The sequence below is a fragment of the Hemicordylus capensis genome, chromosome 1, assembly GCF_027244095.1.
Source record: "Hemicordylus capensis ecotype Gifberg chromosome 1, rHemCap1.1.pri, whole genome shotgun sequence".
Lineage (NCBI taxonomy): Eukaryota > Metazoa > Chordata > Lepidosauria > Squamata > Cordylidae > Hemicordylus > Hemicordylus capensis.
In genome coordinates this window covers 252,669,126-252,813,304 of record NC_069657.1, presented here as the reverse complement: position 1 = coordinate 252,813,304, position 144,179 = coordinate 252,669,126, and the positions used below count along the sequence as shown (strand labels likewise).

Below are 144,179 nucleotides of genomic sequence, written 5' to 3'. Positions count from 1 at the left end.
TACATGGACCAATGGTCTGACTTGGTATAAGGCAGCTTCCTATCTTCCTACTGGGAAAGACCAAGACGGCTCCTCGAGGACAATTTAAAGTAGATATATGTGCAAGTCTAGAGATCAACAACGGCAGAAACTAATGGATAGGAGACCGGAGCATGAACCACTAATGTACTGTGAATCTGCCATAAAGGCAAACTGTTATCCATTCTCAGCAAGCCCAGCGAAAAGGAATTCTAAAAAATAACTCCCATTTTGTTAATATTTTCATATACTGTACCACATCAAGCTAAAGGCATTCTTTAATGATGAGATTTTAGAAATTCATACATTAATATTTAACAAAAGCTATATAATTAGTGTTAGAAAGGTCCAAACAGCATCAGGAATAGTATATTCCTGATTCCATTTGGCAATATCTCTGTCCTAGAGGTGTTCTATGAATCTAGGAATGGTTGTCTGTAAATGCAAGAAGGTGAGTCCTCCCCACTTCTCCCTTCAACACTCAGCTCCCTTCAACACTCAATGCTCACAAGCCCTCTGTTAGGTCACACACAGTGGTTTACCAATCTACATTTTCAAAAAATATTTTATTTTGTAGATCCCTATGGCAGACCGACAGATTATTTAAAATGCAAATTCATAAGAGCAAATATTATTTGGATGCCAATCATGGTGTCATTCTAATTTGTACAGGGGGATATTGTTGCAGAGCCCAACCTCAAAAAAATGCATCCCACCCCCTTGGGCATGTACTCCTCTCATATGGGAGGGGACAAGTGGAAATAGTAATCAACTGCTAATTTTTCCCCATATGTTTCCAAGCATAAGATTAGCATTCCTTGAAATCCTGCTGTCATTGTTGTTGTATTTTTTAATTTATTTCTATACCGCCCTTCAAAAAATGGCTCAGGGTAGTTTACACAAAGAAATAATAAATAAATAAGATGGATCCCTGTCCCCAAAGGGCTCACAATCTAAAAAGAAACATAAAATAGACACCAGCAACAGTCACTGGAGGTAGTGTGCTGGGGATGGATAGGGCCAATAATTATTGTTATCATAATAATTGTTGTTATTGTCATTACTGCTATTAGCATTATGTTGTGATGCCATGTTACCTGGTTGCCTAAGTGGCCCTGTGGGATCTGGAGAAGGGTGTGGCATCCCTCCTGTGGGGCTTTCGCAGCTTCAGGGAGACAGCTAGGTTGGGCGGGGCAGGAAACAGGAAGCAAGGTCAGGAAGGGGGAGGGTCTGGAAGTAGGCTTTAAGCACTGTCAGCTCTGCAATGGGGCATTTAAGGACAAGGCAGCCGACGATGAAGGGCTGCTTCTGAATATGGGAGCCAGGAGTGGGAACCACCTGAATGCAGCACGCCACGAGGAGGACTCGGGCAACCAACTAACCTCCTCCCCTGGCTGTTCCTGAGGCTGACCTTTTCTGTGCTTACCCAGCTGTTCTGGTGTTCACAAAGGGCCAGTAGTCCACCCCATCCCCTGGGAGTTTGACATATTATCTGACATTCAGGCTACCAAAGCGCCTGCACAATGAACAAAGTTGCACTAATGCAAGAAGAGCATGTTGCTGCATGAAGACAGGAGATCTTTGGAATTCTGCACAAAGGTTCCCTACAAAAAATGAGGCATGCCATGAAACACACTCTTTGTTGCACTAGCACAACATACAACATTGGTCTGGAATGCAAGCCGAACAATCTAGCGCAACAGCCTTGCCCTAGCTCAACACATTTGTGCAAGTGCTTTGTTGGTCTGGATGTTAGTTACTATTAAAAATATTTATATATTGTTTTTCAACCCCCCCAAAATCTTATAGCAAAAGGTATGAGAAAATCATTACCTATCTCAAAAAGGCTCACAATCTCATCATATAAACATAAAATGTTCACATACGTTCTGTAATGAAAGAGAAGTAGCCACAGATTTCAGCTGCTGAAAACTGCAGTGGTTGAAATCTACCATTATACTTTTCCCCCCTCATCAGGGCACATTTATAAGAAAAGTAACTCTGGCTGGAAATCTCTACCTAGACATGAATGTGTGAAGCCACCCTATCATAAAACTCTTATTTGCTGGGATTACAACAATGCCACATCCTTATCCATCCATTTCTCTTCAGTAGCACTTTCCCCTGAAAATCTCTCTGCACCAACAATGGTTAACATATCTTAAGCCAGGATCTTACTTCTGTGGACAACAGGCTTTTTGCTGTGTCAGGGCCTTCGTCCTTTAAAACTGGCTCCTCTCAGATATCTCTCCCTGTCCTTCACCTTTAAAAAGGTGACTTTTTAAAAGGATACTTTTCTGTCCGTCATTGGTTTTCCAGAGGACCCACTCTTGGTTTCCCTTCAGGATATTCTTTTCCTAAAATTGATTTTGATATGGTTGTATTATGTTGTTTGTGTGTAATTGTAGAACAATTAAATAAATGAAGTCTGCTTTGGATGCAGCTTACCACATTTTTCAATGCCGGATTGCTTTCCAAGCACTCTCAACCCTGTTTGACCTCCATGGGAACTGAGGAGGCCCGAAGAGGAGGCCCAAGGTTTATTTGGTATCCTCAAACCAAGTATTTGAGTGGTTTTGATCAAATTAAGCTTCTCATATAACCTGCACTGTAACCTTTCCAGTAACACAATAAATAATAAATCAAGATTACAGGTGTTTCGAAGGAAGCCAACATAGTACATCCCATTGAATGGAACTCATGTACATATTCTTGCCTTTAAAATACAAGCTTTTAACGATAGCTGTTGCTATAGTGATAGAGTAAGACTGTATAAACTTCAAGCATTCATACTCCTAGAAACTTCTGAAGCAAGACCAAATGTTGGATGCAACACCTACACGCTTGCCAAGTTTGAAATAGCACACTATTTATGCCAAAAATAAATGGGTGTGACTAATACAAGCACAGCATACTGAAAGGGTGGAGGGGAAGGAACTCAGCATTTGCCTTAAAGGCAACTTTTAGTGAGCACAGTAAATAGGTATTTTTTGCCCATGTACTGAGCACAGCAGATGAGTATAATTTTCCCCACTGTTCACCTTTATACTCTAAAACTGCATTGCACATTTCTCCCCCATAAATTGTACAACCGCTAGTAATTATATCACTGCAACCTGGGGAACAAGTGTTGTAACACTTGCTTTCCATGTAGCATTAGGAACATTAACTTTCACTGGAGCAGGAAATTTGGTCTCCTTTAACTCATATGGCTCAAATTGTCAACAGCCCCTTTCAGTGATGTTGCCTGTGCAGGTCAGAGCCATCATTTCCAACCTGCCATCAGGCTCAGCACTGTGGAATTACTCTCTTTTTTTCCTCTCTTTCCATTTCTGAAACTCCTGTCCTATGATCTTCACTCCTGACTCTCCAAGGTCAAATGCCTCCAAGAATCTGCCCAGCATTAAATGTGCTGTATCCAGCTCCAACAACTTCCTGCTAATTACTGTGGTCACACTTCCCAGTCCAACAAGCACTGAACGACTCTGCAGCCTCTCGAGTGGAAGAGGTCACCTAGCTGTGTGATATAGGTCATCACGTCGGCAGTTGCTGCTTGATAGGAGACAGCTTCAGAAGGTAGCTGTTTGAACATGAAGGGCAATCTAAGGTAATTAACTGATACACCCAGTATGATTCATGCGATTGCACTAAGGGGGGGCGGGGGGAATAAGGACTAAGACATTAATCCAAGCTTATAATTTACAGTTCTAAAGGTTCATAATTAATCCATTGTCTGTATGGGCTTTGCATTTTTCAGGCTTTCCATACTGCAGTCTAGGAAAGCCAAGAGTAATATACCAATAGATGTTTAACATGGGCTTATATAACCATTTATGATGGGGAAAGGTATTGCAAGAAAACTTCTTCACATCATTCCTCAGGCTTGGAGACATCACTTCTGGGTTCTTGTACATCTCTGAACACACTACAGGCACAAGCTATCGAGCAGTATGGGAGGAGAGCTGGTCTTGTGGTAGCAAGCACAATTTGTCCCCTTTGCTAAGCAGGGTCTCTGCCCTGGTTGCATTTGAATGGGAGACTGCATGTGTGAGCACTGTAAGATATTCTCCTTATGGAGCCACTCTAGGAAGAACAGCTGCATGCTTGCATGCAGAAGGTTCCAGGTTCCCTCCCTGGCATCTCCAAAATAGGGCTGAGAAAGACTCCTTCCAGCAACCTTGGAGAAGCCTCTGCCAGTCTGAGTAGACAGTGCTGAGCTAGATGGACCAATGGTCTGACTCAGTATATTGCAGCTTCCTATGTTCCGATGAATGATCTTCGATATGGTTGAATATATAACCACATCCCGAAAAGGGTTCATTTTCTATCATTTTGCAAGAAGTAGTTAAATATAGGTCTGACCACGCAGGGGTGAATACAATGGTAAGACCCACTGAGCTATCGCTCAGTGGATCATACCATTGTATTCACCCCTGCGTGGTCAGACTGTAAAGAGACTAATCACTTGGCGGAACTCCATGTGGTCATCTGTTTTCAAAAATGCAACATGGCAATGGTCAGAGCAGAGACTTCTGTTCCTCTGCTCAGTAACAGGGAAACATATCTCCTTTAATCCTCAGTTATCTCACCTGTATCTAGCGGTGTGCCCGAACCGGTCCAGCGGCCATTCCAAAGAATGGCCGAACTGCCGGACCGGTCCAACCCTGCCTGGGTCGGGTCCGGGTGGGGGGTATGCCTTTAAGGGCGGGAGGGCTTGCTTAGCCCTCCCGCCTCCTTGCCCCCGCCAGCGCCCGTATTTAACAGTATAGGGGCGCTGGAAACCAGCCGCCCCCGCCGCCGCCCCCGCCGCGGTGAAATAACCCCCAAAGCCAGCCAGCCAGCCCTCCCTCCCTCCCAGCTAGCTGCCCGCCCGCACACCCACCCACCCGCTCGCTCACCCGCTCACTGGATAAGAAACGAGAGGACCTCCGGCACAGAGCTCCTCTCGTTCGGAAGGCCTCCTGCAGAATGGCAGCTTGCGCGCGCGCATGCGCGCGCCGCAAAGCACACCGTTCTCCGGAGGCCCGGTCTACCCGCCGGGAAAGGGCCGGGTAGACCGGGCCTCCGATCGCTGAGTAGACCGGGTCTCCGATCGCCGGAGGCCCGGTCTACCCAGCGATCGGAGGCCCGGTCTACCCACCGGGAAAGGGCCGGGTAGACCAGGCCTCCGATCGCTGGGTAGACCGGGCCTCCGGCGATCGGAGGCCCGGTCTACTCAGCGATCGGAGGCCCGGTCTACCCGGCCCTTTCCCGGCGGGTAGACCGGGCCTCCGGAGAACGGCGTGCTTTGGGGCGCGCGCATGCGCGCGCGCGCAAGCCGCCATTCTGCAGGAGGCCTTCCGAACGAGAGGAGCTCTGTGCCGGAGCTCCTCTCGTTTCTTATCCAGTGAGCGGGTGGGTGGGTGGGCGGGCGGGCAGCTAGCTGAGAGGGAGGGAGGGCTGGCTGGCTGGCTTTGGGGGTTATTTCACCGCGGCGGCGGCGGCGGGGGGGGGCGGCTGGTTTCCAGCGCCCCTATACTGTTAAATACGGGCGCTGGCGGGGGCAAGGAGGCGGGAGGGCTAAGCAAGCCCTCCCCGCCCTAAAAACAAGGCCCCCCTTCGGTGCCGGTCCGGACTTCTCCGGACCATGCACATCACTACCTGTATCCCTTCCACATTCTTGACTATTGTCCAGAATCCACACCTTCATGTCTGTTCCATTCCCTCAAACCATTGTTCAGTCTTCGGACTCTGTTACACAAAGTTCCATGAACATTCCCTTGCTGCAACGAAATCTAAAATGAGGGGATAGAATCCTGCCCAAACAATATGGAAAGGCATCAGAGACCCTTGCAGTGCTATTGCTCACAGGTGTGTCACATAGAATCAGAGTCAGTGCTCGTCATGCTTCTCCATCTTTAGCATATTTGTTGTGTATCATGGAATTCTTTACTGGTTAACAACAAAGTGCTCTGTCATTTGTCAGGCCAACTCCCCACCTAGAAAACATCAGCCACTCTGGTAGTAATTAACATCTAGCGATTTCTGGAGGGCCTTGGTCATGCCTATGGAACCACTGCCCCAAATCACACTTCCTGAGGCTGTCCCCACAGCTAAGCCATTTGGTTAAGTCTAGGAGACCCAGGGATCAGCATATTATGGTTGCTAGACAACACCAGAAATCATCTCTCTCTGGGCTGACTGGGATTGGCCAGCAACTCGCCCTCACCCTGATCCAACATAGGTTGAATTAGTGGGTACAGAACAGGTAAAGCAAAAGGGGAAGAAGGAAGAGTGGTAGTACCTCACATCCCCTCTTGGCTTCCAGACTAAATGGCTTTGAAAACGGAATTAAGTATTTAATCACTGCAATTATATACATTGCTTATACACCTTGATAGCAATCTGTTTATAGAGTCCATTTACAAAGAGCACTCATGCTCAGTAATCTTGTCGGGTTATTTGAGATGCCTGCCCTTGTTGACTGACCTTATTCTGCCCTACATAATGCACTTTCTGGTTAATATTTGCATCATGCTTCCACTTGTTATAGGAGTTATATTGAGTTACTCCAAACCATGTGACATGGCCACATTCCAGAACAGTATTGCCTGGATAAACGTTTTAAAAGGCACGTATTTGCCGAGAGCTGTGCCAATCCTCACAGTTTCACAGACCATTTGCAAGTTTATCATAAGTCTTATCAGAAATAAAAGCAATCCTAGTATTTCAGCAATACCTCTTAAATATATACGGTTGGGTTTAAAGTGGAATCTCGCCAACTAATCCAGTATGCAAATACTGAAGCCATTGGTCCATTGACCAGTCAGACGCCTTTGAAAGATAAATGAGATGGGGCTCGTGTAATTTTCCTGTATATGGTGGGTTTACTCTGGATTCAAACAAGATGAGCCAGAGATAATAATAAATGTCCAAGTCAAACAATGCTGTGGCAGGTTTTCTGTCACTGCCACTGGACCACAAGTGCAAAGCGACATCTGATTTTTAGGAACATAGGGAGCTACCATATACTGAGTCAGACCATTGGTCTATCTAGTTCAGTATTGTCTTCACAGACTGGCAGCGACTTCTCCAAGGTTGCAGGCAGGAATCAGCCCTATCTTGGAGATGCCAGGGAGGGAATTTGGAACCTTCTGCTTTTCCTAGAGCAACTCCATCCCTTAAGGGGAATATCTTACAGTGCTCACACATCAGGTCTCCTATTCATATGCAACCAGGGTGGACCCTGCTTAGCTAAGGCGACAAGTCATGCTTGCTGCCATAAGACCAGCAGTTGCTGGTGACTTTCTCAAAAAGGTTGTACACTCTCCATTCCCTGCTGGTCTTGATGGGAGACTTGAGAATTCTGCCATTTTTAAAGCCAAGTACTGCAGCAAATGAATATTTGCTCATAAAAGCAGAACAAATCCATATAATCCCTCCATCAAACCAGAACTGCCATGACTGGGGCAAATATCATTTTTAGCAGAAGTGCTTTATGCGCAAAATCTCAATCATATCATCAGTTTAATGAAGCTTGGATATAATGAGTATAATGTGGTAGGTAAATTGGCTCGAAGACCCTAAACAACGGATTATAAATAGAGCTGGAAGGTGCTTCGGGGTTTCGGTTAAGTCTTATCTTGTTCAATTTTTCAAAATGATATTGAGAAATATAATTAAACAAGCTTGATGAACTGGCAGAGCAAGGATCTACAAGCCTTGCAGCTTGGAAAATTATTAGAAAGACTTCTCCCAATTGCACAGATGTGAGGAAAGGGAGCTTCTCTTTTTTGCAAAGCAACATGGTCAAGGTTCCATATATAATTTGAGGAATTATAGTTACATTACCAACCATTATAAGTTTTGACAACACCATAAGACAAACATTTTTTTAAAAAATCAACAGCTTTATATGCAACTGTGGTAGGCAGCTGTTTGATGGTGCCTGATCCCTGGGCTTCAGCTTTCATGGCCATATGTAAATAAAAAATATTGCTGCTTCTTTAAATCAGGATGATCAGAGGTGTTTTCATTAGGACAGGGTTCTGCCATCATGTATTAGAAATGTCAGTCTCATGCGGTGGGGGGAGGGTACTGTAAAGCTCATCCACAGAGTAGCACCCTCATGGCATTTTCTGTGATTGTTTTCCCCAGAAGTGGATCTGAACACAAATAAAAATCATCATCCTCATTGTAGCTAATAAAATAGATACAATGTAAAATAAAAATTTAATAAAATTAAACAAGTTAAAAGACAAGGCTAAAACCACATTTAACATTATAAATTTTAAGAGTTTCAAATTAAACATTATTAATCAAAAAACTAAAAATTGAGAACTAAAAAACTAAGAAACCTACCAGATATAAAACATTATATCAACTGATATAGCAGCTGATAAAACATTAAAAATCCTATTTTTAAAGATGTTTTAATTTTTTTATTTTAAACTGAGGAAGAGAGCATGGCCAAGCTCGTTGGGGAGGGCATTCTAAAGCTGAGGGGCCAAAACCTAAAAGGCCCTGTCTCTAGTCCCTGCCTAGCAGATCTCTGTTGTTGTTGTTGTTGTTGTTGTTAATTCGATTTCTATACCGCCCTTCCAAAAATGGCTCAGGCTGGTTTACAAAAAGAAACAACAAACAAAAAGATGGCTCCCTGTCACCAAAGGGCTCACATTCTAAAAAAAACCATAAGACACACACCAGCAACAGTCACTGGAGGTACTGTGTTGGGGTTTGGATAGGGCCAGTTGCTCTCCCCAAACTGGAGCTGGGCCCCAAACCACTTGAAAAAGCTTTATAGGATGACCTTTTAATCCAGGCTTTTACATGATTGTTTTTATTGCTGCTTCTATGAGTTTTTATCCATTTATAGTTTTTATGCTTGTATTTTAGATTTTAAATTTGGTTTGTTTTTATATTTTTAGCTTAATATTCTTATTGTCATTTTATTGTATGTTTTTTAACTTTTGTAAACCGCCTTGAGATTGTTTTTAATGAAAGGCAGTATATAAATTCTACAATTAAATAAATAAATAAATAAATAAATCAGACAGGACGGTGGTGGAAAAGTAGGATTTCTTCACCGCCATAGAATAGGCCCTAATGTGGACTCCAGCCTGTGTCTGGTCACATTGATTCTGAGTTTTCCACCAACGACACTTAAGCCATCTAACAGCCTGCTTCACTGTCCACAACTCACCTGTATACCAGGGAGTTGCTTGCACTAGGTGGATCAGGAGATGTCACCTAGACACAACCGTGTCAATTGCCCGACCCATCTCCTCATACCAGAGGGCGACCAGGGCATCAATAGGATCGTTCACTCTCTCAGCAGGAAACTCTCCCAGAGCCGTCAGGAATCCATTAGGATCCATAAGCCTCCGAGGACAGACCATCCTAACTGGTCCCCCACCCCTGCAGAGGTGTAATGGTTCCACACTCAGTTCAGTCTTCACCATATAGTGATCCATCCATGACAACGCTATTAAGGCTTCCTGGACTATAAACAGAGCACCACTGCCCACAGATGACCTAAAGACCAAGTTAAGCGTATGGCCTGCCACATATGAGGGGGAACAGAAATCAGTTGAGACAAGCCCATTGTCATCATGGGGACGACATGAAGTCCTGAGCTGCAGCAGGCCTCAGTGTCAATATTAAAGTCCCCTAAAACTAACAGCCTCAGGCTCCTCAATGCCACATCTAAGACCACCAGCCTCAGGGTCCTCAATGCCACATCTGAGACCACCTTGAGCAGCTCAGGCAAGTAAACTGTTAGACAAAGGGGTGGGCAGCTTACCAACAGAATCCCAAATTTGTCTCGCAATCCCAGTACTGCATACAGGCACTCGAACTGGTCAGAATGGTGGACCATCTGGTGAGAGGGTCTTCAGATGAGCCAGGGCACCCCCACCTCCCCACCCACAATGCCTTGGCTGATGCTGCACCCAGAATCCCTTGGGCACAGCTGGGAGAGATTTACATCTCCCTCCTCATCCAGCTAGGTCTCTGTAATGCACACCAGGTCAGCATGCGCATCCAGGATAACCTCCTGGATGGCTGTGGTCTTCGCATTTATGGACCTGGCATTCAATAGCACCAGCTTCAGGCAAGATGGGCTGCTGGGAGAGTTACTGGGGTCTCCTTGGATGCGAGAAGGACCGGAGAGTGTGATGGCTTTGATATAACCAGTGTGTCTTCTCCTCACCTGGCATGTCTTACTCCCACCACCATATTGCCCTCTGCCAAGGACCACCTCGATTGGAAGAGCCTCTTCCATAGTAACCGCCCCGACCGACACATATTGTATAAATAGAGTGACACTTTAATAAACACAAGTCATAAAAACTCCCTCCTAAAAACAGAGGCAATGTTATAGATAAATCCCACCCCTTCTGGTGCTTTAGCCACTGGTCACAACCAGTACTACGAGTTCTAGTGTTCTAGGGGCAGAATTAATCAGCTAATTTGGTAGGCTCTATGCAGCTGCTAAGTCTCAAACAGGTAGGGAGAGTGCTGTTCTTATCAGTGTTCTTGCTCTTCAGCCCTCCAGGTCTTTGTTGCACTTCCTCGTCCCTCTGACTTTTCAGGTTCAATACCTGTCCACCACATGGCTGAGAGCCATGAGGACAAGAGCCATTGTGCTCTCACACTTAGGCTCGTGCCAAGGGCTTGCGGCCCTGGCCCAAGCTGCTCTTTTATAGAGGGACAAGAGGTACCTGTAGAGGGGGTGGGCCAGATGGAAGCACTCAGCACTCACTCAGGCCTCCACCCAACAGCAGCAGATGTTGGAGGTGGACTTCCAGTGCATCGACCTTTTGCACCAACAACCCTAATGACCACTAGGGGCATTAGGAGTAGAGGTAGTTCGTGAGGGTCTCCTTACCTGCCTCTGCTTTGCCTCTACTCTATGACCCCTGCCTTGACTCCACAGGTACTTGCTGTAGAGAGTCAGTCCTCTTCCATTCCTCTTAGAGAGCAGATGACAACATCTCTCTCTCCCTACCTATTCATTATGCAGCTGATAGATAGGACTAGGTCTTTCCTATCTCAAATGTACTTCATCAATACATCTATTTAGTTTAGATTGTACAACAATCTCCATGCATGTTCTTTCAATAGCTGCAACAACTAAACTCAGCACTCTACTCTTTAACTGGAGTGGGTAGTTTCTTTTGATGCTTTGCTAAATAATTACAAACTCCAACAGAACAGGAGGCTGCCACCTTCTCCATCCCCTGTGTTCCTGGCTAGGGATGTGCAGAGCATTCCAGACTCTGAATATTCCAACTCGAAATGAGCCATTTTGTGTGTTCCAAGCTCAAATGAAGGGCCTGTTTCGAGGTCAGAAAGGAATGACCCCGTACCAACGTTCCGAAAGTTCCAAGTGTTCCAAGCGCCATTTTAGAGGCATGCAAATCAACTTGATTTGTATGATAACAAGCCAACCAAGAAGCAAGGAGATCTTAAGCCAATCGGAAGCCAATAGAAAAACTAGTCAGCAAGAGGGAAACACACCTCCAAAATGGTGCTTGGAACACTCAGAACACTCAAAACATTCCAAGCTCGTTCCAGCGGAACAACCGACTTGCCCATGTTCCGATAGAATGTTCCGGGGATTTGTGTTCTGTTCCAAGCTCAGAACGAATGCAAATCCCATTCCGTGCACATCCCTTTCCCTTAATTTACTCCCGTTGGCCCAAGCTGCTCTTTTAAAGAGGAACAAGAGGTACCTGCAGGGGGGATGGAGCAGATGGAAGCACTTGGCAATCACTCAGGGCTCCATACAGCAGCAGCAAGACAGGAGGTTGCCAACTTCTTCCCTCCAACATGGGCAATATCATGGAGTCTTATAAACCTACTCAAGTCTGTTCTGACACCAGCAATTTCCATTCCATTGCCTGTCTCCATTCTAATTGTGAACCTATACAAACTATCCAACCTTAGCATCTTTGTATCATTATATCAGGTGATGAGAAAAATGGCTGATCTGTGATAAAATGATTTTCTTTGTGGGCCCTGTATTGACAGTATGTATGTGCAACAGCAGCAGCATCTAACTTCATTTACTCCCGTTGATTTTAGTAGGATGAGTAAAGTAGCTAAAATCTAAAAGGAATCACCATATATTGGTCCTGGTCCACTATGCTGGCAGTATTTTCAGCCCTGATTTGCAACTGGCATCAAATCCAACTGTTCAGGCTCTCTGGTATAAACATTTCTTCAGCCCTATCATATGACCTCAGTTATGGAGTCAACGATGAAGTGAATTTCATGTTAAAATTTTCATCTTGTTCTTATTCCAAGGCATCCAGGGCAATCTCTCTCTCTCTCTCTCTCTCTCTCTCTCTCTCTCTCTCCCCCTGCCTTATATCTCAAACCTAAATATCATTTCCTGCATCTCCTCCACTGCTTTTTATATGAAAAACAGAATACATAGAATGTGATGTGTCAACCTATCTTCGTTAATCCTGAACCAACTCTAAGCACACCTCTTTGTTGAGGAAATGCCCATCTTTTTCCTCAGCATTCTGAAAATCAGACCGCCTGTTCCCCATCATCTTCTCCCACCAAAGTCCCACCTGCTCATACCTCCAAGGCCAGCTCAAAGGATTCTGGCACCTGAGGCAAGAAATCCAGATGAAATCACGATACATAATAAATTCAATAACTGGCAGAGTGTGCTGCCCTTTAAAAGTACTAAAAAATCTCCCCCAAGACAGCTGCCTGACTTTGCCCCATGAGGCTGGCCTGGAATATCATGCAACTTTTCAGCATGTAGGGAGGAGGCCAGCCTTTGTCAAACATGGGTGCTCTCTTATGAGGGACAATTGATTGACAAGGTATTTGAGGCATCATCTCTGTCAGTATAAAGCATGGCTTTGAAGGTGTGGCTTGCCCTTTCTCCTTTGAGATTTAGGATGGTAGGAAGTGTTGAAAAACACAGGCTTAAGCTGTAGCCTAAGCAAATCCTATGATGGCCAAGATCTCTATGGAAAACAGTTTCCAAAGAAAAATATTGTGAAGATACGTCTGAATTAATGACTGCTGCTGTAATTATCTATATGTTTTCATATAGAACCTTCTGTAATAGTCTGATACTGGGATGGGTAAAAGAGCAGCCTTTTGTTAACATATATTTTTCCACATTACTTCAACATTTATTTTTAAACCGCTATGGTCATGAAAGTGCATGAATTTCTGAATTGTTGCCTCTCAGCTAATCCATACCTTATTCTGAATCTCCTTTTAAATAAAATATTCTCCTATCACTAATGCAATCTTATAGTTTATCACCACATGGTGAGAATTAACATGCTTCTCAGCCTTCAGTCAATATGATACAGAGGAAAGCGAGATCAATCTATTAGAACTTGGTGTAAAATAAATGATTTTTACACTGAAATTTAATACATTTATCTCACTTTCATCTGTATCATGTCAAACTATGATGTTTCCTATCAAGAAACATGGTTATCGATCATTTTTAATAGTGGCCATCAATACTATCAAAACTCTGAATAAGCTTTTAACCTAAATCTTTTCAAGATATCAAAATCAATTCTCATTTTTAAAAGTATATATTATCCCACAGAATTTAAAGGCTACAAGAAACATCTGAGATGTATGTAATTCATAATGCATGTATTCATATTTAATATCTTCATAGCAGTTGACAATATTAAGAGGAACAGTATTTCAAGAAATAACAGTATTTTTTTCAGCAACAGAGCTCCCAGACACTTACCAGTAGGGTTGCACATCCAACCCCACATGAGGCTCCATTTTATGCCCAGTCCTCTGGGAGGAACCAAGAGGGTCAACAGTGCTCGACTCTTCTGTTTGCATTTCCTCAAGCTGCCACTGTCAAGATCTTAACAGACAAGGACAGATAGAAACAGCAGACATTGTGGAAACTTTTCATGCCACAACCCCCAGTCCTTATACTGTCCTAACCGTAAGAACCGTTGGACAGTGGAACATTCTGCCTTACTCCGTGGTGAGCTCCCCTTCACTAGGGTGAGGGCGGTGAAAAGGGCCTACTCCCCCACCTGGATCTCCCAAGTCCTCCTAGTTAGACACTCTAACCACTACACCACACTGCCTTTCCACTTATGATTCTAAGCACATGGTCACCTGCTGGATCGGAGTAGGAAACATGTTGACATAGATGGTGCTATTCTTATATTCTGTATAAGGAAGTTTGCTTATATTGAGTCAGACCATGGTTCATCTAACTCGGTATTGTCTACACTGACTGGCGGTGGCATCCATGGTTTCCAGCAGGAATCTTCCCTGGCCCTATCCAGGGGCGGATCCAGCAGGAAATTACAGGGGGTGCAACAGTAATTCCCCCCCACACACACACATAAAAATATTGGGGCTTGGTTTTTCTCTCTCTTGCAAATGCACTATGCCAGGGGGTGTCAAGCTCAAATCTGGTGGTGGGCCAGATTAGATTCTGAGGCACCTCTGGGAAGCCACACATAGCCTTGTGCCGCTCTCACACCACCTTCTCTCTTCCTCCTCTCTGCTCTTTCTCTCATTCCCTTTCGCTCCTTCCCCCTTAAATTAGGTGAATTCACTACTTTTTACACCAAAATACACTCAGGGAAAGATTGATTATTTTTGTTTGTATTTTTGGAAGAAATTCTGAACGTACTTACCAATAACAGATTTTGCACAAACAATCCTACCACTCTTCCTCTCTCATTTAACAGAGGTGTTGCTAAGTACTTAAAAGAACCAATGCTGGGCCCACAGCCTCCCCACATTTTGATAATTAAACCCTTCCATGCTCTCTTAAAGATATCCAACACTCTCCTCCCCACAAGATTAGAGCTATAAGCAATGTACCTTCAGGAACAAAAACAAAAACAGATCCATTTTTTCAGAGCATCCCCCCGCCTGACACACAAACCATTCTTTTCAAAGTTTTTAATACTTTTGCACTGACTAATTTCCTCACAAGAAGGTATACTGTTGGGATGGGGAGGGGTTTTCTTACAAGTTTCCACTAGAACAGTTTTGGCATATTTTTATTTATTTATTTATTTATTTATTTTATTTAAAGCTTAGAACTTTCTCTCTCTCTCACACACACACACACACACACACACACACACACACGGGGTGGGACTTCTCTCATATGTACAACACAAACATGGTTCATTGGGGGGTGGAGTGAGTGAGAGAGCAACATGATAGCTTGACCAAGGGGAACAAATCACACACAAACCAAACAGCAAAGCATTGGTTTTTACAAAAAGTTTGACTTTCCTCCTTGGAGGGAGCCCAACAGCCAGCTTCCAGGCTCTGCAGTTACATACAAATTCCAAGCACAAGACTCCAAGAGAACCAATAGGGCTGGGAGAAAAGTTAACCCTTTTTTTAACTGTCGGCTACTGCTGATCTCCAAGAAACTCAGCATTAATTCGCAGGGGGTGCAACTGCACCCTTTCACACACACACACACACACGGATCCACCCCTGGGCCCAGCAACAGGGCAGGACAGGGACCCAGTCAATGCAAGGCGGCAGCAGCAGAGCAAGGCAGCAAGGCAAGGCAGCTCTCTTCCTCAAGAATCCAGAGGCAGAGTGAAGCCAGGCAGGCTTCAAAATGTCAGCCATCACAATGTTCAAACCATCAAACTGGTTCAAACCAGTTAGATTTGAACGGGCTTGGTTTGATTCAAACTCAGACCGCCCCCCTTTGTGGGGGCGGGGCTTGGCCAGTTCGAGTTTGAACCAGTCGAATTGGACTTGGTTCAAATCGAATCAGTTCTGCACACCCCTAGTTTTGGCCCTGGATATCTAAAGGACAGCCTACTCCCAAAGGTTTCTGCCAGCTTGACAAGATCAGCAGAGGAGGCTCTGCTCCACGTGCTGATAGTGAGAGAGGCTTGGCTGTCAAGCATGCAGGACTGCAGTGCACCTAGGTAATTTTGGTACACATAGGTAATTTTGGAGCCTGCACCTAGAGGCCCTTGGAGGGTCCCCCCTCCAAATTAAGCATCATCATGATCAGCTGGGACAGACACCACCTGGGACAGACTAAATAGGATTGGGGGGACACAGGCTGCGGAGATCCTGGACCTCAGCCCAGAAATCCAGGCATAGGAGGACCTCTGAGGACAGGGTTTCTCAGTCATTGCCCCCAGGCTTTGTAATGTTCTCCTGGTTGGCATCCACTCCTCAGCCTCCATTACAGTTTTTAGAAAATAAGCAAAAATTGGGTCTTCACCGAGCCTTTTATATGAGAGTACAGTTTTTACTGCTGCTACTTTGACCCAGGCCACACAGGGGCCATTTGTACATGAGCGGTGGCTTCCAAAATGGCCACCAAGCAGGGAGAAAGGCTGAGAAAGGGCCCAAGACTGCCTGAACTGTGTGGTCGCTGCAATAACAGAGGCGGGCAGGGGGAGGGGGAACCTCCACGGACACACACACACACCACTGCCTCCACCTCGGAGAAGCCCCCCAAAGGGGGTAAGTTGGGTGGGAATTTTTTTTAATTTAAAAAAAACCCTTTTTGATCTGTGAATCCCCTCCCCAGACCAGACCAAACTGGGGAGGAGGGTTCAAGTGGGTGCCAAACCGAACAGGCCCAGTCCAATTTGGGTCTGGTTCGGACTCGAACCAAACCAGGCCAGCCAGTTCTGTGCACACCCCTACTGTTTCATGTAAGTTTTAAATAGAGATAAATTATGTGTATATTTATATTTAATATCTGTACTTTTTGTATTTTAATTGTGTGTTGTTTTAATTATTGTAAACTGCTTTGGAATTAAAAGCGGTATAGAAATCAAATGATAAATAAATATGACATATACAGTATCCATAATGCTTTTCATAATCTGATTTCCAAGTGTGTGCCATGGTTTGGTTGTTCACGCTCTAAAATCCATACTTGCCCTTACCTTCCATGATTCAGACTAGCATAAACGCCACCCTCCTTCAGAAAATAGCCACCTTAGAAGTTTATTTACCTTTAATTACACTCAAAATAAGTGCCATTGTTTTCAGAGGAGGGCCAGGCTTCTGGAAAGCCAATCAAGCAGCAATATTCTGCTTTCTAGTGTTTCACATTGCTGCCAGCTTTCCTTTTCACAATGTTCATGTCAATCAGCGACATCGGCTAGTTGTCTAAAAAACTCTATCACTAATGCTTCAAACCACTTTTTTAAAATATAGCTGCCTGCAATGGGAAAACAAACAAACAAAAAGACATACAAAACCAAAATCTATCACCAACAGCCAAAGGGAATGCCAGGAAGGAAGAAGGGCTTGAAGAGAGGAGGTGGAGGGAAACAAAGAAGAATGGAGAGATGGAGAACCAGAAAGATAAGTGTAGAAGTGGAGGAGAGGATTTCTCTAGGAGAAACACAAATGAAGAAAGAGAAAGAAAAGAGGGAGAGAGTGGGTGAGGTGAGGAGACTAGCATAACCAGGAAGGGAGAAGCCGGCACATAAAACCAGCAATTGTCCCCTGTTCATCATTTTGAACATGATTATGGTCATCAAAACCCATCATTTTGATGTGTCTTTGGCTGGTATTCTACAATTTCCCAAAAATCAGAAGTATAATTGCAGATTGTACCCTCCCCTTTCTAAATGCAATACAGTATATAATTTTTTTAAAAATTAAATTCTGATGCATTAATCCATTTTCAAATAGAAGGTAACTAATTCCAATTAGGAAATGAATTTCAACTAGTCAGTTCTATAGTCCAAGCTTGAGGGTAGGCATTACTAGGAAGATAATTGGGCAGAGGCTAGGGATGTGTGAGCCAGCTCCATTTGAACCAAGCCAGCCCCCACAAAGGGAGGGGCCCGTCTGAGTTCAAACTGGCCCGGACCCTGTTCTAATAGAAACTGTCCCAAGCAATTCAAGGACATACCATTCTTGTAAAGGGGAATCCGGCAAGGATTCCCCTTACAAGTAAAGGGGCGTTCCCTAACCTAAGGCTGGGGGTGACTAGAGAAAGGGTACTTTTTACCTTTTCTGTGCAGCAGAGAAGGTGGCAGACATTGGCAGCAGCAGGGGGCAGCGGCGGAAGGAGCTCCTACAATTCCCCCACCAGTCTTCTGAAGGACAGCCCAGGCCGGGCAGCAGACAGGCAGCAGCCAGCCTGGGCTGTCCTTCAGGAGGGCGGGGGCGTGGCTTGGAGGAGCCGCCCCCCCCCACTGCCTATGTCTCTGCTGCCTCTGCCTCCACCTCAGATAAGGTACAAAGTATGGGACAAAGGAATTGGCTACAGTTGATATGGAATGGCATGAATCATCACAGTTCCTGTGGAAGCAGGGCCAGTTCTAGAAATGTGGGGGGTCCACTGCAAAACGAGGTTTGGGGTCCTAAAGAATAGGGAGGTTGTCAGCACAGCTTGATCCCTCAGCTGCTCCTCTGCCTCAGCTAAGTGGGCAACAATCTAGAACAAAAGAAAGAGAACCACAGCCTCCAAACAGCTTCTCCTTTCCTCATGTTTATATGCCTAACTTCCATTGCAGGAGTCCTCCAATGAAGCTGATTGGCAGAAGACTGGGATGGAGAAAAGGAAAGACTTCTCCACACGGTGCATAATTGATCTAAGGAATTCAGTGTGCAGACCTTTGCATTGAGAAGGTCCTAGGTTCCATTTCTAGCTGCAAGGTTCTCAGGTCGCAGAGCGGGGGAGGAGCTTCAAGAGCTGCCTCCAATCAGGGTAGACAGTACTGGACTATGTGGACCAAAGTCCTGATTCAGTGCAAGGCAGCTTCCTATGTCCAGGGGGAAATGATGGGATATAGACCCTGCTTTGCACACACAGAAATTGCCTTTGGCTCTTCATGGCTGGCATCATCCCCGGCTGCCCCATGGCTCCTGCCTTCCTCTCTGTCGTGGGTTGTAATTTGTATCCCCCAGTTAATCAGCAGAGCACTAAAGAAGCTACCCACTCCAGTTACGGAGCAGTTGCAGAGTTTAGTTGTTGCGGCTATTTATAGAAGACACATGGAGATTCCGGTAGAATAAATACAAAGTATTAATTGGTGAAGTACCAGCTAACAGCACAGCGGGAAATGACTTGACTAGCAAGCCAGAGGTTGCCGGTTCGAATCCCTGCTGGTATGTTTCTCAGACAATGGGGAATATCTATATCAGGTAGCAGCGATATAGGAAAGATGCTGAAAGGCATCATCTCACACTGTGCAGGAAATGGCAATGGTAAACCCCACCTGTATTCTACCAAAGACAACCACTGTGGTCACCAGGAGTCAACGGCATGTGGTCACCGACTCGACGGCACACTTTACCTTTACACCTTTGGAAAGGAAAGACCTAACCCTAATCTACAGAACTACATGATGAATAGGGAGGGAGGGGGAGAGAGAGATGGTTCCATCTGCTCTCTAAGAGGAAAGAAAGGGATTCTTCTGACTCAGCACCAGAAATACCTGTAGAGTCATATCAGAGAACATAGAGTAGAGACAGGTAGAACAGTTAGGGAGACCCTTACTCACTAGCTCTACTCCCAATGCCCCTAGTGGTCATTAGGATAGTTGGTGCAAAAGAACGATGCACTAGTAGTCCATCTCCAACACTCTCAGTATCAGTGGAGGGCCAGCCTGTCTGAAATCCCGTTTCACAAGAGAACAGCTTCCGAGACACACTCACTCTTCCTCTCTCCCTCTCCCTTTCCCTCTCCCTCTCGCCCTTCCTGTAGCTGTTGTTTTGCACAGACCCCAGCCTAGCATGAGTTCCTCGAAAATGCCATGGCCCCCAGCAGTTGATGTTTGCTTAAACCAGCCCTGTGAGGAAGTGAGCTTGAGGCCAGCTTGCGAAAGGTTATTTTCCTGGGTATGAGACAGATGAGTGGGTACAGGGGGGCTGAGGGCTGCAGTTTGCCCGGCAACGCATTGAAAAGTATAGATCTGTATAGTGATCCGTTGCATTCATAAAGAATGGGTTCTGCGCCTGCGCAGGGACCTCGCAGACCGATTGACTAGCTCCTCGCGACGCCACCAACCGCCCTGCACGTGATCGTGCCTTCGTTAAAACAGGCAGTTGGGGCGTGTCTTCCTCAGTTTCTTTTAGACCGCCATTGCGTCTAAACCTCGGAACGATTGCTCCTCGGATACTTGATTGATTTTCACGGTACGACTGGAATGGAATTGGATCATTGCTTGGTTTTGGATTTGGACTGTTTTTCGACTACGCGTTTGGATTTTCCCGCAAGTTAATTGATTTGGACATTATTCTTGGCCGTGTAGCGCTTGGGCGCTATGGCGTCTAAAGCGGCAGTTAAAACAACTTTCAAACGCTGTACTAACTGTAAAGCGAAGTTGCCGACTACTGATACGCATGATGCCTGTCTACTTTGTCTGGGTGAGCAGCACAACCCGGGAAATTGCAAAATCCGTTGCTCTTTTTCGAAAAAAACTTTGAAAAATCAAGCGCTGCGATTGAGAGCGGCACTTTATGAAGACGCTCTTCGACCCCCGACACCGAGGCCGGTGTCGGGGCCTTCGACGTCGAAGTCGGTGTCGAGCGCTGTGGCATCGGATGCAGTTCCTCCTGTTGTGGACTCTGCCTCTTCGCAGTCTAAAGCCACAGTGGATCAGGAGTTTAAGACACCTGGTAGTGTGGAGAAGAAGAAGCGTCGCAAACATAAGAAAGCACGTTATTCCTCCACTGACGAGGATTGCACATCCTCGCCGCCGAGAAAGAGATCCAAGAAAACACGGATCCATAGTAAGACTCCTTCGCCTACAGATTTGCAAGGCGATTTGGAGGAGTGGGATACTACTCTGAAGGTCACTCCGTCGCCCTGGGTGCTGCAGAGTTCCTCATCATCAGAGGGCTCTCCTTCGACGTCGAGATCGGTGTCGAGGAGGACACATGCTTCGGTACCGCAGAAGGAGAAGACATTGATGGTGTCGAGAATGACCCAGTCGATGTCGACGGGACCGTCTGTATCGACAACGGTGTTCGACTCGATGCCGGCTGTACCGGACTTGCCGACCTCAGCGGCACAAGAAGCGATGATTGCGGCAACTGGACAGTGTACTTCGACACCGAGTGCATTCCAGACTGCGGTTCGACGTTGAGTTGCGACTGACTTAGCACCGGCACCGACCCCGATTCATTCCCTGGCAACGCCAAGAGGCGGTTATCGACCGGAGGACTATTTGGACTTTGGTGAAACCGGGATGGAAGAGCAGTCTGCACTACCAAGGGCGAGGACTTCATTGCTGGCTTTATTGGACTCTAGTGAGGGCACACCGTCGGCCTCCACTTTTCATGGTTTTGCTGTGGATCAGCTGACGGCAACTGAGGTTCCTAGGACTCCGTCCGCTTCTCCGTTAAGAGCGCCTGTTCACCCTCAAGAGACTGCACAACTTATATCAGCGGCCACAAGCCCAATTAGGCAACTGATGACTCCTGTGATGGAGCAGCAGAATTTACCTCGACCGGTGCCGGTTCTGGCACGTTCAACTGATGCATCTACAGCAACGTCATTGGATGTAAACCGCATTACCCATACTTGTGGTTTCCGGCACAACCCTGAAGTGATTTACCCACCAGATTATGCTGAGTATAAGATTTGGAAGGCTCAACAGTCCCTTGCACAGCAACGTACATTGGTTTCCAGGTTACCCCCAAGGGAACCGGCATTGACAAATTGTCCAGAGACTATACATCCTCAGGAGGCGATGTCAGCAGCGCGTTCTGGCGTTGTTCCTAATGCTAGTTGTGTTTCGGCCCATGAGGCTGTAAGCAGCAGAAACAGTGACACAGACACTTCGTACTTATCTGACACTGATGGGGGTAGTTTGCATGAGCCCAGGGAGCCAGACCCACCTGAGGAGGTGGCTCCGGGGACTTCTATCTCTCCCTCGGAAGAACTCAAGGCTTACCATGCGCAGCTACACAAGATGGCAGAGGCTTTGGGCCTAGAAGTTAAGTTGCCAATATTGGATCTAAAAGATCCTGTATATAATATGATGGCAAAGGCTAAAATTACTCACCCTGTATCTTTGCCTATGATTCCGGCGATTTCAAAGGCCGCACAATCAGCGTGGGGAGTTTTGAGGACTTCGACGGCCACTTCGAGAAAACTGGAAAGTTTATATAGAGTCCAAGAGGACGATAACACATATCTGGTGAAGCATCCAGACCCTAATTCCTTTGTAGTAGAGTGTGCGTCATCAAGGGGCGCTCAGCGCCACACTACTCCTGCTGATAAGGAGGGGAGAAAACTTGATGTCCTTGGGCGTAGGGTGTACTCCACTTCAAGTTTAGCAGTGAAGATTGCAAATTATGCTGCGTGTACGACGCGCTATGCCCACCATTTATGGGACACTTTTTTCCAGGACTCGTCCTCTATGTCCACTGGGGACCTGCAGAGGGCATTAGCGCAGACCTATGAGAAGTCTACTGTGGTCACCAGGCAGCTGTTGAGCACATACAAGCATCTGGCGGAGACGGAGTCGAGGGCAATGGCTACTGCTATTACATTGCGGCGCCATGCTTGGCTTCGGTCTATGAACTTGCAGCCGGAAATGAAGGATAAGATAGAATATTTACCCTTTGACGGGAAAGGGCTGTTTGCAGACTCGACAGATGACACGATGGAATCGTGGAAGAAGATGAAGTTCACAGCTAAAACATTCATGGCATCCACGTCCTCTGCTAGTCAACAGTCTCGAAGTCGTTCCTACGGGAGGCAGCAAAATCGGTACTCAGGAAGACAAGATAGAAGGGATTTCAGGAGGCAAAACAGGCCTTATCAGAAGAGTAGACCCTATTATCAAAAGCCCAAGGGTCAGAGGACTGCGAAGGACCAGACAAAGCAGTCTCTTTGAAGTGCGGGTCCATCCACTGCAACTGCACGTGGCAACACCAAGAACTGTACCCGGGACTCCCAACACCGGTCTCGTGTTAGCCAATGTATCCATCAAATTGGCACGCCATGCCAACGCGTGGCACAACATAACATCAGATCAGTGGGTACTAAAGATTATATCTTATGGCTACGCGATAGAGTTCAAAACTTTGCCACCTTTTCAGGGTGTGAAGTACACCAAGTCATCGCAGGTGCTTCGGGACGAAGTGAAGGTGTTGCTGGAAAAACAGGCGATAGTGCAAGTGCCGTGGATGGACAGACTGAGGGGGTTCTATTCCAGATATTTTCAAATCCCCAAAAAAGATGGGGGAGTAAGAGCGATAATGGATTTGAGGGATCTAAACTGCTATGTCGATACGAGAAAATTCAGAATGATCACTTTACAGGGTATTCTGCCTCTCTTGCTGGAGGAAGAGTGGGCGATCACCCTGGATCTGAAAGACGCCTATTTTCACGTGGGGATCCGCGAGAGACACCGGAGATTCCTTCGATTCACAGTAGGCGATATAGCGTACCAATACACAGTTTTGCCTTTCGGACTCTCTACTGCCCCGCGTGTGTTTACAAAGGTGATGGCTGCGGTGGTGGCATTCTTAAGAACAAGAGGGGTGAGGCTGTATCCTTACCTAGACGACTGGCTTATGGTGAACAGAGACAAAGAAGAGTTACTTTCTCAGACTCGCTTCGTCTTACGCCTACTTCACACGCTGGGAATCAATGTAAATTGGAAAAAATCCAAATTGGAACCGCAGAAACAAGTAGACTTCATAGGCTCCATACTGAATTTTGTGGACAAGAGAGCTTATCTGCCGGAGTCAAGATACCTACAGATCAAGGGTCTGGTTCATCTGTTCGAGAAGTCGACGCAGCAGCCAGCAGAAACCATTCAGAGGCTTCTAGGGCTGATGGCATCCTGCAACTCTACTGTAGCTTGTACCCGCCTGAACATGCGCGTGCGTCAGTTGTGGTACCTGCACAATTTTCGACCGAATGTGGACGACCAGAGAAAGACGTTGCTCATCCCGGTCCATGTACGGAAATCTCTGCAATGGTGGGTCCAACGCAGCAATCTAATGTCAGGGGTGCTGTTCCAGCCCCGGACGCCATCCTGTTGGGTGACAACAGATGCTTCCCTATGGGGTTGGGGGGCACACTGTTGCCATTGTCAGGTTCAGGGCCGGTGGACTCCGGGACAAAGAGAGAAGCATATAAATTATCTGGAGCTTCTGGCGGTGTTTTTGGCATTGAAGGCTTTCAGACCACGCTTGCAGGGAAAAACTGTGCAAGTGAACCTGGACAATACAACCGCCGTAGCTTATCTGAACAAGCAGGGGGGGACGGTGTCCCGGTCCCTGTGTCATCTGAGCCAGCGTCTATGGACGTGGTGTATTGCACATTCCATATTCCCCGTGGCATTGCATATCAAGGGGGTGGACAATGTCCAGGCGGACAAACTGAGCAGGTCACCTCAGCTGAACCAGCAGCACGAGTGGGAGCTGGGGGAGTGTTACATTCAGCCGTTATTCAAGAAATGGGGCCTGCCGAGAATAGATTTGTTTGCCACTGCTGTGAACAAAAAATGTCAGAGCTATTGCTCTCGTGCAGGGCATGGAGAGAACTCGCTGGGCAACGCGTTCCAGCTTCTCTGGACAAGGGGTCCGTATTATCTATTTCCCCCACAACCACTTATTTCGAGGGTTTTAGCACAGATCATCCGAGACGGGACAAGGGGGATTCTGATAGCACCTTGGTGGCCCAGACAGCCGTGGTTCGCACTACTACTGAAACTTTCGCGAGGACAGTATCATCGGTTTCCAGATTACCCGGACTTGCTAAGTCGGGAAGAGGGGATGATATTGCACCCACAACTCCACACGCTGCGGCTGACAGCGTGGCACATAGACTGATGAATAAAATCCTACTTAATTGTAGGAAACTTTCCACCAGACGAAATTACAAGAGTAAATGGATGAGGTTCCGGATCTATGCGAAAGAGAAGGGATTCTTCCCTAGGAGTGCATCGGTCAAACAAGTACTACTGTATATGACCACCTTGAAAATGACGGGCTTGGCGAACTCGTCTCTCCGTGTACACCTAGCAGCAATATCAGCGGAACATAAAGGTTGGGGGAGTACCACGGTGTTTTCGCATCCAGATAGTAAGAAATTTCTGAAAGGAGTGAATAACCTGTACCCTCCGGTTCGACATCCTGTACGACAGTGGGACTTGACACTAGTTCTGAATGCATTGACTGAAGCGCCATTTGAGCCCTTGGGGACTGCTGCGCTGAAAACACTGACGTTGAAGACAGTGTTTCTGGTGGCTGTGACGTCTGCACGTAGAGTAAGTGAGCTGGCTGCGATGCGGGCTGATCGGCCGTTTACCCAATTTTATCCACAAAAGGTGGTACTACGCCTGGATCCGAAATTCAGACCCAAGGTAGTCACAGATTTTCATATAAACGAAGATATTGTGTTACCAGCATTCTTCAGAGACCCACAAACGCAGTTAGAAAAGAGAATGCATGCACTAGATGTCAGAAGGGCCCTGTTACATTATATGAAAGCTAGGGGACCAATTCGGAAGACTAATAAGTTGTTTGTGCTGTTTCCTGGGAAAGCGAAGGGCTCGTCGGTCACGCGCCAACGTCTTTCGCAATGGATTGTAAAGGCAATAAGGCTGGCATATAGTTCTCAAGGGATCACGCCGCCTGGTTCTATTAGGGCGCATTCAACAAGAGCTTATGCAGTGTTGGCTGCAAATTTGGCAGGAGTGCCAATGCAGGAGATTTGTAAGGCAGCCACATGGTTGTCAGGACACCCGTTTGTCAAGCATTACGCATTGGACATTAGGCAGACAAAGGACGCGGAGTTTGGTCAGAGTGTCCTGAAAAGAGTGCTACCTTGATGACCCACCGCCATAAGCGGGAAGCTGGCTAGTCACCCATTCTTTATGAATGCAACGGATCACTATCCAGATAAACAGGTTGCTCACCTGTAACAGATGATCTGGAGGTGATCCGTTGTATTCATAATACCCACCCAGCCTCCCCACGTCATCAAGATAGAAAGTTGAGGAATTGAAAGGGATCGTCAGTGTGAACAATTGTACTGGCGGTCCAAAGAAACTGAGGAAGACACGCCCCAACTGCCTGTTTTAACGAAGGCACGATCACGTGCAGGGCGGTTGGTGGCGTCGCGAGGAGCTAGTCAATCGGTCCGCGAGGTCCCTGCGCAGGCGCAGAACCCATTCTTTATGAATACAACGGATCACCTCCAGATCATCTGTTACAGGTGAGCAACCTGTTTATGTTTAGGTTTTTGGATTAAATGTTTGGCTTGGCACAGTTTCCAATAAGTGGAATGAGATCTTCTTCCATTACAGAAGGTGACACACTGAAATGCATTGAGTATATTACTTGCCGCAGAATAAACGATTTGAGCATCACTTTGTGGCTTTATTTTCCCTTCCTTTTTCTTTTCTTTTTTTGACACTGTTTATAAAGACTTGTTACTAGATAACCTGGGACAACAACCAACATTTATTTCAACCCAGACTGGAGACTGTTTGGACCAGGGAAGAGAGCTGGTCTTGTGGTAGCAAGCATGACTTGTCCCCTTAGCTAAGCAGGGTCTGCCCTGGTTGCATAAAAAGGGAGACTACATGGGTGAGCACTGCAAGATATTCCCCTTAGGGGATGGAGCCGCTCTGGGAAGAGCATCTGAGGTTCCAAGTTCCCTCCCTGGCATCTCCAAGATAGGGCTGAGAGAGATTCCTGCCTGCAACCTGGAGAAACTGCTGCCAGTCTGCGAAGACAATACTGAGCTAGATGGACCAATGGTCTGACTCAGTATATGGCAGCTTCCTATTTTCCTATGGTTTGGTCTGGGGGCTTCATGTCTTAAATGCAAATGTTTACCTTATCTTCCTTCTTTTGCCAATAAATTGGTCCAGTGAAAATATGTATCCTGACCTAGTCTTGTCTAGCATGATGCAGGATCTCCACCACAATAGGATTTAGATGTTATTTCTTCCATTCCCACAAATGTTTGCCAGTATTTGTCCATAACCAGCCAAGTAGCCATTAGCTAGCTGTGTGCATTTACTTAACCCCTGCAGAAATCAGGAGCATACCAAACTGCCTTGTTTTGTCAGGCTATAGGGCAGGGCTGCTCAACTTCGGTCCTCCTGAAGATGCTGGCCTGCAACTCCCATAACCCCCAGCACTGTGTCTGAGGATTATGGGAGTTGTAGTCCAAAAAAGCTGGTGGGGGGAGTGGGGGGAGATTTAGCAGGCCTGCTATAGAGCCGGATAGACCAGGGCTGTCAATTCTGACCGGCAACAGTCACCATTGTGCTACCAGAGATTCGCTTCTGTGGAACATAGTAACATAGGAAACTGCCATATACTGAGTCAGACCATTGGTCTATCTAGCTCAGTATTGTCTTCACAGACTGGCAGCAGCTTTTCCAAGGTTGCAGGCAGGAATCTCTCTCAGCCCTATCTTGGAGAAGCCAGGGAGGGAACTTGAAACCTTCTGCTCTTCCCATCCCATGAGGGGAAGAATATCTTACAGTGCTCACACTTATAGTCTCCCATTCAGATGCATCCAGGGCAGACTCTGCTTAGCTATGGGGACAAGTCATGCTTGCTACCGCAAGACCAGCTCTCCTCTCCCAGAGGAGAGAGTAGGGATCAAAACTAGGCCTTTCCAAACACAAAGTGTCTGCTCTACCCCTGAGCCATGTCCACAAAACCCTGATATGAGGTTCAGGCCAAACTGGCCTTCAGTCCAAACACTGGTAACCTCCGGAGAAGGGACAGGCTTCCCTCAACTGAATTTTTGAATCTGAAAAACAACAACTAGAGGTCAGGGACAAGGCTACTCTTGAACCCATTTCCCTGACCAATCAATCAATCAATCGTTTTTATTACGGCCAAAGACTAGCATAAGATAGGCCAGCAGAGCATGATTCAAAATAATAAAAACAAATTATGGAACTATAAAACTATATTGCTTTAAAATTACTACTCTAGTAATCTGAAGCTATATTATAATACTATAACGCTGTTATCCTTAGAAAAGAGGGTAGCGATGAGATTATTAAATCACTATATTAAAAAATTATGAACATATAAAATGTGAATTGTATAAAGTGCAAAAAGCGGTGGCTAAAACAGGGTATATAAAATAAGGCATCTAAGTAGGAACACGAAAACAGATGAAATAGTCAGCAGTTTAAAACTATGCAGAGCTGATGCAAGGCCTGGCAGTCACGACCCGGCCGATCCTATACGCTGCCACACAGAACTTGGCCGTGTTATACGTGAAGGCCGGGTCTTCATCTGAAAGCAGCAACTGGGTATAGATATGGTTTGGGCAGCCAGGGTACTTGCGAAGTAGCGGAAATATAAGCTTGGCCCAGTTGTCTCTGTCAAAGGGGCAAAAGAGGAGTGCGTGTTCTGTGGTTTCTACCTCCCCAGTGTCACAGGGACAACGTCTCTCTGCAATTGGGATCTTTCTGTATTTGCCTTCCAATACAGGAAGGACATGACAACGGGTGAGGGTAGAGGCCCTTCTGTGACTCCCTGACATCTGTTTTTCTATATGGGAGGTTTTCTCTCTCTCTCTCTTTCCCTTGTATGGAGGAGCATCCAGTCACATGAGTGCCCACCTTCTTCTGATGTGGTACGGCCCAGATTTCCTACCTCAGTGAGAGAACTTGACCTCCTTTCTATAGCAGAAAGCAAGCAGCACTGCCTTCATGTCTCTTAACTGAGCTATCTCTTACAGTGTGCCCATGCCGCCTAGGGGACAAGGTGGTGCAGCACACTAGAAGGGCTGCATGAAGGATGGACAAGAGGCCAGGAAGCTGGCTTTCATGAATGTGACAAGCAAGTATTCTGTTGCAAGGTGCAATGATCAGCCTCCCCTCCCTCTAAAGAGTTAACAGGGAGTGAACCCATGTCTCGACTGACAGGCTGGTGAACTCCAGGGCAAGCAATCAGTACACCAAGTGGGTGGGACCTAGAGAGCGGTTGCGGGGAATTCTGGGAACAAGAAGGGTGGTCTTTGGTGTGGAAAGGTGTGGAAAGGCTTAGTGAGGGGCATGGAGTTTTTGCTTCCTCATGGTCAAAGCCAGCATGGAGGTTTCTCACATGGAATAACTGCAGATCCTTGAGAGACAGGATTGCAGGAAGCTTGATTCTCATCAAGTGTTGGGTGAGTTTTCAAGGAAAAGGGGATTCAGCATAGGGAACAGATTTTGCATTAGAAACTTATATTTATTTGTGTGCATGCTTTGCATATTCCTGATACTGTTCTATTATACCTGCAATGTAATTAAAATAAGATACACTAGCCTACACTCAACCCACCTAAGTTGTTGCAAAAGACTCTGTAAACTTTTAAGCATGCCTAAATGTAAACTGCAACTGAATCCTAAGACAACCTATTTTTGTAACCTCCTGAGTATTTTTGAATGCAGCTAAAACTAAAAACCTCAGACAGAAGCAGTCTGTAGTAATTGAATAGAACTGTGTTGTTGTTCTTTTCTTTTTACAAGCCCCTCAGAGTTGGTTTTTAACTCAGGGGAAAGGGGGGGCGAAAAGGGGATTTCTCTGGTGCAAAAGCATCCTCAAGAGTTCAGCAGCTATCAGGTTTTTTTCTCATCTTATGTAGGCATACATGTAGAAGGTTGGTTGTTGTTGTTGTTGTTGTTGTTGTTGTTGTTGTTTTTAATTTGCCCAATACCCAGTTACTGAGGGACCTTGGATTAAAGCACCCAATCTACTGGTCTGATTCTCTACAAGCTTTAGGGTACTTGGTGGCAGCATTTTAAATCTCCTGGAAATATAGAAAGGTTTATAAGAAGCCCACCCAGGCAGCTCAGCAGGGATGAATCAGCATCCTCTTTCCCTCACATGAGCTAGCTCTGAGACAAAGGCTTAATTCGCTACTAAAGGTTGATACCATTAGTGGAGTGCACTTTCCCATTAAAAGTGTTTTCTTTGTTTTTGTCATAAGACAACTTTGACCACAGGATATATATGATACAGTCCTGATTTCCAATTATATCAATATTTGATATAATTTCAATTTCACATTTATTACAGACAAACTTCCATCCACATGCCCTTATTTTGTGTTTGTGATGGATACTTTCAGTTTGATTTGAAAACCTGAGTTTTTCTCAGTGAGTAACAAACTAGAAAGCAGACACTGCCAGCACTATAAAAGGGAATAGCCTTCTGAGCCAAATATATTTGCGTCCACCAGTTTTTGTGAGGGCTGCTCCTTGAAATGAATGATAAATTCAAAAATCACTAGTAGGTATAATTTACAGTCTATAATTCATTACAGATCAAAGACTGGGGAGGAAATGGGACTCTCGTCATTCTCATTCTTCTGGCATGCAAAACTTTCATCTCTCTTAGATACAAACTACAGCATCCTCACAAGTGGAAGTCAAGAAACAAAGCATGATGTTATTAACTTTGACTGAAGCAGGTCTTATGCCTCTGCTAAAATATCAATGGGATGGACAACTTCAAAACCTTCATAATCAGAACCACACATTTTCAGAGTTATGTCAGAGACAGATAATGTGGAGCAATGGGATTTCTTATTTTATAAGTGATACATGATACAAAAAAGAGAAGAGCAGGGAGTGATACAAGAATATTGACTCTATAAACATGAATTAAAACTAACCACAATTTTTATATAGTTCACTTATGTGCTATTTATTATTATTATTATTATTATTATTATTATTATTATTATTATTATTATTATCTACTGCTCTTTATTTTTAAAAAAGGTTCTCAGAACAATATACACAGAAAGAAGAAGAGGATGTTTCCCTGTTCCCAAAGACCTCACAGTGTAAAAAGAATCACAAAGTAAGACACCAGCAAGAGCCATAGGAGGGATGCTGTGCTGGAGTTGAATAGGACAGTTGCTCTCCCCCTGCTCAATAAACGAAATCCAGCATATTAAAATATGCCTTTTGCCCAGTTAAAGGTAAAGTGTGCCATCAAATCGATTTCAACTCCTGGCACCCACAGAGCCCTGTGGTTTTCTCCTCCCATTCATAAGAAAAACAATGGAAAAGAAAGGTCAGTGGCTCTTTGTAGCAGAACAAGCATAGCGGTGGCACTGAAACTATGCAATATGTTTTCCAGGGAGGCTGAGCAGGTAACAGCCTTTAAGAGCTTTCAGCCTCAGGTTTATTTTGCCTGACTTTTACAGTTTGGCAGTCTGGCTTCCCTATTGTTTAGTATATATAATATTAGTTATTTCATATATAAAATCAATGTGTACAGTTGTTACTAACTTGTTAGTCACTTTGAACTGTTCGAAATGAAAAAGCAGTTTGTGCAATGTATAATAAAGACACTAGCCGTGCTACATTTTGCCCAATCCTTCTGGTTAGCATTCTGGTGCAAAAATATAGGGCAAAGGGGGGGGGGGCCTTAGGATGCAGATTTCTCTCTCTTCAAAACTGCTGCCCTAGTTTATCTGGAATGCATCCAGACATCACAAAAGGGATTCTGTGGTTTTTTTCACTTTTTGCCACAAAACATAAACTACAGGGCTTTTCAATAATCAACAGATAGCTACTAGGGATGTGTGAGCCCACTCGAAGCAGACTGCCCAAGCAGGCTTACATTCAGGCTGGCTCGGTTTTGGGCTCCTGCTCGAGCTGGACTGGCCCCATAAAAAGGGAAGCCACTCCAAGCTTGAGTCGAGCCAGGCCCAGCTCTAAGAGCCGGTTCGTGATCCAGCTTGAGCAGCTCGAGGGATATACTTGTAAAGGGCCATCCATGCCACCCCTGGTGCCTTCGTTTTAGAGGTAAAAAGTACTCTGCCCCCCCCACCCTGCATTTACTGGTAGGGAGAGTCCTCGCCAGATTCCCCTTTACAAGTATACCCCTCCGGCCGGCTCATGAGCCGGCTCAGCCCAGCTTGATGCCCGGACTGGAACTAGCCCCAGCTTGATCGAACATTGAACCTGAGGCTGAGCCACGCAGGGCAGGTCAAATCCAGTCCGTATTTGAGCTGAATCAGGAAAACCGGTCCGTGCACAGCCCTAATGGATAATACAAGCTATTTAAGTATTCATGTGCATTTACTAGAAATGACCACAAGATGTCACTATCACCCAAGTCTTGAACAATGTAGTGTTGAGGTTGGCTTTGTTTTCCCCTTTTTCTATGGCAATAAGAAACTGGTATATGATGCACGGTACCTTAAAATGAAGAGAGTGAGATTCACATTTTTAAGAAAAACAAAAAACAGGACATGAGTATAAATAAATATCCTGCAGATGGCACCTAGTTGGCATTTCAATATACAAAGGTTCAGGAGTTTGGTTAACTGAGTTTCCCTCCATGTGGAGATGTTTTCCTTTTATAGATTTTGACACCTTCCTGGAAAAGCATCTAAAGTGATCCTAAAAGTGACTACTGAGCATTCTGTTGTTTCACTAAATGCTAGTACCAGTCAACACCAGCAAGCTGTTCAACCATCACAAACGTGGGTATACTTCAGAGTTATCTATATGAAGATGTTAGTAGTAAAAATGTCAAAAGAAACTGAGCATTCTTACATTAAACACTATTCAAATCCGTGCAAATGGAAGGCCCCATGATTTGTTCACTATAAGAACTGTGACAATGGATCATTAGAGGAGAAATCCCGCAAACCCACCCACCCCCTGCAGGGTCCCTTCTAACCCGGATTCCCAGTTGTTGTGAACTACAACTCCCATAATCCCCAAGCAAAAGCCACTGCAGCTGGGGATTCTGGGAGTTGTAGTCAATAACTTCTGTGGATCCTTGTTAGAGAGAACACTGACCCCCACTCCCCACAATTCAATCTTCTTTTCTTTGCAAACAAAGAAAGCAGAACAGGAAATATTCCCTTGATGGCCAGAAATAGACCTCAGGGAACAAGACCTTGAATAAGCCACATGCCACAAACATGGCCACTCAAGGAAGATGCTGAGAGCACCTTGGAGTCCCCTCAGAATTAGACCCACTTGTGGGGGAAGAGGGAGCTAGAATTAGTTGTCCTCACTGGGGTGAGGTGAGGAGGGTCAAGCAAAGCAACCTGAGTTTGAAGATTGGGGTTGCCTTGCACAGTTCCTAAGAGATTTTCTGGGGAGAAGATAAGAACTCATGGCAGGGCCAGGCCTCTTCAGGTAGCAGACTGGACCAGTTCTCAAGGGCAGCTTGGAGGAGTCCTCCCCCCGCCCCCACTGGAGTGCCTTCCCCTGCAGAGAAGAGAAGACAAAATGGCCCCATGCTGCTTTTTAACTTTTTTTTTTCAAAAACATATATACAAATATAATTAAAATTACACAGAACATAAAAGATCCCTTTAAAATAAGTTCACAAACCATCAATTTACACATACTGCAAGACAATTATACACACACACACACACACACACACACACTTTATGTATTTTTAATTTATCCCAGAAGAATAAATTATAGGAGAAGAGAGATTATTGAGATTCTTGAAGGGGGAAAGATTTTTTTTGGGGGGGAGGAACTGAGGGTGGGGTTTAAATAGGAAAAAAGAGAAAGGGGAGAAGAGGGAAAGGGTACCGTTAGCTGCTGGGCTTCAAGCTGAAAAATGTCATGGGCCAGGAGGACTCTTTCAAGGCGCTGATGCTGCTGTGACTCTGGAGCTGCATCCTTGTTTCCACAGTACCTGCTGGACCTCTACATTTGTAAAGCAGCAGGTTATTACAAGTACGACAAAGTTCTGATGCACTTGGGAATTAAGCCCTATCTCAGTGAGACTTTCTTTCTTTTGAGGAAACGTGCAAAGGGAAAAAGAAGCCAGTCCCCAGCGATCTGCTCTCATAAAGGCAGCCCTGTCTGAAATTCCAACTGTAAATGAAGCATAAAATTCCTACTGTAAATTAAGCACTATCACCAAGTATATCAAAATGCAGATAAATAATACAGTTATGGGCATCACAAAAAGTTTCCAGTTGTAACTTTCAGGATCTATCCATCTTAAATCTCAAGACTATTTACCCAGAAAATAATACAGTCTAAAAATTCTGCATTCCCAAAATAGCTAGGCAAGTCTGACAACACTGAAAGGCACCACCAGAGGGCAGTGTTTGGTGTTTCAGGCTCCGTAGAAGCACTGGATATATATCAGAGAAGCCATCTTGTTTGGCCATTGGCTTAGACGGTGCTGGTGTCAGCTCAGCACACACACACTCTTGAGCAAATGCCAGAGCCCCAGCATCCTACAAAGGTTCACTGCAGCTGACACTGGCACGCCTTTGCACTGGGCTCCCAACTGCTGTTGTGCGAAAACACAGACAGGTCCACCATGCTCCTGTTCACCACCAACCAATAAGTCGGCCAGGCCAGTCTTGGCAAGCTTACTAGCCAGCTATAATAGTGGCAGATGCTCACTTTCAGTTGTGCCATTTTAGTTTTCTCAGGTGTCCTGTCTCCTTAGAGATACAGACTGCCTCAATCACTGACGACTTAGAAGCACACTTTCTAGAAATTAGGAGGTGGCCTTCAAAGCTTGGACGCATAGCAATAGCAATAGCACTTACATTTTATATACCGCTCTATAGCCAGAGCTCTCTAAGCGGTTTACAATGATTTTAGCATATTGCCCCCAACATTCTGGGTACTCATTTTACTGACCTCGGAAGGATGGAAGGCTGAGTCAACCTTGAGCCCCTGGTCAGGATCGAACTTGTAACCTTCTGGTTACAGGGCGGCAGTTTTACCACTGCGCCACCAGGGGCTCTTTACATATGGAAAGCTAGCCAAAACTGTGCCCCAGAATGGAGTACTTTCAGGAGATGTTCCAGCCCTATAACATGGGGTCTCATAATTACTAGAATGGGATAGGGCCGTAGCTCAGTGGTAGAGTGGTAGGTCTCAGGTTCAATCCCCGGCATCTCCAGACAGGGCCAGGGGTGGATCCAGTGGGGGTGTAGGGGTACAGTTGCACCCCCTGTGAAATAATGTCGAGTCTCTTGGAGATCGGCTGTAGCCGAGAGTAAAAAAGGGGTTCCCTGTTGGTTCTCCAGGAGTCTTGTGCTCCCCCACTGCTTGGAAACCCTACTTCACAGGGTTGTTGTGAGGAGAAACTTAAGTATGTAGTACACCGCTCCGGGCTCTTTGGAGGAAGAGCGGGACATAAATGTAAAAATGTATAAATAAATAAATAAAATTTTGTATGTGACTGCAGAGCCAGGAAGCTGGCTATTGGGCTCCCTCCAAGAAAGAAAGTCAAACATTTTGTTAAAACTAGCCCTTTGCTGTTTGGTTTGTGTGTGATTGGTTCCCCTTGGTCAAGCTACCGTGTTGCTTTGAAAAGAAGTGGTGGGGGGGGAGGAATGCTCTCACAAAATGTATCTGTCTTTGTTCCTGAAGATACACTGCTTAGAGCTCTAATCTGGTCTCTGTGTGGGGTTTTGTTTTTTTCCTCTCCCTCCCACCCCACTTATTAAAAATATTTATATGCTGCTTTTTTTAGCAGCAGAGTTCTCAAAATGGTTTAAATAGCAGAATATGAGGAAATGGTTCTCTTAACATGTTTCCCCTTTTAAACATTACTATTTTATTTATTTTGCTTTGTGCTTGTAACATGCTCCCCCACCAAACGTCTATTTCTGTACACTTGCTTCAAAATAAGGCTTTACCATTCAGTTCACAAGGAACTCATTTTTAAACCTCCCTTGCACATGAAACGATTAGTTGTCTTTACATTCTGCAAAATTGGGGTAACTCCATATATGACATTCTGCTGTCCTATTTGAAATCAAAAGGGTGGCTTTTCTTTCCAAAGTGTATAGACACACACGATACATTGTATATATACTGTAGTATATAGACATACACTATAGTTGCATATGATTTTTTGCTTAAATGAAATGTAGTCAATAGAAGATATCAAACTAGATTGCATGCTGCTGTGATGGGTGTAAAAAAGGCTTCCGAGTTTGCATGCTTAGGATTGGATTGCATGTGGCTAAAAGTCATATACATGACACACATCCTGTTCGTCCTTCAAAGAGGTCAGCATACTGTTGTACATGTTCTTCCTCCCCACTTTTATCCTCACAACAATCCTGTGAGGCAGGTTTGGAGGGGAGAGAGAGAGTCTCAGCTAAAGTCCTGCAGTGGGGTTTCATGACTGGATTGGGGAACGCCAGTCCCCCAATCCTAGTCTTAACACTCTAATCACTACCCCACACTGGCTCTCAACTGTGTGCAGATTGTTTACAGGAGAAATCGGATGCAGGAGAAAAAGATTCATTTTTAGGGTGAAGCAAACGAGTGGTGAGGAGAGTGTTGGATATCTTTAAGAGAGCATGGAAGGGTTTAATTATCAAAATGTGGGGAGGCTGTGGGCCCAGCATTGGTTCTTTTAAGTACCTAGCAACACCTCTGTTAAATGAGAGAGGAAGAGTGGTAGGATTGTCCATGCAAAATCTGGTATTGGCTAGTACGTTCAGAATTGCTTCCAAAAATACAAACAAAAATAATCAATCTTTCCCTGAGTGTATTTTGGTGTAAAAAGTAGTGAATTCACCTAATTTAAGGGGGAAGGAGCGAAAGGGAATGAGAGAAAGAGCAGAGAGGAGGAAAAGAGAAGGTGGTGTGAGGGGGGCACAAGGCTATGTGTGGCTTCCCAGAGGTGCCTCAGAATCTAATCTGGCCCACCACCAGATTTGAGCTTGACACCCCCTGGCATAGTGCATTTGCAAGAGAGAGAAAAACCAAGCCCCAATATTTTTATGTGTGTGGGGGGGAATTACTGTTGCACCCCCTGTAATTTACTGCTGGATCCGCCCCTGGATAGGGCCAGGGAAGATTCCTGCTGGGAACCATGGATGCCACCGCCAGTCAGTGTAGACAATACCGAGTTAGATGAACCATGGTCTGACTCAATATAAGCAAACTTCCTTATACAGAATATAAGAATAGCACTATCTATGTCAATGTGTTTCCTACTCCCATCCAGCAGGTGACCATGTGCTTAGAATCATAAGTGGAAAGGCAGTGTGGTGTAGTGGTTAGATTGCCTAACTCGGAGGACTTGGGAGACCTAGGTTCAAACTCCCACCCACCATGCAGCTCACTGAGTGACCTTGGGCAGGTCTCTCTCTCTCTCTCTCTCTCTCTCAGCCTAATCTACCTTACAGGGTTGTTTGGAGGATAAAGTGGGTAGGACAGTGTATGTCATCCTGAGCTCCTTGCAAGAAGGGTGGGACCAAAATGTGTAATGATAAATGAACAGATGCCTTCCACTTGGGGGGCTTCTTTCTCTGTTCCACTGAGACATCTAGCCCTTTTTAAATATTAGTTTGCCTTTCCGCAGCCAGTTTCAGGATCCCATCATCACTGCTGCAAAAGGTTTGCGGGCTTTCAAAATATCCGAATGTCTGCCTCTGAACTCTGTCATGCCAGTGTAGGAATAGAACACTCTAATTTCCAGGATATTTTGTTTCCCTTTTCGCAAGTTTATGAAAACTAAAATTTTGGAGAGCCCTTTTAAAGAGCTAACTGGCTTTTGCTATCAAGAACCATTGAGGGAGGGAGGGAGGGAGGGAGGGAGGGACATTTTCCTTCTGTCAAAAATCTTCTGCACAAGAACAAAATGAGATTACTTCTCTACATATAATTACATCCAGTCAAACTGTTACCCCCTAGTGAGAGAAATTTCCCTGAAGCCCGCCACTTCAGCTGAAGCACTTCTCTGTTAATGCAAACTTATCTGCTCTGTTAATGTGAGATAAACACAGCTGAATTAATTGTTTGAAGACATATTCATTCAGAACATCTGGAATAGCTTTTGCAACATTTTTTTTTAAAAAAAAAATACCTGTGCAATGTTAGAGCGAAAATGCTAGCTCAAAGACAGAATATTGATATCATTTGAAAACAGGCCAAATTCCGACATCACACTAAGTCAGGCCTGCACAACTTTGACCCTCCCTACAAATATTACTACAACTCCCATCATCCTAAGTGAGGCCTGCACAACTTTGGCCCTCCAGTGGCTGTCGGACTACAACTCCCATCATCCCCAGCCACAATGACCAGTAGTCGGGGATGATGGGAGTTGTAGTCCAACATCAGCCAGAGGGCCAAAGTTCTGCAGGCCTGCACTAAGCCATGGTTAACATGTGATTTAGTATCACCAGCGCAACAAGTCTTGGCACTCATGTGCCTTCCCAGGGAGCAGCTTCTGCTCCCAGTTTAAAACAAATGGGGGTTTCTTATTGCATCCGAAACCAGCCAATCCTGGGCTGTTCTAACCACAGGTTGTGATCAAGCCAGATTCCAGTTTGATCTTCTGGCTTCTTCATAAATGTTGGTTAGCGCATACCAAGATTTTACCAGATATAGACGCAGCAACAAATCTCAATGTGTTTTAATCAAACAGCAAATTTCCTCCCCTGACTTGAAAAGGGGACATGAGTCTGAGGTCTGTGTGCCAATCAAGCCAAACCAAGGTTCAGGTATGGCTTTGTTGTGTGATCTCTGAGACCAGCGGAGATCATGTGTTGTGGTATACGCTGATCAACTAATACACCAGAGAAACAAACTAGTCCTTAAGTTAGTATTAAAGTAGCGTCCTTCTCAAACGCCAACGGATCAGAATACCCTTTCAACTCTCCAGAGTTCCCTTTTGCCTGCAAGCTATTAGAACACAGACTTCCATTTCTTTCGTAGCTGCCAACCTTTCTCTCAAACCACTATCCAAGCTGGAGGAGGAGAAGTTGGGGTATGATCAGTAGCTAATAGCCACCAGCGATCGATAAAGAAGTATCTTTAGCTATTTGCTACTGACGTGCAGAGGAAAAGTCCTTTTAAAAAGCACCAATAGGGCAGAGGAAGAATAAGGACAGAACTTGATAAAGGGACATATGAGGCTAGTACATATCTATACTGCAAAGGTAAGATGTGTATGAAATGTGTTTCAGTGCTATTACCTATCCCCAAATAACCTTGGGGATTGTGTGACATTTAGTGAAGGTAGTGAGAATTATTTTAGAGATAATTAGGCCCTCATGCAACTGCAATGCCCAGTATTCCTGGACTGATAGCTATCCATACAGCAATCAAGTACAGGATATTTGAAGATTTCATGCAAGTTCCAAGCACAGTCTTACTCCCTGCACACATGCTGCTGCAGCTTCCATGCTTCTTCCTAGTATGATCAATGCACATGCTGAGCAGGGACCTTGCGTGATTTTTGCAGTGCCACCTACTGGCTAATTCTTGGATTGCAAGAGGAATCCGCCCTTTCGCCCAGTTTATTTTTTCTATACCACCTAATTTATATTACGCTCTTCCTCCAAGGTGCCCAGTGCAGTGTACATAGTTAAGTTTCTCCTCACAACAACCCTGTGAGGTAGGTTAAGCTGAGAGAGAAGTGACTGGCCCAGAGTCACCCAGCAAGTATCATGGCTGAATGGGGATCTGAACTCGGGTCTCCCCGGTCCTAGTCCAACACTCTTACCACAACACCACGCTGGCAGTTACCATAAAAGTGTAATGAGAAAGGATGAGTGTTCTTCTTGGAATGCAAGAGCTAGCCAGCAGGTGATGCTGGAAAAAAATCACAAGAGGTCCTTGCTTAACATGTGTACAGAGGGTACGATCATAGCAGGAAGTAGTGCGGAAGTATGTGCAAAATCCTGCTTGGAACATAAGTGAAAGTTTTGAATATCCTGCACTTTATTGCTGTATGGAAATACCCCATGACTACCCTAAAAGGTTTGAAACTGGTTTACATTTGCCATGGAGACACGTCCAACTTGCCTTCCAAATTGTTTTGGAGAATTAGAGAGCATGGATGAGAAGTTAAAAGGAAGAGATTCTTAAAACAGAATGTTGTTTCCTGGCATGGCAGAGGTGAGGCCAAGCTGGATTTAGAACTGGCAGTGCCCCACTGTTGGCAAAGGGTGAAGAGAAAATTAAAGCAACATGCTGAAGCTAACATGTCAGGCTCCTCATACATTCCTCCGCATCCCAGCTAATTGCAGCTACAAATTAATCCAGGTTTCACCATTTCAGCCCATTGCAAATACAAGGGCAAATTGAGAGTCAGACACAAAATGGTGGAATGATGACTCTTATCCCAAAAAAGTTCCAACAAACTGAAACTTGTCCTGACCAGGATTCTTTGTGAGCATGCTAGCAAGCAAAGCCTACACAGTTCAGAGATAAAAACACAACTCCAGTCAAAAAAGGACTCAATGCTGCTAAGTGATTTCCTAATGACAATGAGAGGCTGGTTGCAGCCTGTAGAAACCTGAAAGGAAAGTGGAGGGTTCCAGGAGCGGGAAGGCATTGCTATGGCAACAAGACAAATGCCTGCTGGAGATAAGGATAAAATAATAAAACAACATATAGCAAAGCCAGGGTTAAGATAGTTTAAAATATCAAAAAAGCACTCGCTTGAAGATTAGAGTTAATAGCAATAGCACTTACATTTATATACCGCTCTATAGCCGGAGCTCTCTAAGCGGTTTACAATGATTTAGCATATTGCCCCCCAACATTCTGGGTACTCATTTTACCGACCTCGGAAGGATGGAAGGCTGAGTCAACCTTGTTAAGTTAAGGTGTTTATTGTTTTCAAAGTCTCGAAATTGCAAGTGAAGGTGGTCACCACGTAGGCAGTAAGGACTGTACAGTCTCATATATCATGCTGGCTATACAAACTAGGCTTCATTGGCCCACACTTTCCATTGGTCTTTCAACAGGAGATGGGCCTGAACTCACCGTAATTTCCCACAGAGGCCCCACCACCACCACCACCTGAGCCCACCCCTCCCACAGAGGCCCTGCCAATCCAGCTGAAGCCACATGGCCATCTGAACCTGCCACTCCTGAAGAGGCTCTGCCACCCATGGAAACTGTTGCCCCCCAGAAACCTCTGAGGAGACACATGGATGCTGGGAGCCAGCTGTCTGCTGCCCTGGAGCCCCCTGCCTCACCCCCAAGCTCCCAGGAGAGGAGACAATGACATGCCTGCACAGAGATCCAGCAAAGAAGTAGAAGTGCAAAGAAGTAGAAGCCAGGGATGTGCACGGAACCACACTGGGTGGCGTGCGCCCCGTGGCCACTACCACATGGGCCAGCTACTTCCAGCCATGAAGAGCGAACGGGGTGGCAGGGAAGTACGCTGCTGCCCTGTAGGACTTGAGGATAACCGGGCACCGGTGGGGGGGAAAGCTGAGGGAGGGGTAAGTGCACCTTCCCCGCCCTTAAAGTGCCACCCCCTGCCGCCTTCGAGCCACCCAGTTCTCGAACCTGTTTGGAGGCCTGTAAAAGCACCTCTGAACAGCTTTATGAACATCCCTAGCAGAAGCTTCTCGGGGCTTGCCACTCAATGGGTCTCCTTGGGAGGTGGGGGAAGTCTGAACCAAGGTTTCCTCTAGAGCAGGACTGCTCAACTTTGGGGGCCCCAGCTGTTTTTGGACTACAACTCCCATAATCCCCAGCCACAGTGGCCAATAGCCAGGGATTATGGGAGTTGTAGGCCAACATCTGCAGGAGGGCCAGAGTTGAGCAGGCAAGCTCTAGAGCAAAGTATTCCTAGGCAGGCCTGGAAAGGGCATGACTCCTCCAGGCTATAAAGATTCTCACTTTAGCCCTGGTCTTTGCTGGCTCAACCCTGGTGTAGCTAGAGGCCAGCAAGTCTGTGTTCAGGCTCCCCCCAATCCGCCCGGCATGCAGTCCTCCTCCTTTGCACGCACATGGTAGTGCATGACCTTCCTCAGGCCATGCATGTGCACAATCTTCCTCTCCATGGCACACATGCGACCTTCTCCTGAGCTCACTGACTGACTTCTGACTGCTGCTTCTTCCCACCCCAGCCGGAAGAGAAGGGGCAGAAGGAGGGGGAGGGATGCAAAGCAGGCAGGCAGAAGTGGAGAGGCAAGTGGGTGGAAATGGAGGGAGGCAGCATGCTGGAGGCAGGAGATGAGCATGCAAAGCTGTGGGAGGGACAGGAGGTACTGGCAGGCTGTCCGGAGTGGGGGTGGGGGTGGAGGCTGTCGGTCCTCTAGGCGGACAGGCCAGTGTTCAGGGGACACCCATGAACACTAGTAGCTCTGCCCCGGCCAGGCTCAACAACTCTCCCAGAGAGACTAACCCAGGGCTGCTCAACTTCAGCACTCCTGCCGAAGTTGGCCTACAATCCCCACAATCCCTGGCTATTGACTGCTGTGATTGGGGATTATGGGAGCTGTGGTCCAAAAACAGCTGTCAGGCCAAAGTTGAGAAGCCCAGGTAACCCATCCTAGTCCTTTGGTTCCTGCCTTATCTTGCTTCCTTGCCTGGTGACCGGACCTGCTGCTTAACTCTTAGTTCCTCGCCTAGCTCTTGTCTCCCTGCTTTGCATCCCTGTGTGCTGCTGATGCTGCTATACTGCCCTGTTCCCACCTGGGTGCTTAAGGCTTGCCACACTGCCTTGCCATCCCTGTGAGCTCAGGTTGCAGGAATTGACAGGTTCCTGGCCCACCTCTTCCAAGATTCTACTGACTTCTTTGCCCAACTTCAAATCTTTCTTGGCCTTTGGTTAAGATCAAGTGCAGAAGTTGGCAGCACCTCGGGAGAAGTGGGGCGGGAACTGGACTCGGACGGGTTCTGGCATCACCCCCACTGGGAGCATGCGCTCTCACTTTCTGACATTTTACAAACATATCCCCCACATCCAGACTGGATGGCAGTTGTATACAGGCTCGGACTGACCCACAGGGCAACAGGGCATATTTCCGGTGTGCCCCACCTCACTCAGCAGCAGTGAAAACTCCCACCCTTAAGTACCCATTCTTCTCAAAACCCAGTGCCCTCCCCACATACATTCCAGTACCCTCTCAGTGCCCCCAGTCTGCCCCTGGTTGTATGAACCTGCCCTTAAACAAGATGGAGCCTCCCATGCTTTCAACAAAGCAGATTCTGGCCCACAAGAGCTTGTGCCACAAATAATGTGTTAGTCTTCATAAGGTGCTGTGGGAGTCTTTGTTGGGTTTTGTTGAAACAAACTAAAATCCTTCGGAAAAGTATGTGCCATTGGGGACTGTGGATGTTCGTTCCCTTATGCATTGAAGCATATACGTTATGGTCCATTTATGTTATTTGCATACCATTTATTTATGTATATTATTTTCACACTTTGTACCAAAGGACAGACACAGAGAATCATTACAACATAATGGCCATTCCAGAAAACTCTAATTGTTGGGCAGGCAGTTATACAAGTCCTGAGGCAAACACACACACACACACACACACACACACACACACACACACGTGCGTACACACACAGAGACCACAATTCTGGCCCTATCCACCCTCAGCATACTCCCAGACTGTTGCTGGTGCCTTTCTTATGTTTCTTTTTAGAATGTGAGCGCTTTGGGGACAGGGTTCCATCTTATTTGTTATTTCTCTGTGTAAATTGCCCTGAGCCATTTTTGGAAGGGCGGTATAGAAATTGAATTAATAATAATAATAATAATAATAATAATAATAATAATAATAATAATAATTCCACCTCACCATGATAGCTACACTCAGAACCTACCACACCCAGAGTCTTGCCACACTGATGTAGGAGCACCTCATGTGATCTGGGTATTCAAACTTTACCGGAAGAACATAGGAGCCAGCTATAAGGAAGGTGCAATGACATTGCTCTAGGCCTTAGTTTGTATCTTAAACAGTGAAGATGACTGAGGCACCTTCAGAAAAAGCAGTGTGCTAGGGCATGAGCTTCCATAGCCAAGAGGTGAATTCACAGATACATAAACAGATAGCAAGTTATTTGAGGACAGAAAAGTGCATGCAAATCTGGCTTACACAACCATTGACAAATCAACTTGCAAATATCAGCCAATGAACCACGTATGCCAGCTCAGCAGGGGCTCAATAAAACTCCTGTTTTTCCTGTCCATCTGGGATCAAAGGACAGGGCTTGTCAAGTACATAGCAGGGATAGGCCACCAGATGTGACTGGTGGGTTGCATTAGGCTTGGTGGGTTACAGATTGTACAAGCTTGACACAACACAGAGACACATTTAGGACAGGAAGTCACCAGCTAAATTGGCAGTTTCAAAAGATAGCCCGATTATACTCCTACCATTGACTAGGCAGTAAAGAATAAGAATTGTGTTGTTATTTTTAAAGGCCCCATATCTTAAATGATGGCTAGGGGAAGATAATGATCAGTAAATGTGGAAATGTTGAAGTCTAGGTATGATGATTAGCCTTGTTGGTACAACAGTGGTTGTTTAAATGCAAATAGAAGAACTTCCATTTATCTACTAGTATGTCTGTGATGGTATTAACTTTGTTCTATCCCTGACCAAAGGAGACTTGAGAACTCTAATGCCTATTAGCAGACCCCTGCTAATTTGGCAAAGAGGCACCTTTTAACTTGGTGATTCTTTTTATTTAGCAGGGGGAGAGTAACTGGCCCTATCCACCCTCAGCACAGTACCCCCAGCGACTGTTGCTGGTGTCTATCTGATGTTTCTTTTTAGATTGTGAGCCCTTTGGGGACAGGGAGCCATCTTATTTATTTATTATTTCTCTGTGTAAACTGCCCTGAGCCATTTTTGGAAGGGCAGTATAGAGAATGAATGAATGAATGAAACCTGTCTGACTGTGTAAACAAGAAATAATAGTAGTAGTAGTAATATAAAAAATAATAATAATTCCCATCAGCCAATTACAATAAGCAACTTTACTGGGAACAGCCTATATTCTGCGACGATATCTATAATAATAACAGCAACAACATTGATAATAAAATTCAGCCATCCCAGGTCCTTGGGAAGGACTCGATGTCTGGATAAAACAAACCAGTCAATAACACCTGTCTGACTGTGTAAACAAGAAATAATAGTAGTAGTAGTAATATAAAAAATAATAATAATTCCCATCAGCCAATTACAATAAGCAACTTTACTGGGAACAGCCTATATTCTGCGACGATATCTATAATAATAACAGCAACAACATTGATAATAAAATTCAGCCATCCCAGGTCCTTGGGAAGGACTCGATGTCTGGATAAAACAAACCAGTCAATAACACCTGTCTGACTGTGTAAACAAACTACAACAACAATAGGAATATGCATGTACCACGGTTCGAGCACTTTTTGGGAAATTTGAACAGGAACTTTTTTTAAAAGGAGAGCAGGTCCTTGCCTGTTCTCCGCCATCCCGTTCAGCTTTCCTGCTGGGGCAGCACACATCCCAATAACCCCCTAGGGTGGCGCTGCACTGGGAGTTATTGGAAGGATTATTGGGAGGTAATCAAGATCACATCAGTGCCCTGTAGTTTAAAGAACACATTTCCTAGGCATGGCTTTGGAATTCTGTGTCAAAGGAGATGGGACTTGAGAATCAAAGGTCATTCCGCTTCTTCCTAGAATACTAGTACTCTTTGCAGAAGCTGAGAAGGCCACTGAAGGAAAAGATGTGAGCATTAAGCTCTGAGCATCTCATTTACCTTTTTTCTTTTACTCTACTTCAGATCATTTGAATAAATGAATATTCTGTTCACTCTTGTATTTGGCAAAAGCTGTAACGAAATATGTTATTTATATAACATGAGAAACAATCACACTGTTCTTGCTCCTTTTGTTGACAGCATTGTTATTAATAAATTACAGTTCATTTGAAGTTCAATACTGGATTTTGAAGTTAAGTTGATGGGGGCGGGGGTGGACTTACCAGAACTTACCACAATGGTGCTGGGTATCTCATATCATTCAGAACATGTTGCTACCAGCAGAGAGATGTGTTAAACTTTAAAATGAAGACATTCCCAGATGGCAATGAGAACTTCCATCAAGTTAACCCCTGCTAACTTGGCAAAGAGGCACCTTTTAACTTGGTGATTCTCTTTATTTAGCAGGGGGAGAAGAACTGGCCCTCTCCACCCCCAGCACAGTACCTCCAGTGACTGTTGCTGGTGTCTATCTGATGTTTCTTTATAGATTATGAGCCCTTTGGGGACAGGGATCCATCTTATTTATTTACATTGCTCTGTGTAAACCACCCTGAGCCATTTTTGGAAGGGCGGTATAGAAATTGAATGAACGAATGAATGAAGATATTGGATTTGGATTGCCTAGTAAAACTTCAGCAGCAGTACATGCAAGGAAAAACACAAAAAACTGCAGTTTCTGCCAATGTGATGTGACATAACAGTTTTTGAACGCTTAAAACACATTCTTGTAGCATAACCTATCCTTTGTAGTAGACACTTGTGTATCATGCCAAAGGTGACTAAGCAGGATCTGCTGTCCTGAAGTAATGCAACTAATGGCTGATTCCCCACAAATCAATTAGAAATAAAGCTGTATATTTCACCCAAGTATGAATGTGATCCTGCTAGTGTTACAATAAGGGATGTGATGTGACATTCAAAATATCCCTAAGTATGCAAACTGGCAAGCACTTACTTGGAAGTAACTTGTTTTCTGGTCTCAGACCATAATAATAAACTTACTTGCTTACTGGAACTCAGTGGTACTTACTTCAGAGTAAACATGTTAAATGACTGGGCAGTAAGACTCAAATGATCAGTGAACAACTTATCTGACACCCCAAGGTTGTGTCCACCAACCTCTGCAACACATTCCATCACCTAGATCAGGGGTTCCCAAACTGGGGGGCCTCCAGATGTTGCTGAACTGCAACTCCCATTAGCCCCAGCTATAATTTCATGGGGTTGAGGAAGATGGGAGTTGTAATTCAGCAACATCTGGAGGTTCGCAGGTAGGGAATCACTGACCTAGATAGAGAATTTTGTAACATCCAAGCATAATAGGAGATTAGGAAACTGGGTCCTCATCACATGCTCTCATGTAGTTTATACTTATAATTTGTTTTTAGTGTTTGCCTATGTATGCTTTTATGCACAAAATTAAAGAGACTAAACAAAGAAAATATGAAACCAGCCAACATACTTAAGTTTGTCTTTAAGGTCTTTCAAGACACAAAAAAGGAAAAGGACCCCCTTCCCCCACAGCGCAATATGAGCACAAGCCCTGATCCTACACCAGGGCTGCTCAACTCGGCCCTCTTGCTGATGTTGGCCTACAGTTCCCATAATCCCAAGCTATTGGCCACTGTGGCTGGAGGCCTGTCCTACCCCAATGTAATAGAGATGAGGTCACCTTGCTACACTGTGAGAGCCATCCTCCTTTCCACACCTTGAGGCGGGTCTCACGATCCGTGAGACCCGCTTTTGTTAAAACTGCGGGGAGAGCGGGCTAAGCCCGCTCTCCCCACAGACGAGCGGGCAGGGAGCCCTGGGCAGCCGGATCGGCCGCCCACATGATGCCCGGCTCCGTGACAGAGCCGGCGGGGGTGGGGGGAGCGGGGGCCATGTGGCCCCCGGAAGCCCCAGTATGCCCTGAGTGAGCGCGCAGGGCATACTGGGGAGACCCCCAAGCTGGGAGGCTGCTTTTAAGCCTCCTGGCCAGGGGTCTACTCACGAGTAGCTGCGGCTACTCATGAGCAGATAGCCCGGGTTTGCGGAGCGCACCGCGCTCCGCACGCTCCGCAAACCCGGGCTAAGGGGCAGGCTACAGGAGCAGGTTAGCCGCTCCAGAACCACCGGGCTCGGCTGCGAGCCCAGTGGTTCTGACGATCATAAAAATCGGGCTAGGATTTTCCTAGCCCGATTTTTGTGATCGTAAGAAAAGCCCCTTTTTAAAAAAAACTCTGCTAGTGAGTACAAGAAACAAGTAACAACTTTGCATTTATTGCACTGTAAACTGATCAGCTGGAAAGGCTGTTTGGGCTTTGGCCACATTAGGTTTTGCTTTTCTGTGTTGCTGTTTTATAACTGGCTTTATTCTCATAGAACTAAATTGAAATTACTGCTAGACAGTGTATTCACCATGGAGCAGAATCTTCTTGAAAGAATATAACTGGGCATTGTGGACATAGTTGGGATGGTGTGTGTGTGTGTGTGGGGGGGGGTATTTTGCAAAATTCAGGAACCAGCTTGAGAGGGGGGGAGAAATGGAGACCTAATACACCAGGAAGTGGAAGGATCCTATGTTGCTGGTGTATTCTACACCCCCTCCCTCAATACACACACACACACACACAATTTTTTTCCTTCGAGATGCCAAGGCTCTTATCTGAAATCTGAACTGGGAGCTTTTCCTTCACTAAGTAGCTGCTGGTTTAGAAAAAAGGAAAGAAGTGGGTAAGCCCCAAACAGAGCAACACACAGGGGGTAGGAGAAATCTCCTGCCCTGGTTAGTAATGCAAGTGACAGGACCATATTTTAGGCTCCAGTAGCAAGACAGATCATCCCCTCCCTGCAGAATGTAGTGTAAGTGTACCACTTTAAGTGAGCAAGAAGCCCAGTTCATTTTGTTGGTTCCCTGATGATCCACTAGATCTAAAGCAGAGGAGAAATCTGAAGCAATGTCTCCAAGACGTAAATGATATTGCTCTTAGGAACATAGGAAGCTGCCATATTCTGAGTCAGACCAAAGTTCCATCTAGCTCAGTATTGTCTACACAGACTGGCAGCGGCTTCTCCAAGGTTGCAGGCAGGAGTCTCTTGCAGCCTTATCTTGGAGATGCTGCCATGGAGGGAACTTGGAACCTAGATGCTCTTCCTAGAGCAGCTCCATCCCCTGAGGGGAATATCTTACAGTGCTCACACTTCTAGTCTCCCATTCATATGCAACCAGGGTGGACCCTGCTTAGCTAAGGGGACAAGTCATGCTTGCTACCACAAGCTCTCCTCTCCTCTCGTCAATGGAACCATACTTTAGGGTACATGTCAACAGGAATCCACTGTGCATATTAAGGCAAGAATGCACCATCTCTGATCAAAAAAGTAATAAAGGTTTATCATATCCTGTAGACAGCATCCTGTAATCTGTTTATGCCTAGTAGTCACTGCCTTTGAATCTGATGGGGTTGTTCACAGCTGGCACCACTGTACATGCATGTGAGGTTTTGCAGAATTGCTCATTAAGTATTATATGATAATAGGTATGCATGCTGTGCACTTAAAATACACAGCAATCATGACTTATTACCCTGCATGGGATTCTGTTTACAGCATGCCTTTGGGGAAGGCACTTTATATAAGTGAGTAATAAAGTGACTTATGAAAACAAGCACTAGAAAAAGAAATAAAGAGAGACTGCAAACAGAGAGTGTTCAGTGTTTCTGCCTTAGTGCTGCAGTTGATAAACCCAAACAAATTCCTCTGTTAGAAATAGAGGTTACTTGAAACACTCATTCAACAGCAGCAGTGTGCTAGGAGCTGTATTATTTTTATTCCAAAGCTATTCATTTAGCACCAGTTAGAACAGAGAGTGTTCAGTGTTTCTGCCTTAGTGCTGCAGTTGATAAACCCAAACAAATTCCTCTGTTAGAAATAGAGGTTACTTGAAACACTCATTCAACAGCAGCAGTGTGCTAGGAGCTGTATTATTTTTATTCCAAAGCTATTCATTTAGCACCAGTTAGAACAGAGAGTGTTCAGTGTTTCTGCCTTAGTGCTGCAGTTGATAAACCCAAACAAATTCCTCTGTTAGAAATAGAGGTTACTTGAAACACTCATTCAACAGCAGCAGTGTGCTAGGAGCTGTATTATTTTTATTCCAAAGCTATTCATTTAGCACCAGTTAGAACACATGACAACAGGTACAGCAACCGAAGACACTGAAGTGGTGGATAGCGTCTGTCTTTTAGGATCGATCATCAACAGTAAAGGATCCCGCAGTCAAGAAATATGCCACAGACTAGCACTTGGTGGGGTTGCAATGAAGACTTGGAAAGGAGATTTAGATGCCGTGACATGGCTACACCTACAAAGATTAGAATCGTTTAGACAATGGTTTTTCCCGTGACACTCTAGGGATGCGAAAGCTGGACACTGAAGAAGCAAGATAGGAAAAGTATTGATGCTTTTGAACTTTGGTGTTCGAGAAGATTTTTGAGGATACCATGGACAGCCAGGAAAACAAACAAATGGATCATAGAACAAATCAATCCAGAATTTTCACTCGAGGCACAAATGACCAGGCTCAAACTATCATACTTAGTTCGATACACATTATGTGAAGATCCAGCTCCATTGAGAAGTCCATAATGCTGGGGGAAAGTTGAAGGAAAGAGAAGAAGAGGATGACCAGCAGCAAGGTGGATGGACTCGATTACAACAGCAATGAATGCACCACTGAGAGACCTTAAAGGCCAAGTTGAAGACAGATCATCCTGGAGAGAATCTATCTATGTGGTCACTAAGAGTTGACACCGACTTGACAGCACTTAATCAATCAATCAGTCAATCAATCAAGAATGCATGCTATGTAATCCACATCCCATACCATCCATTGAAAAATTCCTACTGACTTGAATGCACCTGATGCAAGGTGGGAACTATGACATTGCCTGCCTGTTCACCTGGAGTTTCCCCAATGATTTTGCTTTCCTTCACCACAGGAAGGGAAGTTGTATGTTCACATATCATCCAGATTTACATCAAATTCCCTGTGAACTATTGGGTAGTGCTCCATAGATGATTCAGATTTTTCACTGTGTGGTGGAGCGTAGCCTGATTTATTATTATTATTATTTATTTATTTATTGCATTTATCTCCCGCTTTTCCTCCAAGGAGCCCAGAGCGGTGTACTACATACTTGAGTTTCTCTTTCACAACAACCTTGTGAAGTAGGTTAGGCTGAGAGAGAAGTGACTGGCCCAGAGTCACCCAGCTAGTTTCATGGCTGAATGGGGATTTGAACTCGGGTCTCCCCGGTCCTAGTCGAGCACTCTAACCACTACGCCACACTGGCTCTTTATGTTCAGGGTAAAAAAAAATCCATTTTTTGTGTCAGGTTTTTGGGAAATTCAAAGTAACCATAACTCGCAGTACTTCCCCTTAATCCTGCAGTAAAGTCTGCTGTCTAGGAAAGCTGCTGGAAGGCAATTAAGTTTTCAGCAAGATACCACATCACAGCAATGTTTGTGTTGTTTTGATACATTTATAGCCCACTCTTCCTCCAAGGAGCCCAGAGTGGCGTATATGGTTACGTTTATCCTCATAATAACCCTGTGAGGTAGGTTAGGCTGAGAGATACATGACTGGCATGTATCTGGGCCAGTGAGTTTTATGGCTGAATGGGGATTTGAACTCTGGTCTTCCCGGTCCTAGTCCAACACTAACCACTATGCCATGCTAGCTGCATCCACATCTGTTCCCACATGTTAATTATCCCACGTTAGTTCCCACACATTAGTTATTACCTGTCCTTAAATCTGTGAAGAGGAGGCCATGGGCCTTGTGTATAGGAGGCACACCACCATTTTTGTACAATGTGTGGTTTTGGTAGGAAGGAACCACAGGCGCAACTAGCAGGGGTGTAACTACCATTAGGCAAGGGGAGGTGGCTTCCTGGGGGGCCCCACACCTCAAGGGCCCCCCCAGAGGCAAGTCACATGTGAAGTGAGTGTGTGTGTATCAGTGAGGGGCCCATTTTAAAATTTTGTCTCTGGGCCCACTCCAGCCTCATTATGCCCCTGGCAACTAGGTAATTTTGAAGCCTGGACCTAAAGGCCTTTGGAGGCCACCCCGCTGCAAGTTAAGCATGATTTTTTAACACACAGGTTCTTGAAGGCACAAACCACACCACTCAAGACAGCCTAAAGAGGATTTGAGGGGCCCCAGGTGTGTGTGGAGGCCCTGGACTTCGGCCCCGAAGTCCAGGGGTAATAGCACCCCTGGGAAGGAATCAACTGCAAGAGCATAGGAAGTTGCCTTAGAGCATCAGCCCAGCCAGAGTCTGCTCTGACTTCCTCCGAGACCAGCAGGAGCGCTCTCCAGGATCTCAAACGGGAAGGTTTCCCAGCAGCCTTCAGGTTCTTTTGGTTTGAGGCGTCAAGAATTGAACACAGGGCCTTCTGCATGCATAATGTGTGCTGTACTCTCAAGCTGTGCATGCCAGAATAGTTTACTGTGCGAAAACCTGGAGTGGCCTAACTTCAAGGCTGTAGCCTGCTTCTTTGGGGCATGAGTTGAAGCCTGTGGGTGTCTGTTTGTATATGCGAATGCCATAGTTTTCTACACTGTTCTGGGTCTCTCGGAAGAGTCACTACACTTTTATGCAGTAATAACTCCCGTATTTTGGCTAAAAGAGGCAATGAGGAAAGTCTCCTCATTAGGGAAAGGAAGGTCTCCATTAAAAGGAGAATTAAAAAGGAGTTCTGTTTGGGTTCAAGTCTGCTGAGAAGGAACTCCACTGGCCTGGAAAACCTTCCCCTTACAGCAGAGAAGAGGGGCAGGATTGTTGTGCTTGGGGCACTCTGGACATGCTCCAGTTCATATTCTCCGGGGTTACTTCGCATGAGACCGAGCCCTCCTACACAATCCCTCATGGCGCCGCTCACCTCCCTAGATCCAGAAAGGAGGAGAGAACTTTTACATGGGCCAGCAGCAGCGACTGGGAAAGGAGACCAGCGTTTCCCGAAGCATCCCCCGGGGCAATGGAGATTGTAGCCTATGATTAGGGCCTTGAGGAAGGAGGAGAGGGAGGAGCCGGGAGAGAGGAGACGCGTTTGTAAACTAGCGCTGCCGCTCCTCCAGCTCCTGCACGGTGGCTGGCTGGCTCGCTCGCTCCCTACCATCTTGAGTCCGAGGGAGGGAAGCGAGCTGGCTCCTGGCGCTCTCGCCTCTCTTCTTCTCCCTCCCCAGCAGCAGCTGGGCTGCTCGGATAACGTCATCGCTTCCGCCCAGCTTCCTCCTCCTGCTGGCGGCGGTAAGAATCCAACATGGAGTAAAAGGCAGCGATGGGGCTCGGACGGGGCCGCCGGCTGCTGCTGCTGCTGCTGCACCCGGGCGCACTGACCGACGCTGCGCCCCGCTGCCTTCCCGCGCGCTGAGCGCACTCCCGCTGCCCTCGTTCCCTCTCCCCGCCTTCCCCCTCCTCCGATCCTCGCCTGCAACCAACGAGGCCTTAGCAAACACCCGTCTTCGGCTGGCTGGCTGGCTTCCTTCCTTCTCGGGCCCCCCTTCCCCAAAGCGCAGGCGGCCTCCCCGCATCCCCCGCGCGCTCTCTGGCTCTCCCCACAATGTGAAGCCCAGGAAAAAATGAAGAGGCGCAGCCCGGCTGCCCGCGGCAGGGGATGAGCCTAACGGGGGAGAAAATGACCGAAGAAACCCACCCAGACGAGTAAGTGTCCGGCGAGGAGAAAGCGGGGAGCGGGGGAGGAAATGGATGTAAACATCTGGTTCGGGAAACATCTGGAGAGGGAGCTGTTCGGGCTAGCAGTTGCTGTGACAATCTTCTCCCCCCCCCCCGCTCTTTCTTTCGGTCCTCCCCCACCCCCATCCCCTCCGCTGGCCTTTGGGTGATTTATAAGAGGTGCCAAAGCCTGCAGCTACGCCTCGCCTGTCTCCAGGAGTCCCCTTCTCCGCCTCCCTTTGGTGTTGCGGAGACTTTGCTGGAGAGTGTTCAGCGCCTCCTTTTCCAGCCTGCGCGATGCTTTAGGAGGGGGTGTCGCAAATCCCCTCTTTCGGAAGTGGGTTGGGGGTGTCGGTGAAGAGCGAGGGAGATACTTAAGCATGTCTTTTTCGGGATCTCTCGCTTTCGGAGACGTGCACCGCGGTGTGTGTTGAATTCGCTTCCCTTCGCTCCCCGCGTTGCCACCCCCCACCCCAGCCCTTTGCCTCTTGGCGGTCACCGGCCTGGGTCTCCTTAGCCCCTCACGCCCCCTTCTCGCCTGCCTGGTGTGTTTTTGCAGCCTTCACATCCGCCATTTCTTTATCTCTCTTTTTTGTAAAAAAAAAAAAATTTCTTCAATCGCTCTCATTTGCATACCACATTTCCATTCATAAAAAAAAACATCCGCGGAGGCCAGGAGACTGTGAGCTGTGGCCACAGGCGAAAGGGACCTCACGGGGGTGGCTTGATTGGGGGAGGGGGAGACCGTTGCAAAACAGATCCGGCGGGCGAGCGGAGGGGAGGGAGTTGGGGAAGGCTCCGGAGCGTTTTCTGCAAACACTGTGGCGAGGGAACAAATCGGAAGGGTGCCTGGGCCTTGGCTGGCTCTGAAGCTGCACTGGGGGGAAAGGGGGTGGGTAGCTGACTAGCACAGGCAGGGCAGCCTCGTATGCACAGGCGGTGCTTGCTTTGCTTGCTGCTTCGAGTTCATCGTTAGCCTTGCAGCAGATTTGGAAGGTTGAGGGCTGCCTGTGTGTGAGTGGGAGGGAGGGAGGGAAGGAGAGAACGCATGCAAGAAGGCGGGGGGGGGGCTATCGGTGAATTTTAACTCGTTGCCCCTTTCTCGCCTGAACACTTGATATTTGCAAATTAATCCACCCAAGACTGCGAAAAGGTGCCTCAAATCCGCGCTTGATCTCCCTCCAACCGCACCTCTCCTCTAAGGCACAGCTTTCTTTAAAAGTGCCTGTGTGGCGGGGTGGGGCTCCTTAGGCTAGTGGTGATTAAAGGTGACTTGGCTGGCCCGCAGGGACACACCTCTCTCTCTAGCTTGGGTAGGCATAAGCAGCGAGCAGCAATTCTTGCTCCGCACGACGACAGACAGCTGGCCTCCCCCCCCCCCCTCTCTTTTATGAATAAGACGGGTTCCCGTTATTGTCACATGATCCTGACATTCATAAATCCGGTAACCTTCAGCCGTCGTTCATTCACTTACTCGCTGACGCTGCTGTCCTGCCCTTTCCTGAATTGCTCGAGAAAAGAGAAGGGAAAATAAGAGGCAATCCTGCAGGATTAGGAAATGGTCTGTCTCTAAATAGCACTTATTGCCACAAGAAGGCCTCCCTTCCAGGCTGGAAATAGGAAGTGAGTCACTGCCCCCCCCCACTTTAATGCAACGTTTGATGATGAGAGTTTGAAGAGCACATCCGTGGAGAGGATGTTACTGTTGCTAATTCAGCTTTGTGGAAAGGGGGGGGGGAGGGAATAGCTCAATTCTTACATAAATGTCCTTGCCTTGCCCAGTTGTGTTTGAGGTCTCAAGGAGATGGTCCTCAGAATATTAATATCACTTCAACGATCAGTGTATCTGCACTCTCTGCATATTATCCAGCCCCCACAAAGCTGTTCATCAATTTTTCTTCCCATTTATTTTCAAGGCTACTGTGAAATCCCACCGTAGAAATCTACTTGCTGGTCCTTGTTCTATAACACTGGAAGCAAGTTTTTAAGCTCTGTGGTGCTCGTGGCAGTGATACTTTGGTACTGATTGAATAAGCTGGTGTGAGGACTCTGTTGTCCAGGGAACAAACCAGTCTGTGGTCCTGTTTCTGAAAGAGAAGGGAATGTTGTCAGTTTGGCTGGAATCAAAACCTTATGCAGGGTAGGCGGCATATGTAAAGAAGTATCTGTTTGTAGTGAACTTAAGGGACAGAGAACCCGTAACCAATCAGGCAGACGGAAGGAGAGGGAGGAAGCAGTGAACTGAGAAAGAGGAACCTGAAGGAAGAATGAGGCTTGAGGAAGAGGTCAGAAGAGTTGAGGAACTGGGGAAAGAGGGGCTAATCAGGAAGTCTGAAAAAATCTTGGTGCTTAAGAATAGGAGGGGCTGTATGCTGTGAGGATGGGAAGAGAAGAGTGCAGGGGAAAGCAGCCAAGGCACAGCTGAAGCTGAAAAGAGTGGAACAAGACAGGCCCTGGCCTGAAGAGGAAGGACCTGAAGAAGCACTAGGTGGTGCCATTGAAAGACAGAGCCAACGAGAAAGTAGGACCCACCAAACTACATCCAGGGCCACAGGAACAGGAGGACCTGTGTGAGACTGGCAGGAAGTTGGTGGGCAAGCAAGTAGAGAGCTCAAGGAGTGTAGAGTTGCTTGGTCTACATCATGACAGGAATTCTGACTCTTGCTATTTCTACTGTCAGTGCAGCTTGGTGTCCTGGCAGTCCTAGGGCGGGGGCAACGAGGCCAAGGAGCAAGGGAGTGGAGTGGGGAAGTGGCTCTTGCTTACAGACAGCACTGACTTGAACTCACCAGTCAAAATTTTGACTGCAGGCTTGTAGAAGAATATTTTAATTACTCTTTGAATAGCTGGGTATGGGCATTTCATATAGCAAGAGCCCACTGATTTTCTATAAGAAGAAGATGGAAAGAGAGAGGTAGGCATCAATGGTAATAAATACAAATTAAAGGTGGGTCCCAGCCCCTAAAAAGTCTGAATATTGTGCATCCATCTTGCTTGCTCTGTTTCTGTGCATGCTTCCATATGATCAGTGCTCTGAATCGGAGTGTCTCTCTCCTGCATTCGCACAGCTGATCCTCATTTTGAACATTCCAAAACTGTTATGGTAGCTGTAACGTCCACTCTCAATTGTTAAGGTTATTGGGGGGGGGAGTGAGTGAGTGCAGGCTGGATTTCCTGTTTTTTCTTGTAGTGATATCGCAGGATGTTAACTGTTAAAGCTGCTCATCAGAGACCATACAGAAATCCTGGGCTTCGTTTGACACAGGGTTTGACAGATCCCTGGTACCAGGGAGCCATGGCACCTAAAAAATTGGCTAAGGCACCTATACTAGGATATTCAGTGGTACAGATATTTAATCCCAAGCAACCTGTGAATATGTTGCTTGCAAAGGAGATAACGAGCCCATTTACTATCTTCCCACCACCCCAACAGTGTCAGTCACCAAGTCTGGTTATCTTGCGGTCCATTGGGCTAACTACTTGATCCAAAGAAAATTCATCGGCACCTGCTTTGGCAGCATTGTACTCCTCTCCCCCCACCCCCATCACATAAACAGAGAAAAGCTCATGCTCTTTCAAATTTATCTTAGCTTGTGTGTGTTGTGTAAGTCTGTTAAGAACTCAAAGTTGCTCTGCAAACACTTCTAGAAGGGAAGAAAAATTGTCTAGTATTAATATGAGGGAGTTGCTTCCAACGCTGGACTACTTTATGTTGTAATTCCCATATTGCGGTTAGAAGTGTGGGTGTCTGTGGCTGGGGAGTATTGACTGGCCTGCAGCGGGTCACTTCCAGCTAAAGATTTCCCCCACACAAAGGTCTCAAGCGGCAGCAAATGTAAATCTATCTAGATTGCTACTGCTCCTTGACCACCAACACTCACCTGAAAGCAGACGTCTATTCAGGTCACTTGCACGCACATTGTATGTATGTATGTATTTGACAAATTAAGTATTAAATGACAAATTAAATTTATTTGACAAATTATGAGCCCCTGGTGGCGCAGTGGTAAAACTGCCGCCCTGTAACCAGAAGGTCGGGATCCTGACCAAGGGCTCAAGGTTGACTCAGCCTTCCATCCTTCCGAGGTCGGTAAAATGAGCACCCAGAATGTTGGGGGCAATATGCTAAATCATTGTAAACCACTTAGAGAGCTTCCAGCTATAGAGCGGTATATAAATGTAAGTGCTATTGCTATAGCTAAATCACTTTGAGATTGGTGGAGGCTCTTTCTTCTCCTCCTATTTGCACTTCCTGTTTGAACCCTTCTGTCTGTGATTGCAGCTGTGTTGGTCCCACAGAATAAACTTCTCTGTGTTACTTTATAGATGTTAATCCTTCTATAGCAGGCCCCTTGGTACACATTTATTTGTTGTGGGCATAGAAGCCTAGTCATTTCAGCCTATGACAAGAGCTATTTTCATTTTCATAGCAGGGTGGTAGAATGATTTGCCATACACAATTCTGAGCATGTGTTGGCAGTACAGAATATGCAGTAATGAAAATGCACAAACCTTTCCACTCACAGGCACTATAAAATGGTGCTTAAATTGCCAGATCTATTCTGTGCAAAGGGATGCATTGATAATATATAGTGAACCAGAAGAGCACAGCTAATTTCTGCTAGATTCATTATTTTTAGTTTAACTTAGGTTTTATGTTGAAACCGAGTGTGTGGGTTTTTTAATGGTTAGTGGACTGAAATAAACTCCATTTGATTCTATATATGCTTTGCATGTTGGGACTGTTTTTGTGTAATACCAGACATGTGTTTTCCTCCAGTATTCATCTTATGATATAAACATTTAAAATTTAGTTCTTGTAATTGGAATTGTCCTTGAAAGCTGAAAGATATGAAAAACAGTGGATTTTTTAAAAATAGTGACTTTTAAAATCTTTTTTTGGTTGATGTATGGCAATGTTTGCCAAGGTTCTCTCTGGAAACTGGGTGCTAAGAACCTGGTTTCTAAAATGCTCTGGAAGCTGCATATGTTATGCATATTGTGCATGTGAATATTCATCTGGTACATCTTTATAGCTGTGTATTATTTTATTTTATTTTTTTAGAAACCAGACTTTGCCTCTTTAGTGCATCCTATCTTGTTCAGGAATCTTGACTTGGCATGGCAGTCAAGACTTCTACAGTGTTTGTTATCTCATTTAGCCAGTATTGTGACAAACAGTTTAAAGACCCCTGGCCAGTCGCTTTGCCTTTGACTTCTTTTATTTGTTACAGGATTTCATGTGCTTGCGTTACCTGGGTAACTTCCTGTATTCCAGTACATTAATCAACAATGAAGTGTGTGTGCATGACATTTCCCCTCAGTACTTTATGTTAACCAAGGTTGAATGGGAATTGGAAGCATTAAGTCTTTAACATACAGCTTTCTTTTATCAATGCACCATTTAAACAGCAGTAGAGTAGGAAAAACCTGAAGTTCTCCAAAGATTGTAATGTACTTTCTTGTAAGTGTTCTGTTAAATGATTACTGTTAAGATTCAATTCTATTTCTGATTGAGAAACAATTAATGGTAATCTTTAAAAGTAAATGATACCATAAAGATTACCAGTGGAGACACTCTCTATTCTAATGGGGCTTATCTGATCTCTTGTATCAGCATTTAGGTGCTTAGGGTGTGTATGTGACATCCTGTGGCAGCACGATGTCAGAAACCTCAATGTGATGCTGGTGTTACAGTCGGCTAGGCTGACACAATAACACCAGTGTCAAAAAGATGTGTTACCCAAGAGTAACAGTATAACACTGATAGTCCCAAAGGTCTGCACTTGGGGGAGATGCAGTCTCAGAAATGAGCTCCAAAAGTACATGTAGGCAATAGCTGTGGCGTAGCGAGGGCATAGGCAGCCCATGTTCTGGCGGGCACCCTCACCCATGCACCCCACCCTACCCTCACCCTCACCCTACCCTCACCCATGCACCCCACCCTACCCTCCAGTGGCAGTGTGCTCCCTACCCTGGTGGCGAGGGCCAGAAACTCCACTCCAGCGGAGGGGAGGCAAGAGTAGAGATGTGCCTGAATCATTTTGGCACCTCATTGGAGGTGATTCGGGCTCTTGCAACGAGGTGGGTGTGGGGTCAGGGGTACCTTTTTTTTTTTTTTTAAAGGAGGCAGGCAGGTCCTACCGGCACCTCTGGTGAACCGCTGGTGGAAGTTTTAAGCACAACAGCGCCACAATAGGGTGGCGGCTCGTCAGAGGAGCTGGTAGGACCTGCCTGCCTCTTTTAAAGATTTTGTGCACATCCCTAGATGAGAGTGGAGAATTTCACTTAAACTTAGCTGCCACCAATATGTTGAATGCGGCATGGGAGGAGGCTCCCGACTTGGCATCCAATGGGGAGGCTGCACCTTGCCCCGCTTCTCACTTGCTCCCTGTGCTGCAGAGGGAGATCAGGAGTTGCCTCCTGCACTGTGTTCAAGGTACTGGCAGCAGCTAAGGTTGTCACCCGTCAAGTGGAATCCCCCACCCTCGCCCCAGGGAGGGGAAAGGAGAGGAGGTGAGCCAGCGGCCCTGGAGGCAGGTGGCTCATGGGTTCTTGGGACCCGGGTGTTCAATTAAATCTCTGCCACTTTACCAGGGTAACTTCTTTTGTGTTTTAGATTCCATTTTCTGAGGGATTAATTAACTGGTGGTAATTTAGTGATATAGGGAGATGCTGAAAGGCATCATCTCATACTGCACGGGAGATGGCAATGGTAAACCCTTCCTGTATTCTACCACAGGGCTCTGTGATCACCACAGGGCTCTGTGATCACCAGGAGTCAATACCAACTTGATGGCACACTTTACTTTAATTTGCAATTGTTCTGCTCGTTGACCAAAATAAAGATTTATTCTTTCAGCTCTGCCCCTGGGCAATAGTACCACCTATGACCCAAAACAAAAAATCCCCCAAACACCACTGTAACTTACTAAATGTTCTGTAAATGCGAATGTTTAAGAAGATCCTGATCAATCATATGTTTTCTCATTTGCTTTAATTATGAAATGATAGTGTTCCTGGAAGGCGTTCTGAAGCGTTACTGAAGAGGAGTTCTTCAGTAAGATCAGTAATGGCAGAGAAGCATCTCTGGAAAAATGTGTTCTAGGGTGTACTTCAAGTTCATGTGAGGTGAGGCCCAGGACGCCTTGCCAGCACCCTGTGTGAACTATGTGAACCTTGAAACATTGTCTGGAATGCTCTGCGGTGTGCAGAGATTCCTTGGCAGACCAATGGCCAGGGAAAAGGTGCCCTGTAGGGAGAAGGTCTGAAGACCACTGAAACAGAATGCATGAAGCTGGATTCTGGAGCAGGGACTCTCAAGGCAGAGCCATCCCTGTGAATTAGGTTAGGTGGGGAGATGGAGTGACTGGCATATGCTCACCCAGTGAGGTTTTGAACACCCTATCCTAGTCCAGCACTGTGTCACACTGACTTCTCCTCCTGTTGTTGTTCTTTTGGCAGATATACATATGAGAAACAAATCCTCCTTCCCCCACAATTTAAATGTTGGTGGTGTCAGCTGACCTTTTAATGCCGTAGTTTCGTCATTTAGTGTTCATCCTTCCACACATCCCCTTCCTTTCTAGGATCAGATTGCAGCTCAGCAGCTTATTCCAGAGTAGTTTTGTCAAAGTCAATGGCAGTTCATAGGAGTAGATGACTGAATGATGGCAGCCTTAGGAAATAATCTAACTGCACCAAACGCCAGTTTTCACAGTCAGAAAATCGGTACTGTGTTTTAAAAATGGATTTTTGCAGAACTGCTGTAAATTGTCATTTGGGATATTGATTAATCTGGAGTACTTTAAGGTGGTTAGAATTAAAATAAAATCTATTTTTTTCATTGCTACCCAACTGGCAAGAGTGTTAGAAATTCAAATGCCTAGAAGTAGAAAGCTTGGATTATAGATATTGTCATCAGCTGTGGATCATGGGCTAGATCTCTTTTGTGTTAGCCTTCTTGCAGCATTCTGTGTTCACCATCTACTGTGGGATTGAATCCATTGCTATGGGCTGTAAATTGCCCAGTGTTAGGTGTCTATTTGTGGTAGATAGGCTCTTGCATAAGGGAATATCCTGTATGATGTGAATGAAGCCAAGGAAAAGATCTCAAGGGTTGAAGGCACATTACAGTTCTGCTGCTGAAGCTTAGAAGGTTTAGCTCTGAAGTTTCCTAGATAATAGACTACTGAGGAACCATATAAGTAACACTGAGCTCCTTGAAAGAAGACCCTAGTATATATAATGTCCTTGTATACAAAACATGTGCAAAAAAAATTTTGGTGACCCACTGACTGATTTAAAGCTGGGTGTACCTTCCTTATCCCTGCCATAGAATACTGTTTGTGAATCACAAGTTTCCCATGTGTGTAAGCATTTCTAGACATGGAAACCTAGCCTGTGTTGGAAAAATTAACATTGCTGTACTGACTTTTACAGAGTCATATCCTTTGGAATCTAATAATAACTCTTGAATTGTTATGACCTTAAGAAATGAAGAATCCAAACTATAATAAATTGCTGAAGAGGGAGGATTTTTCTTTAAACATCACTCTGGAACACTAAATAAATTAATATTTGAAACCTGATGCCTTAGACCTGGATTTTGGTTTCTTACTGCTTTGCGTCCCTCTTTACTTTCTTATACTAGCCTGTTGTCAAGAATTAAAAAGGAAAGTTGAATGTGTCTGTGTAGCAGATCTTTAACATGGGACACTTTCAGGATAAGGAGAATTGGTTCTACTTCTGTATTTAATGAATAACTTGCAAGGAAAACCTTTGCATGCAAGATGCCACTGACAATCATTTTAGTTAGTCCTTTTAGCAAGTGCCTTCTGAGCCAGTTCCACATTGTTATTTCTTAATGCTGTAGGAGGCAGATGCTGATAATCTGAATCCTCAAAACAAACATGTTATGCAATTACATGTTTCTTTTCAGCACAGAGTAGTAATGATTTCATGAAACTACAGATCATCCGGTTTTTCTGTTGTGGCTTGCCTAAATGCACCACATAGTTTCCTCCAAAAGATGCTGTGGATGCATGCATTTGATCCTTACATACAATGTATCCTTGATGCATACATTTTCAAACCCCCCCCCCTTTTTTTTAGATTGAAACATCTTTGAAACATCATGGCAAGAAGCCATTTTCTTATGCCTTTTGTTGAGAAGCAGTATAAACCTATTTTTAATACTTTTGCAGAGGCTGCTAACTATTTCACTGGTGAGGAGGCTTGTTTTGCACGTGTCTGTCAAGAACCTACTTTGTTAAGACATGTCTTAAACCTGTGACATCAGTAACCATAAAAGTACTGTTGGCTTAAAGTTGTTATCTCTTTAATACTGTAGGGTAGATTGATTTAAATCATCAAGAAAGAAACTTGATCTCAATTATTGTTTTAAATCAGTTTTCCTAGTGACACTTCACATATTTCTTAAACAGTGGTGCAGATTTGACCACTAAAATGTGTTGATTTACAACAGCATGAGAGTATACTTTGTGTAACTTTAGATAACTTGATGTTTACTAATTTAGAAACAGCACATAACACCTGTATTTTTGTGATGGGTATTTTTATTCATTACCTGTGTCAAGCTACAGATACAGATCCACATTATTCTTCAGACATTTCTGCATCATCTCCCAATAAACAGTTTCTCCCAAATATTTTTTATTATGAAATTTCATTCTTGTAGCTAGGCCTTGCATTTCCTTGTTGCATTGTTTTCATGAGACACATTTTCCTTTTGTACCCGGGGAGGGGGAGGAAACATTCCCAAATAAGGTGTCTCTTACAGAAGTCATGACTGTTTTTCTGTAGCAAAGCATGGAGGAATATAGGAAGCTGTGTGCTGAATAATATTTTCAGTACACAGTTCTATTCAACCTCCTTTCCTGTATTGTCTCTCTGTGTCTTTAATTGACCTTGGCCCAGTCCCACCACTGTCTTACCATCCATTCTGTGTCATTTGCACATGTGATTTTTGCTTAGAAACAGAAACTGGAAGCCTAGAAATTTCCAGAAGCATGAGCTGATGGTTAATGGGCAAGCTGGAGCCATTTTCATTAGATGAAACTGAAATAATCTCCAGGTTCCATTGGTAGGTAATTCAATATGTGTGAGAGCCATTAATTCCTTTCCAAGAGACTGAGTATAGGTATACCATGTTTGTAATGAGATTTAATTTTAACCATGTTCTTAATGAGAATTTAAATATTTTATTCTTGTAAAAGCCTGATTTAAATAACTTTTTTTAAAAAAAAGTTGATTTTTATGCACCCTAGATTCTGGCCTGGTACAAATGTAATATTAGCTCTCAACAGATCAGTTTGCAAATCAGGAGCCAACCTCTTGAATGCAGGTTTCCTCCTCCCTTTTGAAGTAACCCTTCCCAGAATTAATCATGGGTTCGCATTACATGTCTCTGAATGCAAACCATAGTTAACATAAGCCAGATTACTTTATAACCATTGCTTCAAGCCCACTTCATGATTTACTAGAGAATCTCTGTGATACCATGGTTACGATCTAGAAGGGTGGGAGCAAATTGCTTTGGAAAGAGGAGCCAGAGCAAGTTCATGCTCATGAGGCTGACTCCTTTTGCAAACGGTGGTGGCAATTAGCCAATATTTTGTCTGTTTGAGGTAAATAGAAACAGACATTTTATAAAGTCTACTACTGAGGATACATTCTGAAATGAGACACAGGTTTTGGGTGGTACAGAAATGTAATAAATAAATAAATAAATAAATAACCCTTTAGGAAACGTAGATGAGTAAAATCTTCAGCTGAACTTACCTTCTCGTCTGCCAGTCTTTCTGGCTGAAATTCCCTCCAGATCTTTGCATGAGTATGAGAAAAGTATAGGAGCAGTGTGGGATCTTGTGGTTTTGGCCGCACACCTGTCTGCAAATACATGGAGAGAACCGGCCATGACAGAATAGATGAAAGGCAGCCTAACACAATCCCGCTTTGATGGGACTCTCTCTGTAGAGTGTTACGGTGTCTTCCTGTCTCCTTGTGAGTGGCCCGAAAAAGCAAGCCTTCATTCTTGACCACTGTAAGGCTTGCTTCGCACAATCTTTGAATATATTTAAAATGAAAACGTAAAATGATGATGTGAAAAACATGTAAACATGCATTCTATAGATGTTCTTGTCAGGACATCTAGATTGGCCACAGCTCCCTGGAGAGTGTACCCCAGTGAGTTTGCTACCACATAATGTGAAAAATGGCCCAGAATTGCTCTTCATAGTGGCATTCTCATAGTGGCTATATTTTCCGTAGAATGCCAGTAAGTTTGGCTCATACCTAGAATATTAATAAGATGTGTGCAGATTGAGAAAAGGGATGATACGTTTTTGAAAGTGAGCTTCTCTTCCCCACCCCCACATTATATAGGCAAATCTACAATTATCAGTGTTTATCTGATTTGTGAAAAGGTTAAGATTACTTTTCTTTGGAAGAGCTGTGCTGCTTCTCGATTGAAATAACTGCATGCTCTCTATTCCTTGTGCTCTGTCTACAGAGGCATAAAAGTGCTGTGTGAGTTTCTGGGCAGTAGCCATCCTAGTCGGTTGCATAAGTTATGGTTTTATCCTTAGCACGGATGCTGGTTTAACTCTTATGAGAAGAGGAGGAACCATTCTATCCAAAGTTAGATATTTCATCTCAAGACAATGAATGCCAAAATGCTGTAACAAGCCACAAGTAGCAACTTAAATAGCAGCAGGTAGAAAAATGAGGGAAGTAACCATTAATTGGTCTGATTATGGTAATGTTGTGGGTCAAGACAGCAGCGGTGATCTCTTCATGTATAGTTTTCTACTATGACATCACTTTATACAGAGTAATAAATGTCTAATTCAGGAACAGACATAAATCTGTTTTTCTGTTCGCCATTGATGTCTGTCTGTCCTTCCTCTGGCAAAATCTCCTGCCTCTTCCTTACACACCCAGCACAGAAATCTCCTTCCCACTGGGCTCTATAGGAGGCAGCAGCAGCAGCAGCAAGGTGCTATTTGGGGTTTCCTGCAAAGGCCAAGTGCAAGGGAGATGCTTCCCTAGGTCAGTTACCACAAATAACGGGTGACTACTGATCCTTAAGTGGTGCACCGGGGAAATGCTTGACTAACAAGCAGAAGGTTGCCCGTTCGAATCCCCACTTGTATGTTCCCAGAAACATGGGAGACATCTACAGCAGCAATATAGAAAGGTGCTGAAAGGCATCATCTCATACTGCGTGGGAGGAGGCAATGGTAAACCCCTCCTGTATTCTACCAAAGAAAACCACAGGGCTCTGTGGGCGCCAGGAGTTGAAATCGACTTGACGGTTCACTTTACTTTACTGAGCCAAGTCATGGTTTCTAAACCTTGAATTGAATTTCTAAATCTTTGGTACTTGTACTATTAAGCACATTCTGTGAGAAGCTAGTGCAAGAGTTCTGTTTCCTGACATTGCAAGCAAAACGTGATGAGAAAAGCCATTTTTAATAACTACCTTATAAGAATACTCAGAGCAAATTTGATTTAAATAAAATCAATGAAATCTATTTAAATCACTAGTTGGGAAGATTCTACTCAATCATCATTTTCTAGTAGAAGTGCATTGCTGTTGTCTGATATAACCTTAACAAGTCAAGAACCGAGCAGAAAAATGGAGAAATAAACCCCTGCATGGTCATTATTTGCACAATATAAGTGGAAAATCAGACATCACCAAGACCTGGCAATGGTCTTAAGAATGGCAACTTGATGGCTTAAGAATGGCTTAAGAATGGCAATGGCTTAAGAATGGCAACTTGAAGAAAGAAACAGAGGGTTTAATACTGGATGCGCAAGAACAGGCACTAAGAACAAATGCAATAAGAGCAAAAGTCAAAAAATCCACAACAAACAGCAAGTGCCGCCTTTGTAAAGAAGCAGATGAAACAGTGGACCACCTGCCCGGCTTCCAGTGCTTTCCCTCCCCACCGCTTTTTTTATTGCCCACCAGCCGGCAGGCCGCCACTGCCATTTTCTTCCTTCCCACCCGTGGCTATCCGCCAGCTCTCTGAACTCTCGCGAGAGCTGCCTCACATGGGATTAGCCACGAATATGCCTTAGAAAATTAAATATATAGATAGATTACCAGCACTTTGTACTTTGCCGGGAAACATATCGGCAGCTGGTGCAACTATTTTAAAACCGGCATCATATATATGGTTTCTCCGAGAAACCCTGGAGACCCATCTGGCTGCTGCATTTTGAACTAACTGAAGTTTTTGAACAACATACAAAGGCAGCCCCACGTAGAGGTGGTAAATGAGTCCTTGGCTGAGGTGAGACTTAAACTGGGGGCTTTGCCACCCCATGCTGCTCACTCTTCGCTCTCACACTATACTAGCACTTCAAATATGTTCAGACCAAGTGTTCCTATGTCTTTATTGCACAGTTTTACGCTTACGTGGGTGGAAGGACATAGGTTTCTGCAGTTGCTTTGCACAGCTTCCACCCTGTGCAAGGGAGCATTTCATGGGCTGCTTTGTTCTTCACTTATTTTCGGAGCTTATCCTTGTGTAGCAATGGAAATAAGCACAACAAATCTGGGCATATTATTTTGCTTCAGATGAGTTTCAAAGATTGCCTCACAACATCAGTTTTATCTCTCTCTCACAGGCAGCTCTTCTCTATGAAATATTATCAATGGCTTTGTAGTAGCAATAACTAGCCAACTGTGTATTTATCAACCAGGAGTACTAGCCGTGCAGATGGACCCCTGCTGTGTTCTTCCGTCATGACATCAATTTGTGCTTTGAAGGCAGGAAATGCAGTCCTGAGAAATATAAGCATGACAATTGTTCTAGTACTTTGTATCTAAAAACAAAATGCAGCTTAGATAGATAAGGAGCTATGTGTAAGGAAAGGACTTAATTTGGCATTCACCTAAACAAATTTTTCTGTTCTGAATAAATAAGTGCAACTCTTAGTTTCTGTTTTCTAAGTTTTGAAGTCATGTGGCAAGTAACTTGTATTCCAGACTGACACATCTTTGTCTGCCTACATTGCCATTGCAACTGTACATGATGTTAGTTAATTGACAAGCACTAAAAATGTTAAAAATCTGTTGGTGCCACAGGCCTCTTAGATTATTCATGCCTAAAGACAGAGAAAGCTAAGGATTTGGGATTATTTGCAAGTAAATGCTTGATTTATATCATACCCAAACACATTCTTAAAGGAGTACATGCCCCACAGCAAGGGAGTGGTTCACTGAAATTACCTTGGGGGAGAGAATATATGAGAGTCGTCCTTTATGCACTCTGCCTGTAACCTTGGAGAAGCCGCTGCCAGTTGGTAGATGGACCCATAATCTGACTCGATATAAAGCAGCTTCCTATGTTCCTATGCATACAAACAGATGCTCTTCCACTGAGCTATGGCCCCATCCCAAAATTCTGGATGGAGAGCCCACTCTCGTCTACATTTCATAAGTGATTTAGGGTGCCAATTGAAGCAGTCACTCCTCTGTGGAGTTCCTAGTGCAATCAGAGACTTGGGCCCTTTGCCCCTTTTTCTGGGTCACTCTGTTCTCATCACTACAACAACATGCAAACTAAGTCTCATCAAAGCCTTTCAAATTTTGAGGTATCACACCCTGGACGTCAGATTCCATTCTGATGCCACCTATGGCAGGACTAAATCCACTCTTATTTTATCCCTTCACTTTCTGTACCCTCCACCAGATGTGTCAGTTTGCTACCCTCCATAGGTGGGATTACAGGTCATGAAGGAAGGCAGATTCCTGAAACCTATGTTCACATTGCCATCTGTGCAGTCACCTGACCCAACCCTTTTGTCCCACAGCATCTGACTATAACCAGTTTCCATGCTGTGGCAGTCTGGTAACCAAGGAAAGGGTTGCAACTGTGTCTGCTTGGGGCATGTGCTATATAGCACCAGGTAAGCAGGGTTTGTGCCAGGAACATTTGGGTTAATCTCTAGGAGATTTTAATTGCAGCTCTGCACAGGCACTGTGACATAGCTGCCTTTCCTTTTGGACATCATCATTGTTCATGATGGCAGATCTTTTTGTCTCTGATACTCATGTTGCCTGCAAAATCTGTCCCCTCTGTGTATGTTTAGGCTCCTGCTTGGCGCTTGTGCAGAGCCTGATATCCAGAAAGATGTGGGATGCTCTGGTTTAATATCACTTTTTTTCTAGTCTGAGCTTGGAACACTGGATGGAAGCCTATTCAATAAGAAGGGAAACTGTTTTCAGATAAAAGGGAGGTTCAAGATGGCATCTTTTGTAGTCATATGAGGTGTGTAACTGCTACTGCAGATTTGAAAGATGTTTCTTATACTGGCACAAATAAGATCTGAGTCTGAATGTCTTTTCCTCTGAACAAGAGTTTAGCACATTCCCCACCCCCACCCCAGCCTTCAGTGAGTGCCTTAGTTAACTGGGGAAAGGGACTATGTGATAAGTGAGAAACCAGTTGATCTCTTCTGCAGTGGTGTTTGTTATCCGTGGAATGGGTTCATAAATGTGGGAAGGAGTAGGAAGACAGTCTGCACTGTGGTCTATATTGTATAAATCTGAAGCAAGGCACAAGCTGCATTTTTGTGTGTGTTTGAATCTAACGTGTGCATGATGAATGGCCACATTTAGCCACATCTCCCAGGATCCTTACATATTGGGGGGCACAACTGAAGTGATTCCAGAGCAGAATGGAAACAATGAACACGACAAAAGAGAAGTCAAAATGGTATTCTCCAGTAAAAGCATTTAAATTAGGGAGCTCATTCTCCTCCCCCCCCGCCCCCCACCCTCCCTCCCTCCCTTATCCCCTTGAAGCATTCAGGGGAATGATAATCTAGAAACAAGGCAAACCCTGTATGGCCAACCCCTGCTTTCAGCCTATATTTTATACAAACAAGTTTTAACAGTGTAATTTTAGAACAGTTTGGAGGCTGTGATGGGGGAAGGGGAAGATTCACTTGTGTTCTAACACTTGGAAAGGAATCTGACTGTTTATATAGGCTATGAGTAAAAAGTTATGCCCCAGAGCTGATCTAGGGTTACTAAGAATTCAAGTTGGAACACATAAAAGAGAGTGTGTGTGAGCCTCAAGTTGAGGCAGAGCACATAAAAGCCATGAATACATTAGCGTTCAAATACTAGGTTTCAGCATGTGTTTATCCACCTCCTCATTGCCTGTCCTTTGCCTATGGGCCTGGTATTTAATGGAAGTGAAGTAAGACAATGTTTGTGATCTCAAACTGTGTTTTGAAAATGTTGCAGGCGCTGCTCCTGATTTCTCATTATGTAGAACAGGCAAATTCTGCTAAAGATTGTGTAATAAAGCAAGCCTCCTCTATGGCTTCTGGTTATAAAATGAATATACGCTTAAGGCTGCCTCTCTTTTTTAGCATGATAAACAAAAGGATGATAAATGTTTTTCTCAAATTACTTATATCATGTATGGAGTTGAGTTTCTGTCCTTTCTCAAGAACACCAGTTCTGATAACCTTCAATTGCCTATGTGTTCCTGTTGCAGGAAAAATGAGTGAGAAGCATTGCAGGATCCAGTCTTGTATGTTCAGAATGTTCATACTGGCGAACTGCTGAAAATCCAGGAGAACTTTGCTAAACTTGAACTGTTAGATCTCAGATATTGCTACTAGGTATTGTGATCTTGTAAAATTGTTTTGAACAGCCAGGCAAATGAGAAGTTGCAAATCTTAAGACAAGATGCCTTGCTGAAATGCTCAGTTCTTGGAAAGCTTACATTATTCCCTAGTTAGTATTGCGTATCTCTGTGGAGATTAAATGGGCCAGAACAAGTCAAAATTATAAAATAAGATGTTTTCAAAGCTGAAGGGAGGGAAATTGGCTATAAAATAGAACATGTACTTTATAAAAGAAATCAATAAGCTCTAAATTGTATCTCTTTATCCTAGCCATATCATAGCAAAACTATATATTTGAGGGAGTCCATGCATTATCAAGATAGAAAGAAAATGAAGGCTGCACACTTAAAGCTCATATTTACTACTTCATTAATATTTGCTGAGGCTGTGAGCTTTAATCAACTATAGCTTTAATTGCAAGTTTATTTTTATTTATTTATTTATTTAATACATTTATATACTGCCCCAAAACAAAGTCTCGGGGCAGATAACAATCAAGTTACATCTTATCTCCCGATTATTTGGTGCAGCTGTAACTGGAGGCCATGCTGACATGCAGGTCACAGGGATGCTGACACAATGAGCAAACTGAAATGTGTAAGGGGGCAAAAAAACACCCTACAGTTAAAAAATATTGTATCCAGAGTTGCTAGATGTTTTACATTTCTTAGTGAAATTGTTTACAGGTCTCCTTCCGGGAAAGAGAGTGCACAGTGCTCTGTGGAAATGAAATGTCAGTATATCTCTTCAATGTCAGAATGGCTGCCTTCAGACATAATGTGGAACTGTGGGTCCACTGGACCTGCGGTTCCACCCCCGGCCTCCTGTCTGCATTTGGATGTTTAGGAGAGCTCCCTTTCTGCAGTCAGTGAGACTTCAGAGAGGCGAGGGATCTAGCTGTGCAGGCTTCCTTCTCCTCCCTCAACTCCAGCTCTATGGAGCCGATACTGCGGTGCCAGCGTTCGGATGTAATGCTGGCACCACAGAACCGGAGTCAAAGGACCCAAACTCCACTCTGAACCAAAGGTTCAGATTGGAGTTCAGGGAGGAAAACCACGGATCCCTTTTCGCCTTCAACTCCAGTTTCCCGAACTCAGACATGTGACAAAGGAAACAGGAGGTTGGGACCTCTGCTTTTCTGTTTTGCCTAGATTCAGCCTATGTCCCTTAATATACTGTGCTACTGATGGGTTTTTAACTCATTCATTTCAGAAGCCATTTTGTATCGAATCTTCATTTTTTGTGTGTGCACTAAAGAGAGGGGGTGGGAAGTTATGCTCTTGCATAATCCCTTGAAAGAAAGCTCACAATTGGCAGCTGATGGGTGATGATTATTCCCCTCTGGTCAGTTTCTAGAACTAGCACGACAAGATTCGCACAGGCATTTTGTGTCAAACTTAAAACAGCAAGCAGAAAATTGCCTGTGGTCGCTTATTAACACAAGTATCTCCACCACATGGAGGCAGCCATTCCATGTGGCTCCCCTGTGTGCAGTGCTGGGCTGTTCCTTGTGCCAATGCAATCCCCTGAATGGCACCATGGTGAGCCCCAGCAACATCTGGAAAGGCACGCAGGGAGAGATGGGAATTAGAGTCCTTTCCAGCACTTTCCTAATGAGCTCTGTGGGAAGCAGTAAGGGGCTCCACTGGGCAGGGAGCAGCCTAGCACTTCATTGAGAATGGTCACCTCTGTGTTGCCAGTGGGGCTGGCAACAGCTATTAGGACTTCAGCTATTAGGAGCTGAATATTTGCACAGTTTTAACTCGTGAGTGCAGCTAGAAGCAGGAAAGGCTATGAACACTAATAAAGCGGAAATGTTCAATAATTAAAGATTCTTGTTTTTGCCTCTTGTCCAGGCAATGAGTGTAACTAGGTGTTTTATAGCTGCTTCCCTCATAAACACAAAGTAATCTTATATTGATTTAACTAAAGGTTTATTCAGAAACAATTCCATTTTCTCCTTCTCCTTTCCCTCCTTTCCTTTCTGACTCCACCCTGGGACAAACTTCTAAACAACAAAGTTGTTTGTTGTTTACAAAGAACTATTTAGTAATCTATCTTGTAAAATGTTACTAGATAAAATACAACACTAGGGATATATTGAAATGATATTTTGCCCAACTAGAATCTATGCTTGGGATCATTAGGAAGAGGTTGGAAAATAAAACTGCTAATATTATAATGTCCTTATACAAAACTATGGTGCGGTCACATTTGGAGTACTGCATACAGTTCTGGACACCATATCTTAAGGAGGCCACTGTAGAACTAGAAAAGGTGCAGAAGAGGGCAACCAAGATGATCAGGGGCCTAGAACACCTTCCTAACAAGACAAGGCCACAACACCCGGGGCTTTTTAGTTTAGAAAAAGGTGACTGAGGGGAGACATGATAGAGGTCTATAAAATCATGCATAGTATGGAGAAAGTTGATAGATATTTTTCTCCCTCTCACTAACACTAGAACCAGGGGTCATCCCATGAAACTGACTGTCAAGAAATTCAGGACGGAAGAAAGGAAGTACTTTTTCACACAATGCATAATCAACCTATGGAATTCTCTGCCACAAGATGTGGTGACAGTCATCAGCCTGGATGGCTTTAAGAGGGGTCTAGACAAATTCATGGGGAACAAATCTATCAATGTCTACTAGTCTGGTGGCTATAGGTCACTTCCAGCCTCAGAGGCAAGATGCCTCTAAATATAAGTCACAAAGAATTAACAGTAGGAGAGAGTGCATGCCCTCAGCTCTTGCTGTGGGCTTTCCAGAGGCATCTGGTGGGTCACTATGTAAAACAGGATGCTGGACTAGATAGGCCTTGGGCCTGAACCAGCAGGGCTTTTCTTGAGTTCTTATCCCACTCTTCTGTACTGCTTATATTATAATGTCATTATGTAAAACTGCAGTGCAGCCATAAGATTATGGTGCGGTAAAGTTCTAGCAGTGACTCTCACTTGAAAGCTAGCTTTTTAAAAAGCTCTTATGAGAGAAATAGATAATATTGTAAAGATAGCCCTTATCTTTGTCATCTGAACCACTGTCAGAATGCATCTGCGTAAGATGCAGTTATGGCAAGTAGATACAGGTGGAAGTTGATGGATGATTAAAACTTTTTTTTAAAGCCTAAAGGCATGTGCTAGGGATTTCTAGAAATACTAAATTTGTGGGAGTGACTTGCTGCTGAACTCGTGCAGGAAAAGAACATTGCAGCCTTACATTTTTCTTAATGGATGATTCAAAAAGTCTAAGTATTGGTGATGAGCCTCTTTATGTTTTTGTCTATATACAATGTGACAGTATGTAAGAATTAATATTTTAATGCTGCCTCCTATTGCATTTCTCCTTAAGGATTTACAGTGGAAACTTTATCTTGTAGGATTTATAGCCTGGCCTACATAATTCATTCCATACTGAAACTTGGCACGTGTAACCCTAGCGAGGCTGCCATTCCCACTCCACAATATTTACGCAAGATCAAAACAAGGATTTTGATTTCTTTGGAGATCGAGAAAGGGGTGTGTGTGTCTGTACGCAGCATGCACACACACACACACACACACACCATGTATATAGTTTCTATAAGTTGTGCTTTTGTGACCATCTTGTATCCTTGTTGCTTAAGACATAGTTCATTTACAGTAAAATATATTAGCCAAACTAAATTAGTGTTCTAGCTTAGATATGTAAACTACATATCTTCCAAAGTTCAGCTCAATGGCTGCCTTTGGAAATTGGTCCATGAATATTGAAAGTAGCATGTCTGCATGTAAGTACCTGTAGCTTCATAGAGTAGGACTATAATACTTTCTGTTTATGCATCCAGCTATAATAATTGTGAGAAGCTGAGGGGAAAGATGGCTGTAGGGAAGTAGCTGTATCTGCTGTGGTACACCAAGTTATACAGCTTATTGTATTGGCTAAGAGTTGCATGCTGAAGGAAAAACCCCAGTTCAAATTTCACCTCAGCCATGATCTCTCTAGGTAAGGTAGTCTTAGCAAACTGCTGTTCTCAAAGCCTCAGTGCCCTATCCATCTTCAGTACTGGAATAAACATACTGGCCTGTGTTTTAGGACTACTATAAAGATTCCTGAAATAACACATGTGACTTTTTTTTATTACTTGAAATGTACCGTATGAATCTTTACTATTTTTAGGTTTGGGAATTTGAAACTAACTTCTCATTTCTATTTCATATCTAATGAGACCTTGTGGGATTTCTGTGCTTGTGTCCCTTTTTTCTAATGGGTTATAATACTATTAGACGAATTCTGTAATTGTGGAGTGAATCACTAAAAATGTTCAGGTTCATCCTTCCTCCCACTAATCCTTAAAAGTGGTTTTAATAGTCACTTTAGCTATTTTGAACTAGTTGCGAGATACTAAGAGGGTAAAAGTATTTTAGCTGCATCAGCAGCACCCAATTAAAGAGATGGGAGTAGCCAGAGTGTGTGTGTCTCCCCTGTCTTTTTCTTTTCTTTTCTGCAAGAAGTAGGGGATTTCCATGCTTGCTGCCATTCCGATAGCAAACATCCTTACTTCAATAGTGTCAAGTAACTTAGTTGTCATTAGTACACATTGCTCCTGCTGCTTTTGGTAGCTGAGGAACAAGGATAAATTCTGCTGGTGCTGCTGCGCTGATTAGAAGAACTCTTTCTGTGGCATATTTCCTCCTGTACTTAGAGCTGCATTTATTGTGGTCACTAATGTGAGCCACTAGTCACCTGCAATTTAGTGAGAGCTGTATTTAGTAATGCATGGTGAGCCTTGCACAAAACGCCTCTGCAAAGGCTTGCAACGCTTCAGGTTTTTAAAACTGTGAAGCCCACAGCAGTGTTTGCAGTGATGGTGGGAGGGAGAGAGTTGGATGTTACTGAAGTCTGAGTGTTAATTGACTTTCTGTTTAGCAGCCAAAGGCTTTAAAGTCTCCCCTGAAAAATCCTTTTATTTCCACACTGGATTATAGTGGATGCCTCCCAATAGGCTAGTTTGTTGTTGACCCCAAAGAGCCTCCTTTCTTCCTGGTCATTACCGTTCACACAAAAAATCATTCTAATGTAGCCCAGGCCTGTACATATTTAGAAAGGGGATGGTCACCCACTCTGTACTCTGTTTACCCTTTCCTCCACCACCCTCTATGTGCCACTGGGAGAACTAGTTACCATGGTGATGCAGCTTGTTTCCATGGCACAGTGCTGCTAATGTGGCCATTTTTGTGGCTCACTTTATTCACTCTGTCCTTTAAATTCAGAAGACAGAAAGAGAACGGAGACAGGCAACCTGCACAGCTTGAGCAACCAGGAATTGACGTGTCCTGCTGTGCTGCAACTCAAGTCTACAACTCAAGTCTGGGAGCAGCTAGGCATCACCTGAGGGCCTTTGGATGCAGCCCGACAGGTCCCCCACCCCCACCCCTACTCTCCCGCAGGCATTTGTGGTACTTTCATCCAGCAAACGGGCAAGTGGCAGGATGTAATAAAACTGCCAGAGCCCTTTCTGGTTGTGAGGGGGCAGCTGAGACATTTGGGAAGGACGGTGGAATGTTAGTGGGGAGAAAAGTCTATGAGATTTGGTCAATTCAGGTGGGATTTGGGGATGATGAGGGAAGAGTGTGGGTAGGATCCTGCTCTAGGAATTGGTAGGCTACTAGGCATAATATATATGAAATGAGTCTGTGAGGAAAAGAAACATTCAGGTATACAAGCACTTTTGATGTGCAAATAAAACTTGAGTTTAGCCTTCACTTTTATATATGCTCACAGATCTGAGAACAATCCTAAAGTTGAGTCCTGTCTTGAATGAAGCTCTGCTGTTGAGCCTCACTTATGAGCTGGTTTTTGATTGCCGTCAAGTCGGTGTTGACTCTTAGCAACCACGTAGAGACCACGGCTACAATAGCCATAGAGCTTTGGCACAGACTCACTGTTCTTAACTTGTCTCTTATTCTGCGTTGAGTAGTTGCAGCCCAGCCTGCAGTGTTAGAGGCTTAAAGTTTCTAACTTTCTACAGGTCCCTCTGCATTTTGGTCACAGTTTGATGTGGAAATGTTAGCAGGTGATATGCTCTCTGCCTGAAATGAAAACTGACAAAGGTGCTTTAGTGTCACAGTAGCCTTTTTCATGGTCAGCTGGCAGCGTGCGTGAATTGATCAAGAAGAGCTTCCTGATAAGATATAAGATCTGTCTGCAGACTTGAGTTGCAGAACGCTTAAAAATAATTGTTATAATTATACTTAAACTATATATAAATTAATTATGTAATCACATCTTGTCAAGCTTTTCTTGTGTGGAACTACATCTTCATAAAAACTTGCAGTGGCCGAAGGAGCCAATTGCTGCATCACCTGTATTGCCCAGAGAATAGGGCTTCAAGCTTCTCTTGCATATTATAAGTATACATTTTACAATTGCTTTCTAAACACCTGTTATGCAATAGACTTCCAACAGCTTCTTCAGAGCCTTTAGTCTCTGAATTCATGTTTTTTGTAAGTTCTTAACATTTATGTAATGTTCATCTCACTGAAACTTATACTCATGGGTTCCAAAGTTCAGCAAACTTTGCTGTTCTAGGGAGGGAGCTATCCTCCACTTTAAAGCTGCTTGGAAGGTGGAAAGGTGACTGATGAGTCAGCATTTTAAAGTAACATTGCCATTCTGAACTCAACTAAGCCGCTCAAGACAAATGTTGGCCTCTGCATGCACTTGCCCACCTTGTACAAAGCAATGTAAAAGAGATTTTTATGAGTGATGCTCCAAAGCTGAAGCTTCATGTTCACTTTTTCAAATAAGTTTTTTAATGTGGGTCATGACTAGAAATGCAGCCCGGTTACCCTGAATCTGAAATATCTGTTCAATCCTGTGAAAAGGTGGTGCCTAGGGTTTTCTTCAGCTCAGGTATAAGCAGCTTGTTTTCATTACAACTTTGATGTCTCAGTGAATCAGGGTTGTTGAAAGTACCATAAAAGCTCTTTCATTTGAATGCTGCAAGAGAAATATAAACATACTGAATGGAAGCAGAGCGTAGTTTACGTAAGGTTACACTGACATGTAGTTTATCGGGACAGGAAAGCATGTGGGTAACCTTACACCACATAATTGGTATCCTAAGAATCTGACCTGTCGTCTAAGATGTCTTGATGAGATGACTTGACCAGGAGAGGTTACAGATCATTGTATTAACCCAGGAACCCAGAGGCACTATGATATGTGATCAGAAAAGTCTGTGACTAGCAGTGAGAAAAGTCTCACTGCTAGTCTGTGTTTGAAATGCTACATGTTTCTAAGGGTATTTTATCTCCAAAACATCTAGAAACATTTGCGTTTATGACAATGTTTTCTCTCTAGTGGACCTTCTCACTCTGCCCAAATAAGAGCAATCCATATAACTTCCAAGGTTGCACTCTGTGTTGTCTACAGAAGCTACTGGCTCAGCAGGGAAGTAACTTGCCTAGGGAGCAAGAGGTTGCCGGTTCGAATCCCCACTGGTATGTTTCCCAGACTATGTTTCCCAGACTATGGGAAACACCTATATTGAGCAGCAACAATACAGGAAGATGCTGAATGGCATCTCGTACTGCGCGGGAGATAGCAATTCCCCTCCTGTATTTTACCAAGAAAACTGCATGGTTCTGTGGTCGCCAGGAGTCAACACCAACTCAACGGCCCAACTTTACCTTTTACAGAAGCTGGCAGCACTGGGCACATGTAAAATAAGCACCAAATGAATAAAGTCTTAAGAAGAAGAAGTTATATCATGATATATGCTTCTCTATTTCCCTTTACATTATGCCTTACCCCAAATGGAGCATAGAGTATCTACTGTTTGTTGGGGGATATGTTGCCAAAACATACCTCAGCACGCTCGAGTCCTATGTAACGTTTTTGCTGTATTGTCTGGTCTATGATCATAATAAAGTTTATTCTATTCTGCCTCAGCTGTATACATTTTAAGCAGGACTCATCGTTTGATACGAAGCAGTTTAAATTATTAACCTTCTAGGGGGAATGGCAAGCTAATCAAACTTATTCCAAACATCATGCGTTGGGAAATTAAGGGGGAAAGCACAACATAGAGAAACTTCTTACCAAAAAAAGTGAAGAAAATGAAATGTTAAATCATAATTTCCAGGAAATGTTTTTGAGTAGAACTATGTGACTATGAAAAGCAGAACTATTTTCCTTTTGTCAAAATCAACATGATGATTGTTCCATGTGACTTTTTGACTTGCACTCATGATGACTGGCTTTCATTGCCGTTAACTGGCTAAAATGCTGTGTTTTACTGTGGGATTTGAGATCGTAACCCTAAGCTGTACATTATTTTGAAATAAATGGCATTCTTCTGCAAGTGTGTTGTAGGATTGCAGCCTTTGTTTGAAATGCAGTATAGTTACAGATTATGTCTCTAGAAAGAAAATACAGGCAAGCAAGCTTGCTAGTTGTTTCAGTACAGGTGTGCTGTTTAGACATGTCATGGCTTTTGTATTCGTGTGTCTCTTGCCATTTTTATCTGACATCTGAGACAAATTCAGTTCACAGATAAACAATTGTGTCTTGCAGAATATGTGTTTGGTGAACAAAGCAGAGACTGATGTTCAGTATTGCCTGAGGAATTTTAACTTGCCTTTCTCACACAGTGGAGGAGGTCATGCTTGACTACGGATTGCAGTCTTCAGCTTGCTCAGTTAGACAGGCCTGGTCTCAGGTAGAAAAGATCAGGTGGTCCAGCCTCCTTACACAACAGGTAGCAGGATCCTTACACAGCAGGTAGCAGGATCAGGACTCTCCCAGTCTCCACCACCACCACTTCTTCAAGACAGCTACAGGCAAAAGTTTGCAGAGATTTTGCTTTTAACCACAGAATTGATTAAGGAAACTGTTTAGATTAGGTATATACACTAGTTTTTTATTATTACTTAACTGTTTGCTCTAGACTGACTTGTGAAATGTCTTTTGAATGATATGAGGTAAACAGCCAAAACAAAAACAGCATTTTGGAAAAAGTGCCAATAGCTTTCTGTCATAAATCAAGAATTATTAGTGAAAACTGTACTGGTACAACAAAGCTTGCCAGTAGCAATTGTCTGGACATGAACTTTTGAGCATCTAAAGATCTGTATATAAAATATAGTTACTCTAAATTAAACAGTGTTGAGGTATGCCACAAATTTGAGTGACTTCTGTGTGTGTTGTTCAGTGCTCCAGGACATGAACCAGAAAGCCAAAGAGTGTTAGCAATCTAGAATGTAAAGTAGTGTAGCCTGCAACTTGTTTGGCTTATAGATTACTCATCAGCATCCCATTGATATTTCTAGAAATGTGTAGATATATTGATTTTTTAAAAAAGGTTTCTCTTGTAATTGATTTTTCTTGGTGTAAGGTCCTGGAATTGACATTTCACGTGTAGATTTTTGATGCATTATTTGCATGTTGGTGTGTGTGTGAGAAATTTGTGAGTGCATCATGTTGACCAGATACTATCAACTCCCTGTATTTTCATGGCCCCTTCAGAATCTTTGAAAAAATCTCTGGGTTTGAAAGTCTTCAGATTCTCTAAACGTTTGCTTTACACCTTGCTCCTTCTGATGAGCCGTCCTTCTCCTTCTCCCTGGATTTTGAAAATTCTATTCCTAATGCATATAAATACTAAAAAGGTAGAAAACACTGCCAAGAAGAAACTTGGCTCCAACAAGCAGGTAATGTGTGCTATAAACCTGTGAGTGTGACCACCAAAACTCTAAGAAAGCAGACTGGCAGCCAGTCTAAGAATCGGCATGATAGCCCTTCTGGCTATTCCCAGTTCTTCTGTGTTCTGACACTTCCAAGTATGGATAAACATAGTCAGGCTATCTCTGTCTAGGAGGGGTTTCAGCTGGCTAGTAGGTTATAGACAGTAGACAACGGATTGCCTGCTAAACCTCTTTGGGAACTTTGGTTGAAGAGTGATATATAAATATTCGTTAATAATTAAGATATTGCAGTTAAGTAAAGCTGGCAGAATACATTCAACAACAAATGCTACAGCTTGACCATGACTGACTGAACAGACTGAAAGCTATCCTTCCAAGTGGTAAGCATGATAAGTTGCAAGCCCAAGGAGCTGTTTTATATTGGGTCATACCGAAAGGCTCGGTATTCTTAGCTCTGATTGGCAGAAGGTTGGAGGAACAAACCATTGTACTTTGAGAGAGAGAGAGAGACACAGCAACTCCTTCTTACCCCCACCTTCACTTTCCTTAGGGAAATGGCTCTTCACTTAGTAGGTGTTGGATGGTACCTCAACAGTTGACTGACAGGTAATGGAGTTCAAGAGAAATAGTTCAGACAAAACGAATGTATAGAGACATGCTGGTGCCTGGTACTATGTGATTGCCAATAGATGCAGAAAAATGTATATAAGGAAGAGTTTTTGTATAGTTTTGTGAAAAAACCACCATTCATGGAAGACATGGGTAATTCACAAGCCAGTAGCTGTTGGAACAAGTAGTAACAGCTGAGAGGCAAAAACTAAGTATTTGCTGGACTGAGGAAAGAAATGGTCATGGTTGATGTTTATGATTGCATGGCTAAGGATGCAAACAGTGAGCTGGGAAGTCCCTGTTTCAGATCTTGCGTCTGATATAAACTCCAAATTTGATCTTGGGTGTGTCCTTATATTTTAAACTTGGTATCCTAACCCCTGTTTGCCCTATGGATATGGTAATACTGACCCATATTAGTGAATATTGTATGGATTACTGAGATAGTGTGTCCAAATAACTTAATACATTCAAAGTGCACTGAGCTCAGAGAAACATGCATGCTTTTTTTTTCGGGGTATACCATCTCTACACTGAGGCAGCCATTGCTGCCTACTTGGTTAGTTTCAGATATTGTCTGTTCCCTACTCTGAAGCTTCTAGAAGACATCTGCAAGGCCAAAGGGTAGCAAACAGGCAAAATCATTTCCTGACAGGAAATGATTATAGCTGCCCACTTCTCTCTGCAGTGCAGGCAGTTCTTTTGTAACTTGATTGTTCCTGACCAGTAGTCTTTTGGGTTGGGGATTCAACTTCAATCACTTACCAGCTTTGGCTGTGCTCAATTATCTTTCCCATGTCTTCATTCCCAGTTGCTTAGACTTGGATTTGGGATGGATTATAAATGCTCTTGTGAAATGCAGTAGCTCAAATGTTGTGCCGGTCTATACACAAAGTACTGTTGTACAGTACTGTGTTTCCATTTGGCCCAAACTGCTGCAGGCATCTAAGAAAATGCTAGCAGTCTTGTGGAAGAGTGCACTGGTGCAATGCTACTTCATCGGAAGATATGGGTTTTCTGGAAATGGTTGAATTGGAAAAATATTACCATGCAAACTTTCCCTAATCTCAGAAAATTACTATGCAGATTTCCTTATGCCCCAAATGGTGATCCAGTTTGTTATGTTGTTTGGCCTATATATTTAGGGGCTTTTTTAAAAAGCCATATTATTATTGTCCTGTTTACAAATCAATAAAACATGTGTAATTTCTCACTCACTTCCTAGGAATAATCACCTGAAAAACTTACAAATTTGAAATTGCCAGTCCTGCCTAATATTGCATTGGTATCTAGTCATTGTTAGGAATGTTTCTTATGAAACAATTAACTTTTAGAATAGAAAATTTTCCCATGGGGGTGGGAGTACGGGGGAATTTTCTGGAATTTTTTCCTCATAAAAATTACACCACCACATTTGTACCCCATAATTTTAGTTGTTGACCTTGTTTGTAAAGAAGTGGCGTATGTTTTGGATTAAGTTATCCTAACTTTTAGATGTTTAATTTTTAGGCAGTCTCCCCCTGACAAAACTCTATGGGGAACAAAGAAGCAAACAGTTTACTAACTGAATTAGATAATATAGTTTTATATCTTGTGTCATCCTTATAATCTTATACTTTAGATGTTCTTGGGTAAGAGTTTAAAAAAAATCAAAAGACTAAAGATAAAAGGCATCCCCAGTGGTAGGAATGCCCCCCAGTGGTAGGAATGCCCCTAATAGGTGCAACCTGACCTCCAGTTTTGAACTGGAAGGACAGGCATCTGTGATGACAGAAGTTGATTGCAGGCCACTTGGGATTAGAAAAGCACTGGCCCTTGTTGTTGTTGACCCTTCCCTTCCACCTTCATTTGGTACCTAGTGATGGCCATGACTGGTAATGAATGCTAAATCTGGCGAGTTCAGTTCTCTGGCAAGAACTTCTTACCACTGTTCCCTCTATCAGGGATTTCCAGATGTTGTTGGCTACAGCTCCCAAAATCCCCAGCTTGGGGGTTCTGGGAGTGGTAGTCAACATCTGGGAATCCCTTTTAGAGGAATACTGCTTCCTACCTAAAGAGTTCTAGTGAATGGATTTACTTCCACACTGTATTTAGATTTGGGAAGGAACTACCCAGTTTGCAATGATTACCCTGGCTTGCTGTGTGTTTTCTTCTTCAAGCCTGTTTGAACCTGGCAGTCCTTGGTTGCATTACTACACCTGTCCTCCATGCCTGTTGACACTCAAAGAACGCTACCAGCTGTGGAGATGAAAGGACCACCCTTTTCTGGCAGGCCTTTGACATAGGTTGGTTACCCTTATGGGGTACAATCTTTTTGACCACACACTGTTTTTGGTTGCTGAAAATAGTTATATTTTTACTTGCATGCACATGGAGAGTTTTGTGTTTGCTGCTCTATATGCTGGTAGTTATGTGGAATTACAGGCTGACATAGGAAAAATTACTCAAAGTAGTCCCACTGAAATTCAAAAGACAAGTTACTTGTCCTTAACTTCAGTGGGAAAATGGGATGGCACCATACCAGAATGGAAGGAGGGAGGGATAGTACAACAGTGAATTATTCAAAGTCCTGACGCACTTCAAGGTAGAAATCCCTTCCTCAAGAGAAAGTTGTGCATAACTAAAGATAGAAACATTTTCCAACAGGTAACTGTTGTTTGTCTTAAGTCCAAGGCTGTCTGTTTGTTTTTAAATGGACCAGACTAATCAAACATGGTCTTTTTATTTTATTTATTTAACATATTTCTATACCGCCCAAAACTTGCATCCTCTTGAAAAGAAGACGGCAAATGTTGGGAGCTCAGGATATGAGAGAGAATTGCTCACTCATTTTTAAACAAAACCTAGCCTGATTTTTTAAAAAAATTGCTTCAAGGGTTGACTTCTAGATAGTTAATACTAGAATTTTTACTCAGGTGTAGGTGACTGGTCTTGGCTCAAATATTGTGAAAGTCCAAGATGATCCTTCTTTGGGATGTTCCATCCCTGAGCAATAGTACGTTAGTTATTTCTTTCTGCAGAGTCTGCCCCTAAAGATATAAAGAATTCTCATGAGATTTTCAATATGTGGAGATTATCTTCATGAAAGATATGAAGCACATGCTTGCTAATTTTGACACCTAGTTTCAAATATTCAACGCTCTAATCAAATTAAGAAAGCACTTGGCAGAGATTAGCGTCTTCGAGATGAGCACAACATGAAATGGTTTGTTTTACTTGCATGTCAAATAGTGTTCCCTCCAATTTTGTGTGTGCGTGCGGAATGAGTTTTGTTCTGGGCGGCAGTATCAAGGCAGCGTGCGCACATGTGCATTATTATGTGCCACTATAGATAGTACACACACACACACACGAAAAATAAAACAAATCAAGTATTGTGGGGGTGGGAAGTTAGAGTGGGTGTGTGTGGGAGTATTTCCTAATGTGTTAAGATTTGTTTAAAGCTCACCTTTTAAAAAAAACACTAATTGAGCTAGTATTCAACTAATAAGTAAACATTATTTTGAACTAATAAAAATCTAAAATTATATGTTTCTGGGGGTGGGAAATGAAAATTCTGTATTTCCATGGCACCATAGCAGAGGAAGTACCCAATACTTTATTCATAAATAAATCTATAAATATTATGAATGTATTAGCGGAATTCCTACCCCAGCCTTTGGGGGTTCTTTGTGAGAAGGTTTGAAAAGATACTTAAGTCAAGTCAGCCAAGAAAGGTTCAGAAAGATTCTGCAGCATCAACGAATAAATTGCTCTGCCACAGCAGTCCTCCTTCCATTACTAGCCCTCTCCCAGCTGTTTCCCTCTCAAGGTTCTTGCCCCACAGGCTCATGAGCTCACCACCACAAGATTGCCATCAGTTTTAAAAAATCAGCCTTTGTCAGTGTGTTTGTGCTTTGCCCCTTTACACTTTAGTCAGCCCCACAACAGCTTGGATTGCCCCGTTGGCTGTTCCCGCTCCTCCTGCAGCAGGGAGCCTCCATGACCACAGCAAGCACGCTTGCGCCCTGGCTCCTGCCTTTCGCAAAGCGCAGGCGTCTTGCGGTCATTTGTAGTAGGGCTCTTGCTGCAGCCTGCGTGGGGAAACGGCTCTCTCACTTGCAGGAGGGAGTCGGCGATCTCCCTGATCTTGCCATGGCAAGAGCCCAGGCAGTGGTGGCGGCTGGCAGCGGCAAACAGGCAGTGGTGGGGGGGGGCAGCAGCAGGGAGGGGGAAAGCGAAGCTTCATAACAAAGCATAAATAAACCTTTTTTTAAAAAGCCTAAAGTAGTGATTTAACATCAGTAATTAGAACTAGCTGGGCCGGGCGCAGAGCATCTGTACCTCTAGGTTCCACCTCCCCCCCCCCATTTTCCTTGCCCAGCCATTGGCCACCACCATTGCCAGTTTCTCCCTCGCTACTGCCTGCCACCGCTGTCGTTTTGCCCGCCCTCCCACCTGTCCGGCACCACCACTTTCCTCTTCCCCTGCTGGCAGCTCACTCGCTTGCTCACACGAGCTGCCACACATGGGATTAGCGACTAAGAGAAATATATAGATAGAAGAGAAATATAGAGATAGATTTGAAAATATTCAGAAAATTAATCTCCCCACAATGATGCTTTCTGCATATCTTCATGAGTGTGTAAAACATTACTTAAGTCACAGCAATTAAGACAGGCACATTGTAACAAAGAACACATACAGCTTGAATTGCCACATTGGCTCCTAGTTGCTGTAGTCACAGGAATGTAGCAGGCTTGCATTCACCCTGCCCCCCCCCCATTAGCAAAGTGCAGGCTCCTCCATCATTTTTAGTGAGGGCCAGAGCCGGGGAAACGGCTCTTGCTGTATCCAGAATGGAGGAAACTACTCTGCTTGCAGGAGGGAGCTGATCTCCCCGTGGCAAGAGCCCCACGGTGGTGGCTGGCAGTGGCGGTGAACAGGTGGGGGGAGGGGAGGCAGCAGTTGGTGGGGAGCAGCAATTATACAGCAGCCGTGGGGAGGGGGGAGGTGGCAGTGGGGGAGATTGGGGGAGCAGCAGCCAGCAGCAGGGAAGTCTGTAGCAGCAGCAGACAAACAACAATGCACAGCTGCTTGGAATCACTGAGCGGGGAGGTTGAATTTTGTGCGTGTAGCAGTAGCAATAGCACTTACATATATATACCGCTCTATAGCTGGAAGCTCTCTAAGCGGTTTACAATGATTTAGCATATTGCCCCCCAACATTCTGGGTACTCATTTTACCGACCTCGGAAGGATGGAAGGCTGAGTCAACCTTGAGCCCCTGGTCAGGATCGAACTTGCAACCTTCTGGTTACAGGGTGGCAGTTTTACCACTGCGCCACCAGGGGCTCATACACTTGCACATGCAAGTGTGTACACTTGCACATGCAGCTTAGCGGGAATATAGATGTCAGAATGTGCTGAGGGTTTCTTAAATTACTTTTCCCCACCCTGTTTTTTGAGGAAGCAGGACTTATAGAAGATGCAGGAAACTATTATATAGATGGAGCTATTGTAATAACTTCTGAAAGGGGAGAAACTGATCCTGAGCTTAGTGCTGAGTGGACAGTGTTCCCCCGCAGGAGAATAGTTAGCCATTCAGTTCTGTTGGGAGTGAAATAGCTACTTAGTGATTAGAATCTGAACTTGGTAGAGATGCACCTTCTTGTCCACCAAATCATGCACTTAATAATCAGGATGTGGACACAAAGCCAAGAGATGAGCCCAAGCTACCAAATACTTTGCAGAATCACAATTCCAACAGAGACAAGCATAAGTGCCATGAAACAAGCTTTCAGGGTGAAGTTAGAAGAATTAAGAGGCACTTTGCAAGTTATCCATCAAAGTTAAGGACTCGATGAAAGTTCTCCACAATATTTTTCTCTTAGAAATTGATACCATAGATATGCTGCAAAAAAACACCATCAGATTAGACTCCTCCCCCCCCCAAGTAGTAGTCACAGATATCATGCAGTATCCCTTTGTCCTGCTCAACTGAGCACAGCCAGACTGAAGATGCACCAACCGCAGGTGTTGGTGGCTCCCATACTCTTCTCAGTCCCTGGAAAGGGGCTTGGGATCAAGAAGAGAAGCAGAAGGAAGGCAGCACATGGAGCCATAAGCCCTAGATCAGATACTCCCAGCCCTGTTGTCAGCTGTGGAGTGCAACAAAGCCCAATGGCAGTACTCAGCAGTCAGCTGCAGAAACAGCCGTAGGAGGGAACATCCTTGCCCTAGGAACTGCAGACTTGCCCTCTGCTCCAAATCTGGAGTCAAACCACTGAGACTACCTGTTTTGATTTCCTGGGACAGGAAGGCATGGCCATTTCAAGGTGGGATATTTTAGTTGGGTTTATTGAGGTAGAACTGGCAACCATATAGTTGGCGATGGTGATGGAGACATTCCTCCTAAGAGGAGAAGATGCCTTGGGTGGCTAGGGAGTCAGACTAGGGCTGTGTCCTATAAGGCCTGATGGGGGACTCTGGCTGTAGCATGACCCAACCTCCCACCCCACCCCAGGAAACAAGTGGAAGCGATTTCTCAAACTGAAAGAGAATTTCTGCTGGAAAACGTTTGGCAAGGGAACTTGGAAAGAAGCGAGAGAAATTCCTTTATAAAGAGATCATAAGATCAGGACATATTGATCCAAGCCCTCTTCTGCCAACTTGGACACTTGGGGTTGGATCCCAGATTGTAGGCTGGGATTCAAGGTGGGTCCAGGGTTTGATGAAATTAAAATCAATTTTCTATAGCATAAATTAAAAAGTAAAAATAGTATGTTGTATGTTAGCCTGATTCCTTGAGTTCTAGTAAGGTGGGGGGATGTTTTAACTTCTTAAAAACATCTTTTTTTGTTAAAATACACTATACTAATTAGAGACCATCACCTTAAGTGGCTTGACTAACAAGCAGAAGGTTGCTGGTTCAAATCCCCGCTGGTACTATATTGGGCAGCAGCGATATAGGAAGATGCTGAAAGGCATCATCTCGTACTGTGTGGGAGGAGGCAATGGTAAACCCCTCCTGTATTCTACCAAAGACAACCACAGGGCTCTGTGAACACCAGGAGTCGAAATTGACTTGACGGCACATTTACCTTTACCTTTTAATTAGAGACGTGGTTGAGTGACAACAAATGGCAAAGGACAAGGAATTTCTTCGTTAGAGATGGTGTGGCAACTCTGAGTAGCATCCATCTCTAGAAACTTACAGGGAAGAACTGAGCATGTGTGTGTGCTAATATCACCCTCAGTGTGCTTTATTAATACTGAAAGAAATATGTGCCGCACTTCTGTGCTAGCTGTATGTATGACATGACTTTGGGCTGTGGGACAGCTGTCTTTAATGGGCTTCTCCAATGAACATATGGAATTGTATTGTCCATCCTTTTTCCTTTTGGCCTGCCTCTTTCGAGACCAAGAGGCCGTCTGGAAAACTCATCTTTGCTCTGTTGTCATACATCTGGTTGCAACACACACACACACATCAGGCATGTCGTGTGGATTAATCTCTTAGGGAAGAAAGTATGGTTCTTAAATAAACATCGCACCTTTCCATTTCTGGAATCTTGAATGAAAATGAAATCTTTCAAATACCCTTGCTTGTTTTTGCCAAACAGTGTTTTGAAAGTCCTTCAAAGCTGCTTCACAATTTCCCTTTCTCCTTGAAAAATCCAAGTGAATTAAAAGTAATTAGAGCTTCAAAGCCAGCTGTATTTAAAAACAGTAAAGTTTTCTGTGCATCTTTTTTCATTAGTATCCTGTGCTGTTGTGAATGACAGCCTGGCTCTCTTCCAGTTGTCTTCTGTATTATTTGATAACTTCGTTGTGACTAAAGCCTTTAAAATACTGTGTAATTATTAAATAAATGTGCTTTTTTTAACATTGGAGTGCACTGTGCTTCTTTGATCTGACTCACTTGTACTTTTCATCAACACCTGTCATCTTCTTCACCAACCACTTCTGCTACCATCGTTTATAGGCTGCACAGTTAATACAGGATTAGATGAAAAGTAGGCTGTGTTGCATACATAGCTATATTTACATAAGCATGCATGCCGCAGGATCTGCTCCCCCCCCCCGCCCCGGGTCTCTTCAGATTTTCATTTCAACTGTCAGGAGCTACCCTAACCATTTTAATGAAAACTAGCTGGGCCGGGCGCAAAGCATCTGCACTCTTAGTTTGACCCAGCCATTTTCTCCCACTTGCAGCCGCGGTTTTCTCGCCGCCCACCCGCCGGTGCCTAACTTCCCGCCCGCCTGCCAGCCACATCCGGCCAGCCTGCCACTACCTTCTCCAGTCGGCCGACCTCCTCCTCCCGCCGGCACAGCTTCGCCCACCAGTGTGGCTCCACCAGCTGGCCGCCTCCTCCCCGCGGTGCTGCTCTGCCCGCCACCGTGGCTGTTTTCTTTCCCTGTCGTTTATCCCCCGGCAGCTGCTTGCAAACTCTTGCGAGAGCTGCCACACATGGGATTAGCGACGGGTACGTTTAAGAGAATTAAATACATAGAAGATAAATAGATAGATAGATCCTAGTTAACATACACTTCTCTACATATCTCAGGCCCTGCAGGTGGTTCTGGTGACAGTCCAAGCAGGTGTGATTCAGGGTCCAGCTGTTTCTGCAGTCTTGGATCACAGCCTCATTGCATAACCCTTGGCATGTCATTCTCCACCCCTGACACCACCTTATTTCTGATCTGATTTACTAAACTTGGGGTTTTGTAGCTCAGATTTGCTTCCCACCCTGTCCCCAATAGCTCTGGTAAGGTAAAGTGTGCCGCCAAGTTAATTTTGATTCCTGGCGCCCACAGGGTCCTGTAGTTTTCTTTGGTAGAATACAGTTGGGGTTTATCATTGCCTCCTCCCATGAAGTATGAGATTATGCCTTTCAGCATCTTCCATATTGCTGCTGCCCAATATAGGTGTTTCCCATAGTCTGGGAAACATACCAGCGGAGATTTGAACCGGCAACCTTCTGCTTGTTTGTTAAGCATTTCCCCACTGCACCACCACTCTTATTCATAAAGCATTTAAGAGGTAGGGAACTGGTCTTGCAGTAGGAAGCATGAATTGTCCCATTTACTAAGCAGGGTTATCCATGGTTTGCATTTGGATGGGTGATTACATGTGAACTCTGCCTGCTGTAAAATATTTCCCTTGGGGGATGTGGCCATAGCTCAGTGGAAGAGCATCTGCTTGCGTGCAGGGTCCCCAGCATCTCCAGGTAGGCTGGGAAAGGCTCCTGCCTGAGACCTTGGAAAGCTGCTGTGCCAGTCAATGTACTAAGCTAGATGGACCAATGTTCTGACTCAGTATAAAGCAGCTTCCTATGTGCAGAGCTACATGTTACAAAAAATTCAGTATTCCTAATGCCATGTTTCTCTTGTAAGGCAACTATAGAGGGACACTTGTAGGGTAGACCTGGGTGAGTGGGAAGGAGCATGTGATTCTTCCCCTGCTTCACTAGTGATTTTTAAACTTGTGTTCCGAGCTGGGCTCCAAAACCAGAAATAAGTCTGACCTAAAGAGCAAATTGAAGGGGGGCATTGTTTGTGATGAGAATCAGCAGGTGCAAAGGGAGCTAAGTATCCCTTCCTCCCTGCTACCTTTTCTGCAGTATGAATTACTGCTCGACTCCTGCACTTGCATGACCCTGGGCAACCCTGGACCGGTTCTGGTGAGATTCTGACCAGCCCACCCTAAATGTGGGAGAGGAGGGTAGGCATGCCCATTCATACACAATCGGGCAATGGTACATCAAGGGAGGGAGGTGTACATGCTGCACGCTCCTTGCTCAAACACTTAGGACAGGACAGACTCTCTCCTAAAGCCACCCACTGGCTTGGGAATTTGATTTACTAAGGGTAATATGTAGTCCAACCCTTCAGTATTTCAAACCAGGCTGCTGTTCAGCCTGTAGCAGGGATTCCCAACCTTATTCTCAGATGTGGTTGGACTACAACCCTCCTCAACCCAAGCCACAATGGCCTTCATGGCTGGAGTTGATAAGCGTTGTAGTCTGACATTCTCTGGGGATCCAAAGTGGGGAACTTCTTACCTACAGCAAAATGAAGGGCAGCACCAAGTCATACACTGGGGGTAGGGGGAGTGAACAGGAGCAAAACGTTGGTAGTTTCAAGCAGGTCTTTGCTAGCTCTCCCTCAAGATCCCCGGGGCTGAACCTGAGACCTTCTGTATGTAAAGCAGGTGCTCTGAATCCTTTCCCTTAAACATATGATGCCTGCTTTCCCTGGCACATAGGCTTCCCTGGAAATGGACCTTAGGATCTCTTGCATGCCCAGCAAGAATCGTGTCCTTAGATCTGTTGGCTGCACACCATCATCGAAATTGCATTGACACAAAATATGAAAGCAGTGAGGGAGATGCTCCTCTTGGGGAGGGGTCCATTAGCTTCATGGAAGAGCATCTGTTTGCATGCAGAAGAGCCCAGGTTCAGCCCCTGACATCTCTAGGTAGGGCTGAGAGAGAGACTCCTGCCTGAAACCTTGGAGAGCCACTGCCAGTCAGGGTAGAGTAGACCAGGGATTCTCAACGTTGGGTCCCCAGATGTTATCGGACTTCAGTTCCCATAAACCCCAGCCCCAATGGCCTTTGGCTGTGGATTATGGGAGTTGAAGTCCAACAACACCTGGGGACCCATCGTTGAGAATCCCTGGAGTAGACAATACTGAACTAGGTAGACTAATGGACCGGCTGCATAGGAGGCAGCTCCCTACGTTCTTCAGTACTTTACATCCAAGTGGATGGAAAGCTCCATGTGCTTCAGCTTAGTTGTCCTTGCGTTAGAAACGCTGTTGAGGCTTTTAAGTATTTCAGGACAATGAAGTCGTGGCCTGCCTGTGTTCTCTTTAAATTCTGTAAATCATTGCAAGCCTACTCCTCTAAAAAGGGTAGGATATTTCCCCCAAGCGGAGGAAATTAACAGTGAGGTGGAGGTATGTTCGGTCAGTTTGGTATAATTCATTGTGGGAATCAGGATGCTGAAATATGAGGAACTACGCAACTGGCCTATAAAATGCAGAATAGCCCTCTGATGACTCATCTAGTACAATGCAGTATATTTGTCAAGGAGACTGAATCATGCATGGGGGAAGCCACTTTTCTGCTAACCAGCTGGTATTCGAGTCAGCAAGGCAGTCCATTTTATCCTATGGTTTATTGTGGCAATCGTGGCAAAATGGTGCATGCTGGGGTATAAAATGTAGAGGAAATGGCATCTGATGGAAGGTATGTGCATTCCCCTTTTTAGGTTTGGTGTGTGTGTGTGTGTGTGTGCGCGCGCATTCATGTAGTGTTTTTTTTCCTCTTCTCTTTCTTTCTCCTGCTCTAGTCTCCTTTAAAAATCTGTAAATCCTGCAGAGGTCTGTTGTGGAAGGAAGGCATATTTTACTCTTATTTTACTGTCACATTAATGAGAATAACGTGTTTATATGACCAGAATTAGAAGGTAGAGATGAGACGAATGCAACCTGTTCAAGAGTAGGGCAAAGGTGGAAGCAGTGAATCAGGTTTTGAAGCATACAATTTGGGAGCATACTTCTATATTAGCTGTGAGGCAATTAAAAATCTTTGGATTATGAATCTGTTGCTTGTAAAAAGAAAAGTGACAACTAGATTAAGCTTGTGAAAAATTAGCCTTTGCCAACAAATATATGTTGTGATAACTGGATGGCTTCTTCCAAGGAGGGGGAAAACAGTTGCCAATTTTCAACTGCCTTTAAATAAAGAAAATCGTAGCAAATGCATGCACATACATTTATGGAACTGTTTGCTGATACTTCTGTGTTGCTAATGGCCTGATGATAGAGCATTGCTGACTGGCTCAGCAAGTCTTACCAACGGCTACACCAGTAAAGCATTTTGCTGCCAACACTGCTGGCAGCGACACTTGGTGTTTCACTGTAAGCCAGCAATCCCTTGGATCTTTAGAGCCCAATCAGGGCTTCAAACAAGCAAAAGTGTTCCTATAACACCAGAGCCCAATTCCAAAACAGCCTCTCCGTGCTTCACCATTTCTCTCTGCCATCTTTCGTTTTATCATGCCTATCCTGATAAATTTCTATTATTGGTTTCATTGCCTTATCGGTGGAGAACCTTGCCACAAAAACAAAAGTGAGATTCAGTGAAAATGTTTTGGGATAGCGGTCTCTCCCCCCCCCCCCGCCCCCAGTTCATCCTTCGAGATACTGTTTGGTAAAGTACAGTGCCTTTCTGAACCTATTTTCTCTCCCTGTAATTAGTATTGATTGACTAATAGCATAAGGATGTGGAAATATATACTAGCTATAGATATACTTTCGGGATGTCTTATCAGGCAGTTCAGCCCCAGGAAAAAACAGATGTGGTAGCTCATCTCTGACAGTTTCCAGAGTTAATCTGTTGCTGCAAAAAAGAAAAAGGGGGGGAAATAGTAGTATTGTGGCACCTTAAAAGCCAACAGATTTTAGTGATGAAAGCTTATGCTAAAATGGTGTTTGTACTGGTGATGCTACAAGATGTTTTGTTGTCAAATGATGTTGACATTCTCCCCTTTTTTAATCAGTGATTTGTCATGTAAATAAGATATTAACCATATTCCTATAAGGGACTGTCCTTAAAAAACAAACAAACAGTAATTGTCTGAGGACCCTTGAGCAAAACCTAGGGGTTTTCCAAATCTTCAGTGATCTGAAATATGATCTTTCATCCAGTCCTTAGTTCTGTGTGCTCTGAACACACTGGCTGACATCTTGTCTAAATTTACTATAGGAAGTCCTATTGAAATTTAGTAGTCTTTTAAAGTAACTCCTGAGCAGTACTATTGAGTAATATAGTCAGAATGCCAGCAGCCACTGAACTATTTTGCCCTCCAACTTCCTCCATTAAAACAAATGGGAAGGACCTTGCAGGCAGGAGCTCTTGTGTCCTTTTAACTGCTTAGATATCTCTGACAGTACCTTGCTTTTCCTTACTAATCCCAGAAACTTCCATATTGGACAAAGTGAATACATTTTAATTCTGGCGATAGGGTCTGGCTTTGATTATATGAACAGACTGGAATTCCAGTTTGCGGGGGGGTTGCGGGAGGGTGTTTAAGTATCATTTAAGAATGTAGCTAGCCCATCGCTGTACAATCTTCCCTCTAAGCAACGCATGCACAAAGCCCAACCCCTCCACGCAACGATCACAAACAGCCGCTCACTTCCATCTCGCACTTGCTGCCGCTGGTAAGGATTTTTTCCTTGTGCTTTTTGCCACTTCCTCCACGGCTGCTGCTCCCATCCCGAGGTTCCCCCCATGACTGCAAGATCGGGGGACTACCTCCTTCCTCCCTCGGCTATGACAGAGCCCAGGTGTAGCAGGGCCCCGATCAGCTTCCTTTCTCTTCTAAAAACTGGTGGTGGTGGTGGAGAGGGGTGCATTTTGAGCAGAGCGGAGGTATTCCCCTAATCTTGCCAGGGCAAGAGCCCATGCAGCAATTGGGGGGGGGGAGGGGCGGGGACTTGGGAGCAGCAGCCACGGAGGAGGTGGCACAGGGAGGACCGGGGAACTTAAAGAGCAAGATTGGTTCCCAAGTTGGGAAGGAAAGCAGTGTCGCTAGAGGGACTGTGTGTGTCTTGGAGATGGAAAGGAGTGTAGCTAGAAGAACTGGGGGGCGGGAGAGGTTAAAATGTGGTGCATTGATCATTTCCTGGTATGGGGGGGGTGAGCAAGAGAGACCTATGTGCACGTACTGCCACCCAGAACAAAACCTTTTCCACTCACTGATGATAAAAATTAGAGGGAACACGGTCCCTGTCTTATGGTACGTTGTGACATAAGAGGTAGAGAAGTTGAACACTTAGCTTTTCAATTCTGATTTTTTTTCTTTTATTTCAAAACAAACAAAATCTAAAACCATATAAACAATAACATAATTAGATGGGGGGGGGGGATACTAGCCAAAATAAAAAACCTCTCAGCCATTTACATAATGCTAATCACAATGTGCGGGATGGGGGGACCTTTTCAAAGATTTTCCTCATTAAGCCACAAACAGTTCATTAAAATCTTTGTGTACACCCACATATGATGAAAATCAGTTCAAAGAACAGATGCAGCACATTTTTCCCCAAAGTGATTAGAGTGCTGGACTAGGACCGAGAAGACCCGAGTTGAAATCCCCATTCAGCCATGAGACTAGCTGGGTGACTCTGGGCCAGTCACTTCTCTCTCAGCCTAACCTACTTCACAGGGTTGTTGTGAGGAGAAACCTAAGTATGTAGTACACAGCTCTGGGCTCCTTGGAGGAAGAGCAGGATATAAAATATTAAATAAATATATAAATAAAACAGATATCTTTAAAAGAAATCATTTTTTCTTTGCCATTCCTTGGATAAAGGAGCATGGTGTAGTGGTTAGAGTGCTGGACTAGGACCGGGGAGACCCGAGTTCAAATCCCCATTCAGCCATGAGACTTGCTGGGTGACTCTGGGCCAGTCACTTCTCTCTCAGCCTCACCTACTTCACAGGGTTGTTGTGAAAGAGAAACTTAAGTATGTAGTACACTGCTCTGGGCTCCTTGGAGGAAGAGCGGGATATAAATGTATTATTTAAAAAAAAACACAGTTCAGATCCCATTGGGGAACACACATCAGATATCCAGAGTTGAAGACCTGAAGTAGATCTGACCTTTCAGTGCTGTATAATAATAATCTTAATTAACATGTCACAATACTTTCTGGATATACACTACCTTATGAGATGAGTTTTGCATATCCCAAACATCTTCTACTATCTCCATTCTTGGCAAATAGTTTTTTGTGGTGTTAGCAGATTTATCCATAGTGATAAAGCAAAACATTTCAGTCTCCTAAGGTTGGCTTGTGTTGTAGAGAATCAAACATAAGCCCTGTGCGTGGCCCAGAAGAACCCCTGCTTAACACTTTGCTTGCACAATAGCAGCAGAGAAGGTGGGTTTTTTCTGTCCCTTCTGCAGAGTAATTCAGCCACCTTCTTTTTTTTAAGTGTTCTGGTCACTCAGCTTCAGTGCAAATGAAGTTTGGGATTTTAATTCAGTGTATTGGTCTAAGTTACCACTAAAATTTTCAAAGTGATTTATAACCATTCTGCACATCATACAAAATGAGATGGTAGAGTAGAACTGTGCATAGTAAACACAAACATCAGGGAGGTCTGCATTAAACCTTTCTGTCCTAGTATACTACATGCAAGGAATTTGTTTTAACTTGAAATAACTTTGAGAAACATTACCCTCCCTGCCACACTCAGGGTGATATATATATATGTGCTATATACAGTCCAAAACTCTACCATCATAATCTGCATCTTGTGTTGATAGGATTTTGTTCTTTAAAAACAGAACTACTTTTAAATCCTTGAGTTCTGTATTTATATGCGTAAAACGATGCCCTTAAATGAATAATGCCATTATGAAAAAAAATGTTTTGCATCTCTACTTTGAACTGATTTTCAGCATATGTGGGTGTACACAAAGATGGCAATGAAAAAAATAGATCACTTTAAATGGGGGGGGGGACTCTTAATTGAGTGGTTAAATGGTTCCTCCAGGCTTGAGGAGGAGTAATAATAATAATAAAATAAAAATGTTAGCCGCCCCCTAACAAATTGTTCTCTGCTTTGTTCTCAGAACTCAGTTTTGAGTTCTGCAATGCACTTAAGAGAATGTTAATCTTCAAAGAAGGTTAGAATTTCAAAATCTATATACCCACCAGTCTGCCAATAAAATATGCTCTTTCTGAGAATGTGAAGCTGAATTGGATCAAACTGGGTTCACTCCTTTCTTCCATTACATCATGTGAATGCAGATGCTGAATGGAATTAGCGCAGATTCTGAATGGAGTTTCAGCCTTTAATTTGCCTCTTTATTGGATTCCGCCCTTTCCTTTTGTCTGTTCCCATTTAACAACCTCCACCTTTGACCTCCAACACTATATAAGGTTGTTTTGCTGAATGGGTGCTTTAGAGCCAGATGATTATGCCATTGTAAATCGTGGAGTCATTAAGAGCTCTCCATTCTTAAAGCTTATTGCCCTGCCGAATGTTTTGTTCTATGCTTGATATTTCTCTCTAGAAATAAGGGGGTTCATGCTTCCACAAAACTCAGTTTGGTCATAATGGACAGTGTAGGAATTTGTGGCTTCATGCATCCATACGAAAAATAGTGACAGTTCTGTACATGCCAGTTCAAAGTAACTCAATGTATGTAAAGTTACAACTCTGGAATTGTTTTTGACCTTGGAAAATATTCTCTAACTTTTCTCATGAGCATGAAAATACATGGATGCTGAAATTACAAACAACAATTTGCAGAGTGTGGGATTTCAACAAGCAGTAATGAATCACTTTATGAAATCTCCTCTCACTGACAGTAACCAAATTCAGTGCTTATTTTTGGTATGGAAGACCGCAAGACCATGACTATGAAATGAAATCCATTTAAGAGATTATCAGTTTAGGCTGTCTGCTATCTTGGCTAGTAGAAACTCTACTTCAATTAAAAATGGGAAGATCTTAAGAGTTTGAGCTCTCCAGTCACTTTTATTGAAAACCAGAGAGCTATCTCTGAATTCACAGTCAAGATCATCCCTTTAACTGCTAAACATTCTGGTGCCATGCACAGGCTGAGGTAATCAGCCGGCAGCACTGTTTGCTAAATAATCTCATGTACAGATTACAGAACAGGATGCCATCCACAACCTTGGAACAAAGTTTACCATCAGAAGCTGCTTTCATGAGAGCATTGGACTACGCAGGGGAATCTGAAAGACTGCTCTACAACACCATATTTACAGGTCACTATCTTTGGACTCTACTGAGGAATACCTGATAGAATTCTGTAACCTGATGAAGGAATTTTGCACAGATGTGAAGGATCAGTGTATGTGTGTGTGTGTGTGTGTGCGTGTGCGCGCGCTTTGACCAGAGGTCTTCTATCAGCTAGCCAAAATGCACAAACAGAACACCTCTATGGTATTATAGCACCAACTAAAACACTATTGATGGTGCTATAACAGTAAAGGTAAAGTGTGCCATCAACTCCTGGCGACCACAGAGCCCCATGGTTGTCTTTGGTAGAATACAGGAGGGGTTTACCATTGCCATCTCCTGCGCAGTATGAGATGATGCCTTTCAGCATCTTCCTATATTGCTGCTGCCCAACATAGGTGTTTCCCATAGTCCGGGAAACATACCAGCCGGGATTCAAACCGGCAGCCTCTGGCTTGCTAGTCAAGTCATTTCCCCACTGCGCCATTAGGTGGTAGAATGGCTATATACATTCCATCCTTGGGCCTTATGCTGCCAATACTTGTCATTATTTGCAGGGCACTACTGACTTCCTGAGGAACCGCCAGTCATCAACCTGACAACTAATGGATGCCAAAGCTCTATATACCAACATAGTTTAAAAATGTCAGACCACATTCGGGGTTGGGGTATCTGTAGAGCAGCATTTGCCCATTTGAATCTGCCAGGGCCCTTGCTTATCATCTCAAGCCCTGCTCATGGCCCCGCCATTGACAGATTTGGTTGGTGGGCACAAGAGACAGGGCTTTTTTGGTTATGGCCCCTTGGCTCTGGAATGCCCTCCCAGAAGAGCTTCACCATGCTTCCTCCCTAAGGGCTTTTAAGAAAGATTTTAAAACTTACTTGTTTTTAATGCATGTTATTACAGCCTGATGGGTCTTTAATTTTAATTGGGTTTGTTTTAACAGTGTGTTTTATTTGTTCTATTTCATTTAAAGTTTTTATATTTTATTTTACTGCTGAGAGCCGCCCCAAGCAGTATTGTACTGGAGGGATGGGATGTGGAAGTTTTAAAATAATATATGGATGGATTGCAAGCCATCAGTAGTCGTGTTCTGATTATACTATAGCATGCCTGGCTCCCAAGCTTTTGCTACTTTGTTCTTTGCCATCAATTCTTTAGGTTCTGGTACAGCTTTTATTATTAGGTCCGTAGTACTGCTGTGGACACTCACATGCAGTGTTCCCTCTGATTTTTAAAAGTAGTGAGCTGAGAGAGATTTGTCCTTGGCAGCCGCACTGAGGGAGTGTGTGCACATAACACTCACTCAATCACACTATATTAATAAATAAATGTACACACACAAAAACATTTTCTCCAATAATTTTCACCCACCCACCCCCCTGCCAGGGGGATCCACCACTACTTCCCATCCTCCTCCCTGCCCCCAACTCTGTTCTCTGGGCTGCCGGGGGGGGGAGCCGCCGCCGGGGGGGGCACTGCCCCATCCCTGTCCCTCCCATCCCTCCTGGCAGTCGGGAGGTGGCAGCAGCGACCCGGCCAGATAGGGCGAAAGCTCGGCAATCTTTCCAACCGGGGGGCGGGGGGGGACAGAGTGGCGGGTGCAGCAGAGACTGCACGTCTGCCAGAATCTCCTTGTCACCTGATCCTAGGGAGGCGGTGGATGTCCTGAATCGGGGATTGGAAGCCGTGATGGGTCGGATGTGGGCTAATAAACTGAGACTGAATCCAGACAAGACGGAGGTACTGTTGGTCAGTAGGAGAGCCAATCGGGATGAGCTGATTCTACCTGTTCTAGATGGGGTTGAACTCCTTAGGAGAGGAGAGCTGGTCTTGTGGTAGCAAGCATGACTTGTCCCCATAGCTAAGCAGGGTCTGCCCTAGTTGCATATGAATGGGAGGCTTGATGTGTGAGGACTGCAAGATATTCCCCTCAGGGGATGAAGCCACTCTGGGAAGAGCATCTAGGTTTCAAGTTCTCTCCCTGGCTTCTCCAAGAGAGGGCTGAGAGAGATTCCTGCCTACAACCTTGGAGAAGCCTCTGCCAGTCTGTGAAGACAATACTGAGCTAGACAGACCAGTAGTCTGACTCAGTATATGGCAGTTGCCTATGTTCCTATGTTCCCCTTGAAGGAGCAAGTACGCAGCTTGGGGTTATTACCGGACCCAGCTCTGCTTTTGGAATCTCAGGTGGAGGCAGTGGCCAGGGCTGCCTTTGCACGGCTTTGGCTAGTGCGCCAGCTGTGTCCCTTTCTCGAGAAGACAGATCTAGCCGCAGTTACCCATGCCTTAGTCACGTCACAGCTGGATTACTGTAACATGCTCTACATGGGGCTGCCCTTGAAGAATATCCGGAAACTGCAGCTTGTGCAAAATGTGGCAGCTAGGGTTCTATCTGGAGCTGTCCGGTGTGATCACATCACACCTATTTTGAAAGAGCTGCATTAGTTACCAGTGTGTTTCCGGGTCCAATTCAAGGTGCTGGTTTTGACCTTTAAAGCCCTTAATGGTTTGGCCCCGGGATGCTTGAGGGACCGCCTGCTCCCAAGGGTTGCTGCCTGCGTGACAGGATCATCTGAGGGGGCTCTGCTCTGGGTGCCGACAATCAGGGAGGCTAGGTAGTAGAGGGTCTTCTCTGCTGCTGCCCCCAGTCTTTGGACTGCTCTCCCAGTGGCCATTCGCTCCTCGGACTCCATCACAGTTTTTAGAAAGCTTGTTAAATCTTGGCTTTTTATCCAGGCCTTTTCATGATTGTTTTATTGCTGCTTCTGTGTGTTTTTATCCGTGTACAGTTTTTGTTTGTATTTTATATATTTTAAATCGGATTTGTTTTCATATTTTTAGCTTAATACTTTTAACTGTCATTTTTATTATATGTTTTATAACTTTTGTAAACCACCTTGGGATTGTTTTTAATGAAAGGCGGTATATAAATTTAACAACCAACCAACTAACTAAAATCTTCTGCTCAGGGGCTTAGGAACAGTGCTCACATGGCTCTACAGCAGGTCTTGGCCACTTTTCTTTGGCTGTAGAAATCTGCCAATGGACATGTGGCAACCTTACCAGACTCTGTGATGGACACTGTGTCCGTGTGTGAATAACTTCTCTTTATCCCCTTTACAAGTAAAATACTTAGAACAGAAACAGGGCTGCCTGGGACAAATAGAGATTGTACTATTCTAGGCAAAGCAGTCAAAATTTTAGGTGCCATGGTTCCCTGGTGCCTGTGATATGTTGAGCCCTGCGGCTCCACAGTATGCAGCATATTCATATCTCCCTTAAGTATAATTTCCCAGAAATCAGTAATCTGTGTGGAAGAATTTAAACTGGAAGGAAAATTGGAGGATTATAAAGAATGGCTGAGGTCCAATTTTGGATGACAGACTCTACTAAAATAGGGTTTTATGCTATTTTATGAGCATGTAGTACAGGTCAGAGATCACTGTAGTATCAGACTCCAGTTAAAGCACATGTGTGTGAACACATACACATTGAAGCAGAAAAATTTGTTAAAATAAGACAGAAGCTGTGCAATTAGTTTCTTTTTCTGTTTGTTAAAAACCAATATTAAAATTGCATGATGTTCTACAGATGATTGCAAACACCCCTCAGAAAGAGATCCAAGGTGAAATGAGGAAGAGATCTGCAATAGAATATCCTTAGATAATGTGTGCTTATACAGAAGAACCCCGTTATACGTGGGGGTTCTGTTCCATGAGGGAAGGGTGTGTGGATAGTGAATCTGCAAATGATGGTGCATTCAAGTCAATGTAAATGGGGGGTTAGGTTACCAGACTTGAAATAATTGCCCCCAAATCACCCTCAAAATGAAAATTAAGTGCCCTACCATGCCCCACTATCCTTCAGGAGTCCCTCCATGTGTCCAAAAGTTGCCAAAATTCAGATGCAAATTGCTTTTTTCATTTCCACCCCCCAAAATGGCTCCCGAACTCAAAATGATGGCCGGAAATGACCTCCAACTTCATTTCCAGCCACCCTTACACATGAGTTTAACCCTTTAGTGCCGGGTCCCCCCCCCACACACACACACACACTGACGCGACCCGGCTGTGGATATGCGAAACCATGGATGGCGAGTACACGATTAATGTTTCTCCTGTAGTTAATCAAGGAATAAATGTTACACCCTCATTAAATTTGCAAGAGTACAATCTGAAAATGGCATACTGAAAATTGTATATGTCCCTATGGAAGATCAATAGAATTCATAAGAGTGAGGATGGAAGCTGTTGGCACTGTAACCACCAGAAATAGTTGTTTGTGGTTTGTTTACATAACTGTAGTGGCTTTGCCCTCTGGCAAAGCAATTTTGGTTTTTAGTGATCCAGGTGCTGATTGCACTTTTCAAATTATAATAAAAAGGTATGTGTCTCAAATTATACAAAAATATTTTGATTGACTATTGTGAAAGTGTTCTTTACGTATTGACTGCAGCAAAGGTTAGTGTGGGCGAAGCATTAAATGCTACCTTAATCAGAAGGGCTGATTAAACTGAGAGATTTCTAAACTGGAAAATTGTCAGCCTGTTGGAGACTGGATGGAGATCTTGAGGGAATGTATCAGAACTGGAGACCAGTATTAAGCTATATAAGTTGCTCAAGCAACAGTTATGATTATGAGTAGCTTAATCTAATATAAAGCATTTAATCATTGTTTTATTTTCCATTATTTTTGTTGTTTGTTAAGGCTAACGTCTGAAATAGCAATTAATTCTCATTCTTTGTATTTATGTGTGTGTGTATTAAATGATAAGTGTGGATATTTTGCATGTTACACACATTGCTGCTTTTTAAATTACTGCTTTTATTTATTTTTAAATATTTTATTATAAGCTGCTTTTTGAGGTGCTTTGGCAAAATATGATGGGGTAGAAATGTAGTAGTGGTGGTTTTTCTCCCCATGCGTTCTCCACCCCCTGGGATCTACCTGTGTGGATCTGCAAACTGACTTTCTGATTTTCATGATATGTGGGGTCTGGCATATGAAGGCTTATGCCACAATAGATATGTTTTTTAAGGTGCCACATGGTTCTCCTTTGTGTTTAGCATTCTCTGCCTAATCATTCTTAAACTATAAGCAAAACAGTTATTTTGGAGGTTTAACAAGTTTGGAGTTTTCTCCACTTCAAAAAACCAATGAAGGTGATACTTCCCTAAAAACTGTTGTGTTTACATGGGTTACTTAAAAAGACCCCATGAGTCTTTTTAAAACATGACCCCATGTTTTGAATTATATGCTTATAGCTGAAATCATATGCATGCCTGCTTAGAAGTAAGCTCCACTGAATTCAATTGTCCTTTCTTCACAGTAAACATAGGATTGCACACTGCATCTGGTAGTGAGCTGTAGTGTAAATTTGAGATTATCACTGCTGTGAATTAAGCTGCCTTAGGCTAGCCACTCTCTATTTGAGCCTCTAATCTGATAAATGGGAAGATACTACTGACCTAGTTTTTACAGGGTTGTTGCAAGGATTCATGAAATAATGTACATGAAGAACTTTGAATGCCATAAAAGCACTCTATAAATAACTGTCTGATACTTTGGGGACATTTCAGTCCCTCATTTTGCTTTTTCCTCTTACCTCTGAATTCCTACTGTCCTTTGAGTGATAGATCCACATAAAAGTATCAAATCCAGAGACTTTGCCCTACTGCAGCCAAACCTGTCTCTTTTTGTTTGTTTGTTTATCAGATTTGTACACTGCCCCAAACTTTTGTCTCCGGGCAGTTTACAGTGACATAAAACAGGTTAAAATAGAAAATAAAAATCTGTTAAAAATTTAAAACCAGAGTCAGATTAAAAAGCTTGGGTGAAGAGATAAGTCTTCAAGTGCTTCAAGTTGTCAGAGATGGGGAGGCTTGTATTTCAGTAGGGAGCACATTCTACAATCTCGGGACAGCAGCAGAGAAGGCCTGTCCTTATGTGGCCACCAGACGACCTAGTGGCAACTGGAAACTAACCTCTCCGGATGATCTCAGTGGGCGATGGGATTCATAATGAAGATGATGTTCTCTTAAATACCCCGTGTCTCCTCAAACACTCTTGAAGGGAAATCTCATAACTGGAAAGACCAAATTAACCCCATAAACACGAGAGAAAAGTGAATTCTCCACAAGTACCGTTACTAAAATTATTAAATACTTTTAGGAAGGAGTTTAGACACAGCTTGCCTGTAGTAATAGGAAACTAAATATTATTTTAAATTTTTGTTAAATATCTTTGTTTCTTTTCAAATAAAATAGGAAGTTGAAGGGCTTAAACATTTAGAAAAATATGTGTTCCTTTGATTTATATTCTGTTTCTTGGCTAAAACCCTCTGCTTTCTGAGGAATACATAAAGGATATGCCTAAAGCCAATAATCTGGAAAGTTGCTTCTTTTGATGTCTGAAAGATAAAGGGAAAGTTCTTTGGGGCAAAAATTAAGATTATTCCACAATGCCTTTACCAAATAAAAAAATAAAAAATCCCCAAATATTCTACTCTTCAGGGTTGATTTGATTTAAATCTCTTCACAGGACTCAATTTTAATGATTTAAATTACTACTCGGGAAGATTCTATTTAATCATCATTTTCTATAAAAGTATATTCTTGTTGTCTAATATAACAATGCATATTTAGAGAGATTCAGGTTTCATTTTTAGAAGGTAGGTACACACTGTAATAGGAACACACTTAATGCTGTTTCATTAGGGCAACCAGGCCTTGCATTTCATCATTGCACTGTTTCCCTCTCACACACATGCCTTTCTTACCAACAGGTATAGGAACTTCATTAAAATGTTCCCAAATCAGGTCTCTTTTATGGCCTGCTGCCATGATAGATGTTTCCTTTCTACAGTGGAGGATACATTCAGAAAAGCTTTCCTCAGGATTACATGAATACGTTCTGTTCACTTCTGGTTTCACTTTCTGTTCTCCTCCCTGCCCATATCTAGACCCTTCCTCCTTGCATTGATTTATTCCACCACCGTGCCAAATCCTCTATTCATTCATTGACCTTCTTTGTCTTTGCACTTTTGAGAGCGAGCAAGCAAGGGCTGTTTGTGTGTTTGTTTTGCATGTACAAAACACCTGCAGAATAGGGCTGATCAGGTCTGTTATCTATCATCCGCATATACTGCTGTTAACATGTTCCTAAAATATAGTTAGAAGTTATGGTTAATATTTCATTATGATATCTTTGACCTAGGTTCTTTAGGCATTGGTTTTTTGTTTTTTTTAAAATAAATTTAATTCAAAAAATTCCAATTTAAATTTAAAAATCTAATTTCTTTATTTTTTAAACCAAATCATCCATTTTTATCAACCCTGCTACTGTTTATTATGGTTCTGAAACAGATTCAATATAAATGCGATATAAATCAACATTAAGGGGAAATACAACACATTTTAAATCTTGAAAAACTGCTCAATAAACAATTCTCAAAATAGGTTAAGCAATACATCATATGAAATTTTAACAGAAATCCATGCATGCTTTTATTATTTAGTGGATATGTAGATTTCAAGGATGCGCAGAATGTTCCAAAGGCAAAATCTTCCAACTCAAAACAGGCCATTTAGAGCTCAAAAGAGAACACCCAAAAAATCCACATTTCAGTTGAAATGTTTTGACTTTCTGAGCACCATTTTGAAGGCCTGTTTTTCCCTTGCTGATTGGTTTTCTGGCACTGGCTTCTGATTGGCTTACGATCTCCTTGCTTCTTAATTGCCTTGCTATCATACAAATTATGTTGTCATGGGCAACACTGGAGGGAGGAGGGAGGGGGAACATAAAATGAGAGAATTTCAAAATGTATTTAAAGGCACTGAATACAGGCAGAGAGAGCCCTTATAGTCTCTTGAAGAGCTAACATCAGGAGAGGAGGAACAAATCATGGAAAGTTTGATTTTTTGGTTTTCTTTTCTCAGCACTGAGTACAATAGATTGTGCTATTGCTGCTATAACTATCTGGTTTTGCTGGAGCTCAGGTTAACAAAGGCAGAACTTGGATGCCTGCCTGCCTTGAGATGTGGTTTGGATTGTTTGTGAGATAGTGTTGTGGCAAGAAATGGACATTGGCTGTGTGTGTGTGTGTGTGTGTGTGTGTGTGTGTGTGTGTGTGTGTGTGTGTAATATTTCCTGGTGATTGCTGTGATGAGCTCCATGTCTGGCCTTGAGACTAACTTGTGCTTCACTCACTGTACTGGTCTGCTCCGCAATCTGCATTGCAAGATGTACTCAGTCAACTCAAAATGAGGCTGAAGTTGCTCTAGTTGAGTGTATAGCTATGCAAATTGCTAAGTAAGAGTGCTGCTGTTGCAATGCTAGGAAATAAGGAGTCACAATTTTGTGTGTAAGAGAGCAACTTGTGCCAGATTCTGGGCCAGTGATGCATATGGACTGTCTTTGAAATGTGTGTTCTGGGTTAGGAGTGACAGATTCGCTTTTCTGTGAGCTTCTGCAGTGTTTTTCAAGGCAGGGTTACAAAATGCATTGCACTCTTGAGTGCAGATTATTCCGGCCATAAGGAACAATGGGGGAACTCAAAATACCCCATTATTGCCCATGGGTAGCTCAATGTGGGTTTGGTGGTAGGGCATGATGGATGCTACCTATCACTCAATCCATAAAAGAATTGGCCAAGAGAGCTATTAAGCCAATTTTAACCTTTCCCAAAAACTCCCATAGGGTCACAGGGGAAGGGGGTTGGGGAAAAGATTAAAAGTTTGTTTAAAATTGCTGCTTGCCCATTTCTTTTGTGGGTTGGGTGGTAGGTAGCACCCATCATGCACTACCACCCCAATACACCTTAGGAGCTACCTGTGGGAAAGAATGGGTATTTCGAGTTTCCCCATTGTTCCCTATGGCCGGAAGACTTGGAACATTTTGGCCATTTGCATTTCATTTTGAACTCGAAACAGAATGCAAAATCTGTTTCGTGTGCATCCCTAGTGGATTTGTGTGCATTCATTCTATAATATAGATTTGATGAAAAGTAAGATCCATGTTACTGATGTGGATATTACCCCCCTTTATTAGGTATTCAGAAATAGAAGTGATTCTTGCATTTGTAGTACCCAGTAAAGTAGCTTCTAAATCTGATTTAAGTTGGTTGTGTTTGCTCAATCCTTGAAAATCCAACATAAATGCTTGTTTAACTTCATTTGGGTGTCAGGTTGCTGTCTGTCATTTATACAAGTTTTCTTGGGGACCAGACTACTTTCATTGCACAGGCATGGGAATGCCTGTGTCTTATGAGTAGATGAGTAAAGCAGCATTCTATCATGTTGTTACACTCACCCCCCACCCCCATTTCTCAGAGCTTTCTCTTTGCATTATTCATGCTGAAGCAGGCATTTTAAAGCTCAAAATCGCCTGCTGAACAAGTGTGTCAGTTTTTTAATGAATCTGTGGGAAAATACATGAAATCATGCATGGAAAATAGAATGATGTGACAATTTACAGTGAGAGGTTTTGCTAGCTAACAGCAAAGCCCAGGTTGACTCAGCTTTTGGGGAAAATATATCTTTTAATAGACTTTCTTTGATAGCAAGGAAATTTGGCCCATGAAGTTCACACCATGGGGGCATAAGACCTGATTCTCAGTCTGAGATATTGTACTGTCTTACAAAATCATAACCATGGGAACATAATTTGGCTAGGTCCTCCATTAGTTTCTTTTACTAACTGTGCTGATCATAGTTGTTGCCTGCTGAGGTAACATCATTCACCATATGTTCAGAGGCACATGTTACCAAACTCTTTAAAAACATTTTTTGATATTGCCATCAGCTCATTCAGTGGGTAGATTAGAGTATGGAAGGCCTAGCCAAATTGTGTTTCCAGGGTTATGATTTTGTAGGCCAGTACAATATCTGACTAGACATTGGGTCTCATGTCCCCATGGCGTGAACATCATGGACCATCGAATTTCCTCACTTTTTTGAGGTCTATTGGAACTGCCATACCAATAGCTACCCCTGTAAACCAAAGGTTATTCATTTTAATAATATATTAATTAGACTGAGCCTGGAACACATTTTGGCGGGTGTTGGTGTGACAGTCTGCATAACCAGAGGTATTCATATGTTATGAATCTTTTCCAATCATGGCTTTTGCATAGCATGTCCTCCAGCAAACAGACATGGTGGGTGGCCCTATTTTGCTGCCTTCCTGGTAGGAATGAGGCTGCCTTCTTTGCTCTTGGAAGGAATGACTATTTTTGTTCTGGCTAGAATAACTAAGAACCTTGAAACATAGTGGTGGAAAGAACTGACAAGTTGCCAGGCAGCTGGATAGTCTGGAGCTTGCATTTTTCCAGATCTTTTAACCACAGATATCCATTGACTACAGTAGCTAAGCAACCTAAGTTAGGGTGAACTGCCCAGATGATACATTACCATAAGAATAGCTTGATTCAAGGAAGTATATAAGTTCTGCAATGGGAAGTAGATCCACAAAACAATCAGAAGAACCTAAATGTGTGGCTCTGGCTTTCAACATGACAGCAGGACCTGCTTCTGTCATCATACTGGCATGTCTTAGAATTTAACTAAGACTGTCATATGAAGAGATAACATTAGATCTTTGCACTAGCTGCAGTTCTGGGGACGTGAAGGAACATTTCCCATGGTAGGTCCAGCTGACCCTGACAAGCATGTGCTGCTTTGAGGTAGATTGATTTTCATGCTACTGTAATAAAATGACTACCCTTGTTTGCTTAGATCACTGAGTGGTTAGAAAATCCCTTTAAAATGTAGTACTCTCAAGGGAAGCGGAGAGTCTTGAGCAGTTAAGACCATGGATCCCTGTGCTACACAACCACTGTGTGATTTTTTTCTCTTCAAGACCTGGAAAAAGGTTCTAGTGTTTCCATTCTGAAAACTATTGCTTTTTCTGCTTTAATTTTAACAGAAAATGTGCAGTTTACTTTACCATGCAACTGAGTTTCAATTTACTCAGCATCAGCAGTAATTCCACCAATGGTTTACCATCTCTTTTTCTGTGTGCCTGAAACCAAGTGGTTGTAATTGCATTTTCCTGTTGATTTATGGGATGCTGTTTTGTCCAATACTTCAATGGTAGAGGATCTAAATGGCCCGTAATAACAGGAGATTTGCTTCATTGCTCAGAAGAGAAAATGCAGGGCAACTCCTAAGAGAACAAAGAATTCTCCTAAGGTTGCGGAGGGTGGGGGGGCCTGGTGAGCCTGGATCAGGTTTAAGGCAATATCACGGTGTCAGTGTTGAGACAGAGATGCAGTTGAGTACAAAATTAGACTTTCAGCGCTCTTAGCAACACTTTGCAGTATACTTTGGAAGTGGGGAGAGAAGGAAATCGAGACTTTAGTTCTGAATACAGAGGGGTAAATCACTGAAATTAAGCAGAGCACAGAAACTATGCCTAACTTCCAGTTGTGTTTGTCAGGGATATGAATCCTTGCAGTTTTCCCATATGGAGTCAAGTTATCAGAGACTGGGAGTGGACCAGTTCACAAGATGGGAGTTGTCTTCAGCTAAAAATACATAAATTTACTGAGGAATCGGAATTCAGTGCTGACTAGCCTGAGAGAACCTTTAAAAAAAAAAAAGATTCTCAGTAAAAATTTGATGATGCATATATAACAATAAATAGCATATCTATAGTGCTTTCAAGTGTTCGACGCATTTCACATATACTACCTTATCTTTTCAACAGCCAGGTTTATTATTCTTGCCTTATTGCAGATGGGAGGATGAGACTGAGAGAGAATGAGTTGCTTAAGGTCCCCTAGTGAGTTAATGGCAGAGGTAAGATCCGAAGCAGGGACCTCCGGATGTGTAAATTCAGTCTTTTAGGGGTAACTATTGGGAATATAGTCCACATGATGGCTGTCTTTTTGCAATGAGGCTACATCAACTTTGTGGATTTTTGGAAAGTGGCTTTGGTTCAGCATATGACTAGTGCGATCCCATTAGATCTGTTTGTTATCTTCTTGGAAAATAAAGGAAATCGTCAAACTGGATCAGAAACTGAGTAATGTGTTTATCAGTGCTGGATGGAGGACTTGGAGTACAGTGGACCATGCTTCCTTTCTGTTGGATTGTGTCCATGAGGCGCAATGTGACAGACTGTTAACCCTCTCCTTTTAAAGGGCACTGTGGCAGAAAGGGTTCCAAGGTTCAGGGCATGGCAGCGTATTAAGGCCTATGATGGCTGCCATCCATCAGTCCCAGGGCTTGGGTATCTGTCCCTCCAGCACAGCCTCCAGTCCCCTTCATAACCCTCTCATTTTAACCACACTTACTCACCCCAATGCTTTACATAAAAGCGGCAGCTTAGACTAATTCAAGGATGGTGGCCAGAGTCTAGTCTAGTACTTCTAAAATCTTGTAACCTTTTGAATACTCATTCTACTCCCTCCAGTTTATAAAGATAAACGTACATTTTTATTTAAAACAAAATATTCTGAGCAAGGCTTTGTGATACAGACTTTGATTTTCTCTTTCTCTTCCCTTTAAAAGAACTCCAGCCTTTAGAGGTTTCAAGTATTTCTGATGTGGTTAGATGCTAAGTGTTTTGGCATGTTTGGACATCCGCAGTTCCTGGGTGCTCTACTGTCTTTTGCCTCTGACAGCAAAGCACATCTGCTATGGAAGTACCTTTACAGAAGACGACTGATCTGTAGATCTAGGTCACTCCTGCTAACTAAGCAACCCTGCTAATGTAATAATAGTGATAACCCATAATAGCAAATAATAACTTCTGGTGTCTACCTTGTGTGTGTTTTTTAGAAGGCTCTCTGTCCCAAAAGGTCTGACAATATTTTTCTCTCTTGTTGAAAAGTGGTATGTAAATATTCATAAAAATAAATGATAAATGCTGATGTTTATGAAATTTACTCTCTTTTCTAATTCTCTCCTGCTTTTGTCTGCTACAGTGACAGCTATATTGTGAGAGTCAAAGCGGTGGTTATGACTCGAGATGACTCCAGTGGAGGATGGTTGCCACAAGAAGGAGGCGGTCTTAGTAGAGTTGGCGTCTGCAAGGTCATGTGCCCAGAAGGCAATGGAAGAAGTGGATTTTTGATCCATGGGGAAAGGCAGAAAGACAAACTGGTAACAGAATCTAACTTAATCTCTGCTTTTGGCTGATTTCCTTTACAAGTGCACACAGTTTCTTAACCTGTCACGAGACCTACATGAATATCATGCAGAACAATCTCCTTCCAAATCAAAGGAGCATTATCTATTGTTTCCCAAAAATAGTAGCCGCAGCATTAATGTTTAAACCTCATTGTTCATAGTTAACACCTTTCTATGCCAAGAAGTGAAACTGACACTTGATTCTTCTAAAATCCTGTAGTTCTGCTGCATAGCAGATTGACGTGTAAATAATCGACAGTCAGTCACGTTGTACTGAGTAATTCAAGCTTTTAAAATGGCAATTAATTATTTATGCCATCTTCTGTTTGAGATATAGACTGGTAGAGCAAAAATGCCCAGGTAATTTGTCTTGCGGATTGACACTCTGCTCCTCACTGTAGCTGTTTATGGAACCCAAAGATCCTGTTTATTTGTACATATATAAAAGGGGCAATCCAGGGAGGAGGAAGATCTAAAACTGTGAGGCTGAAAGAATCATTCAGTTCCCACCTACCAAAGGCAAGTTTTATATACAGAGTTGCCCCTACAAGATAACCTAGAGGTAGCTAGCTGGTGACCTCTGGGTTGGATTTGGCCTGTGAAGCAATGTCACCTGTGTCCCCATGGCACTACCAAATTTCAATTGTACTTGTACGTTATGATGTGACTAAACCTAAGCTCCTCTGCTACATAACCATGAGCCCTTACCATTGACGTCATTGTTCAGCATGCTTGAACAATGGAAAGGGGTTGGGTTGTGCAGCCATGGGATCACTGTTTGGTGAATGGGGTGGCTACATACTCCAGGGGAAGGCAAAATAAATAGTAAAGTGATTCTATCCTAGGAGAGGTGGAGGTGTTTCTGCATATTTAATCCCCAAGCTACAAATGTGTTCTTTCAGGGGGGATGTGACCAGGTTTATCTCTCCACTTGGACTGCTGCTTTTACTGAACCAGAGCACCTCTGTCTTATCTATATAAAGCTTCAGCTTGTTTGCCCCCTTCCAACCCAGAATGGTCTCAGCTGACTTACAAGAGTAGTAGAACTAGATTTATTTTTGTATTAGGATAGTGTGAAAGAAGCAGTTCTTGTTTAATATTAAACAACCAAAATGGGAGTATCCATTCTGCAAAGGGAAGTTCTGGCTCTGTCACAGCAGATATAAAAATTATTATTTATTTATTCAATTTTTATACCGCCCTTCTAAAAAGGCTCTGTACAATTAAAACAGAAACCATTAAAACCAACAACAATTAAAACAGAAATATAAATATAAACACCAATTAACAATTAAAACATCTTAAAAAACAATTAAACAATAAGAACAATTAAAACCCTGAAAACCAGGTTAGAGCATTGAAACAATTAAAACTAATTAAAACTAATTAAAAATGTAGTATAAAACATAAGACTGGTGGTGTTCTAACAGTAAAGCCAGAAGCTTTTTGACTTATTTGCCAGCTCTTTTTGACTACTGCGCAGAAAGATTCTTTCACCAAAGCGGTTGCAGACAGAAGTGGCTTATTTTGAGTAAACAAGAGGTAGTAGTGAACCACTCGTAACAAACCCATGCATTTCACTTGTAAATATCACCATACCTATTTGTGCTTTAAATTCCAGGTGGTATTGGAATGCTACGTGAAGAAGGACTTGATCTACACTAAAGCAAACCCTACATTTCATCACTGGAAAGTTGACAACAGAAAGTTTGGGCTTACTTTTCTAAGCCCTGCTGATGCACGAGCATTTGATAGAGGTGTGAGGAAAGCCATTGAAGATCTTATTGAAGGTACTGAATAGCATTTCAACCATTCTCATTTTTGTTGCAAAGTGGCTTTCTTTTTTGAAAAAAACCCAACACAATTTTGTCACAATGTGAAGACTAGTTGAATATCTTGTCTTTCACGAAGGTCAGCTTGCTGTTCTTTAGATCAAAGTATCTGCTTTTGTATTGGCTTGCAGTTTATTAAGCAAGAATGTGATTCAGTCACATTCAGTGGTATTCAGCTTTCAGTCTTCTGTAGCATCTAAGAAACCTTTTATATTAGAAGATTCTCCAATTGCAAACAATGAATACAGAATTTTTGGTCTCATAACTTTTTGTGTTGTTGTTGTTGTTGTTGTTTTGGTCTCATAACTTTTTGTTGTTGTTGTTATCTATATATCTAATTCTCTATCCGTGGCTAATCCCATGCATGGCAGCTCTAGCGAGAGTTCGTGAGCAACTACCAGATTGCCACGGGTACGTTGGCCACCGGTAGGCAAGGGAAAGTGGTGCTAAGAAAAGCACTGGGCACAAGCCAGGCCATCAGGTGGGGAGGGAAAGGAAAGCAGACTGGGAGGGGAAGAACGGACTGGGGCAGAAGTGGTGGGGGGAGGAGAACAGACTGGTGCTGAAGGGAGGAAGGAGAGACAGGGAGGACTAGGGGTGCAGATGCTCTGCGCCAGGTCAGCTAGTTTATTCTATTTCTATACCACCCTTCCAAAAATGGCTCAGGGTGGTTTACACAGAGAAATAATAAATAAATAAATATCTGTTTTAAAAACAATAACATCCTTCCTGATATTGTTTAAGTAGAAACAAACAATGTTGGCCATGGTCCAGAAGACCGTGCATGTCAGATCCAAGCATGCAACTGGATTCTTTCTTTAGTTTAGTTTTGTTTTTTCTGGCACAATTGGCCATTTTCTGTTGTCAACTGGGCCTTTGAAAGGTGATCAAACTTTAAAATATGGTTTTGAGGCTAACCGTTGTGCCAGGAAGCTACACCACCTCTGTGCATGCACAATTCCTTGTGCCCATGTAAATTGGCTTGTGGTGACGATGTATAGAAAAAAACCCATAAATTTGAAACATATTTCTTTCCAGGATCTACAACTTCATCTTCAACAATCCACAATGAGACAGAAGTCGGAGACGATGACGTCTTTACAGTAAGTATCTTTTCACTAGGAATCTATGTGCCTTTGCACCACAAAATGATGCACAGTGTGCAAGCCATTGCATTCATGCAGTTTATACAAATGGAAGATATTTGTAGAATAGGAAGAGCCTCTGACAAAACAATATATGAAAATATTGTATAAGGGTTTTTTCTTGTGGTCATGAATGTACATTTTCTGCGATGCTTAGCATGACAGAGTTGATAAGGGTGTATTTCAAATGTTATATATAGCTCACCTTTCTAGATTATATACATAGGGTTCCCATGCATAAAGACGCTCGACCAGGTTCGGAGTACATCCAAACCTGCTTCATAGGCCTATGCAGTTACTTGGCTCTGAATATAGTTCTGTTAGGGAACTACTGGAAGGGAACTACTTCACAGTGCTTGTGGAACACGTTCCTCAATGATGCTGGAATGCAGTTTGATGATGGGAGGCTGCCGTGCCCCTTGGAGGACCCAAGGTATGGTTTTCTAAAGCAGGTAGTTTCCCGAAAATTGACAACCACAGGCTTACACCCAAATAAAAATATACTTTACTGAAAACAAAAATGAAGCTTGGACAGGATAAAACGATCAAGGCATTCCCACGTTGCACAGAACATGCAAGATGAACATGTTTTGTGTGCTATACACTGCTGTGTAGATTTTTTGATGTGTGCACTATACTACCTAGTTACATGTGTGTACTAAAGAGTGGGAGAAAGGAAATGGGTGAAGGTTGGTAAACGGAGACAGAATAGGGACAAACCCTGATACAGAATACAAATGGAAGTCAGTAAAAAGATCCTCCACCACCCCAAGTCCTGCTATGCTGCCCTATTATGGCGGTGGGGTGTTCTTGGGAGGGATGAGTGAAGTACGCTGGGAGGTATACTCCCAGTAGGGTCACCCAAAGCACGAAGGTCATCCCAGATGCCCAGCTAAAGCAAGCAAGCCACCTATATTGGGCAGAAGCGATATAGGAAGGTGCAAGAGGTGGGCGATCAGTGACAACAACAAAGGCATTGTTTCATAATGCATGGGAGAAGGCAGTGATAAACCACTCCCATATTTTACCAAAAAAACCACATGGATAGACAGAATGATTGTTGATGTAGTGCCGGATGATGGGCCCCTCAGTTCGGATGGTACTCAACATGCTACTGAGGAAGAGCTGAGGATCTCTCAGAGTACCGATGGTATTTATGATGTGGTTAGATTAAAGCCTTTTGGATGTCTAGCAGCTGATGTTGCCATGCGGGAAAAGAAAATCCAAAGTAGCAAAGACAGAATTACAATGGGAACATGGAACGCAAGAAGCTTGAATGTGGGTAAGCTCTGCACTGTGAAAGATGAAATGAATGAACTACAGATTGACATCTTGGGCATCAATGAATTAAAATGGACTGGAATAGGACAATTTCAGTCAGAAAATCATACCGTTTACCATTCAGGACACAAAAACCAAAGAAGGAACAGTGTTGCTTTCATGGTCAGGAAAGATATAGCAATGACAGTACTTGGATACAATGCAGTCAGTAATTGACTAATATCAATTAGATTTTGTGGTCAACCCTTTAACACGACAGTGTTTTGAGTCTATGCCCCAACAACTGATGCAGAAGAAGAGGAAGTTGATGAGTTTTATGCTCAAGTTCAGTCTGGAATTAAGAGAACATGCAAGCAAGATGTGCTGGTGGTGGTTGGAGACTGGAATGCCAAAGTTGGAAATGACAAGGTGGAAAACATGGTCAGACTGTATGGCCTAGAAAACAGAAATGAAGCAGGAGAACAACTTATTCGTTTCTGCCAATCCAATAATCACTTCATTGCTAACACGTTTTTCAAACAACCAAAGTGGCGCCTGTACACATGGACATCACCAGATTGAGCACACAGAAATCAAATTGATTACATTTTTGGTGCAAGGAGGTGGAAGAGCTCAGTTATAACAGCAAAAATGTGGCGGGGGGCAGATTGTGGAACAGATCACAAACTGCTCATGTGCAAGTTCCAAGTCAAGCTAAAGCAGAAAAACAAAGCTATCCAGTTTCCACGATATGATCTTGAGAATGTACCCACCATTTTCAGGGAGAACATCAGGAACCGCTTTGAAGTTGTGAACCTCATTAATAGGAAACCAGAGGAACTGTGGAATGAAATCAAAGAAGTTGTTGAGGATGAATGTGAAAAGAGACTGCCAAAGACCAAAAACAGAAGAAAGCAAAATGGATGTCAGAACAGATGGTGGAAGTTGCCAAGAAGAGGAGAGAAGCCAAAGTCAAGAAAAATAAAGACCTCATGAAGGAGCTTAATCCCTATTAGAATTTCAGAAAGCTGTTAGAAGGGACAAGGAACAGTACTAAAATGACATCTGTAAAGACTGAGGATGGAAATAGACACGGAAAAATGAAAGTTTTCCAAAAGATCTCTGAACTCAGAAGGAGGTTCCAACCTCGAACTGATATGTTAAGGGATACCAAAGGACAGATAGTAACTGATTCAGAGAAGATCAGAGATGGAAGGAGTATACTGAAAATCTGTACAGCAGGGAAGTCAGCATCCAAGATACTCTAGAACAGGGGTTCTTAATGTTGGGTCCCCAGATGTTATTGGACTTCAACTCCCATAATCCCCAACCAAAGGCCACTGGGGCTGGGGATTATGGGAGTTGAAATCCAATAACATCTGGGGACCCAATGTTGAGAATCCCTGCCCTAGAAGATATTCCCTACTTTCAAGAACCTCTAGTATGGGAAGATGAAGTTAGATCAGCACTCTGGTCCTTACCAAGTTGGAAGACTACAGGAATTGTTGGAAGAGCTAAGAAATATGGCAGGCAACAGAAGAAGAATCAGTCAAAGCTCTACCCAAACTATGCCAGCTAATTTGGAGAGCGACACAGTGGCCAACAGATTGGAAGAGGTCAGTCTACATACCCATACCGAAGAAAGGATACTTAAAAGATTGCGCAAACCATCACACAATATCCTTAATTTCACATGCTAGCAAAGTAATGCTCAGGATCATCCAATGCAGATTAGAGCCCTAAATGGAGAGGGAAATGCTGGATGTTCAAGCTGGTTTCAGAAAAGGCCGAAGAACATAATTGCTGATAAACGCTGTATAATAGAGAAAGCCAAAGAATACCAAAAATAAGTAAACATGTGCTTTTTGACTACAGAAAAGCCTTCAATTGCGTTGAGCATGTCAAGTTGTAGAATATCCTTAGGAAAATGGGCTTCCCAGAACATCTCATTTTTCTCATGAGAAACCTGTACCCAAGAGAGAAAGCCACAGTCCCGATGGAACGTGGTGAAACAGACTGGTTCCAGATTGGCAAAAGAGTAAGACAAGGCTGAATACTTTCTCCTTATTTATTCATCTTATATGCTGAACATATCCTGAGAGAAACTGGACTGGAAGAAGATGAGCGTGGTTTTAAAGTTGTATGAAGAAACATCAATAACTTGTGCTACACTGATGACACCACTCTGATAGCTGAATGCAGATTATCTGCAAGCTCTCGTAATTAAAGTCAAGGAACACATTGAAAAAATGGGGCTACGACTAAATGTAAAGAAGACTAAATTAATGACAACGGGTACCGCAACCAGCCTCAGAATTTATAATGAAGATATTGAAGTGGTGGATAGCTTCTGCCTTTTAGGATCGACCATCAACAGTAAAAGATCCAGCAGTCAAAAAATACGCCGCAGACTAGCACTTGGTGGGGTTGCAATGAAGACCTTAGAAAGGAGATTTAGATGCCATGATGTGTCAGTACGTACAAAGATTAGAATTGTTCGGACAGTGGTTTTTCCCCATGGCACTCTATGGATATTTAGATGCTGTGATGTGTCTATACCTACAAAGATTAGAATCGTTTGGACAGTGGTTTTCCCCGTGACACTCTATGGATGCAAAAGCTGGACTTTGAAGAAGCAAGATAGAAAAAGTATTGACGCTTTTGAACTTTGGTGCTGGAGAAGACTTTTGAGGATACCATGGGCAGCCAAGAAAACAAACAAATGGATCATAGAACAAATCAATCCAGAATTTTCACACGAGGGAAAAATGTCCAGGCTAAAACTATCATACTTTGGACACATTATGCAAAGACCCAGCTTCCTTGAGAAATCAATAATGCTGGGGAAAGTTGAAGGAAAGAGGAGGACAACCAGCAGCAAGGTGGATGGACTCAATTAAGACAGCAATGAATGCACCACCGAGAGACCTTAAAGGCCAAGTTGAGGACAGATCATCCTGGAGAGAATCTATCTATCAATCAATCAATCAATCAAAGTTTATTACAAGAGTTTATTAAGAGTCGACACCAACTTGACAGAGCTCAATCAATCAATCAGATCCACACAGGGTACAGGCAGAGACAGATTTAAACAAATTCAGGTAAAAGACACAAATTGGAGTTGGTTGACAGAGTGGGAGACAGCAGGAGATAGGTAAAGATACAATAGGACAAAATCAGAGAGAGGAGATGAGCAGGCTTGGTCCCGAGGAACCAGAGAAGGGAACAGGGAATGAGAGTGAGCAAAGCCTGACTGAGGTTGGGGAGATGAAGTAAATTAGCCCCAACCAGACCTCTAGAGAAGTCAGTGAAACCAATTTGTAATAGGAGACCCAGGTAAATGAATCCAGGCAGGCGGTCCTGGAGGAAACTGATTATCTAGCCCCATTTCAAACTGGCTTTCAGGCAGGCTGTGAGGTGGAGACTTCCTTGTTTGGCCTGATGGATGATCTCCAATGGGGAATTGACAGAGGGTGTGTGGCCTTGTTGTGTTTTTTTAATCTTTCAGCTGCTTTCGATACTATCGACCATAGTATCCTTCTGAACTGTCTGAGCAGGAGGCATTGCTTTTGCAGTTGCTTTGCAAGAATCTGCTACCTCTCAGGTGGATTCCAGATGGTGTCGCTTGGAGATTGTTCTCCAAAATGTGAACTTTTATATGGCGTCTCCCAGGGCTCCATACTGTTTCCAGTGCTCTTTAACATCTACATGAAACTACTGGGAGAGATCATCAGGAGACTTGGTTCGGGGTGTTATCATTATGCTGATGACACCCAAATCTGTTTCTCCATGTCAGAGCCATCAGGAAAAGTAATGCCTGCCTGGAGACAGTGATGGGCTGGATAACTGAGATTGAATCCAAATAAAATGGAGGTACTACAGCAATATAGGAAGATGCTGAAAGGCATCATCTCATACTGCATGGGAGGAGACAATGGAAAATTCCTCCCGTATTCTACCAAAGAAAAACACAGGCCTCTGTGGGCTCCAGGAGTCAAATTTGACTTGACGGCACACTTTACCTTTACTTATCCTATGGGGTCACAACTCAGGAGACAATTTTGATCTGCCAGTTCTGGATGGGGTCACACTCCCCGAGAAGGAACAGAGATGCTGTCTGGGAGTGCTTCTGGATCCAAACCTCTCTCTGGAATCTCAGGTTGAGGTGTAGTGGCCAGTGCTGCTTATATTTTTCTGTACAAAATACAAGGTGCTGGTTTAAAGCCCTAAACTGCTTAGGCCCAGGATATTTAAGGGAACGTCTTCGTCACTATGAGCCCATCACCCTTTGAGGTTATCTAGAGAGCTCCATCTGCAGTTGCCTCAAGCTTGTCTGGTGGCTGCTCAGGGATGGGCCTTCTCCATTGCTGCCTTGAGACTTTTGAATGCGCCTCCTGCTGAAATAAGAGCCTCCCATCTCTGACCACTTTTTTAAAGTCTTAAAAGACACCTTTATTCACCCAAGCATTTAACTAGAATTGTGGTTTAAACTGTATGGGGAAACATCGACTTAAAGCTTCTAGCCTGACTGGTTTTTACTTTACACACTCACACACATACCTAAACATGCATACCCGGGATGGGAAGGGAAGATGGGGCGGAAGATATAAAAGACTCCTAAGAACAATGAAAGGATAGGTCGCCCTCTACGAACACCTTATCCAGGTGAGATGAATCATGAAGGTTGGGATTTGAGAAGAAAGCTGTAATGTTAGAAAGTTATGACAGTTTCCAGAATGGGTCCTGACTCCTCAGAGCTGCCCCTCTGAATTTTTAAATAGTTATACATAGGAGAGGAAGCCATTTTGGCTTCCCTTGTTAATGCTTGCCCGTTGACACTTCCAGTAGGGAAGGTGCTTAAGCGTGGAAAGGGCTTCTAAAAGACTGCTAGACAGAAGCCATACAAGAGATGGGGATTCATTTTAAGGTCAGGAATATCCTGAGGAGGATTCCAGAGATCTCGAAACCCCTGGGGCTTTAGTATGACTCCAAGAAGAACTGAGTCATTTGGTCTTTATGTGCACGAATGCATGGAGTGAGGAGAACATTTTCTGGAAGGATTAGTCGATGGAGACTGAGTCTGGGGAAGTCTTCGAGACTGTTTGGAACTCACCATGTGGTCAGCCTTGCGTAGGGGATCTCGGAGGCTGTTTCAGACTCTCCGAGGAATCCTTTTTGGCTTCCTAGGCCATTCCTAATGCCAGTATTAAACACTGTCTCACTCCTGGATTGTTTCCTCTCGGACACAGGTCAATCCATGCCAAGCACCTCTGTAGGGCTGCCAAAAAGGGAGTGTGCTGGTGGTTCCACTTTGGGGCCCCATAACAGCAGCAGTGCTCCGTGCTCTTAGAAGGGGCCCTTAGAACCAATTAGGAGCTGGTTAGACAGCCAGGTCTCACGCAGAGGAGCTTCCTTACTTATCCCTGTGTGCTGCCAGCGGCATTATTTGGAGCCAAGTGATTGTACAGGCCTGCTGCTAAGGTTTCTCAAGGTAGCTGTGCCCATGTGCCTTCAGATCACTTAAATTTCGGGCTCTCATAGTTTTCTGCTTAAAGCCAAATCTTGCCTTTGCTTCTGACTGTGAATAAGTACCATATAATTTTCTAATTTTTAATGCTATGTGGCCGAAATGCATCTCATATTTACTGTTCAATGTTGTGCAAACTTCTGTGCATCAAAATCGTTAAAAGAGGATTTTAATGTATATGTCAGAGTGGGGAAGGCACAAAAAAAAAAAGCCTTGAGGTGTAAATTATAACTTTTTCTGACCTGGTCACACACGTGCTTTTATTATATTGCAGGGGGAGAAATCTGTTTGCCATAATGTAGCAGGAGAAGGAGGGGTCCTTCTTGAAATTCCATCTGCAGTCCCCGCCCCCCCCCCCCCCCCCGCCATAAGTAGTTAAAGAATGAAAGGGGTTGCCCAGCATTCTTTGATGTCTCTGTTAGAAAACTGTGACTACTTCAGTGATTTCTCACTGAATATGCTGCTTCTGCTCAAGAAGAAACTAGTGGGAAATACTAATGGGAAGAACACATCCAGTCAAATCTCTTGACTGGGGTGGGGGGACATCCTGAACCTGAACGGCTTAATAATGTCCTGGTTCTGAGATGGGGTTTCCTGTAGTGTTGTGACCAGATCCTCTCTGACAGTGTTGGCCTGTTGTTTTCATCTGTTCTTTTGTCACAGTTGTAAGACAAACAACAGCAGGCAGGGTGAAAAGGTGACTTCCTCTCCTCCAGAGCAAAACTATCATTAACAGCTGCTTCCCAGCTACCTGCCAGAAGTGATTTATAGATTCTGGGATGCAGGGAAAAGTGGAGTGTATGTGGGGGTGGGGGGGGGACCTTCCTGGAGCCAGAATGGCGCTCTATTCTGCAGCAGTTATCCAGTAGTGTTTCCTGAGAATGTCTGCATGCATTCCTTTCTGTGTATGTCCATATCTGTGTTTTGAAAACATCAACTAGGTATTGTCCTACAAAGTGTACCTAGAAAACATGTGTACTATCATGTATTGTGATGGCATTACCTTAAGTAATCTGCACTTCTTGAACAGGCCAAATGCAGAAACTAAAATATCCCAAGAGGAAAGTTACAAGTATGTGGTGGTGCAGAAGATAGTAATGTTAAGCACATTTTGAGACTTGTTAATTTTATGCTTAACTTTCCTTCCCCAATGCAATCAAAGCTATCTAAATGCTTAACTGTGGCTGGATCATGCCTTTTCTGTCTTGTCCTCTAGGAATCTTTACATAAGGTAGTTTTACCTTACCTCTAGAGCCTCACTGAAATAATAAATGTTTTCCATATGCTTGAAAATGAATTTCTTCTGTCTCTGTGCATTGAATATTTGCTCTTCTCTGGAGGCAACCTGAGTAAAGCCAGTCATTCATTCTACCTCTATTGAGAATACATTAGCTTGCCAGCAATTTGAAATTGTACTTTGCCTCCATTTAATTAATCCACTTTCTTCATTCAGATGGTTTCCTCTTTGGATAAGCATTCCTCTGTTGAGAAGTACCACTGAGTCATGATGTAATATATTTTTGTATTCCACAGCTGTTTGCTCAGTGCAACTTTTTAGGAGGGACATGATGTGAAGTTGCAAAACAAAACTCTTGTGGTACGACTTCTTATGCACATTTTATTCAGAAGTAAGGCCCACTGAACTTACTCCTAAGCCAAATGTGTACTTGAAGTTGGGGCTGGCAAGAAGTGAGCCAGCTAGTGGATATAACAGAAAAACTAACTTATCGTGGCAGGAAATCTTAAAGTAGACTTTTAGACTTAAAGTAGTTAGAACCTTTGTGAACAATGATGCTATAGTATCTAGTACTTGGCAGATTTAAAATAATAACACAACACATAATCAGTTTGTGAAATTCTCTACCACAAGATGTGGTAACAGCCAACAACCTGGATGGCTTTAAAAAGGGGTTTGGATAAATTCATAGAGGAGAGGTCTATCTACAGTTTACTAGTCTGAGGACTATAGGCCACCTCCAGCCTCAGAATCAGGATGCCTCGAAATACCAGTTGCAGGGGAGTAACCGCAGGAGAGAGGGCAGTCAATAAAAAGTTTGCAGTCCTAGAGAGAACCTGGGAAGACCCTCTCCATAGCCTAGATGCCTTTTCATTCTGTTGGGACCATCCTGCAGCAGCTACTGACTAGAGTCCTTTGGCAGAAACATATAAATATATGCCTTTCTCCTTTTCTTGCTCAGCTGTATGACCAGATGGTAGATGTGTGCTGATTTCTTGCCTCAGTGGTAATTTTTATTTCATTGTCCAGAACAAGATCCATCATCAGATCTAAACCTATACAGGTTGACTTTCCTTGCAACTATTGCATATACAAGTATGACAAATATTTATAGACAACAAGAAGTTCCCAAAGTGCTTTACATAGAGATAATGCTACTTTGTGCATTGTACTTTTCATTGCAGTGATGATAGCAAAATATGATTCACTAATTCCTTCCTTAAACCCTGTCAGAAAAACCAACCAGAAATCAGTATTTGGGAAGCAGGCAGTGCAGAACATCATCTGCAGTTCCCTCCACAAGTATATAAGTGCTGAATGGAAGGGTGGCTTTTGTACACCTTGCATTCTTTTGAAAGTGGAAGACTAGGAAAAACTTTTTTTTTTAAAGAATAAGATAAAATAGTGCTGAGAGTTATTGGTTTCATTTAAAAAAAATACTAGTAATAAAACGGTTTCTTATTTTTCCTAGTCACAATATTCTGCAGCTACATTATCTGATGTTAGACTGCCACAAATTACTAAAGCTTCATGTTCCTTGTCTTAATGATTCCTTGATTACAGCCAAGGCTGTGAGGTGTACAATTTAGCCTTGCTTGCCTGAGATGAATTTATATCTATCTTGCTATCAGTGGTTGGTTTTGTTTAGCAAATTGTATATTTAGCTACGTTAACCATAGGCAAACCTAGAGTGATGGTCTTCCCAGTTGCTTTGTTTATGCGTAATTGCTTGGTCCCATATATAGCATATGGCTAAGATTTATTTTGACAGTTGGATCCTGCTAACAAAATCAAGCATCCTTTGTCTGCATAGTCAGCATAAATAATGTAAAATACAAAAACACCTTCAGTCTTTTTTTCTTTATCCCCTACAAATCTTATTAGGAAACCAGATCTCTTCCCACTGCCTCCTTCATGAAACCTTTGGCCTACTTTTTGTCTCCCAGATGGGTGTCAAGTATGTTACAACCACACTATTAAAATGTGCATTAGAGCGAGAGAGCGCCTACACTTGATTTTTCTAAGCGCAGCTATTTCACATCTCCTCCTTCTCTACCATATCCCTGGGTTTTTTCCAGACAGTTCAATTTGTAAAATAAATTTTGTTACAGTGTGCCAGATAGTTAAGTGCAACTTAGGGAGGATAGTAGAGAAAATTGAAGCCTGAATGCTTAACAAGACACTCTGAAATTTTTTTTAATATTAAAAGCTACACAAGACTTAGTGGGAAGGAAGATGAAAGAACTGCAATTTATGTATTTATTGTCATCTGCAGTGGTGATTAAAGCTAGGCATGGTCAGAAAAAAGTCACTCTCCTCTGATTCTAGATAAAATCCTGAAGGCAAAAATGAGCTTGTGGTTTTCAAGTAGAGCTTTGGGTTTTACTTGTCTATACTGCCTTTCACAAAAGATCCTAAGGTGGCTTCCGAAAATGTAAAAACATGAAAACTAATGTCATGAAAAAATACAAAAGCCTCCTAAAACACTGGATGAAATGTGAGAAATAAGAAAAATCTTTAAACCACTGCTCATAGTGGGGAATGCTAATCTAAACAAACTCTTCTTTAAGAGACATGGAAAGCAGAGGGGAGAGGGAAGTCCTCTTCAACAAATAACATTTTAATCAGCAAAGTACCCTTTGCCAATTAAGTTGTAAATAGTTACAGATAAGGATGAAGATGTGCTAAGATGTGCACAAACTGAGGTTCAGCACCACGATGAGGGGAGCAGTGAGTTGGGAGCTTTTAAGAAAGAGGAAGGCAGGTCCTGACCTGGTCTCTGCCACCTGCCGGGGCAGAGCTCATCCCAAGAACCCACACAGGGTGCCAGCACACACATGGGATCTGTGCATGTGTGGGCACTATTTGTGTGGTCAGCAACACCGTGGTGACCCCGCAAATGACGCCCGTGCATGGGAGGATGCTGTGTGTGTGTGTGTGCTAGTGCGCCGTGCAGGTTCTTGGGACGAGCACTGCCCCAGCAGGTGGCAGAGAGCAGGTAAGGATTGCTGCTCCCCTCACTGGTGCTGAACCAGTACATGAACCTCGGTGGTTCGTGCACATCTTCATCCTTATCTGTAACTATTTACAACTTAATTGGTAAAGGAGACTTCGCTGCGGGAAGCTGCATGGGTTGGTAATAAGGTAAGGACTGGCTCTCCTCTTTTTTCTTTTCTATTTTTTTTAAAGCTCCACTCCCCATGGTGCCAAACCAGTTCACGGACCTTGGTTCATGCACATCGCTAGTTACCGGAACAAGAAGTTTTTCATTTTGTTCAACAATACAGGGCTTTCCCTTACAGCGTCTGTGCAGTCACACCTACAGGATCTGTGCCTGCATATAGCCTTATCTGGAACTTTCTAGAGCTTGACCTCAAGTTTTGGCATGAGCTTCTGTTGCCCCTGTGGAGCAGCAGCACATGCCCAAGTAAGCACAGTTCTTGCATCCTCCCTAAATTCTTTTTCGACTGCTGCAGTAGTGGCATTAGGAAGAGCTTTCTCTTTGTTGGCAGCCAAGCAAATTTGGCTTTAAACCTTCCTCACTTTATTTCATTATTCCTTTATTTCTCCTTTACCTGTTCCCGTATTTCTTCCTCTGTATTTATGTGATGTTTCTACTGTATCTGCCTGTCCTGGTCCTTGCTGCTGCTTTCCTTTGCTGTGGCCTATGGCTCTGTAGGCATCCTTTTAAGAAGTGCAAGTATGGAGGAGAGCTCTACCTCAGACAGCCGCAACAATTGCTTCCTGTGTCTTGAACAGGAGTATAAAGTCCTATGCGGGGAGGGAGGAGAATTCTCCATTCATGTGTCTTCCTGAACAGTAGTGTGCATGCTGGTGAGCTTAGTCTTAAGTCTTGGTAAGCTTAGGCTTTTTCTTTGTAATTGGTGCTCAGCCAAATGCTGCCAGATACATTCATGACAATTCTTTGGCGTACTTGCATTCTAAAGTTATTGCAGTTCAATACGTAAATTGACTCAATGGTGAAGCTTTATGAGCATCGTACACTCAGAGCCATTTATCCCTATACTCTGTGCTGTTAGAATAGCTATGTATGCTGTCAAGATAGGCCAAATAAAACAAGTATCCAAGCTATCTGAATATCAAGACCAAAGCATGCACTTTAAGATTCACATAAGAGGGCTGCTTTCTTATAGAATAGCCTTTCCAGCACATTCAAACCATTTGCTACTGCACCTATGTATTTAAGGCTCTATCAGTCTGCTGTGGCAATATTGGTTGCACTGCGTTAGAACTGACCCTTAGAAAATGCACAAAGAAATAGTTTGTAGTAAGCTATATAGATGTGTAGAATATATGCCCACACATATATAATATGATAATGTGTAGGTATATATACACACACACATACACACACAATAATATATACAATTATTGTAATGTTATGTAATCTAATAAATTACAACACACATGATTAGAGTATTTTGACAGGATTGGGTCGGCGGGATACTTTGTTCAGTAATGTGCATTTGTGGAGATTCCAGAGCCATGTATAAGGACTAGCAAAGCCCTGAGTTATGTTGAGTTCTGCCCTTGAAGGTAGGGCAGGCCATGCTTGGCATGTAAACATGGTTGGAGAAAGACACCACTGACAGCCTGACAAGGAGATGATTGACAGCTTCCTGTGAGCAAAGTAAAAAGGATTAGGGAATTGCTTTTCAGCCCATCATGCAAGACATTAGTAAGGCAGTTCCAAGTGCTTAGAGGGAAGTAAGATCTGGAGTGAGTCTCTGAAGTTGTTTCTGGCTTCTCTATCACTTGAAAGAGAGGGAGAGAGTTCCTCTCGGTGCTGCCTTGGACCCGTTTATCTTAGTAGAGACAGACGGAGAACTAATACAAGACCACAGGGCAAATAAATGCCTGCGGGAGCTTCAGTGCAGTCCTTTGGCTTTTAAAACATCTATTCAGATCTGACTTTAAGGTCTTCTCCACTGTAACTTTGAATTTTGATATAAATTATGCAGAATATGCATAATGCTTCAAAAGGGAGCAAAGTCTTCCTTGAAGCATTTTACTAAAATTAACATTTTTTTTCTCTTACTGCTTTTGTAACCAAGTCAGTCACAACAGGGTGATTGAAGCAGTTATAAAATGGAGGGCCCAGGAAGGGAAAAACAGTGTTTTACAAATGTAGGGGTGATCACTGTTCCCTCTTAAATGCATGCATGCACCAGCTTCTAGGACCTCCCGCACAGCAGTTTCTGGTGGCCATGCAGTCTCTGCTGTGCCCAGCACCCTGTTTCCTCCCCTCACCTGTCTGGGAAGCATTTCTGCGCTTTCCCCCCTTCCTGGCCAGGTCGCTGCCACTGCCTCCTCCCCTCCCCCATTGCCTGGTCACTGCTGCCTCCAGATGCAGCTGCAACTGGAGGAGAATAGGAGGCTGCGGCAGCTACGCTCCCCCAGCAGCTCCCCAGACAGAGCCCAGAGAGACCAGAGCTGGGGTGGAGGGAGAACGGCGGGTGGCGGCGGCTCCCCCCCCCCCCCCCCGCGGCTGCAGATGGAGCAGCCAGAGGAGGACAGGAGGGAGGACGATGGGAGTCAGTGGTGGGTCCCTCCCCTCATAGGGGAAAAATGGTTTTTAAAAAAACTCCTTCCACTCACTGATCTTAAAAATTAGAGGGAACACTGGTGGTGATTCTTGAAAGGCTAGATGTGGCTCTTAGCTTCCCCTCGTGGTATGTCAGGTGTCTCCAGGCACAGTCTGCTTCAAGAGGAGACTCGCTTATTTTATTGGCCAAATTACAGTTGTTTTGACTGTTAAAAGCTCTGGGGAGGAAATGCTGGCAACCAAACTGGTCACGCAGTTATTAATTGGTTGAGCCAATAGAATAGTTTGAACACTTCAAATTAGAGTTCAGACACTTAAAATGAAAAGTACAATACAAAAACAATGGGCAGCATCCAGATTAGGGTAACGGATGTTAATGGAACTTAAATCAGTCATGACTAACTTGATTTCAAGAGTGTTTCGTCATGACTGTTGGGATGCTGCCCAAAAGTCATGAAGGAAAATTTTTATTTTTATTCATTCTGAAAAGAGGGGAAAACTGATTTTGAAACAAGGTGGACCGTGGTCTTGATGGAGGAGAGAAATGTGGCTATTTCCAGATACCAAGTGGGGAGGGAGGGAGTGTTTCCCCCTAAGGATTTTTATACAAAATGAATATGACAGGGTGAAACATTATATTTGTCTGAAACAGAAGCATTTGAGTTCAAAATTTGTGTTGAAATGTTTCACGCAGATCTACATGCTCTGCATTCATACTCTGCTATTTACAGCTTTTCAAAATTCCTCCCGACTTCAGCTGCGCATTCACGAGCCTATGCTTAGAGTTAAAAGGAAGGTTGTTGCAGGCAGAGACTTCTCAGAGCAGACAGAAATGATATTTTAAGAAGTCAGATGGGGTCACTTATTTGCAGTTATGACCATCCACACTCATTTTAGCTGGAATCTGCCACCAAAATAGAACTCAACAGCTGATGCAACTAAAACTTGCAAAATATTCTGGCAAAATATTCTGTGTAAATGTGTCATAACATTTACTCATATCCAGTGTCTTTATTTTTCTGAAGAAAGGAGAGAAGAATGATGTACCTAGACTATTCCATAGAGACTGGGCCCTTCTTAGCCATCTGTAGGAACTAGGTGCCGTGAAATAGATCATTCTAGATGCAGTTAATTTATAGAAGTATGTGTCTCTGCTATGATTCAGCTTTGTTATCCTGAATCCATGTGAAGAACAAAAATTTGCACATTTGCTACTGTAGAGATGTTGATGCCCAATCTTGTCATAGAGTGCAATGTCTTGGATTCATGTTTCTAAATAACTTCTTTAGAGGTGCATTTCTACAAGCCAGTCCCTGAACACTGAAGTTGGGTAGAAATACAAAATCTGTGCCTTAAATAAAAAGTCTGGTATTTTTAGCTGGCTTCCACTTTTAAGAAACACACAAGAAATGATCAGGTCCCAGCCCACATCTGTATTAGATTAAACCAGAGCTAAAAATACACACATGTACTCCCTCATTTGAATGGCGTGTATTTTGAACTGAGGCATTATGCCCAATTTCAAAAGTTTCATACAAAGCTACTCTGAGCCTGGAGGGTAGTCTGTACTTCAGCGACCAAGTGTGTCTCAAACTCGGTGACACCTATCCCCACCCCCAACACAGAAAATTGCTGTGAATGTGTGTGAAGAACTCTTGTTACAATTCTGAAAATGTGCAAATGGGTTGAAATAAGGGGGGAGGCTCTTTTACACCCGTGCGCTCTCACACACGCATGCACACACACCCATATGTGAGGTTCTCAGATTAGTTTAATGTCTGTTGTTGCATGTGTAGGTTCCACAATTTCTGGCTGGCCTTGGTAACCAACCTCAAAATTATTCCTCCCCCTAGTCAATGGCTTCATTCTGCAGGAGTGATAGCCCATTGCTTTCCTCCCCAGCTTCAAGTATGAAGCTGGAAAAGGTTGGAGGGGACCTCTGTGTTGGATCCTGCACTGTCTGTGTGCCTTAGCAATGCAACAGCCAAGCAACCCAGCCTAGCCACAGCAAGCATGATGAGCCAAGCCTTCCTTCCAGTTCTTGGCGGGGGGGGGGATGGGGGAGTGAGGCAGGCAAGGGGCCATTTGGAGGAAGCTGGAATGTAAATGACACATACTGATTGCACCTCTTCCCTGCTCATGGCAACAAAAGTCGACTTCCTGTGGTTTAATTGTTAGGAAGTTTGATGTGAGTGATGGGGACAGGGGGCACAGTTTTGATTTTGTATTTTGATTGTAGTTTGAGAAAGCAGTATAAATAAGTTTCTGCTTCTTTTACTTAGTTAGAAGGTAACAGGCATAATTTTGCTTCTGAGACTGAAAGTACAACTGCCACACAGGTGATGTCACTGAAAATGGGGTCCTCGTATTGAGTTCTCCCTCAGAACATTTAGGGTCATTGTTTCCCATCCCCACCAGCGCTGCCAACATGACCTAGGATAAGGGATCCTGAATTACATGGAAGGAGTGAACTCTGTTCGACAATATTACCCCGTCCCACATAGTGTGATGGAAGAAAATTTATGCAGAGCAGTTTGTCTGCAGTTTATGCTGTTGTCATGAAACAATGGTGTGCTGAGAACTGCACAAACGACCTTGAATGCACAATAATGACTCTGTTCTTAAGATCATAGGTTTTGAAAACTTGGGAGTTTCTAAAGAAGTTTGCAGTGCAGCATTGTGTATGAGGGTATGCATCCCTGCGTGTGCCTAAAGGAACCCTCTGGATTGTGGCTGGGATCTACAAAGATGGAGCTCTGTTACTTACCTTCACCTTTCCCACCTTTTTTTCCCATAACAGAATGCTACAGACAGCTCTTCTAATTCCTCTCAAAAGAGGGAGCAGCCTTTGCGAACACTAGCATCTCCTCCATCCTGCGAGCATCACAGAATTTACACCCGGGGACCTATACATGACCAGTTTAGCTCTGACCACTACCATCTAGAACAAGTGAGAATTTTTAAAAAAAAAATCTTTTCCTTATTTATAGTAATTTTTCTGCCTTGTATGCCGTTTCATCAGTATTGTGGTGAGAATTATTTGACTGCTGTCATCTTTCAGGGACTGCTGGAGTGGTCGTCAGGAAACCATGCACAACTTCCCTTGTTAGGAGGTGGTGGTTGTAAGCATATTTATATAGCATGTTGCCACAAAATAAATATCTCAGCATGGTTTACACAGCAAAAAGAATAAGAAAACCCTTCAATCTTCCCAAAGGGGCTCACAATCTAAGGGTGTGAGCCCTTGATTGTCACAAGGGTGACACCAGCAACAGCCACTGCAAAGATGCTGTGCTGAGGGTTTCTCCCAGTTGCTCCACCCCTACCCCCAAATATAAGAGAACCATCACTTGAAAGGTGCCCCTTTGCCAGTTTGCAGGTTGCCAGTTGCCTAAGCATAAATGCATCCCATGGATTTAGCACTCTTAAGTCAGTGGTTCCCAACCTGGGTTCCTCCAGAAGTTGCTAAACTACGACTCCCAGCTTCCCCGGCTATAATAAATTGCAGCTGGGGATGCTGGGAGTTGTAATTCAGCAACATCTAGGGGAACCCAGGTTGGGAACCACTAGGAATATTTTAGAAGTGGAGGCTAGCTGTTGCTTGCTTCCTCCTCATCCACCCATCCCTAAAATCTCATTCTTCCTGCATGTTTCTGGAATAAGAATTGTGTGAAGAAACATCAGCACGAATTAGACTACGAAGATGCAACTCAAAACAGCTGGTTGGAATTTCCACAATTGCAATAGCACTTTCTCCAGCTACTGCAGTCATGGGATTCGTTCCTAGCTGTAACAGTGTTCACACTGCTGTTTCTCTATACAGCCCTTCCCCTGGATACAGTAATAACAGAGCACATGGGAGGAGGGGGAGAGCATCTATGGGTGGATCATATGGGCCAGTCTCAAGATGTGTTCAGTCTGCCCTTATTCTACATGTGACATTTCAACTACATATGCCTTGGTAATGTAAAACCAGTGTTGTTGTGATAGTGTTTCTAGCCTTTATTAATGCAAAGGCTCTCTTCATTTACCTGTAATATCTGTGCCACATGGATCAGTGGAAAATTCGCTACGAAAGCTGCTTGAAAGATTTTTTTTAAAAAATGCATCCCAGTCAGATAGTATTCATGTGGTTACATTTGAAATTGCATCAGATCTCAGTGATCAATCATCTGAAATATGTGTACTTTTAAAAATTCTTCCCCAACAGTCACTCCCACGGCCATATCGACACGTCAGCTTCCCAGATGATGACGAGGAAATTGTGCGGATTAACCCACGGGAAAAGATCTGGGTTACAGGTTATGAGGACTACCGCCACACTCCTATGCGAGGGAAGTACATTGATCCGGATGACGGGGACTCGTATGTGCGGTTTGCCAAAAGTGAGGCCTCAAAGCACGATTACAATTATCCTTACGTAGGCAACCCGGACTTTGACCCAGGTGAAGACATCAAGGGTGCTGTGGTAAAGACTCAGCCTGCCAGATGCAAACCACGTCGGCGAAAGGAAGACGGGGAGAGGTCGCGGTGCATCTATTGCAGGGACATGTTCAATCACGAGGAAAACAGACGGGGTCAGTGCCAGGATGCTCCGGACAGAGTCAGAAGCTGCATCCGCCGAGTCAGCTGTATGTGGTGCGCAGACAGTATGCTCTATCACTGTATGTCTGATCCAGAAGGAGACTATACAGACCCTTGTTCTTGTGATACTAGTGATGAAAAGTTTTGCCTCCGGTGGTTGGCCCTTATCGCCTTGTCATTTATTGCCCCTTGTATGTGCTGTTACTTGCCCCTCCGGGCTTGTTACCACTGTGGGGTCATGTGCAGGTGCTGTGGTGGGAAACACAAAGCAGCTGGATGACAACACTCAAAGCTTGTGAAGGACTTTCCATTTTCCCCTCTAACTAAGGAGAACCTGGTCTGGAGCAGAGTCTCAAATGTTCCATGCATCTTGACGCAGCCCAGAGAGCCTGGTGGGATCCAGGAACCACCCATTGGCTTGTCCTTTTCTCTCTCCCACATGGCTGCTATGCATTGATTGCTCACTGAGTTCTAACAGACTAATGTGCAGCATAGACTTTTGTATTAATCTGTAATCAAGCCGAATGTCTTGTACCTGTTTATACCTCCCCACCCCCACTGAAAGGAGATTGAGGTGCGAGTGGTTGAGCGTGGTGGACTTCGGAACATCTCAAGTTTGTATCTGTACTCGGCAAGCTACTGTCACATGTGGGAGTGTGGTATAATGGAGTGAATTCCCATTTTAGAGTGTGTTCAACTTGCAGCCAGTTAACTGTACAGAACATGTGTGAGTAACCAATGTGTACCATGACACAGTATTGCTGACAATCTTTGTTGAGAGAATCCATGCAAACTGCAGTTTCTTCTTTAGGGTCTGCTCATCATTTCTGTTGACAGTTGCTTTGCTTGAAGATCAGAGAAATCCTCCAGTCAAGTGAAATGTGGGAAATGAGCCTTAGTATCACCTATAATGTTGAGCATCTGTTTCAGACCAATTTTACACAGGAAAGGGAAGCTTTAAGTGTCTTTAACCCCCATCCCACCCTCAGTCTCCCTTCCAGAATCCTTGGCTAATACAGCTTTACTGTTCACTCTACAGAATAAGACGACTTTATTTTTCAGTGCGTTCATTTGAAACAAAGGGAAGCTTCACACCATTCTAAACTGCCCCTATCCCCCTGTACTTGTGGTGTATCTTATGTAAAAGAGGGAATGTTGTCAGGGTTTGGTTTTTATTTTGTTTATTTGTTTGTAACTACATACTAGGAATGGGGAACTGCTCTAACCTAACAAGCATCTGGAGTGGCAGCATTTCCAGTATGGATCCAGGAGCTCCCTGCTTTCCAGTAAGTTCCAGGCTTATTGAAAATACAGGAAGGCCTCCACTGCAGGCTGTCGTTTTGGAGCCTGGACCTAAAGGCTTTGGGAGGCGCCAGCCCACCTCCCCACCCCACACACAGTATTTACCCAGAACAGAATAAAAAGGATTGCGGGGGGCAGGGGGTGTGGAGGCCCTGGATTTTGGCCCGGACGTCCAGGGGTAAGAGTGCCTGTAACTGCAGGGAAGTCTGCCCGTCTTCCCTACAGCTGATGTTGGCTATGGGGTTGAATCTAGCATAGGAAGGGAACTGGTGCCATAGAAGCCCTTCACTTCCCCACCACCCACCTGACAATAACCAAGATGCAGACAGGAGCATGGGCGATCTTTATCAACATTATTAGTTTCCATTTTCAGAAGCACTCATCTGATTTTTTTTAATTTACTGTATTATTGAAATTGTCAAAAAATTTCCACCTCTCTGCATCCAGTGCAGAGAAGCCCGACAAAACTGGCCAGGCTTATCAGTTGTACTGGGAGATGAGCTGTAGAGGTGTGGGAGAGAAATTCTTTAAAACCATTGTCAATTCCATCAAAATACTACTGGGTGAGCCCGCATCTCTCCCCTCCAATTATTTTAATTGACTTGCTCAATTTTAATAGTTCTTTTTCAGTTTTATTTTCAGTATCTGTTCCAGCATTGGTCTGCATTCATCCCTCTTTATGTAATTTTTTTTTTTAGTGCTCCTCCCCCCGTTCTGATCTCTAAGCTATGGTACATTTCAGAAAGATCATCCTTGCAATGTCAGGTGCCCACACGTGCACCCCTCCACTTGACATTCTGTAATGCAAGCCTGGGCCATAGTTTCTTAACCTTCACCCAAGAAATCCAGTGGCATGAAAGTTAAGTGGCCCCACTGCCACTTCTAGATAGATACCTGGCTATCATTGCTTTCTGAGTGTGCTAGATGTACCACCACCACATCCTGACAGTCTCAGATGAAGGCAGGTTAGTGGCCTCCGCCCCCCGACCCCACATTGGAGCATTTCAGTACAGGAGAGAGATGCTCAAGTAAGAGAGAGCTTAAAAAAAAAAAAAAATCCTGCCTGCATCTAAGGCTGTAATATTGGGGGTTGGTGGGGAAAGGAAGAATTTAGCATAGTGCCTTAGATTGCTAGTCCTGGGTACAGGGAAGTAGTAGTTTGTGCAGTTAATTTTGGAAGCCCTTCTAGAATCCATGATCTACTCTGGAGTTTTGGTGGAGCAAATGAATTCATTTGACCCTATCCGTCACAAAAGGCAGGCCAGAAGTGTTGAGAAATAAAATTCTGCTTTCTGCCAGAACTCAGCAGAGCAGGACCAACTTAGATCTACCCCTGTATACATGCCACGTGGAGCCACCTGTGGCCTTGGATCTTGGTGGAATGTTTGTTCCTCTTGCTGGATGCTTCCATGTCTTCTGTGCACAACCCAGCCAAAGTTAAACATAAGGTCATGTGCCAGGGTCCATCTGCTCCCACATCCAACACTGGAACACCACAAGGCAACAGCCCTTTCCTGTTTTCCCCCAGCAATTAATATTTGGGATTATGCTGCCTTTTCAAAGGAAGCCCTGTTGAGCTGCCAGCGGGGGTTAACAGGCTTACCCAGCATGGATCTATATAATTCCCCTTTAAAGCCATTTCAACCAGTGGCCCATCACCACATGTGATGTCAGCAATTTCCATAAGTGTAAGAAGTACTAGTCTGCCCTGAATCTACTGCCAATATACTTCATTGGATAACCCTGAAATTTCTTAGTAGTAGCTCATTCATTGATCAATTTGTAAGCCTCAGTGCTGTGCTTAGTTGTCTTAACACTTTACCCATGTGGAAAGTGTGCCAACCCCTGATCATCTTAGTTGTCCTTTTTTCTACACCTTTTCCAGCTCCATGATATCCTTTCTTTGAGGGGGGTGGGGAGCGAGCGAGCAACCAGAACTGTAACAAGTATTCCAAATGCATCCACACCACAGACTTATAATAATAATCATTACAATAATGACCCTTTCATTTTCGGTCCCTTTCCCAAAAATCCGTACCATAGAATTTGCTTCATCTCACTGCCATTGCATACCAAGTTGATGATTCTTTTGAGCTATCGCAGCAAGCTCAAGATCTCATTTTTTTGATAGCCGCAGCCTGTTCATATCTTTGGATGTTTTACCCCAATTTACATAACTTCAAACTTATACTTTAAGTTCCATGGATTTCATTGGAAAAAATTTAAGCATGTGCTTATCTTGCTGATTGGACTCAATGGAGCATATATGTTTACAAAAAGTCCCACTGATTTCATTGGCATTTTCTCCCAAATATGTATAGCATTGTAGCCTTAATAAACTATGCTTGGAATATGCCCTAATCTTGTAACATGTAAAGCAGCCGTTAAAAAAACAAAACCCTAGATCCCACCCCCCTACAAAAATCATTTAATTATTATGCAAAAATCATTAAAATTGTAACCAATCTAGATACAAATATAGCAGATTACATTAAAACATGTAAGGTTTCTATATAGGGAAAGTGTACAAGCATGAGGAGTAAAGTCATCACTGATGAATACACTAAAATAATTATTTTACACAATATAACCTCACTTATCCAGACTTCCAAGAGGGCATCCAAACATCTGTATAAGACGACAAGGGGAGAAGTCGGAGTAATAGTTGACTTGGTCATGGTAGAAACGGTGAATCCTAGATTAATCAAATTTCGGAGCAAAATGGGGTTTCTACTGACTGTACTTCACAAAGACGTTGATATTGCTCCCTCTTTTAGTCTCTTAAGTCTTTGGACCTGCAAAGCAGATCTGCTTGCACTGTGATCATGGAGAATTTCCAGTGGAATCATGTCTGACTGAACACTTCCCATGTCAGGTTCAGTGCCATAATGTGCAGGTGGAAGTGTAGAAAGTACCAAGGGGTGAGGGTGGGGAGTGCTATGGTATTACGGGGTTTCCCATCATGTGGCCTACACTTACCCCCCTACTGTGTTTATCTGCTGTGCAGACTACAGGGTCAGCATGGGGCCATGGCTTTCAGCTCCCAAAAGCCAGCATAGTTGGGGCTTGAAAAGAACCCAGCAATGACATGCCTTAGGTCAAAGCTGGAGAATTCCCAGGCACCTGCATACCCTGGTGTCTTGAAAGGAGACACTAAGAACTTGGCCAGCCCTGCATGAGAGAGAGACCCTGTTGAAATGAGTAGGAACTCCCAGCATTGAAAACATGTTGATTTTCAGTAGAACTTGGCAGTGCCTAAAGCATGCATGCTTTGCAGGGTCTGTATCTAATTGGCTTTGATATTTGGTTGTGAAATACGTACAGCAGGGTGAAATGATACTTTAATTTTGTGTGGGTTTTGAGTTTCTTTCTTTAAAGCCATGTCTTATGTACAAGGCTTGTAATTAGCTGGGGAAATAATATTTTTCTAATATATGACACGGGATAGCAAAATACTTTTTATTCAAAGGAATAATGTAGAGCAGTTTAGCTATAATATAGCATAGTACAATCTGAATATTCTGAGGCAGCTAGGCACTGGCTTGTGAAAACTGGCACTGCTGTTCCTGCCATAATTTCTTTCTGCAGTTGATTGCCAGTGAATGCATGCCCTTGCCCTCTCCCTCCTCCTCATTGCACGTTGACATGAGTCTTAAAGGAAAAGGAACTTGGGATTTTACTTTTGCCAAATAGATACCTAGCCACATGCTTACCACTCCTCCCATATGTGAAATGGGCCAGCGGCTCCATCTAGGAGTCCCGCAGCTTTTATCACATTAAACTACATATGCAATGATGTGTGACGTTGTGCTCAAATCCTGATGCTTGAGTCTATCTGGATGTAACTCTGGCACTGACAGTGATTTGGCAGAACAGATATTCGGACTACCTGCGTGGGCACATTGCAATATCCACTGGGCCAGTTCAAAGCGTGTAGGACAGAATCCAAAGGCCTTTCCCTGAGTGACACTTACAAGGCCTGTTTCCAGACGCAGACCCTGGCACCCTACCCATGTGTCGCCTGACAAGCCACTCCTGAAACTCAGGGGACCATCCGGAGAGGATGCCAATGCAGTCTTGAAACAAAAGGGGAAACCTGGGTGTGGGTGTCTACAAGGAGACACATGCATGTGCCTAAAGCGATCTTTAGTTGGGCTCCTTCTTGCCTAGCTTTTGCAATATGGCGGTTTCCCATGTTGCAAAGCTACTGTCGGAACTTCCAGGTCATGTGCTATGATTCTTATGCATACCAACGTCACCCCACTCTCTGGGAGGAGCTATAGCTTGGGCATCTCTCACATGAGCTGGAACTTCCCATGTTGCCTTTGCAGCTTGGAAAAGAGCCAGAGTGTGGCAGCTCCCACTTCACAATTGTAATGCAAGGGGTGGGCCCAGAGCTGATCACCTATATCCATTATGCAGAATAAAGTGATAGAATTCTGGAATTCTGTACCACTTCAGACTAGTTGGGGGATAGGTTTTTTAAATCCCTGCCCATGGGTTTTTTTAAAAAGCCTAACTTCCTGTAGGAAGCTAGCACATCATAACTCTTTGTGGTGATGTGAGTTGAACAATTTAAAAAAATGCAATCCCCTAACTGCAGCCTGCAGTTGTACAGTGCAGAACTCCACCACCTCATTCTGCATAATGTTCAGATTAGTTCGAGATCTCTCTTGTGTATGTTCAATATTCAAGGTTTCAGATTTATATAGAGTTCAATGTTATAGCAATTGTTAAGTTTTAATTTCGTAAAAACCGAATGATAAATGGTAAGGGAAGTTGTTCCAACAAAATTTAATTCTTTGTAAACTTGTGGGAAGAATAAAATATTTTTGTGCCTGATAGCAAATGACAAATCTCTCAAGGGTTCCTAGCAAACATCAAGCCAGCCTCAAATAAAAAGTGATGGAACATCGTGTTTGTTTTTGCAAATTGTTCCACTCTTCTGAATTCCTGTAAGATCTTGCCCCCTACAAAGCACAACACTACAGAAGAGATCTTACGGATTCTGTCCCATTTCTCAGTATAAGTGCCCCTATTTATTTCACTAAAGCAGACATACTGCAAGCCTTGATACGTCGTCTTCTGTCAATTCTCTCTTCTCCTTGGCTTTGTTTTAACCTATGTTGGGTTGTCTCATGTTTGTTTTTCTGTGTGCGTTCAAGTGTTTGTCTTTTTTCATTTTTGAAGGGAGCAGCAAAATGGGCACAAAGATAGAAATGGGGGGGTTGGGAGGGGGATTTTTTGTAAATATTGCTCATTTATTTCCACAGTGTAGCTGAGCAGTGTGTGGTATTCCCACCACCACCCCTGCCAGCTTTCCCATACTGACATCAATCATCTGAAAAATGATTCAAATTTTATTTTTGTATCTGTGGTAACCATCCATTAACCAAAAGGTGTGTGTTTTTACATTTGTGCCCCCCCCCATTGTGGTTTCCTTTTTCAAGCAATTGCTCACATTAACAAATTTAAGTGCCTGAAGCAAACCCCCATTATGAATTTGTATGCTAAATGTCTTTTGTCTTGATTTTTATAAGCCTTTTTACCTCTGTGTAAAGAATATATATACAATTATATGATGTAAATTTTAGTTCTTAACTTCTTTTTTATTGTTTCTAATATGTATGATCATTGTAGCTATTGCATTCAAAATGTACCATGTAAATATAAATACATCATATCACCATGAGACTTTTTTAATATGCTTTGAAGGTCTTGAACTGCAAGGAGAGCTGGTCTTGTGGTAGCAAGCATGACTTGTCCCCTTAGCTAAGCAAGGTCTGCCCTAGTTGCATATGAATGGGATACTTGATGTGTGAGCACCATAAGATATTCCCCTCAGGGGATGGAGCCACTCTGGGAAGAGCAGAAGGTTTCAAGTTCCCTCCCTGGCTTTTCCAAGATGGGGCTGAGAGAGATTCCTGCCTACAACCTTGGAGAAGCCACTGCCAGTCTGTGTAGACAATACTGAGCGAGATGGACCAATGGTCTCAATTAAAAGATTAGATTGAATAATTCTAATAATTTAATAATAATCTTTTAATAATAATTAAAAGATTAGATTGAAGATAAACCTGTGGGAAAGGAGCCATACTGCAAAAGCAATGCAAGAAAGAGCCCAACTAAAGATGTATATGGGCAGGCATCAGCATTCCCTCTAAGATGTGCTCATGAGCGTGCACACAAGTTTTTTAATGTCCATTCACTTAATTTAGATCCCACTCAGGTTGAATCAGGGAGGTCCCACTCTAAATGTACATGCGCGCACACTGCCTTGATATTGCTGCCTAGAAGAAAACCCATTCCCCACACACATGAAAAAAAAAATAGAGGGAACCCTGGGAGAGATTTATAAATCCACTTGCCAGCTCACCAGTGGCAAGTGCCCCTGACCCTCTGGCAAGCAGGTCACCTAGCACCACACAACTCTCACCAGAGGTCTCATTTCCACTGCCATTTTGAGAAGGTATGGAACAGCAGACATCCTTTCTGAGAAGCAGCAGGAGAGGGCTCCCACTATATCTTACCCTCCTTCTATCACAGTGCAAATGAGAGACCACTTCTCTCCTAAGGCCTCTGCCTGTGTGCTAGAAAGGATTTGGAAGAAGAGAGGAGTTAGTGGCAAGCACAAATAATGGTTGGCTAGTGAGCTAAGCCTAAATTTGTGGACCCCATATATGGGTGTATAGAATAACACCAGACACATGTGTACCATGGTCCTTTTTGTACCACAAGTAGCTGTGCATTTGTTGTTTGTCATGTAAGGTCCACAAGCTTATTCAGATGGTCATGTATAAGAGTACTCAACTGAGTAAGGATCAGCAACTGGTAGTCCAAGAAATACATCCAGCCCTTTGGGAACTGATACTTGCCTCTCCTCAACTTGTCAGCCCAAACAGAGAAGGAGTTTACAGCAATGGCATGCCAGTTTTGGTGGTGGGGTTGGCCCATTTCATTCCCTTCTCAAAATGACCCAGTTGGCAACACTGGTTACTGCCACAGGCCCAAGACCCAGTTCCCCCTGAGCTACTAAACTGGACTGTAGTACTTCATACTGTAGGTGCAGAGTCTTACTTTTAATAAATTAAAAAAACTATCTGTATGAATTCCTTGCATGTAGAAAACTAGCATGTCAGGAAAAAGGCTGGATCATCACCCTTCTCCCCAAGATCCTAGTTTTCTATATGGAGTGTGTGAGTGTAGAAGTATTCTGAGTCCTTACAGACCCCGTCTCAGTGAGAACTAGGTTGCAAACACATTGTGTGCAATATAACTATGACTGATACTCATGACTGCAGCTGACAGAAGTGCAGTGATACCTTCCTCTTCTTCATCCACAGCCATACATTCTGGTTATGGAGCTTGGCAGTGAGGGCTGGTCCAAACAATACAACCCAGCAGTGCACATGAACAGGAAGGGGCGCACTGAGAGCACTCCTGTTGAGATATTCTCCATGGACATCCTGATGCCCTTCGGGTGCATCGCTTAATTACATGTAGGGGCTGATCCGCCAAATGGCCACTAAATGCGCATTCCAAGTACAAGCATTTGGGGCATGTGTTTAAGGGCTATTTGGATGAACAGCTCTCACATGCGATCAAGGGATATACCAGCAGATCATCAGGACATTGTGGGAGGATGTCCTGATGGGCACACATTCAACACACCCCTTTCTTATTCACGTCTATTGTTTGAATTGGCCCAAAGTGTTGTGTAGTCCAATGGGGTCTGGGAGCCCCCGCTCACTCATAAACTTGGACAAAGTTGCATATCTGAGCTGGTTTACTTCCTTTCTCTCTGGAGAGCAGCATCACTCTGAGGATGATCTCTAAAGCTGCAAAGTATCGTGAGCAAACCAATCACGGGCTGGCATCTTGATTAATGAAGCCTGTGCACTTGGAGAGACTGTGGGGATGTGCTGAAAGGCCTTGCACAACTCCCCAAGTCATGCTGTTATGCAAGAGCCTGTAGAGTTTGGGACACTGCCTGCATTCCAGAAGCCCTCTGTTAGACTAGAAACACGTCACTGACCCCCAGAGATCTGTTTCTGATCTTACAGGGGATTTCCAGAGCACGGGCAGCGTTTCTGAACTCTAAGGACTCTTGCATGACAGCATATGTGCAGGGGGATTAGAGGAGCTGCACGAGGGCTGCCCACAAAGTGCAGCACTTCATTTGGAGTTGGCCACTGTCTCCACCCTTGTTTGTAGCCTGAATGTACTCTGAGTGCACTCAGAGTACTGTGTGCCCTTTTAAGAGCCAAAGGCTTTTGTTTGCTTCTTCTTTTTTTGTTTGTTTGCTTCTTCTCTTTTTAAACTTCAGTTTGTTTATGCTAGGGAATTTTATTTTATTTTTTTAAAATATGATAAATAATGTCAAGCTTCAAACTAGGAGGACAGTAACCAACAGAGTTGCTAAGTCCAAATGACATCTATTGTATGTCCCAGCAGGCTGTGATTTCGGTACAGAAGCTTTTGTTGGTACTCAGAAGTAAGTCCCACTAAATTCAATAAGAATTGCACAAGATTTTAGCCTCAATGTCAAGGTGCTTTATGGCCTTCCTTCATCTTCATGTAACTACAAAATAGTTGGTTATTTTCTTGTTTTATATACAGAAATAAAGAATTATGAGTACCTAATCTACAGGGTCGTATCTAGGGTGGGGCAGGCAGGGCACGTGCCCCGGGCGCCACTCGAAGGGGGCACCATTTTTAAAATTTTAAAAAAACTTTTAATGGCTGCCAAAAACAAAATGGCCACCGCACATGCTCAATGGCCTCTGTGAGACCCTAGGCCATGCCAGGCCTCACAGAGGCCATTTGAGCATGAGCGGTGGCCATTTTGTTTTCAGCAGCCATGTTTTTAAAAAAATATATTTTAAAAAATGGCCACTGCACATGCTCAAATGGTCCCTGTGAAGCTCTAGAGGCCAGCGGGGGGGAGGGGGAACCCTTGCATACCCCCCATGGCCTTTAGGAAGCCCCCCAAAGGGGCTACAGGTAATTTTTCTTTTTAAAAAATAATATAATATATGTCACTGTACACATATTCAGATACGTGACTTGTATGTGACCTTCAGACTTGTATTTTTCAGCTGATATTATGGTAAAGTTATCTGAAAGATGAGTGTCAGATGTTTGGACAGGGGGCACAATTTCAGTGCTTGCCCTAGGCGCTATTTTCCCTAGATACACCTCTGCTAATCTATCTTTGTCTCAGGCACATCAATATTTTAACCTTAGATTTGGAAAGCAGACATTTAGTGCCTCTTTCTCTAAATTTCTACTGCTCCAGTTTTATATGGCTACCGAGTATGGTCTGGTATCCTCCATCATACGAATGATGTGTGAGAGAGGAATTAAAGTGTGCAAGTTAGCTGCTGTCCTCTAAGGTGCCTTTTTGTGGCATCACCATCATTACCTTGGATTAATTTGGTCTGGAAAACCACAAAATAAGCAGGTTTAAACTCTAATGTTGTTATATTTCTTGATTGTTTTGATGGCACAAGTAGAAATAAATATAAAAATGCTTGGCTTCTGACCAGAGGCAAGATAATTTCAAGGGTGGAAACTATGCGTGTATTTTTGGTGCAGTGGCTTTGAATCTCTCAGAATTTTTAGACCTCCCGCACCCTGCATTGCTGGACATCAAGGCACCATCATTCATCTGATTTTGTCACTCTATGCCTGTAGATTAAATCTGAACAATATGGCAGAATCTTGCCTGACTTCCTTTCTGATGCTGTCACTGTGACTTTGAAGAGAGAGTCTTTTGATTATAATCTAGGACTAATGTGAAATCTTCAGCAGTGACTTAGCATGTCCTTTGTAAAATAGGAGTGATTATCTGCTTTTCCTCTTGCCATTGTTTAACTGCAAACATTTGAGGACAGTGACTACTATTTTCACAGTGGAGGTCTTTCTGTGCTAAGACGTTTCCACATCATCACTGGGGTGGGGTGCTGATTTAAAGGATATTGCACCACATTATTGATAGTTCACCAGGCTTATCTTCTTTTATCACGCGTCTCCATCTTTGCTATAAACATGAAGGCCATTTGTCGTCTCTCTAGCATATTTGTGATTATGCAATTGTCCTAAGCATAGTGTAGGGATGACCCCAAAGTGAGTCTCTCCCCCCGCCCAACGTATATAGGTTATATTCTAATGAAATCAGTTTTGCAACAGTATTTGCACAGAATTGCTGCTGTTTCTCCCTCTTTTGCTCCATAGTGTGTAAACTATATATCTTAGGATCTTTTTATTTGGGAAGGATACACTATATTTGGGGGGGAAATTGCCTGATGTCCAAACGTTGAGAAATTGAGAACCTGTAAAATAGCTTTTTTTAAAAAGGAAATGGGAAACTATCTGGAAATGAAAGTCTGGCATATATACTATTCATATTTATTGACGCATTATGTTTTGTTTTGTTGTCACCACTTCTAGTGAGCAGTTCGGCTGATATACATCACATTTGGTCTACTAAAAGCTACACTTCTAAAAGCTAGTCTACTAAAAGCTATGACTCTTTGTCAGCTAGGCCTGCCAAAATGCATCGTCACTGTCATTTGAGGAACTGGTCATTTGTTGTTCTGAATCATCTGGTTGGAAAAGTCCTAACTGAGAAACCATGGCCATGTGACCACATGGGTCACAATGAGTTATTGGCTGAGTAGTTGGTGTCACAGGTGATTTTGTAGCACCTTCATATAAGCAACATGCAACACTCAGCTCAGTCTTGGGCAAGCAAAAGATATACAGGTATGCACATGTTCTTAATATGCCAGATCTTTTAGGCAAGAAACCAAAAACTTAAGACCTCATACAATCGCTTTAGGATAGAGGTCTATTAAGAATCCATAATGACCAGTGAAAAACCAAAACATTGTATTTCATTGAGAACTTAATTCCATGTTGCATTAATGTGCAAAGTTAAGTTGGAGCTAACCTCCATTAATCCACTATAAGGGTAAATCCGAGCTTGCAAAAGTTATAATCCTCTTTTGAATTTAGTAGGCTTTTGTAAAGCAGAAGACTGAACAATCACAATTTCACAATGGGAAATTTCAGTCTGTGGGGAGATGGTGTGTTTGCAGGTAGGACTGTCAGCTCAAGGGCTGAAATGAACTTCTATACATTTTATTTTTATTTATTTATTTATTTTTACATTTCTGTACCGCCTTTCATTAAAAGAAAACCCCAAGGCGGTTTACAAAAATTAAAACATACAATAAAAGCAATAAAAACATCAAGCAATAAAAACATCAAGCTAAAAACATATAAAACAAGCATAAAAACAAGACAACAGATAACAGATAAAAACACAGAGAAGCCGCAGTAAAAACAATTATGCAAAAGCCTGGGTAAAAAGCCAAGTCTTTAAAAGCTTTCTAAAAGCCGTGATGGAGTCTGAGGAACGAATGGGCACCGGGAGAGCATTCCAGAGTCTAGGGGCAGCAACAGAGAAGGCCCAGTCCCGAGTGCACGACAGCCGGGCCTCCCTCATTGTCGGCACCCGGAGCAGGGCCCCCTCAGATGTCCTTGTCAAGTGGGCAGCAACCCTTGGGAGCAGGCGGTCCCTCAAATACCCCGGGCCCAAACCGTTAAGGGCTTTAAAGGTCAAACCCAGCACCTTGAATTGGACCCGGAAACGAATCAGCAGCCAGTGCAGCTCTTTCAAAATG

At 43.7% G+C, this 144,179-nt stretch overlaps 1 protein-coding gene across 3 annotated transcripts; it reads left to right on the top strand.

The window, feature by feature from the left end:
- Window positions 1-52,578: 52,578 nt before the first annotated feature.
- SPRED2 (sprouty related EVH1 domain containing 2) lies at window positions 52,579-138,181 on the top strand. 3 transcript variants are annotated; one of them, XM_053284430.1, is made up of 6 exons: window positions 52,579-53,135; window positions 109,832-110,009; window positions 111,658-111,826; window positions 112,907-112,971; window positions 129,404-129,553; window positions 130,814-138,181. In XM_053284430.1, exons 1-6 carry the CDS (start codon window positions 53,089-53,091, stop codon window positions 131,465-131,467), a joined length of 1,263 nt encoding a protein of 420 aa, XP_053140405.1. In that variant the 5' UTR covers window positions 52,579-53,088; the 3' UTR covers window positions 131,468-138,181. The 3 variants fall into 3 exon arrangements, with proteins under 3 accessions (XP_053140405.1, XP_053140407.1, XP_053140406.1); XM_053284432.1 differs by lacking the exon at window positions 52,579-53,135 and adding an exon at window positions 54,668-54,770; XM_053284431.1 differs by lacking the exon at window positions 52,579-53,135 and adding an exon at window positions 91,261-91,358.
- Window positions 138,182-144,179: the final 5,998 nt, after the last annotated feature.

What these genes read in the sequence shown, in the direction of transcription:
- SPRED2 (XM_053284430.1), top strand. Translation starts at nt 53,089, where the DNA reads ATGAGCCTAACGGGGGAGAAAATGACCGAAGAAACCCACCCAGACGA. An exon ending in CATTGAAGATCTTATTGAAG is followed by an intron (nt 111,827 to 112,906) that starts GTACTGAATAGC and finishes ATTTCTTTCCAG; the next exon opens with GATCTACAACTTCATCTTCA. An exon ending in ACCACTACCATCTAGAACAA is followed by an intron (nt 129,554 to 130,813) that starts GTGAGAATTTTT and finishes CTTCCCCAACAG; the next exon opens with TCACTCCCACGGCCATATCG.